Here is a 110,722-nt window from a genome sequence, read left to right as displayed (position 1 = left end):
TGAGTCATATTCCATTGTGTGTATGTATCACATCTTCTTGATCCACTCCTCCGTCAGTGGGCATTTAGGTTGTTTCCATGTCTTGGCTATTGTGTATAGTGATGCAATGAACATTGGGGTGCATGTATCTTTGCGAGTCATGGTTTTCTCTGGGTAGATGCCCAGGAGTGGGATTGTTGGATCAAATGGCAGTTCTATTTTTAGTTTTCTGAGGAATCTCCATACTGTTTTCCACAGTGGTTGCACCAATTTACATTCTCACCAACAGTGTAAGAGGGTTCCTTTTCTCCACACCCTCGCCAGCAATTAGTGTGTGTAGACTTTGATGGTGGCCATTCTGGCCCGAGAAAGGTGCTACCTCATAGTGGTTTTGATTTGCATTTCTCTAATAATTACTGAGGCTGAACATCTTGTCATGTGTTTTTTGGCCGTCTGTATGTCTTGGAGAAAACAGGAGAATTGTCTGTTTAGATCTTCTGCCCATTTTTTGATGGGGTTGTTTGCTTTTTTGGTATTGAGCTGCAGGTGGTGTTTATAAATTTTGGAGATTAATCCCTTGTCAGTCACTTCATTTGCAAATATTTTCTCCCATTCTGTGGTGGGATTTTTTTTTTTTAAAGTTTTTTTTCTTATTTATTTATTTATGTTCTTTTCTTTTTTCATTACTTTTTAATTTTTAAAATTAAAAAAATTTCAGCATCGGGATTCTAAAAGCTTCTACATGTGTATTGTTTTTCTTGTAAGCCATTTTCAGGTGATTACAATTTTTAGGAATGGCTGGTATTCCATAAAATGAGGGGAACCTGTGCCATAGCGTTAAGTTTCCCAGGAAGAAGGCATGATAGAAAAACGGTTATTTTTGGCTTTTCCATCTGCCTATTGCCCACACCTAACACCTGAGTGAATTAAAAAGAATTTATCAAGCACTTAGGTAACTAGATTCTTTCTTTCTTTGACTCATTTACTATTTTAAAAATTATTATTTTTTTTATTTTTTGTGTGCTTTTGTTTTTTATGGCTGCACCCGCGGCATATGGAGGTTCCCAGGCTAGGGGTCCAATTGGAACTATAGCTGCCAGCCTACACTACAGCCAGAGCAACGCCGGATCCGAGCCGCATCTTCGACCTATACCACAGCTCATGGAAACGCTGGATCCTTAACCCACTCAGCGAGGCCAGGGATCGAACCCACAACCTTATGGTTCCTAGGGATTCGTTTCTCCTGCGCCATGAGGGGAACTCCCATTTTAAAATATTAAATTTATTTTTATTTTTTATTATTTTATTTTTTTTCATTTAATCTTTTCAACAGTCCTAGGAGGTGTGCACCACTTATTTATTTTTTGACCACGTCCACAGCAAGCCGAATTTCCCAGGCCAGGAGTCGAACCCATGCCACGGCCTGACAACACAGGATCCTTAACCCACTGAGCTATCAGGGAACTCCAGGTGGGCTATTATTATCTCTGTTTTATGAGTGAGGAAAAGCCATGCTGCCTGGAGTCCCACAGCTAAAGTGCTACCTCGGCTCTGTCTGGGCTCCCAGCCTGTGCCCCAGCGGCCCAGCAGAGGAGTGAAGGGGTTTTCATTGGCCAGCGCCTCTGCTTGGCCGCCGTGCGAACTGTGGGACCTGGGCTCTGTGCATCCCTTTCCTCACCCTGTAAAATGGAGGAGCTGCCAATAACCACTCACTTGGGTTCTTGCAGGAATTCATTGAGATGGAGAGACAAAAGGACAAAATTAATGCTCACCATACAGGAGCTATAATTATTTTGTGGTTGGTGCTGTTTTTCCTTCCTGGACTGTTTTTTTTTTTTTTTCCTTTTCTAGGGCCACTTTCGTGGCATATGGAGGTTCCCAGGCTAGGGATCTAATCGGAGCTGTTGCCGCTAGCCTACACCACAGCCACAGCAACGTGGGATCCGAGCCGCATCTGCGACCTACACAGCAATGCCGGATCCTTAACCCACTGAGCAAGGCCAAGGATCGAACCTGCAACCTCATGGTTCCTAGTTGGATTTGTTAACCACTGCACTACAACAGGAACTCCTCTTTCCTGGACTGTTAAAGATCGGATTGGACTGCCTGGAGGATTCAGTCCAGGAGCCCAGCCAGGCGTAGGGAGACAGGAGACGTGGATGTGGTCCTGGCGACATGTGAGCCTCCACACTGTGAGGATGTGGGATCTGGCCTGACCTAGAAAACTGAGCTGCCATGCCCTCCCCTACTCCAGCTCCTCCTGCCAGCCACATCCTGCATTACACAATGCAAGCCCCTGCGGAACACAACTCCACTTTCCCAAATCCTTGCTGCTATGGCTGGGGCTCTCTCCTCTTAGGCTTAGATAAGAAAGGCCATTTTGACTAGCTTAGGAGGTAGGAGTTCCAAGGTTGGTCTTGGCAGAGCCTGCCAGCTGCCCACCTGGGATCCATCCTTCCTGTCATCCTTGAGAGCAGGACCCTGGTGTTCTTTGGGGCAGCCATAGACCCAGGGAAAAGACTACATGTCCCAGCTTCCCTTGCAGCAAAGGTGGCCACATGACTAAGATCTGGTCAATCAAATGTAAGTGGAAGTTGTAGAATGGCACTTCGAGTAAGATTCCTTAAAAAGAGCACCACCATAATTGGGCATGGGGCTATTCTTACCCTTTGTCCCTTTCTTTCTGCTTCCTGCGTGGAATATGGATGAGGCAGCTGTGGCTCCAGTAGCCATCTTGGACTATGAGAGGATCAAGAGAATGGAAGCCACAAGCTAAGAATGATGGAGCAGAAAGACAGAATGAGCTGTGTCCCTAATGATGCTGAGGAGCCACCATCCCAGCTCTGAACAATCTGCTTATGGTCATCTTTTATGTGAGAGAGAAATAATCTTCTAGTCATGTAAGCTACTTTTAGACGTACCAGTTTCTCTTTTATATATTAGTGTCCTCTTTTTGCTGTTTGTGTTATTTCCAGTCTCTCTTATTAGCCACTGAAGAAAAATTCTGATCTATGTGACTCTTGTGTGAATTTGGAGGGGTGGGGGCAGCATGGATGCTATTTCCCATTTTGGGGCTGGATAGTGTCATTTGGGTTAAGAGTATGGGCTCAAATCCATACTCACTTCCCTAGCAGTGTCATTGCCAGAAGCTTCACATCGGAGAACGCTGATTTAGCTGATAGCTTTCAAACTCCATGGAGCTCTCTTGGTGCCGACTCAGGTGGGGCAGAGTCAGTGGACAGAACTTGTAGCTCTCTCCTTCCTTCATTGGCCAGAATTGATCACATGGCCACCTCTAGCTGCAAAGCAGTCTGGGAAAGTGAGTTCCTGTGGTTTTCAGCTTCTTTTATGGGAGGCAGTGCCCGCCATTGTGAGAGAGGAGAGGGGAGTGGCTGCTGGGGAACTATCCAAATTGTCTTACTCAGTATATATATTTATGGAGCACCTAACCTGGCACAGATCCTCTACTTCAATCAGAACAGTTTCTCTTTTACTTTATTTTTATTTTTTTATTTATTCTTTTGGTCTTTTTAGGGCCACTCTGCAGCATATGGAGGTTCCCAGGCTAGAGGTCCAGTTGGAGCTGGAGCTGCTGGTCTACACCACAGCCAGAGCAATGCGGGATCCTTAACCCACTGAGCGAGGCCAGGGATCGAACCTGAGTCCTCATGGACTGAGCCACAATGGGAACTCCTCATTTACTTTATGTATTAGCTTTGTCTTGTTTGTCTATTTTATTTCATTGGTGTTTTCAAAGAACAACTTTAGGTCTTATTGACTAACTCTATCTTTGATTTTATTATTTCATCCATTTGTTTTTACCTTTCTTAATTTCTTCCCCCCGCTCCCTTTTTTTTGGCTTATTCCATGGACTTCAAGATTCTTGAGTGGCAACCTTATTTTGCTCATTTTCAAGCTTGTTTCTTTTTAGTACTCTCGATGCATTTCAGCATTGAAGACTATCATTCCCCCTCCACGTGTAGCTTTGGTCATATCCCAGTTTCTATATATGATGTTTTCACTATCATTTGATTCTGATGGGTATTTTGCATTTTAATGGTCTTTGTAATCTAAGCATTACGTAGATTTAAGGATTTTTTTCCCCCCAAAATGTGTTGAAATTTGGTATGTGGGGGGAGAGGGCTATAGCTTTTGAATTGATATCTACTTTTATTGCATTGCTCCCTTAAACAATATATTGACCTCCCATGTAAGCTTGTATTTGAAGAAAGGGCTCTGAGGCGAATAAAATGGTGTGGAATATTCTAGTCTACCCTAAGTCCACACTTTTTTACTGATGGACAAATTGAGAGTCTAGCGAATCCACAGTCAATGCAGGATTCAAAACTGGATTTTATAACCCTCATTCTGTGTATCTTTCACCTCTACCAACTCAACACGGCATCCCTAGAAAGGCTCTGTCTTGAAAGTATCTGGGAGATCTCTCTACGGGACCTTTCTGTCCCTGCCCAAATCTCTCTACCCCCAAGCCTAGAACCTGCTATCACCACTTCGGACTATGACCAGGCCTCTCTGAAGTGGGCATCTTGGCTCGGTGGGACCCTACTAATGAGAGGAGTCAGAAGACACATTCCCTTTGGTTCCCACTCCCCTGCTCTCCACCGCTCAGCTGCACCCCCGCCCCATTTGCATTCATTTCTGCGCAGGGGCTTTTTCTGTGTTTAGAGGAGGAGGGAGGTATTTTTAGGACTGTGCAGGTGATGTTTGAGAGTTATCTGGAATGGGAGGGACACTGGAGGACCCGAAAGGGCATCTTGGTTAAGTGGATGAGGACCAGAGGTGTGGAAATTTGGTCCTTCCTTGTCCTGTGCACAAGCAGCTTTGCATCAGGCCCTGGGTTAAGGAGGGAGGCTCAGCACAGGAAAAGCTCACATCTGTGGCTGCTTCGTGCCACGGCAGGGGCAGTCTTTGGCCGATTGGGAAGCAGCGTCCTCAGATATAACCCGGGGAGATGTGGGAAGGACCTGAGGCCCTGATATCAAGCGGTGGGGGCTTGGAGCCTTGTGATCTGTCATCCCTGTGCAGGCATACACCCAGCGTGACAATGATCTTGAGTGGGAAAAGAAGCAAGCGTGGCCACCAGGGCTGGTAGGGTTGGCAGTGGTGGAAGAAGAGGCTGACACATGCGTGTGTTAACCAGGATGTTTATAGCCTCTGTGGCTCTCTGACAGCTTAGTGAAGGAGGGGGGCCCCGGTGGCTCTAACTCTAGGGTGGAAGCAGAAGAGTGGACCATGGCCCGGCATCCTTGCTGGAAGCGAGGGGTCCTCCACTCAGGGGGCGGAGACGAGGAGGGGGGCTCGAAGCGCTCATCTCTCTGGATGTCTCCAGGGTCACGGTGCTACTCCAGGGCTGTGGGGAAGGATGGGGCACAGGGGCAGAGGAGGCTGTCAGGGAAGTAGGAGGCCAGGTCCCCAGCGCCCCCGCGCCTCCTGCTCCCCTGCCCAGCCCTGGCCTCCCGGCGGCCCCTCCCACCCCATGCTCAGCCTGTGCCAGGTTCAGGTTCAGGAAGGTGGCGTTGGTCCTTGTGCGAGGAAGGGAGGTTGGCTGCGAGAAGAGAGACAGGGTGAAAAGGAAATCTGAGGCCTCATCGGGGGTAGCCTACTGTCCTTGACCAGCATTCTCCCTCCAAGAGCGACCTGGAAAACTAGAGTCTGATGAGTGCATAGATGGAGGGTGCTGGGGGGGTGTTGCGGGGACTGGATTTCCTGATTTGGGAAGCTTCAAGTCCGAGTGGGGGGTCACTGTCCTTGATTCAGGGATCTGGCTTCTGAGACTGCCTCGTCTGATGGGGGCGGCAAGTCTCTAGATTGGGGAATGACCCAGTCCACAGTGTCTGACAGCTCCTGGTCCGAAGGATAAAACATGGCCCCGCCTCAGGGACTTGGCTTCTCAGACCTCTGGGGATGTTCAGTCTGATGGAGGAGACAAGGGCCCTGCCTCTGGGGGCTCCCAGTCTGATGGAGGAGACGAGGGCCCTGCCTCTGGGAGCTCCCAGGCTGATGGGGAGACACGGGCCCTGCCTCTGGGGGCTCCCAGTCTGATGGAGGAGACAAGGGCCCTGCCTCTGGGAGCTCCCAGGCTGATGGGGAGACACGGGCCCTGCCTCTGGGGGCTCCCAGTCTGATGGAGGAGACAAGGGCCCTGCCTCTGGGAGCTCCCAGGCTGATGGGGAGACACAGGCCCTGCCTCTAGGAGCTCCCAGTCTGATGGAGGAGACATCATTCCTGACCACTGGGAGTTTCCAGTGTGAAGAGGAAATATAATTCCCGTCACCTAGGAGTCTCCATCCTGAAGGAGGAGACGGTCCCTATTTCAGTTTGAGAGAGACATTTGTGCTCTGAGGGTGGACATTCTGCTCTCACTGTTACTGAACCCAAAGCACGGACCATGATCCCCACTGTCTAGGAGGGAGGCAACCTCAGCCCCAACCCTAGCTCTGTGCCCCCGTCCGATGGGAGAGGCACACGCCCACCGTTAGCCTGCTCCCCTGGTGTGGAGGTAGAGGCAACAGCTCCCGGGCTGTATGATCCACTCGTCTGCAGGAAAGAAGGATGCCTGCCCTTCACACTGCATCCCGTACTTTGAAACCTTTCGTCTGCCGTGCCTCTTGGAGAAGAGAGAAAGCCTGGAAGCCCTGTTTAGCACTTCCAGTCGGATGGAGGAAGCCTCTCTACCCCTGGTCTAGGTCGGCTGTTTGACAGAAGAGGCAAGAGCTCCATGGGGGGAGTCCCACGTCAGACGGAGGAGGCAAAGCCCTTTTGGGGACCCCTCCCCCTCCCGCACACTCACGGGCCACCTGCAGCTCCACTTCCAGCGTCTCAGTCTTGCCCTGCAGCGTGACGGTCTTGAGCGTGTAGCGGCCCGAGTCCGTGAGGTTCAGCTTCTGTACCAGCAGCGAGCAGTTGGGGAAGCCCACCTCCCGGCCTGTGTGCGCAGGGCCTGCGATCCAGTTCCCCGAAGGCAGCTGGCTGAGCAGCCGGTTGGGCTCCGCGGCAGGCCCCCGGTACCAGGCGTAGACCAGCAGGTCCTTGGGGTAGCCCTGTACAGTCAGCGTCACGTCCTGGCCCTCCATCGGCCTGGTTGGCACGGGCACAATTGTTACGGTGACGGCTGCCGCTGGGGAGAGAGTGAGGGGGGCTGGGTCAGCTGGGCCAGCGTGGGGCAGAGCATGCCCTGCCCACCCGCAGCCAGCTCCTCCGCGCCTCCCCAACTGGTTGGCCCTCCTCGTGCGGGATGCCGGAAGGGAGACAGAGGGAGGAGGTGATGTGCGTGGCAGTGGAGCTGGATTTGGAGTCCCGGAAGGGCCTGCCGGCTGCCAGGGAGCCCTGTCTTCCCCCTTCAGGTTGGGAGATGCAGCAGGTGGAGGCCGACTCTTCCCCCGTGAGACTAGGAATTTCCAGCCTCTGGGGGGATCTCTTCCATTAAACTGGAAGACCCTAGGGAATCAAGCCATGTCTCCTCCATCAGATGGCAAATTCTTAAAAGTGTAGGGGCTGTGTTTCCATCAGACTGGAAATTTTCAGAACATGGGGGCCACGTCTCCCCCATCAGATTGTTGGGAGCCGTGTCCTCCAGGTCATGTCTCTTATGTCAGACCGAGAGACCGCAGAATGTAGGGGCTATAATTTCCCATCAGACTGAAAGATTCCAGAGGCGGGGAGGTCATGTCTCCTCCATCAGATTGGAAATTCTGGATTTTTTTTATTGGGCTGAGTCTTTCCGGTCAGGGTGGGGGACCCCAGAAATTGAATGGGGGCATCTACCCGTCAGACTGGAAATTCCTAGAGAGTAGGGGGGGGCCTGTACTCCCCCATCAGATTGGGAGTACTCCAAAGGTGGGAACTGTGTCTCCCCCATCAGACTAGGAATTCTAAAAAAAAAAAAAAAAAAAAAAAGGCCATGTGTCCTCAAGGCCATGTCTCCCCATCAGACCCATCAGAATACAAAATGTGGACTGTGTCTCCTCCATCTGATCGGAAGCTCGCTGAGGGGGGCTGTCATGTCTCCTTCATCCCTGCTCCAATGGAGGGCCTTGCCCCTTCTCTCTGACTGGCAGCTCCTTCAATTGGGAGCCCTGCTTCCCTGTTCTAAGAGCATCTCTCCAAGGGCAGAGGTCGTGTCTCCTCCATCAGATCGAAGTCTCCCCCAGGTGGGGGAAGGGTAGTGTCTCCCTTTCCTCTGTCTCGCCCCTGGCGCCTGCCACAGGGTTGCTGACAGTTCAGGAGGCCCTGGGGGCACTGCACCCACTCCCTGCACATACCTGCACACCTTGGACAACCCCCATCTTGACCTGCACAGACAGGGCTCTGGGCAGCGCCTGAGATCATCTGGTCCACCCACTGTCTCTGGCCCAGGCCAGCTGCCAAGGCCGGGGTGGGGTGGGGCAGGAGATACACTTACCTCTGGGGATGCCATTTCTGCTTGGGGTGAAAGGGTATCCACCCTTTGGATGAGACCCAGCCTGTCAGTAGGAGGGAGGGACTGTTCCCACTGTCCCCGGGGGGATGGTGGTCACTTGGGAAGGAACCAAGGGCAGAATGAATGAGGCTCTAGTGTTCAAAGCCACCATCCCAGGGGATGAGAAAACGTCCCTTGAGGATCCTGATGGCTCTGAGGACACCAGCTGTGTCTGCACTGCCCCTGCCGCCAGGTTGTTTAAGGACAGAGGCAAGCCAGTGCCTCCCTCGCTGTTTTTCCATCAGCCAACAATTGGCAGTGATTTTCCGGGAGGCGCGTGAGCGTGTGCCTGGTGTGCGCATGCGCACGCCCGTATCTGGGCCGGGTCACTGCAGGACTGCGTTGGCTGCGCCGAAGTTCAGCTGTCTGTGGGGGCAGGGAGTGGGTCCCGCGCGGAGCAGCTGTGACAGACTGAGATTAGAAGAGGGGCACCCGCACGAAGGGACATCTGAATGTCTCCCCATGCTGCCGCTGCACAGCGTGGGACACGCCCCGTATCTCACTCTGCCATTCCTCAGGGACGAGAGCCTAGGGCGTCGTTTGCTTTCTGGGTGACAGAGCGTCAACCGCCCCCTTCTGTCCCTTGGATGGGGGGGGCGGTCCACCTGACAGGCCCCTTTGTCCCCCGAATGGGTGGAGAACCTCTCCCTTTGCAATCATCTTTTGGGCACACACACGGCCGCCCTCCTGGATGGGGGAGCGGGCCGACTGGGGCTTCGCGGGGAGGGGGTGGAGGTCGGGCTGGGGGCGACTCACCAGAGAGTTTGACCACCACTGAGGCGGATCCGGAAAGCAGAGTCTTGGGGTTCTTAGCGATACACGTGTACGTGCCCTCCTGGGCCGCTGTCATGCTGCTGATGTTGAGGTGGTCCTGGCCGTTCCTTAAGGCCCGCCCGTTGAAGGCCCACACGTACTCGGGCTCCGGGCAAGACCGGGCCACGCACCACAGCGTGAGCGACGTGTTGAAGTCGACTTTGATGGTGCAGCCCGTGCGGGTGGTGGAATCCTGGAGGATGGCCACGCGCTCTGGGCCAACTGTGAGGGCGGGAGGGAAGGAAAGGCGGCCGTGGAGGGAGAGGGCCGTGGGGGTGGGCGCCCCGCTTACTCCCCACCAAGCTGGGGCCCCTGGCGGGCGCGGGGGTGGGGTGTCTCTGGAGGGAACCAAAGCCCAGGCCTTTCCGAATCCCACATGGATCTCTAGCTTGCTCTAAGATCTGGACACTCACTTCCCCTCTCGGGGGATTTCAGTTTTCTCTTCTGCAAAAAGAGGGTGTTGGGCCAGACAACAGTGCAAGATATTTTTGAAATCTGTGGCTCCATGAAAAAAAAAAAAAAAAAAGAAGTCTAAACGATTGGTTTCTGATAAGCCATTCTAAGAGTCTAGAATTCTAGGGCTCCAAGAGCAGGTATTTCTATATTCTAGGATTCTAAGTTTTCTAGAAATCTATGTTTCTAAGGTTTTAGAATTAGATTCTGAGTCTAAGGATCTCTGCTTCTAGAGGTTCTAGGATTTCCAGAGTCTAGAATTCAGTGCTTCTTAAATCCAGAGGCTCCTGGTTGTAGGATTCTAGGTTCTAAGTTTGTCTACGTCCCCGACCCTAGGGTACCTCAGTGCTTGCTTTTCTCTGGATGCCACACTGCATATCTGCTGCCCCTGGGAATGACTCTGTGCCTTGGTTATGTTTTTGATTTTATTTCCCCTCCCGTTCTACCACTGACATCCCCCCTCCCTCTCAAAACCAACCAGTCCTGGAGGTATCGATTCAAAGGGAAAAATTATTCAATATTAAAGGTGGTCTTTCTGCTTTAGGAGATAGGTCAAGTGCATCTTCATCTTTTTTTGGCCATGCCCATGGCATGTGGAAGTTCCTGGGCTGGAGCTCGAACCCATGCCACAGCAGGGTTCTTAACCCGCTGAGCCTCCAGGGAACTCCTGCGTCAAGTACATTTTAAGGGGGATCCCTGGTTTCTAACCCCAGCTGGCCTACTGACTCACTGTGTACCCTTGGGCGCCCTCTCCTGGCCTCAGTTTCCCCATCTATGAGGTTGGGGCACTGGGTGTCTCTGGCAGGGCCGGGCCAGGGGGACTCACAGTACACGGTCAGGTTGATGGGCTTGCTGCGGCTGACACTGACCGGGTTCCAGACCTCACACTGGTAGGCTCCGGCCTCCTCCCTCCGGACGCCGTGCCGGATCAGGACCCGGCCATCGGGGGACAGGCCAAGGCGGACGGAGATGGGCAGGGCATCACCGTTGAAGAACCAGCGGACCTCAGCAGGGCTGGGGCTGCTGCATGTCAGGTGCAGGGTGTCCCGGTGCTCCACCAGTGCTGTGTTATTGGCCATGACCACAGGCTGGGCCAGGATCTCTGTGGGGCAAAAGACAGAGGGGGAGGGGGCAGGGCACCTCCTGCTCCCAGAGTCTCCCTGTCCCCAGGCAAGGGGCATGGCTGGATCCCGGCAGTGCCTCTGAGCCCCCAGCCAGAGGAGAAAGGATGGCCTGGGAGGCAGGTCTAATCCTGGAGGCCATCTGGGAGGAGGTGAGCATTTTAATGTTATTTTAGGTCTTTTTAAAAATGGTTTTAATATTTTTTAGAGTTTTGTTTGTTTGTTTGTTTGTTTTTTTAAAGAAAGATTGAGAAGGAGATGGGAAGTTCCAGCTGGGGTAGAGGGGGCTCCAGGGGGTGTCTCACCATAGACCTGCAAATGTCCGTAGCCCACCTCCGTCTGAAATTGCCTGTTGAGAGTCTGCAGGATGTAGGTGCCCGAGTGCCGGGGCAGGACGCCCTGGATGTCCAGGCCGCCGTCAGGGCGCACAGCCTCCCGCCCCGTATGGGCCGGGCCGGGGGTCTCGTCGCCCGTGCTTACGATGTAGCTGGCCACCAGGTAAGACAGGCTGAGCGTGGGCCCCGCGTACCAGTTGTAGGCAAGCAGCTCCCCTGAAAGCCCCTGGACGGCCAGGGTGATGTTGTCCCCCTCGGCTGGCCGGGCGGGCTCGGGGGTGATGGTGATCTCGGCCCCCGTGCTCAGGAAGGCAGCTGAAGAAGAGGAGCCAGAGGCCGGGATGAGGCGGGGGCTTGATGGCTCAGGAGGAGACTCGAGCTCCTGGCACCTGTGTTCCTGCTCTGCAGTAAGTGCTCAGTCACGGTTAGTGGGTCTCAGCCCTGGGGCAGGGGGCTGTGTTCTGAGGATTGAATCCGAGGCGTTGCACTAAGGCTCTAGCCCGAGGCCTTGCGCAGAGCCAGCTCGCAGCTCACGCTGAGCCTTTGGGACCTCAGATGTGACCCAAGGGTTTTCCCCTCTGCTGTGAGAGTCACCAGGCCCACGCTTACCAGATCAGGCTGCCTCATCCAGCCCCTGCCTCCCCCCATTCCCTCCGGGTCCAGGGCTCTTCCTCTGCCTCCCCAGGCCCCATCACAGCAGAAAGTCAGGACGTGATTAATCCACCCCACCCCTCTGTTCTTAACCCAACAGATAAGCCCCAAACCCGATGAGCTGGTCGGGGCTGCCTGGGTTTGAATCGTGTGCAGTTGCCTGGACTAGGGCGCCGTGGCAGTTCTCACGTAAGAAGTACTTACATGCCTGGCCTGGTTTCTGGTACTTTCCATGCTGATAGAGCATGGCTGAGAGGGAGGGCCCTGCGTCTAGGGCTCAGCCCTGCCGCGTCCCGGCTGTGTGACCCCAGCCAGTGACTTCACCTCTCTGAGCCTCAGATTTCTGGTCTATGAAGTGGGGGTCATGGGTGGGCCTCCTTAGGGTGCTTGTGAGTACACAGAAAGCATCTAGAACAGCTCCAGGGGCCAAGCAAGTGCTGGTAAATGCTGCTCATAATGACCTTCCAGTGAGCCCCGGCATTAGGCCCATTTCATAGACGAAGAAACTGAGGCTGAGATGAGGAAGGCAACTGCCCAAACCATATCCTGGGGGGGAGGGGGTGGGCAGAACTCAACTCTAGTTAAGGCTTCCATAGCTCGGTGAGGGTCTGCTTCGCGACTGTAGGCATGAGCGCAGCCCCCTCGCCCCAGCTCACCCCCCGGGGTTAAAGTCCTCCAAGCCCACCCCGAAAACCTCTCTGGGTGATGGTCCCCAGCCCACCCCACGCTGGTGACTCTGGAGGGAGCCAACTCCGAGCCGTCCGGCCACGAGCACGCTGGATTTCTGGCTCACACCTTCCCTCCCTTGGCCGGGGCTCCCCTCCCTTGCCCGAGGCCAGGGGGGCTGAGGGTCTGGGGGCGCCGTTCTCGCTCACCACTGAGGAGAAGCCAGCTGTACCCGGTCAGCACCATCTTTCACCCCAAACCCGGCTCTTGGAGACAGCGGCGTTGGCGGCCCGGGGCTCCGGAGCCCTTCCTGGTTGGGGTCTGGCTCCGACTGGCGCCGGACCTGGGAGGGTTTGGTGGTTTGGAGCCGGGGGAGATCACCTGAATTTGGAGGGATCGAGTCACCAAGGATCTGGGGCCCCGTTTGGGTACCAGAACGGGTGTGGCGGGCACGGGCCAGGGGCCACGACCTGGCCAGGCCTCCTGGGGCACTGCCTAACCTTCTTTCTGCCGAGGGCCCGGGTTTGGTACCAGGAGAAGAACCAGGTCACCAGGGAGGGGGGAGGAGGGGCAGGGGAAGATTTTAGGGCAGTTCTTACCCAGGGCCCAGGCCCTGGTGTCCCTGCCGAGCTGGGGGTCACCAAAGGATTAAACCCCCGCAGCAGTGACTACTGTTGTCCCAGCCTCCATGCCAGGGACGACCTTCAGGTGTCATCTCAGTGGATGCCCTGTGCTGTGAGCGCTGTCAGAACCCCCACTGGCAGCTGGGGAAACTGAGGTACCGCATTAGGGCTCTGACTTGCCCAAGTTCCTGCAGGGAGGACCCCTGCCGGTTTCCAAAGCCACACGGGAGGGAGGGAGGCTGGGTGGATGCATACTTTCCCCGGGGCTCTGCTTCTTTCTTCCTTCCTTCCTTCCTTCCTTCCTTCCTTCCTTCCTTCCTTCCTTCCTTCCTTCCTTCCTTCCTTCTTCCTTCTTTCCTTCTTTCTTTTTGTCTTTTTAGGGCCGCACCTGTGGCATATGGAGGTTCCCAGGCTAGGGGTTGAATCGGAGCTACAGCTGCCGCCTATGCCACAGCCACAGCAATGTGGGAGCCAAGTCGCATCTGCAACCTACACCACAGCTCATGGCAATGCCAGATTCTTAACCCACTGAGCGAGGCTAGGGATTGAACCCACGTCCTCATGGATCCTAGTCGGGTTCGTTACTGCTGAGCCACCACAGGAACTCCCCCTGGGTCTCTGCTTCTTGTCAGCCTCCTACGTGGGGCTGAGCAATCCACATTCTCTCCCTTCTCCTCACGAGGTCTTGTCCTTTCTGTCTGTCAAATAGGCGTAGGCACAGACTTTGGGGCCAGGGCGAGTCCAGTTTTGACCTTGGCTCTGGACTTAGCGGAAGTGGGGCCGGGGACAGCCCCACTTCCTGAGCCTCTGCTGACTGCCCTAAAAGACAGGGATGGTGCAGCCCCTACTCAGGATTGTTGAGAGCAGTTAGCACATTAGATACTTAACCAGCATCTGCCAGAGTCGGGTCCCAAACACGAGGTGCAATTGGTGTTACTGGACTCAGTGGACGTAGCTCTGTGTCTCTGTTGCCCTGGGCTAGTTATGGAGTCTGCCAGGCCTTAGTTTCCTTTTTTTTCTTTTTTAAATTTAATTAGCTTATTTTATTTTATTTTATTTTTATTAATGAGGCCGTACCTGTGGCATATGGAGGTTCCCAGGCTAGGGGTCCAATCGGAGCTGCCGGCCTACACCACAGCCACAGCAACACCAGATCTGAGCCGCATCTGCAACCTACACCACAGCTCACGGCAATGCTGGATCCTTAACCACTGAGTGAGGCCAGGGATCGAACCCTCAATCTCATGGTTCCTAGTCAGGTTCATTATCGCTGAGCCATAACAGGAACTGCAATTTATTTATTTATTTTACCTTTTTTTTTTTTAAGTTTTATCGTAGTGTAGTTAATTTACACGGCTGTGATCATTTCTGCTGTATGACAGAGTGACCCAGTCATACATATACTCACATCCATTTTCTCTCAGATTCTTTTCTTTTCTTTTTTTTTGTTTGTCTTTTTGCCTTTTCTAGGGCTGCTCCCGCGGCATATGGAGGTTCCCAGGCTAGGGGTCGAATCGGAGCTGTAGCTGCTCTGGCCTACGTCAGAGCCACAGCAACTCGGGATCCGAGCCGCGTCTGCAGCCTACACCACAGCTCATGGCAATGCCGGATCATTAACCCACTGAGCAAGGGCAGGGACCGAACCCGCAACCTCATGGTTCCTAGTCGGATTCGTTAACCACTGTGCCACGATGGGAACTCCTCTCTCAGATTCTTTTCCCACGTCGATTATCACAGAACACTGGGGAGCGTTCTCTGTGCCGGTCAGCCTGTTGGGCCTCAGTTTCCTGATCTGTAAAATGGGAGTGGTGATGGTATGCACTGCATGGGCCGTTGTAAGGATTAAATGAGTGAACTCGGGCGACGTACTTACACTGCCGCCTGGCATGGAGCAAAGGCTTAAGAAATCACTCATGAATTTACTCTACAAATATTTGATGAGCATCAGTTGTCTGCCAGGCACTGTTCTAGGGGCTGGTAAGTAAAATCCCTGTTCTTGTGGGGCTGACATTTGTGGGATAAACAAATAAAACATAAAGTCTGTTCCGCGTTGGGTGGAGGTTAAGTGCTGGGGGGCAAGATAAAGCCAGGAAGCGGGTGCGCGGTTTGGGAACTGAGGGCAGAGGCCAGGGTCTCTGGGAAGGTGATGCCAGGCAGAGGCCACGCTGCCTCCAAGGGAAGAGCATTCCTGACAAACGTGTTGTTATCCCTCTCTTGATGGCTTCAGCGTCCTGGTGCCTCCGAGGCCCCAGCATCCTGCTTCTGGGCAGGGGCTGTACCTGTGGTTCCTCTGTCCTGGTTTGCCCCTGGGGCACCTCCAGGCACCACGTCCTGAGCTGCCCCAGCGGGGCGGGGCTGTGACGTGGGTGAGAGGGGTGGGTGCGGCCAGGTGAGTTGTGGGTGACCTGGCGCTTTCTGCTTCCCCCACCTCTCCTGTGACCTCACCTCACCCTTCTCTGTCCCGGCCCAGCTCTCTCCCCTGAGCCCCGAGCCCTCGTCCCCGTGGCATCCAGGATGCCTACCCTCAGATGGCCCTGGTACGTCCGTCGCTCACCCTGTCCCAAACTGACCTGGGCATCTTCCCCCAGACCTGCTCCCCCGCCCCTTCCCCGTCATCCTCTTATCAGGGATGGCGCCACCATCCATCTGTCACTGGGACAGAGAGACGGGGCCTTGTTCCTGACGGCCAATCTCCCCTCCCCCTGCATTCCGCACTCCTTCATCCCTGCCTCTTAAATATCTCTTCCGTGTGCACTTTTGTCTCGCTCCCTGTGGCCCCTGCCCTGGTCCAGGCACCCCCCCCACCCCCATCCCTTGTCTGGTTTCCCCTCCCCAATCCCCCCCTGGCCTCTAGCCCTGGTTTGGCCCCATCTTGGTGCTTAGAACCTGCTATGGCTGCCCAGCGCCCTGGGGAGAAAGCCCAGCTCCTCACTGCAGCCCACCAGGCCCTGCATGGCCTGGCTCTGCCCACCTGACCGGTCTCATAGAGCACCCTTTCCTTCTGGAAACTCTTTGCTCCAGTTTTGCTGCCTCATCTTGTTCTCTCCTCCTAGCACATCCATGCTTCCTCTGCTCTGTTTCATTGCTTATCCAATAACTCCTCCTCCAGGAAGCCGTCCTGGACTTTGGTGTGCCCTGAATCCCCAGTCCCAGCCCTGACCACCCTGGGTCCTCACTCTCCGGGGGGGAGGGGACCCTGTTTCTTCAAATGGACCGTGAGTCATGGGAGGGCGGGACCAGGGCTGTCGTGGTCACCACCATGTCCCCAGCACTGCCCAGCACAGGATCGGGTACAGAGCAGAGGCTCAGAGAGTGTTTGTGGAACCGGACACCGGGTGTGGATGACACAGAGACAGGAGTCTCCAGGGAGGCCGGGGTTTCAGGTGACTTGCTGTCTGGCTGAGGAGAAAGAGGAGGCTCCGAGAGTCTTGGAGGCAGGTCTCGGCTTTTGTCCCAGCTCCGCCATGGCTCCCTACCACCCGCAGCATCACACCCACCCTTCTCTGCTGTCTTTGCCCTTCCCTATCTGCTCCCAGCCCCTACCTTCCCAGCCCCTGTGCTGGTGTTTCCCCAGACATGAGCCTGAATTTTTTTTTTTGTCCTTTTGCCTTTGCTGGAGCCACTCCTGTGGCATATGGAGCTTCCCAGGCTAGGGGTCTAATCGGAGCTATAGCTGCTGGCCTACGCCAGAGCCACAGAAACACGGGATCTGAGCCGCATCTGTGACCTACACCACAGCTCACAGCAACACTGGATCCCTAACCCACTGAGCAAGGCCAGGGATCGAACCTGCAACCTCATGGTTCCTAGTCGGATTTGTTAACCACTAAGCCACGATAGGAACTCCATGAGCCTGAATTTTTGATCCAGTTGAGGGCTGCAGTTTCCTTTGCCTCTACTATGTGCTAGACGCAGAGCCAGGCAGAAAGTAAACCTGATGACCCTGGGCAGGGGCCTTTGCCTGTCTAGGAAGTGGGTGGTGGGAGCTCATGACACTAACCTCCCTGGGATTCCTCCAAGGGAGAGGGACAGCAGGTGCATGGAGAGCTCGGTGCTAAGCACAGGGTATGTGGGCGCCATTGTTCATTCACCTTTCGCCAACCTCCTAGTGAGCATCTACCACGTGCCAGGCACTGTTCTAGGTGCTGGGTTACAGGCACACATTGGACGGACTGAAATCCTTGCCTCATAGAGCTGAGCTTTTTTGGGGGGAGATAGTTGACAAACATGAACAGGTATAAGATATCAGGTGGAGATAATGCTAGAGAAAGAGAGGAGGGGAGGGGATGGACGTATGTGGGGCACTGGTTTCTGTAGGGCAGAGAGAAGGTGTTTTAGGAGGTGACAATGAAGTAGAGTCTCAGTGAGGGAGCTGTGCTGAATCTGGGGGAAAAGCATTCCAGGCAGAGGGAACAGCATGTGCAAAGGCCCTGAGGCAGGAGTGTTTTGGGGAGTGTGGGGTGTGGCTGGAGCAGAGCGTGCAAGGGCAGAGAGGGAAGAGGGGTGGATCCTGAAGGCCTGTGGGCCACAGGGGGACTTTGGCTTTTATTCTGAGATGGGAGCCCTGGGAGCATTGTGAACAGAGGAGGGATGGGAGCTGACTTAGGTGGTACTAAGATCTGCTGGCTGTGTGTGGGGAACAGACTTGGGGAGGTGAGGGCAGGTGCTGGGAGGCAGTGAGGTGACTGCAGCAGTCTAATGTGATAGCCGCTACCATTAGCTTGTTGGCCTTCAGATGAGCTGTCAGTGAAAAGTACACACCAAAGTGGTGATCATTTTGTGATGTGCACAAGTGCTGAATCACTGCGCTGTGCACCTGGAACTAACAATGTTGCAGGTCCAGCCCCTCCAACCAAAAGAAAAGAAAGGACATGTCATCCGAGTACCCTAAGCAGTTCTGCAGTGAACACTATTTTACATTGTTGTGTTGATGCAAACATGAATTACTGATTACTTAAATGTATGATAAAATTTGGGGGAGAGGATGAGGAAGGAGAGGTGAAGGTATTAAAACTTCATCTTTTATAACACCTATAAATTTATTTTTATTTATTCATTTATTTAGCTGTGCCTGTGGAATGTGGAAGTTCCTGGGCCAGGGACAGAACTTGTGCCACAGCAGTGACCATGCTGGATCCTAACCCACTGAGCTGCCAGGGAATTCCTATATATATATATATATGTATATATGTATATATATATATATATATATGTATATATGTATATATATATATTTTTTTTTGGTATTTTGCCTTTTCTAGGGCTGCTCCCGTGGCATATGGAGGTTCACAGGCTAGGGGTCTAATCGGACTGTAGCCACTGGCCTACACCACAGCCACGGCAACGCCGGATCCTTAACCCACTGAGCAAGGCCAGGGATCAAACCCGCAACCTCATGGTTCCTTGTCGGATTCGTTAACCACTGCGCCACAACAGAACTCCTCCTATACATTTAAAAATCATTTTTTCCTTGTCTTTCTATTGTATCTATAGGAGATGATAGATTCAACTAACCCGCTGTGATACTCATTTCACAATACATGTATATTAAACCATCATACTGTACACCTTAAACTTACGACAGTGATGTATGTCAATGATTACTTTTCTTTCTTTTTTCTTTTTTTGACAGGCAAGAAATAGATTTCTTTCTTTCTTTCTTTATGTCTTTTTTTTAGAGCTGCACCCAAAGCATATGGAGGTTCCCAAGCTAGGGGTCAAATTGGAGCTGTAGCCTATGCCACAGCCACTGCAACGCCAGATCTGAGCCGCATCTGCGACCTACACCACAGCTCATGGCAACGCTGGATCCTTAACTCACTGAGTAAGGCCAGGGATTGAACCCGTGTCTTCATGGACACTAGTCAGATTCATTTCCACTGAGCCATGATGGGAATACCAAGAAATGGGTTTATTAAGATAGGATGCTTGTGAGAGATGCAGGCAGGCAACAAGGCTCTGCCTGTCAATAATTTCTTAAGAAAACTGAAACAAAAGAATATGAAGGTGAATAGAAAAAACACACACGCCAAATACTGAAGAGTTACTGCAGACACATGCACACACACGGAATGCAAAATAGACCGCTTTTTATATTGAGTCCAGCTTGAAATGATAACATTTTGCCCATGCTAGATAGAATAAATTCAGTTCACCTGTTTCATTTTACTTTTCTCTGTGTGATACTGGAACATTTAAAAATGTATATGTGGGAGTGCCTGCTGTGGCACAACAGGACTGGTGGTGTCTCTGCAGTGCCAGGACATGGGTTTGATCCCCAGCTGGGCACGGTGGGTTAAAGGCTCCAGCATTGCTACAGCTGTGGCTTAGGTAGCAAGTGCGGCTTGGATCTGATCCCTGGCCCAGGAACTCCATATGCTGCTTTGCAGCCAAAAAAGGGAGAAAAAAAAAGAATACTAAAGATTGAAAAAAAAAAAGCATACATGGCTCACATCATATCTATAGGTTGGCCCTGGACCAGGGAGGAGGTGCAGGTGGCTGGACCAGGGAGGGTAGAAGTGCTCAGATCATTGATATATTTTATTAACGATACATTATTCATTTTGACCTTATTGGCTTTACCGGTTGCCTCAGCCAGCATCATCTGCCCTCCCCGCAGACCCATTTTGCCAACAAAGAAACTGAGGCTCAGGGCCACAGCCTCAGGAGATTGGAGTGGGTAGGTCTTTATCTTCTTGGCACCGCCAGCCAGCTGGGGACAAGGTTCTCTTACCTTGTTTTGCCAGCTCTCTTCCCCAACCCCGGCCCTCTTATCTCACCAGTAGCGTCATTAGGTCATTAGATCCCTGGGGAGGCAGAGGCCACCTGCGGCCTCCTCTTTCAGGCTCCCCGCTGAGACCCTGCCCACTACCCTCTTCATATTTGTTGGATGGATCCTGTGACCTGGGTGCTGCTTGCTTAGCTTGGCTGAAACAGGTTTCTGGACCCCCCTCTCCTCCCCGCTTATCACTCCGGGGCAAGGCTGAGGGTGCTATAATATTTGCTCAGGGATCTGACGCCAGGTGTGGCTTCCTGTTCCAGCCAGGCAAGGTCTGGGCTTGGTCCTGGGGAGGCTGGACTCTTGGAGAAAGGGCCCCATGTCCCCTTAGTTTCTCACCCTCAAAAGAAGCCCCAGGCTCCCATGTAGGAGGGGACGGCAGATTGGAGGGGCGAGCCTCAGACTTCGCACAGGCTGTTCCATTTGCCTGGATAGTCCGACCCTTCCCCCACCCCCATCCTCCTCATGCCTCATTCACCTGGGTTTTTCCAAGTCATTCAGTCATTTAACAAATATTTATTGAATGCTGACTATCTGCCAGGCTGTGTTGGGGATACAGGCAACATCCCTTTCCTTGCGGGACTAAATCCTATTGGAGGGAGATGAGCAATAATCAAAAAACTGATAGCATATTGTGTTGGGTGGTGATAAGTGCTATAAAAATATGAAATAGGGCAAGAGGATAGGGAGTGGCAGGGGTTGCTCTTTTGGTAGGGAGGTCAGGGAGGGCCTTTCCTAGGTGACATTTGAGCTGAGATCTGAAGGAGGCAACTGATGGCGACTGTGGCTACGTGGGGAAAGAATGTTTTGGGGTTGAAGTCTCAGCAAGTGCAAAGGCCCTGAGGCAGGATGGTCTCAGATGAGTGTGAGGATGGCGGCAAGGAGGCTGGTGTGGCTAGAGCTGAGGGAGGGGGACAGTGGGACAAGCCGGTTATAGAAGGAGCAGGGGAGGGGTTCCCTGGTGGCTCAGCAGCTTAAGGATCTGGCATTGTCACTGCTGTGGCATGGGTTCGATCCCTGGCCTGGGAACTTCTGAGTGCCTTGGGTATGGCCACAACAAAATTTTTTTTTTTGGTCTTTTTAAGCTGGCGCTGCCGGCCTACACCACAGCCACAGCAATGTCAGATCCAAGCTGAGTCTGGGACCTACACTGCAGCTCATAGCCATGCTGGATCCTTAACCCACTGAGTGAGGCCAGGGATCGAACCTTTGTCCTCATGGATGCTAGTCAGATTCGTTTCCACTGAGCCACGAAGGGAACACCTGTGTGGAAATTTTTAAAAAATGGTTCAATATCTTGAAATGTTTCCTCACACGAATCTTCCATGGAGCCCCAGGCCTCCAGCAGATAAAAATACCTCTGTCTCTACTCAGCCCCCTCCCCCGGGGATGGGAACAAGCCTGCACCCCCATCAAAGGTGTTGGGGGTGGTGAGGGAGCTTTTACAGCTCTCAAGGCCAGGCTACTCGCACCATCGGGACCCCCCCCCCCCCCCCCCCCCCCCCCGCCCGGAGGACTGTTTTAGAGTGCAATGCCCTTTTGCATACAAAGGGGTTGAATTTGGGAGAAAAGGGTTTTCCCCATGAATCATAATCCGTCTTGGTCAAGCCCAGACCGCTTCCTTCCCCGTGCAGCCACTTCCTCATTTGTAGAACGAGGAGCCACAGCCCTGAGAATCTGGAGGTGCCCCAGGGCCTCATGGGAAGGGGGTGTGGGGTGGGCAGCGACCCCTAGTGGGCAGAGCTTGGGTGGCGAGAACCAAGGAGCCCCACGGTCCCCGTCCCTGCCATGGACAATGGTCTCTTCCTAATTGGACCAAACCCTGAACCTAGTGCCTGAAATTCCCCCCTCAGCCACACCTCACACCTCCTTTGGGTTAAGCGCTGCCCTGTCTGTGGTGCCCTCTGCTTAGACACATAGACCCTGAGACGTTAGTGGGTGAGTGAGTTACATCCCAGTCCTTCCTCCTTTTGGACTGAAATATGCAGAGGATAAAGCTTGCATGTTAGAAAGACGTTGGTTCCATTCCCAGTTTGTCCCTTTACAGCCTGTGTGGCCTAAACTTTCTTAGCCTCCATTTCCACATCAGTAAAATAGGGGTTGGATTTCCACTGTGGCTCAGCGGGTTAAGGATCAGACGTTGTCACTGCTGTGGCTCTGGTTCCAGCTGTGGTGTGGGTTCGAGCCCTGGCCTGGTAACTTCCACATGCTGAGGGTGTGGCCAAAAAAAAGGGGGGGGGTAATCATAGAACGTACCTCACAAAAATGTCTTGAGGATAAAATAAGTAAAGCCCCTGAGAGTAGGGGCTGGTCTGGTTTATCTTCATGTCTCTGGTGCCCAGCTGAGTCATTCAGCAGAGCTTGGTGTAAAATAGTTGCTCAATAAACGTTTGCCAAGGAATGAATGGAGATGCTGGGCATAGGAAGGGAAGGATGTAGATAATGAGAATCCGTGCATGTTCACGTATTCCACTCGCATTCCTGGAGCCCCTGCACCAGGCCTGCCCCAGACAGGCAGAGCTATAACCCACTGGGTGACTGAGGCAGCCCTGGCTGTGCCTTACAGGGGCTCATGGTCCAGCAGGGAACTAAACCCACCTCCAGACAGTGATGACCCAGAGTGGGCAGGGTCAGGGTGAATATGGATATGAACTCAGAGAGGGAACCTGACCTAGCTTGGGAGGCAGAGAAGACTTCCTGCAGGATGAGGTGTCTGAGCTGAGACTGGAGAATGAGCAGGGGCAGGGCAGGTAGCGTGGAGGGTTGTGGCTGCAGACATACTTCGGGCAGAGGGAAGAGACTGTGCAAAATTCTGCAAGAAGTTCAGTCTCTGGGATCATAGACCACAGGATAGGAGTGAAGAGAAGGGATCTGAGAGGTAAGGCTGAGAGGCTCATAGGAGCCAGGCCTCACAGGTAGTTAGTTGAAGGCCGTGGTGAGGAGACAGTTTTAGGGACACTGGGGAGCCATGGATGGTTCTGAGCAGGGAAGGGCAGTGTGCTTTGGGCTTTAGAAACACCCCTTAGGTCGTCGTGTGTGGGGAGCATGGGGGAGGACAGGAGACCAGGTAAGAGGCTGGGGAGGCGAGGGGAGAAACAGCAGCCTGGCTCAGGGCTGGGCTGCAGAGAGGAGGGAAGGCCCAGCTCAGGAGACAAGGGGTCAGGATCTGGTGCCTGCCCCGTTAATATCAAGAGAGGGAGGCGCCCATGTTTCAGGACCTGGGCAGCTGGGTGGGCTCTCTGGGCACCCGGAAGGCTAAAAGAAGGGACAGAGGCTGCCGGCTGGTGGATGTGGGGGCACCACGCAGCGGTCGCTTGTCCGTGAGTCTGCGTGGCCCTCTGCTGCCCCCTACTGGCTCCACATTGACTCGCACCCAGTCTGCGAGTCTGACAACCAGGAATCCCAACCCCAATCCCAACCCCAGTCCCAACGAGGGACAAAGGAGGACAGTTCTTGGGCTGGGTGACCATGCTGCATGATGCACTCACCTTCACTGTCCTCAATCCCACACTCCCGACCCAGGTCTCCAGCTGCCTTCTCCTGCTAACACACTGAACTGAACTCAAGCCTGTCCTCCCAGACCTTCCCTTTTCTTTCTGTCTTTCTGTCTCGCTCTCTTTCTTTCAACAGTTGTTGAGATATCATTCACATACCATACAATTCACCCATTTATAATGCACAGCTCAATATTTTATTATGTTCGTAGGATTGTGCAACCATCATGATCACCAATGTTAGAACATTCCCATCACCCCCAAAAGAAAGCCTGTCCCTGTTAGCAGTCATCACTCCCCACACCATCTCCCTCTCAGCCCCTGGCAAACACTGATCTGCTTTCTGTCTTTTTGAATTTGCCTATTCTGGGACATTTCTTATGAGTGGAATCATATAATGTGTAGTCTTTTGTGTCTGGCTTCTTTCACTAAGCCTCATGTTCTCAAGGTTCAACCATGCTGTAGCTAGATCAGATTTCATTCCTTTCTGTGGTCGAATACTATTTCGTGGTGTGGGTAGATCATTCATCTGCTGAAGGACATTTGGGTTGTCTTCACTTTTTGGCTATTATAGATAATGCTTCTATGAACATTTGTGAACTAGTTTTTGGGTGGACTGTGTCTTCATTTCTCGCAAATCTGGCCCTTTGGCAGCTTGAATGGCACCACTGCCCCCACCCTCCATCGGCAAACCAGGCCCCTGGGGGCATCCCTCACTTCATGACTCCAGCTTCCTCAGCACCTGCTTCATTCTCCCCCATAGCATCATTTTCCCTCAGGATCTCACATGTGATGCTGTTCATTGTCAGCTCACTGAGGGCAGGGATCTCTGTGTGCTTTGTTCACAGATGTATTCAGAGCCTGGAACAGTTGCACACTGCAGGTGATCAATAAATGTTTATTGAATCGATGAATGAACAAAGGATTGATAATGCTCTTCTTCCTCATCCCCCACATCCAATCCAGGACAATATTCTATCAATGTTTCATTCTAAATATCTTTGGGCTCTGGGCACTTCTCCCCCAGCCACCTGTACTAACCCAGCATTTGTGAATGAATGAGTGATGGGGGAGGGCAGGCCCACCTGGGAATCTCTCTTGGGCAAGCACAGTGGTTGGGAGTGTGGGCTCTGGAGTGAATCTTGATGGGGTATTGACTGGGCTGTTGACACATATTTTGGTTCTCCCTATTCTGGGTATGTGGTTGGATTGCACCTGCCCAGCCCTCTTGACATGAGCTTGTGCCTTGTGACTTGCTTTGGCCAATGAAATGTGAGTAGGAGGGTCTCTTCCCAGTGGAAACCTTTAATGGGCTATGCATGCTTTGCCTGGTGCCCTCCTTTCCCCTGTGTAGTGACAGGTCCTGTCAGTCTGGTTCCTAAATAATGGCACGTGAAGCAGAGCTCTCCTGACCCTTGTCATGACTGCCTACCTGAGATGAACAGGTAGCATGAGCAAGAATGAACCTTTTGATGCTCTAAGCCATGGAGAGTATGGGGCTGCTTGTTACTACAGCATAACCCAGCTCATCCTGACTGCCACATTGGCCTTTCCTTTTTTTTTTTTTTAATTTTAATTTTTATTTATTTAATTTTTATTTTTCTCAATGAATTTTATTATATTTATAATTGTACAACAATCATCACAACCAAATTTTATAGCATTTCCATCCCAAATGCATCCTCAATGCATCTCCCCACCCCGCAACCTGTCTCCTTTGGTAACAATATGCTTTCCAAAGTCTGTGAGTCAGTATCTGTTCTGCAAAGAAGTTTGTTGTGTCCTTTTTTTAGATTCCACATGTAAGTGATAGCATATGACATTGGTGTCTCACTGTCTGACTGACTTCACTTAGCATGGTAATTTCTAGATCCATCCATGTTGCTGCAAATGCTGTTATTTCTTTCCTTTTAATGGCTGAGTAATATTCCATTGTGTATACCACGTCTTCTTTATCCACTCCTCTGTCGATGGACATTTGAGTTGTTTCCATGTCTTGGCTATTGTATAGAGTGCTGCAATGAACCTTGGAGTACATGTGTCTTTTCGAGTCATGGTTTTCTCTGGGTAGATGCCCAGGAGTGGGATTGCCAGATCAAACGGTAATTCTATTTCTAGTTTTCTGAGAAACACACTGGCCTTTCCTTATCCTTGATGTGTGAGGCAGTCACTTCACCACTCTGAGTTTTGATTTCTCTATCTGCAAAATGGAAATATAATAGTCCCAGCCTCCTGAGGCTACTCTGAGCATTTAAGAAATTCAGACATGCAGAGGCATAAAGTCCAGGCTTCCTTCCCTGCTGCTATTGTTATTATCATTATATTTAAATCTGGTTTTGTGGTGGTGAAGGAAGAAGGAATGGTACCCCATTTCTTAGGGCTGTAGTAGGAGCCTATATGAGTTGTCTAGGGAGGCTATGACAAAATGCCACAGATCTGGTAGCTTAAACAACAGTTATTTTCCTACAGTGCTGGAGACTGAAAGTCCAAGATCAAGGTGTCAGCAGGCTTGGTTTCTCCTGAGGCCTCTCTCCTTGGCTGGCAGGTGGCTGCCTCCTTGTTATGACTTCACATGGTTCTTTTCTTCATGCATTTGCGTCCCTCGTATCTCCTCCTCTTCATGTAAGGACACTGGTCCTATTGGAATAGGGCCCCTTCCTAGGACCTCGTTTAACCCTAATTATCTCTTTAAAGTCTCTCCCTCCAAATAAGTCGCACTGGGGGTTAGAGCTCCAACTTGAATTTTGGGGGACACAATTCATTGCATTACAAAGCTAACACCCAGTGAGCTAGAATGCACGCAGCCAGGCTCAGAGAGCTGACCCTTGGAAATACTGCCATCTTGGATGGGGGGCTGTGTTAATTAGGATTTACAGGGAGATAGGTGTAACAAAATCTCTAAGCAATGGTGGCTTAAAAAAAGAGAGAAGAGCATTCCTCTCTCAGGTAACCTTCTAATCTGGCTGGTAGCTCTGTCCACATCACTGTCCTGGCCTAGGTTCTTTCTAACCTGGCTCTGAGCTGCCCTTGTCTGTGTGATCCCAGATTCCCACCACATCTTTTCTGCAGCCAAAGAGAAGATGAACCAAGAAAAAGGGGGGTGCTTTCTCTTTAAGGGCATGACCTGAGGAGTGTGTATTTCACTTCCATTCACATCCATTGGCCTGAAATTAGTCACACTGCCACACCTAGCTGCAAGGGAAGCTTGGAAATATAGTTTTTATGCTCAGCAGCCCTATGCTTGGTTAAGAATGCTATTCCTGGAGAAGAGAACAGATATTGGAGGTTGTTTTTTTTTTTTTCTTGTAGTGATTTTTATTTTTTCCATTTTAGCTGATAAACAGTGTTCTGTCAATTTTCTGCTGCACAGCAAGGTGACCCAGTCACACATCCATTCTTTTTTCTCACATTATCATGCTCCATCACAAGTGACCAGACACAGTTGCCAGTCTTAGAGTTTAATAAGCTGTTGCTGGTATGAAAGAGAGGAAGGCAAGTGTGTGGGTTCTCCTCATCCAGGGTTGGGATGAAGAGTCTCCCCCTAGCCCACACTCGGAAACTCAGCAGGGCCTTGTGGGGCTCCTGGGCACGAAAGCCTTTCTGTGTCCCCCAGCTCGTGTTTGTAGGAAATAGGCCTCATTTAGCCTCCATGACCTTCCTGAGTTCCAAAGGGCAGGTTCTAACAGTTGCCAATCAGAGAAGAAAGGGGGTGCAGAGACAAGGGAAGAGCAATCAAGAAACAATAGTGCAGGAGTGCCCGTTGTGGCGCAGCAGAAACGAATCTGACTAGGAACCAAGAGGTTGCGGGTTCAATCCCTGGCCTCGCTCAGTGGGTTAAAGGATCCAGCATTGCTGTGAGTTGTGGTGTAGGTCGCAGACTGGCTTGGATCCCATGTGGCTGTGGCTGTGGTGTAGGCCAGCAGCTGTAGCTCTAATTGGACCCCTGGCCTGGGAACCTCCATATGCTGCAGGTGCCGCATATGGGGCAGGGTCCTGGTTCCCCATCATGGGAGACACATCATAACATCTTTGAATTCTTCTGCAGAACCAAAACTCCTAACACATGGAAGCTGTTCAATGACTTGATGAAGCCCCTCTTCGTTCCAGGACCCCCAGAACTCATCCCGGGGCCACTACACACCAGCTTTGAAGAAGAACACAAGCTTGCGTCTCCCCTGATCTGCGTCTGTGACCCTATTTTCCATTCTCAAAACCATAAAACCACCTCCTCTTCTCTCCCAAGGGAGGGCACAGTCTTTAGGGCATTAGCCAACTGTGACCTCCTTTGCCTGGCTCAGCAAAAAAATGGACTCATTTCTCCTTCATCCCAAACTCGGCCTGTGTTTCTATTCAGCACTGGTGGACAGAGGCAAGTTTTGGCAACAGCCTAGCAGCCAGTGCCCGGGTGAGCCCTGCCTGCCTGCTGACCTGCTTGACCTCGTCAGCATGCAGGAGATCAGAGGCCCAGGCACTGGGTGTCCTGAGAGGTCTGGAGCTGGAGAAGTCCCTCAAAGGGAGTATTTGCATACCGAGTCAGCAGCGGAACGGGCAACTTCCCTTCCTGAGAATTCTTCCTCATCCTCTGTATTAATTTCCCGTGGCCGCTATAACAAATTGGCATCAGCGTCGTGCCTTAAAACAGCAAGAATTTATTCTCTTACCATTCTGAATGCCGCAAGTCCAACACGGGCCTAGATCAAGGCATCAGCAGGGCTGTGTTGCCTTCTGGAGCTTCCAGGGGAGGATCTGTTTTTCTTGCCTTTTCCAACTTCTAGAGGCTTCTGCTGGGGGCTCCTTTCCAGCTTCAAAACCAGCAAGGGACCCTGGCGTCTTTCCCATTCTGACGCTGTGCTGCCTTTGGCTTTTGGCCCCTTCTTCCATCTTCAAAACAAGTCACTCCAATCTCTGCTTCCCTCGTCATCGCAGCTTCTCCGATTCTTGCTCCTTCTGTCTCTCTCTCTTTTTAGAGCTGCACCTGCAGCATATGGCAGTTCCCAGGCTAGGGGCCGAATCAGAGCTGCAGCTTCAGGCCTACAGCACAGCCATGGCAATGCTGGGTCCAAGCCACTTCTGTGACCTATGCCACAGCTTGTGGCAATGCCGGATCCTTAACCCACGGAGCGAGGCCGGGGATGGAACCCACATCCTCCTGGATAAGATATCAGGTTCTTAACCCATTGAGCCACCACAGGAACTCCCCTGTGTCTCTCTTATACAGATCTTTCTTATGACATTTAGGTAACCCTTGGGAACCACCAAGGTAACCCAGGGGAATGTCCCCCTCTTGGCATCCTTAACTCAATCACATCTGCAAAGTCCCTTTTGCCACATAAGGTACCGTTCCCAGGGGATTAGGACATAGAGAACTTGGAGGGGCCCTTATTCCGCTTCCTATGCCTTCTATTGTTCAGCTCCCAGAGCAAAAGCCAGTCTTTGCAGGGCCTTCCACGCGGGGCACCGTCTGCCCCACCCATCTCCCAGGCTTCACCTCCACCCTCTGCCCCTTCCTTGCTCTGCTCCCTCCACACCCCGCCGACTGGCTTGCTGCTCCTTGAACACACCAGGCAGACTCTGCTTCAGGACCTTTGCCCTTGCTGTTTCCCCCGCCTGGAATGCTCTCCCTCTGGAAGCCTTGAGCTCCCTCCTTCCCCTCCTTCAGGGCTTTGTTCAATGTTCCCTTCTCAGTGAGGCCTTCCCCGTGCTCTTTATTTAAAACTTCAGTCTCTTAACACTACCACCTCCCTTCTCTTTCTCTTTTGTTTCTCTTTTTAGAGCCGCATCCACGACACATGGAGGTTCCCAGGTGAGGGGTCCACTTGGAGCTGTAGCTGCCAGCCTACACCACAGCCACAGCAATGCCAGATCCGAGCCACGTCTGCAACCTACACCACAGCTCATGGCAACACCGGATTCTGAACCCACTCAGTGAGGCCAGGGTTCGAACCCACGTCCTCACAGATACTAGTCAGATTCTTAACCCGAGGAGCCACAAAGGGAACTCCCCACTCCTCTCTGGATTTCCTCTCAACACACGACACACCACCTATGTTAGTTATTTATTTTGTTTCCTGACTGTTGCCAGAGAGCAGGAAGCTTTGTTTTATTTCGGGCCCTGCCAGAGCTGCAGGATCCAGAACCGCAGGGGGCACACAGCTTGTTTATTGCTGAGCGCGTGAATAAATTATCGCACCCACCACGTTTAGGACAGGGTTGGGTTGGGGGCAGAGAAGGAAGGGGCTGCCCTGAGGGCCTTGGTTTGGGGGCAAATGGGGCAGAAGTTGGCCACAGGCTCTGAGACCGAGTTTTGAGAGGGGCAGGATCTGCCTGAGCAGGGAAGGGGCCCGGTGGCCGTGGTAACAGGCCAGGACTGTCATCTGGGGCCCTGGGCCCGTGAGGCCATGCCTTGCTGTCACGTGCCTTGTCCTCCAGGGCATGCGTGGCAGAGGCTGCCTTGTCCCCAGGGAAGGGGCTTCAAGGGCAATGAGCAGAGCCGGGTGGGGCCTTGTGGGCTGAGAGCAGGGAGCCCAGCCCAGCAGGTGCTTGTGAGGTCTGGCTGGAGGTAGGCCTGCAATCACGCCCCACCCCCACCCCCGCCAAATGTCCGGATGGGGGACTTTGCAGTGGGAAAGAGGCAGGAGTCTGCCATTCCCGGGCATGCGGCCCAGGCCAGGTTGCTGGAGGACGAGACTTAAGGGCGGCTGTACGCTCAGAAGGTGAGCGAGCCCCAAACACAAGCGCAAAGCCCAATGCCCTGTGGAGTCTTTGGTTGAGTCCCCTCATCAGCCCACAGCCCCGACGGCCTGGTCCTGCTGGGTCTCTGGTGTGGCTTCTCTGCAGGTGCACGGTCCCCGGGGAGGGCTGAGGTTTCCCCTTGCCCTGACTGGTCTGGCCTGGGACCCCTTCAGGGGGCTGGCACCAGCTGGCAGTAAGGAGCAGGGTCCGGATTCAGCAGGTCCTGGGGGAGGGGGAGGGAAAAGAGAGTGGTTGTTTTTGAGGGGTGAGAGCCAGGAGGAGACAGGGCAGCCAAGCAGAGTGAGAGGCATGGAGCGAGACACACACACGGGGTGGGGGTGGGAGGGGGGGGTTCAGGACCAAGATGGAAGGAGAGAGACACACAGAGACACAGAGATACCAGGGGAGGACACGGGGAGACAGAGATGAAGAGACAAGAGAGACAGAGACATAGAAAAGGAGGGATAGGGGGTTCCTGTTGTGGCTCAGTGGGTTACAAAACCGACTAATATCCATGAGGACGTGGGTTCAATCCCTGGCCTCGCTGAGGCACAGGTTGGCAGCTGCAGCTCTGATTCGACCCCTGGCCCGGGAACCTCCATATGCTGCAGGTGTGGCCTTAAAAAAAAAAAAAAAAAGACAAAAAACAAAAAAAACACACAAAAGAAAAGGAGGGCCAATGAGAGATACAGAAACGAAGAAGTTATGCGAAGAGCACAGAGAAGGAGATAAAAGACAAAAGCACACACAGAGAGCTCGGGGCAGGGCTGGGGAGACCCTCAGATGGGTAGAGAGGAGCCCAGAGAGTCCAAGCAGGGCGCACGGGGACACGGAGACGGAGGCAGAGACCCAGCGAAAGACAGGAGGGGGATGAAGGGGGGCCGAGATCCAGGCCCGGAATGGCTCCTGCAGGGGGTGGGGGTGGGGGTGGGGTACCACTCGGGCCCTGACCCGCTGTGTGACCTTGGGCAAGGCCCTTTCCCTCTCTGGGCTCCATTTCGTCCGTGCGAATTCACTGCTTTGGAATCCCTTCGACGAGGGAGGGGACTGGAACCCCCAGTGGGGCAAGGACTTGCCCAGGGTCTCTCAGCGAGGCTGCGATGCGCTTCCGGGGGGCCGGCGACCCCGAGAGCTGGGGGCGGGCTCGGAAAGGACAGCCCCGTCCACCGAGCCGGGGCTGACTCCTCCCCCCGTCCCAGCTGCACACCTGGTAGGGCTGGTTCTCCGGCTCCGGCGCAGGGGGCGGGGGCGGGGGCGGGGTCAGGGGCGGTGGCTGCAAGGCAGGAACACAGGTGAGTCTGGCCCCGCCCCCGCCCCAACGCCCACCCCGCCTTGGCTCTTCAGTGTAGGGACCGACCCCCACTCCTCCCCTGAGTGTGGGGCCTCCGGGGGATAGGCTTAGCCTCCCGCGACCATTGTGCTCGGCCGAGAAACTGGCGTCAGGGCGGCGCTGCCAGTGCTTGACGATCACCCGCTAAGGTTCCGCCTCCCCGTCAGCACCTGTGGTTCTAAGCGTGTCGTCTTAGCTTTTAAGCCTCTCTCTCTTTGGGCCACCCCCGTGGCACGCAGACTTTCCGGGACCAGGGATGGAAACCGTGCCACAGCAGTGACAACGTGGAACCCTTAACTGCTAGCCCACCAGGGAACTCTCCCCCTCTTTTTTTAAAAATTGAAGTGTAGTTCGTTTCCTGTGTACAGCAAAGTGATTCAGTTTTCCGTATATAACCGTGTATATATAGCCTTTTTCAGGTTCTTTTCCTTTACAGATTATTTTAAAATATTGTGGATAGTTCCCTGTGCTATGCAGGAGACCCTCGCTGAATATGTTATTTCTAGTCGTGTGTATCTGTTAGTCTCAGATTCCTGATTCATCCCCTCCGCCTCCCTTCTCCCTTTGGTAACCATAGGTCTGTTTTCCATGTGGGTCTATTTCTGTTTTGTAAATAAGTTCATTTGTATCATTTCTCAGAGTGCACATGTAAGTCTCTCTTCTTATTTGATTATTTTTGTCCCCCCTTCCCACCTGATTATAAAGGGAATATTTACTCAGTGTAGAAAATACAGATTCTTACAAGAGGAAAACAAAGCCCGCTCATCAGCCTCCACACCCAGAGACCAATGCTCTTTATGTTGTGCTGTTTCCTTCCAGTCTCTTTTGCTTACGACTTTTCTTTCTATTTTTGTCTTTTTAGGGCCGCAGGTATGACATATGGAGGTTTCCAGGCTAGGGGTTGAATCCGAGCTACAGCTGCCGGCCTACACCACAGCCACAGCAACGCAGGATCCATCTGAGCCGCGTCTGAGGATCTACACCACAGCTCATGGCAACACTGGATCCTTAACCCACTGAGTGAGGCCAGGGATTGAACCCGAATCCTCATGGATCCTAGTTGGGTTTGTTTCTGCTGAGCCACGACGGGAACTCCTTGTTTATGATTTTTAACGTTGGGAGCAGCCTAGAGAGAGAACAGCAGTTCCCAAGCTATGTGACAAGGCACCCTGGGGCACCATAGCCGACTTGGAGGGGAGGCGTGAGGTCAGAAGGGGGATGAGGAGAGAGGGGGCAGGAGCTTACCGCCATGGCGTTCATGGACCCCATGTCACTGAGAGGGGATACCAGGAGGACCGGAGACGGCATCACTTCATAGATGTTGTTGTCACCTGAAGCAGAGCACGAGGGGAGGAATCGGCTGACGGGCCCACAGGCCTGCTTTAGCTGCTGCTGACATTTGTTTGTTCATTCAACTAACATTAGTGTTATGCTCTCTTCTGGCCCAGCCTATGCTGGGGACACAGTGTGACGGAGGCAGCACTGGCCCTGCCCTCGGGCACACAGTCAAGTGGGGCAGACAAACCTGTCCCCAGACAGAGCTAACCCAGAGCAGGCAGGGCTGGAGTAGGGGAGTCAGGGAGGGCTTCCTGGAGGAGGGGCTGTCTGACCCTTGAGAGAGAAGTGAGAGGCTCTGCAAAGGCAGGAGAGCAGTGTGCAGAGGCCTGGTGGTGTGAGAGCTGGGCCTGTTGGAGGAACTGTTTCGTCCGTCTGGATTTTATATAGGTATATACATTTCGTTGTCTCATTTTGTTTGGAGGATGAAGCCAAGGAAGAGAGTGGGGACCCATTGATGAAGGGCCTCCAGAGCCATATCAAGGAGCCTGAACTTTGTCTTAAGGGTACTGGGAAGCCATAGAGGGTTTTTGAGCAGAGGAGCAACAGGGTTAGAGTTTTAGAAGGACCCTGCCCAGGAATGCAGTGGAGGTGAGCCGGGAGGCTGGGAGCTGGGTGTGTGGGGATCTGGGAGGTGGAGCTTGGGTTGGGTGGTGACCGCTGGCGGGTAGGACCACCGGTGTGGCCCAGTGAGTGTGATGGTGCCCAGGGACGGGAGTGCCAGACCCTGAGAAGAAGAGGAGAAGCAGCTTTGGGCGAGTGCTGCTGCACTCAGAATCTGAGGGCTGTGAGTTCTCATTGTGGCTCAGCAGTTGACAAACTGACTTGGAGTTCCCGTCGTGGCTCAGTGGTTAATGAATCCGACTAGGAACCATGAAGTTTCGGGTTCGATCCCTGGCCTTGCTCAGTGGGTTAAGGATCCAGCGTTGCCATGAGCTGTGGGTAGTTGCAGACGCAGCTCGGATCCTGCGTTGCTGTGGCTCTGGAGTAGGCCGGCAGCTACAGCTCCAATTAGACCCCAGCCTGGGAATCTCCATATGCTGCGGGAGCCGCCCAAGAAATGGCAAAAAGACAAAAAAAACAAAAAACAAGTCCCACTAGCATCCATGACAATTTGGGTTCGATCCCTGGCCTCCCTCAGTGGATTAAGCATCCAGTGTTGGCTGTGGCTGTGGTGTAGGCCAGTGGCTACAGCTCCGATTCCACCCCTGGCCTGGGAACCTCCATGTGCCACAGGTGCGGCCCTAAAAGACCAAAGGGGGAAAAAAAAAAAAAGACTCTGAGGGCTGAGTCTGGGGATGCCCAGTGAGGTCTGGCTGGGGCAGGTGCTTGGGGGCCCCCAAGTTGGGGACTGCAGTGGGGTTTTTGGCTTGGAGGGAGAAGAGGAGAGAGCCATGCGGAGGGCTGGGGAGCAAGACCGAGGCCTCTGGCTTACCGGCATGATGATGGGGGCCCAGCTCTGGTTTCTCCGAGGCCATCATCCTGGGGGCATAGGGAGGGAGGGAACATGTGAGGACAGGAAGATGCTCAGGCGGGTGGAGAGAGACTCAGGGAAGCCGGAAAGCCCCTCAGGCGCACAGAGATGGTCCCTGCTTCAGAAAGAGCCAGCACAAGAGCTGCCCTCATCCCAGCCTCTTCTCCCATCATCCCCAGCCACACAGCTCTTCCTCAATTTCCCTGCTGCCGCCTTCCTCCAACGAGCCGTGCTTCCCTAACGCCAGCATTTACACTGACCACTGAGACAATTCTGCTGCTTCATCCTGTTTCAATGATCTCCTTCATATTTGGCTTTAAACTGGCTCATTTGAATACCCCTATTTAAAAAGTACACTGGGGGAGTTCCCTGATGGCTCAGCAGGTTAAGGATCCAACGTTGCCACTGCTGTGGCCCAGGTTCCGTCCCTGGTCAGGGAACTTCCACATGCTGTGGGCATGGCCAAAAAAAAAAAAAAAAAAAGACATCATTACTGTAAATTCGTTAATTTGCTAAACAATCATTGACAAAATATAGACCATGGGCTGGGCACTGCGGATGGCCCTGGAGACACAGGACTGACAAAGACCCCTGGCCTCCTGGAGTGGACACTCTAGTGGGGAGAGAGAGAGAATTCAAATACACAATAGCCAGGGATAGGTCAGGGAGTTAACAGTGTGATGAAAGGAAATGAAAACAGAAAGGGCCAGAGGGTGGGTGTGTGGGTGCAGTTTTAGGTGGGATGGTAGGGGAGCCTCCCTGAGAAGGTAGCATTTGAGCAAAGGCTTGAAGTAGCCAAGGGGATCAGCTATGCAGAAACGGGAAGGGAGTTCTAGGCTGAGGGAGCAGTCTGTGCAAAGGTCCTGAGGCAAGAACAGGAACCAGCAAGGAGAGGGCCGTGGTTGGGGCAGAGCGTGAGGAGGAGAGTGGGAGATGACATCAGGGTAGTGTGGTGGGGAGGCAGCAGATTGGGTTGGGCCATGGTCTGGATTGGCCTTGACCCTATGTCCTGAGCTGACTGATTTTAACATGACTCTCTGGCTGCTAAATGGGAAATAGACTATGGGGGCAGGAATGGAAGCTAAGAGACCACACAGAAATTTTTACATTGTGTGGAGTTCTCATCATGGTTCAGTGGAAACGAATCTGACTAGCATCCATGAGGATGCAGGTTCGATCCCTGGCCTTGCTCAGTGGGTTAAGGATCCAGGGTTGCTCTGAGCTATGGTATAGATCGCAGATGTGGCTCGGATCTGGCACAGCTCCGATTTGACCCCTACCCTGGGATCCAACATATACCTCGGGTGTAGCCCTAAAAAGACCAAAAAAAAAAAAAAAAGCAAAAAGAAGTTTTTACATTGTGAATGAAAAGAACACTTCATATGGCTGAACCTAAGTAGAATGTGGGAAAATTTAGGAAAATCAAGCCATGGTTTAGATGTGTAGCTCACTGGGGTGGCTGGTTTTCTCTTTGTAAAAGCGAGTGAGCATTTGGAAAGATGTTAAAGGCTGACTAGAACCTGATTGAGATGTTCACTGGCCACTAGCAGAATCATGCAAAAAGAGTAGAAGGAGGAATTCTTTTCACCTTTAAAAATAACCATAACTTTAGGGAATTCTTGTCATGGCACAGCGGAAACAAATCCGACTAGGAACCATGAGGTTGTGGGTTCGATCCCTGGCCTTGCTCAGTGGGTTAAGGGTCCGGTGTTGCTATGAGCTGTGGTGTAGGTCACAGACTGGGATCTGGTGTTGCTGTGGCTGTGTTGTAGGCTGGCAGCTGTAGCTGCGATTCGACCCCGAGCCTGGGAACCTCCATATGCTGCGGCTGCGGCCCTAAAAAGACCAAAAAAAAAAAAAGAAAAAAAATCATAACTTTAAAAACACCATAAAAAGGTAAAAAAGTTTTTAAATTAGAAATATTTCAAACTTATCAAGAATCCCTGGCTATTGGAAAGAAAGCTGGTCAGAGGGTCAGGTCTTGTGGGGTCTAGTTTCGGTTTTGGAGCTCACGAGGCATTCAGGTAGGGTTTCTATGCTGGGAACTTCTCGCCCTTGAGAAGCCAGTTCTATGCCATTTGGCAAATGATTTCTAGTTTCTCAGCCTTGGTTTGTTCTAGAGACTGGAAAACTATGGCCAGGGAGCCAAATAAATCTGTCCTATCGCTTCTTTTGTGTGTGTGTGTGGGGGGGGGAGGACACCTGAAGCCTATGAAAGTTCCTGGACCAGGGATGGAATTCAAGCTGCAGCTGTGACCTACGTCACAGCTGGGACAATGCTGGGTGCTTAACTCACTGCGATAGGCCAGGGATCAAACCTGCATTACCAGAGACAATGCTGGATCCTTAACCCCCTGTGCCACAGTAGGAACTCCCCCATCACCTCTTTTTGAATTGCTTTAGAGCCAAGAAGGATATCTAGCAGGAATGGCTTATGTGCCTCCACTACCTTTGTTATGACTGTGGCAGAATTGTTAATCAATCACAGCATCCTTTCTCACTGAACTTAGATACAACCCCTGCTTCCTTCTCCACCAAGCTCTTTAATGCCTAGAACATAGGCAAGCCCTCAACAAATAAGTGTCAATGGATTTACTGATTGGCATTGGGCTGGGGTGTGAAAACTATTTGCTAGCCCTAAACTAGAAGGTATTCAGAGAAAGACAAATAGAATCATGAAGGTCAAGAAACTATAACACATAAGAAAGAGGTGAAGGAAGAGACAGATTGCTGGGGATTATTGAGCAAAATTAGACATCTTCTCTGCCAACCAGCTCAGAACCAAGGTCAGGAGAGGACTTTCTGAAGAGGCTGATCTGATGAGGAGGGAATTTTTTTTTTTTTTAGGGCTGCACCCGTGGCATATGGAGGTTACCAGACTAGGGGTCAAATCAGAGCTACAGCTACCGGCCTACGCCACAGCCAGATCCGAGCCTCGTCTGTGACCTGCACCACAGTTCACAGCGATGCCAGATCCTTAACCCACTGAGGGAGGCCAGCGATTGAACCTGCGTCCTCATGGATGCTAGTCAGATTCGTTAACCACTGAGCCACATCGGGAACTCCTTTTTTTTTTTTTTTTTGTCTTTTTGCTATTTCTTTGGGCCGCTCCCTCGGCATATGGAGGTTCCCAGGCTAGGGGTTGAATCGGAGCTGTAGCCACTGGCCTATGCCAGAGCCACAGCAACACAGGATCCGAGCCGTGTCTGCAACCTACACCACAGCTCACGGCAACGCCGGATCGTTAACCCACTGAGCAGGGGCAGGGACCGAACCTGCAACCTCATGGTTCCTAGTCGGATTCGTTAACCACTGCACCACGACAGGAACTCCTTTTTTTGCCTTAAGGCCACATCCGAGGCATATGGAGATTCCCAGGCTAGGGGTCAAATCAGAGCTGTAGCCTCCGGCCACACTGTAGCCACAGCAACTTGGGATCCAAGCTGCATCTGTGACTTACACCACAGCTCATGGCTATGCCAGATCCTTAACCCACTGAGACCAGGGACCGAAACTGCATCTTCATGGATAATAGTCAGATTCATTTCTACTGAGCCATGACGGGACCCCCCCCCGCCCTGCTTTTTTGGAACTTTTGATGAATAGATTGTCCCCTGGGGAAACAGCACCCCCACCACCACCACCCCACATAGAAGTAAGCACAATTATCCTCTCCAATTTTTCGGCAATCGCGTCTGGTTATCCTTTGGGGAACTTCTCCCCACTCTCAATCCATTTGGTCACTATCTCTGGCTCCAAGGCTACACAGATTGTCCAAGTTTGGCCAATCAGAACATTCTAATACGTGGTCGTGGTGATTGGTTCATGTAAGAACATGTGATTTAAGTTAAGCCAGTTATCGGCAGCCCTGGGGCTTTTGTTGGAACTATCAGGTGCAAAGTACCATTTTTTCCTCTGGGTGGTGAGCTCCTGGGATGTAATCCTGGAGCCATTGGGAGCGATCTTGTCACACCACAGGGGAGAGGCTGCCTGGGAATGAAGCTGCCATAGAGAAATACAGATTTGAGAGATCTTCAGAGGAGTTTCTTGACAAAAATTGGTCCCCTGGATCCAGGCATACCTGAAGCTCATGTTGTATAGGACAAAAACATTTCTTATTTTTTGACAAACCAGTTTCAAGGTAGGGTCCCTTGCAATGCAGAATTCTGTCTAATGCAAGATAGGGGATCCTTTCCACATTGGGAGTTCCAAGGTTTGATGAGATTGTGTATAAGTTGGATGACGTGACATGTGGAAGAAGAATCCCTGGGACTCAAGGAGGGTGTGTGGAGACGGAAGGGAAGGAGAGAAAGGCCTGGGGCTCCTGTACCTGCGGCTCTGGGCCCTCCAGCCTCTTGTCACCAGGAGGTAGGCAATGCTGCCGACGAAGACAGAGCCAGTGGCAAGGGACCCAATGATGATGGCAGCCACGATCCCAGCACTCATGGGCAGGTTTGTAATGGACAGCTCCTTCAGCTTTTCTGAGTGTGTGAGAGAGAGAGGATTGTGTTGTGATGCCCCCCCACCCCCGCCCCGCCATGCATTCGTGACTATCCACGGAGCACTAATGTGCGATTTCATCTTCCCAGCCCCAAGCTCTCTCCTGCCTTTCTTTTTTCCTTTTTTTATTTTTTTGTCTTTTTGCCATTTCTTGGGCCGCTGCCACAGCATATGGAGGTTCCCAGGCTAGGAGTCGAATTGGAGCTGTAGCCACTGGCCTACACCACAGCCACAGCAACGTGGGATCCGAGCTGCATCTGCAACCTACACCACAGCTCACGGCAACGCCAGATCCTGAGCCATGACGGGAACTCCTCTCCTGCCTTTCTGATCTGAGCAACCATCTGTCTGGTGGACTCAGCTGCACATAAAACTCATCATGTCCAGATGGAACACCCTGGCTCTCCCCACCTCAAAAATCTCTGCTTCCCGGAGTTCCTGTCATGGCACAATGGAAACGAATCTGGCTAGGAACCATGAGGTTGCGGGTTTGATCCCTGGCCTCGCTCAGTGGGTTGAGGATCCAGCGTTGCCATGAGCTGTGGTGTAGGTCACAGCCGTAGCTCTGAATGGACCCCTAGCCTGGGAACCTCTATGTGCCGCAGGTGTGGCCCTAAAAAGACCACCACAACAACAAAAAAAAACTCTGCTCCCCTAGGATTTCCTATCATCCTCAGCACCTCCAAACCCAACCTCCTGACATGCTCCCCACCCTTGCCCCCTCTACCTACTTTTTCTTGCCTTGGTTGATGATACCTCCATCCTTCCAGGAAAAGGATGAGATTCTAGGCTGTGTTCTGGGAGGGCCATAGGAAACCTGTCTCATGGGATTCTCAAACTCGACATACCAGATTTGGGACCAGGCCCACCTGACTTCTGGCTCCCACCATGAGGACCTCCAGCCTTTACTCTCATGCTGGACCCCTGGTATAACCCAGTTCTTCTTGGCAGCTAAACTGGTAGACCCTGAGGTCCGAATGCTGGGGTTTAAGTCCCTACTGCCTGCTGGCTGTGTGATCTTGGGCAAATTACTCAACCTCTCTGTGCCTCTTTTCATCTGTGAAATGGGAATAAGAACACCTAGGAGTTCCTGTCACGGAGCAGTGGAAACAATCTGACTAGGAACTATGAGGTTGGGGCTTTGATCCCTGGCCTCCCTTGGTGGGTTAAGGATCCAGCGTTGCTGTGAGCTGTGGTGTAGGTCCCAGATGCGGCTCGGATCCTGTGTTGCTGTGGCTGTGGTGTAGGCCGACAGCTGTAGCTCTGATTTGACCTCTAGCCTGGGAACCTCCATATGCCGTAGGTGCGGCCTAAAAAGCCAAAAAAAAAAAAAAAAAGAACACCTACCTCCTCGGGGGGTTGTTGTAATGACTGAATGAGTTTACAAATAAATACACACACACACACACACACACACACACACGCTCTCTCAATTACCCAACCAAGTAGATTCTATGCTATTTTACAGATGAGGAAATTGAGGCACAGAGAGGTAAACTGACTTTCCTGAGGGCTCACGGTAAGGGTTGGGCTCACACCTGGGCCTCTTGCACTCCTTGCGCTGTGTGTGGTTCCTGAAACAGATGCCTAGGTCCTGAGCACCCTTGATGAGTGGAAGTGAGCTAGTTCAGGCTGTGTGAGTATAGTAAAGACTATTACTTCCAAGTGGGCTGGAGCCTCATATATGTATAAATATAAAATATAAAATACATATATATTTGTGTAATCCAATTAGGAAATATTTTAAATTGACCTTTGCCTATTTCTTCCATCTCCCTAAAAGTTTCTATTCAGGAGTTCTGCCGTGGCACAGTGGGTTAAGGATCCAGCATTGCCACTGTTGTGGCACAGGTCGCAACTGTGGCACGGGTTCAGTCCCTGGCTTGGGAACTTCCATATACCTCGAGCGTGGCCAAAAAAAGAAAAGAAAAGAAAAGAAAAAGTCTAAAAGCCATTTGGAAATTTAATCTTGTCACTAGGAGAAGAGATATATTGTATCTGGTATTTGGGCGGAGGAGGCTAAATAAGGCCCTTTTCGTGGGTGTGCAAACCAAGGCTGAGAGGGGCTGCCTTTGGGCTGAGGACGAAGGCTCCCCCTCTTACAGACCCTGGGCCAGCAACCTCTGCGCCTTCTGCCTCATTGAATCCCCACAACAGCGAGTGCAAATTCAGGCTTCAGTGAGTGACTCAGGAGGAGGAGCAAGGCCAAGGCTGTGACTCAGGGAGCTTCCATGTCCCTGTCCACCCCCCTCCCCCCATTGCCCACTTTTGTAACATTCAGAGCCCCTTCTCCAATCTGCTTGCTCTGGCCCTGCTGCCCCATATGCCCACCCAGCGTCATCACGCCCCACTCTCTTTCCACTCCGGGTTGCCCACCCTGGCCTTTGCGCTTGCGGCTCCTTCTGCCTGGCACACTCCTCCCCACGCTGTATTTCCGGCTCATTTTTCTATTCCCAGCTCCTTCAGGAAGACTTTTCTGACAATCCCAGGGCAAGGGGACTCCTCATACACTTTTCCTTCATACATTACTAACTTAATTAGGCAATTAGTTGATTAAAGCTGGTACAGACGGACATGTGCGCTCACCTCCCACTGGGAGGCCTCTGGGGGTTCAGGCCCAACTGAACCCACCCATCCCAGCTCTGGGTGGGGCTCTCATGCGTATATTCCCACCCCCTTGTCACAGTGATTGGATCAGGGATAGGCAGTCTCCCAGACCTAAACCAATCAGGGTACAGTATTCCTTTTGCCTTGGTGATTGGTTCAGACTGGTCCAATCAGAATAAACTGAAGGACTGTGGTTCCGAATTATGGAAAGAGAGATTCCTAGTTCTGGAAGCAGCCCAGGAAGCTCCCTGAATCACCTACCCTGCCTGGCCTTGCCCTTTCCTGCTGAGGAGTGGTGGCGTCATTTTGCTTCCTTCTAGGGCCTATCCACATCTACTTCTTTGCAAAGAGAACCCCAAGCTTTATCCAGGCAGAAGCCTGCTCCAAATGCATTTTGCAGCCACCTCTCTGAACAGCTCGTTCAAACATACCTTAAAACTCTGTGTTGACCAAATTGTATTCGAGCCTATCCTAGTGACCTCATTTTAACTTGATTACCTCTACAAAGACCCTATTTCCAAATAAGGTCCCATTCTGAAGTACTAGGGGTTAGGATTCAACATGTCTTTTTGAGGAGACATAATTCAACATACAATACCTCTCAAACCTGGTTTCCTGCCATCCCGGAAACTCTTTGAGCTGCTCAGGATCTTTTAGTTTGTTCCGTTGCTTAAATCAACCAGAGGCAGTTTTTGTTGCTTCAGCAGAAACCTTGCGTCATTCACATGATTTTCACAATTTGTTATATTTCCTGCCATTTCTTATAGACGATGACTTTGTAAAGAGGAATCCTGTGAATCATTATATTTTTTCAAAGTTGATTGCAATCGTATGCTCTTCTGGATGGGACTTGCCATTCTCCTATCCAGCAGAAGGTCTAATCCCCTTTCCATAAACCTGGACCAACCTTAGTGACTCACTTGTAATCAAAGGATTGCAGTGTAGGGAGTTCCCATCGTGGCTCAATGGGAACGAATCCAACTAAAATCCATGAGGATGCGGGCTTGATACCTGGCCCCGCTCAGTAGGTTAAGGATCTGGCGTGGCTGTGGCTGTGGCTGTGGTGTAGGCTGGCAGCTGCAGCTCCGATTTGACCCCTTGCCTGGGAACTTCCATATGCCGTGGGTGTGGCCCTAAAAAGCAAAAAAATAATTAATTAAAAAAAAAGGAATGCAGTGTAGGTGACAGTGTGTGATTTTCAAGGCTAGGTCAGAAGACGCCGTAGAGTTTCTGCCTCAGTCTTTGGGAACACTGGCACTCCACATGTTCTCCCTCCATGGACCCCGAACCCAGACGCCATGTTGTCAGGAAGCCCAAGCAGCCACAGTGGGGAGATCACGTGATAATGATCTAGTTGATTACCCCCCCTGACAGCCAGCTAGCATGAGCTGCCAGACAGGTGAGTGAAGCCACCTGAAAGTGATTCAAGCCTCCAGCATTTGAGCCAAGCTTAGCTTCTTGAATCTACATTGTTTCTTCTTCTGAGACTGAAAATTTTGTCTTTTTTTTTTTTTTTGCCATTTCTGGGGCCGCTCCTGCGGCATATGGAGGTTCCCAAGCTAGGGGTTTAATTGGAGCTGTAGCCGCTGGCCTATGCCAGAGCCACAGCAATGCAGGATCCGAGCTGCGTCTGCAACCTACACCACAGCTCACGGCAATGCCAGATCCTTAACCCACTGAGCAAGGCCAGGGATCAAACCTGCAACCTCATGGTTCCTAGTCAGATTCTTTAACCACTGTGCCACGATGGGAACTCCTCTTTTGGCTTTTCACTAGTCTCTGGGACCATCTGTACCCAGTTCTATAAACGAAGAATCCTCTGGATATTCTTCTGTGGAGCAGATGTATCCATGTTGCTCTTTGATTAGATACAATCACATCTAAAAAGTGCTTTGAGGTACATGCTCTCCTGTGTTCATAGCAGCACTCTTCATCAACAAGGATTTACCATATAGCACAAGAAACCATATTTGAGGAGTTCCTGTCGTGGCTCAGTGGTTAACGAATCTGACTAGGAACCATGAGGTTTCGGGTTTGATCCCTGGCCTCACTCAGTGGGTTAAGGATCTGGCGTTGCCATGAGCTGTGGTGTAGGTCGCAGATGCCGTTCAGATCTGGCGATGCTGTGGCTCTGGTGTAGGCCAGTGGCTACAGCTCTGATTGGACCCCTAGCCTGGGAAACTCCATGTGCAGTGGGTGCAACCCTAGAAAAGACAAAAAAAAAAAAAGAAAAAGAAACGATATTCAATATCTTGTAATAACTTATACTGGAAAAGAATAAAAAATACATATATCTATCATGTCTACATATATGTGTGTGTATATATTTCAGTCACTTTGCTGTACACCTGAAATTAAGACACTATTTAAATCATCTACACTTCCACAAAAATCAATGAATAAAAAGTGCTTTGAGAGACCAGTATACAAGTGGACAATGGCCAGACCATGTATAAGAACAGGACTCTAACTCACAAGGTGCAGCAAGCTGCCCAGGAAACCAACCCTCCCGTAAACAGCTCAGGAAGCCAGCCTGCCTTTGGTCCTCAAACACAGGAAGCCAGATTGCTGTCTCTAGGTACAATGCTGGGACCAAAACAATAACTCCTGCAACAGTCAGCGCCAAATGGCCAGGACTTAACAGCTAACAGCCCCCTCGTTTTTGTCCCTGCTTCTAACTTAGGACCAACCAGAGAAAGCCACGTATGTACCCAGATCAATCACCTAAGATGCTCTGCTTCTAATTAGCCCGCCTAACAGCTTTTCTATGCCATCAGCCTCCAAGTGGGGCACACCTGAAGCCTTCCTTGTTTTCCACGATAAAGCTTGCCCACCCCTGTGCCTGCCTTTGCGTCTCTGCCGAAAATCCAAGTGGTAGTGGTTGACTCCCTTGCTACAGCAAGCTCTGAGTTAACAGATTTTGTTTTTACTCCTTTGCTTGTTCCTTATTTCCACAGCTTCAAGAGCAGAAGCTTCACATGGATTTGCCATGCCAGTCCTCTAAAGGCTCCTGTGCTGGGCGGTGTTGTTGCTGCTATAATTTTACAGACATTAAAAATAGAGGCTCTGTGGAGTTCCCGGCGTGGCTCAGTGGTTAAGGAACCTAACTGGTATTCATGAGGATTTCGGTTCCATCCCTGGCCTTGCTCAGTGGGTTAAGGATCCAGTGTGGCTGTGAGCTGTGGTGTAGGTCGATGACATGGCTCGGATCCCCAGTTGCTGTGACTGTGGCGTAGGCTGGTGGCTGCAGCTCCGAATGGATCCTTAGCCCAGGAACCTCCATGTGCAGTGGGTTCGGCCCTGAAAAAAAAAGTCTCTGAGAGGTTTGGCCATTTGGCTAAATTTGTGTTGTCAGCCATGCTATGCAGTCCTGGTTCTAGGCACAGAAACTTTTTTGTTTTGACATACATTTCATTAGTTTCAGGTATAAAACATAGCGATTCAATATTTACATATGTTGCAAAATAATGAGTTTTTTTTTTTTTAACCACACAAGCTAATTTTGTTTTTATCAGCAGAATGCCACAAAGGCTCACGATGAAACCAGCCTGAACCGGCTAGATCCAAGGTGGTGGGCTTTCCTTCTTGGTTGATCCCTGTGTTTCCATACCAACCCCCGAAAGCTGAAGGACATTTGCCTTGATTTATCTCTGCGTTTATTTCAAAAGCCCTTGGTGTCTGACCAGAGAGGTTTTGCAGCTGTGCTTTAGGAGACACACTGGGTTGACTGCCCCAAACTGGATCAGAGCAACGTGCCAGCCCAGATGGGACCTCAAGATGTCCGAGAGTTACCTCTGCTTTACGACCACGCTCAGATCTTCCCCTGAAGGGGGAATTAATACGGTGCCAGGCACGGCTGGCGCTGCGTGCAAAGGACCGCGGACGACTGCGCATGCCCGGGCTGCCCCTGAAACTCTCCGCCCCTTTCCTGCAGCCCTGAGGACCTGTGGGCCACCTAACCCCAAAAGTCCCCTTGTTCCTCCTACCCCTTGGGGGAGAAGATGCTTTTAGAACAGGAACCCCCCTTCTCCATTTTCTGGCCATTGTCAAGCTTGTCTTATGCGGACCAAAGCCTGTCAGTTCCAGGGGGACTTCGGTTCAGCCAGAGCCCCAACGGCGAGCGGGCGTCTCGTTTGGTAAAGGCATCGCTGGTAAGTACTAAACCCTTGGGGCCACATCGTTAGTCTTCAGTGATTGGCTGTTAAGGCTAAAGCAGAATCGAGTCCTGGTTAAGAGCGGGCGCTCTGGAGCTAGCTAGCCTGGGTTCTGGTCCTGCATCTGCTTGCTCCCTAGACATGGGGACATGTTACTTACACTGTGTCTCAGTTTTCCCATCTGTATAGTGGGGATCATCACGCCCTGCCTGGGAGCCCGCAGAGGGTAAATGTGTGAGAAGCACTCTGCACCTTGGCAGTCATGGGGAGCTGGGCTCCATAAGTAACCGCCATGGGTGTCAGAGGGCCCAAAGGCTTTGAGGAGCCCATGCAGGTTGCTCGAAAGTCCCAAATCCCCTTGACTAGATTTATGAGACAAGAGACGCCAGCTGTAGATGACTGTCTGTGTCTGTGTAAACGACCGCATCTGTGCTTTGGAGCCCAGTTTCTGCTGCTTACAGGCTGTGTGACCTTGGGCCACTGCACTCTCCTCTCTGAGCCTTGGTGTCTTCACCTGTAAACTGGGGACAGCTGTGGTACCTACATGTCTTGGGCCTTTTCTTGAGTTCCTGTGAATTGTCCACCTCTGGAGTCCTGCCAGAGATTCCCTTTCTTAGGCTCCTTTTCCGCTGGGCCCGTGACCCAGGTTCCCTGATCAAATGCATCTACATGAACCTTGGGTCCAGAGGCCAGAGATGCCGGTACCGCATGGGGCCTTTGTGAAGACAGAGCTGGCAGGCTCACCATCATGCAAACTCCACAAGGGCACCGATCTTTGTACTTTCCCTCTGTAAACTCAGTGCCTGGCACACAGCAGGTGCTCAGTAGATGTTTGTTGAATGAATGCATGAGTGAATGCCGCCTTCCAGGGCCCCTTAGGCAGGGGTTCTGAGGCTTATGCTGTTGGCAGTGGTCACTCTGGCAGGAGCAGTTCCACCGAGTCATTTATTCTTTGTTCCTGGTCCCCCAGCTTTGTGGTGGTCCTGTGAGCACATACTACCTTTTTTTCAAAAATTAATTTTTTACTTTTTTATAGGTTTTTTTAAAAAAATTTATGGTTGATTTGTAATATTGTGTTAGTTTCAGGTGTACGGCTTCAGAGTCTTTTCCATCATAGGTTATCATGAGATATTGAATATAGTTCCCTGTGCTATACAGTAGGTCCTTGTTGTTTCTTTTATATTAGAAGTGTGGGAGTTCCCGTCGTGGCGCAGTGGTTAACGAATCCGACTGGGAACCATGAGGTTGCGGGTTCGATCCCTGCCCTTGCTCAGTGGGTTAACGATCTGGCATTGCCGTTAGCTGTGGTGTAGGTTGCAGACACGGCTCGGATCCTGTGTTGCTGTGGCTCTGGCATAGGCCGGTGGCTACAGCTCCGATTGGACCCCTAGCCTGGGAATCTCCATATGCCGCAGGAGCGGCCCAAGAAATAGCAAAAAAGACAAAAAAAAAAAGAAGTGTGTATCTGTTAATCCCAAATTCCTAATTTATCCCTCCCCCGCCCTTTGGTAACCACAAGTTTCTTTTCTGAGAGCCTGTTTTTGTTTTGTAAATAACTTGCACCAAGAGGAAGTTCCTGGGCCGGGGGGTGGAACCCGCACCACAGCAGTGACAACACCGGATCCTTAACCACTAGGCCACCAGCTAACTCCTAGACATACTATCCTTTATTAACCCCCTTTCTGCACATGCCAGCTGGGATTGGGTTCTGTTATAGCCAAACTGCTTCATAATTAAGAGAGATCAAGTGTATGTGTTTCCTGGGACGCCCGAAGTGCTGTCAGCCACTTTCTTCTCCCACCTAGGTGGGGGGCTGAATCCAGGGCCCCAGCTGTCCCTAAATATAAGTGCCCTGGTGGCCAAGAAGTCCCATCCTGACATGAGGACGCCCCCAACCAACCCCAACCCCAATTCCCTCTGCGTTTTCCTTTGTTCTTTTTCTATTGAACTCAGTGGGTTGCCTGGCTTCTCTGCTCCCTGTGCTCAGCCCCATGGAAGCCAAGGCGGTTCCCTGCTCCCTTAACTTGCTGTCTCCTTGGAGACCCTTCAGGTCTTCTCTGGGAGACCCCGTGGAAGAGCCAGGTGGCAGAGGGGTCAGGGCCATGAACTTGGACCCAGCTGGAGCCTGGGCTCCTCCCCTTCCCAGAGGTGTGCCGTGGGGTCCTCTCTGGGCCTCCATTTACCCGTCTGTGAAATGGGGATCATCCCAGGGCTACCTGCAAGGTTGTTAATGGGGATGGAATGAGATGAGGTTGGCAAAGTGCTTGGTTGGAGGTGCCTGGCATGTAATGAGTGTTCTGTAGCTGGGAGATGGCTTTGCAATTATTTATTGAGTGGCTAATGTGTGCTAAGCATGGCTCTAGGTGCTAAAGGATTGATGATGAATAAAATGATAATAAGTTGGAGTTCCCCTTGTGGCTCAGTGGTGACAAACCCGACTAGTATCCATGAGGATGCAGGTTCGATCCCTGGCCTCGCTCAGTGGGATAAGGATCTGGCATTGCTGTGAGCTGTGGTGTAGGTTGCAGACATGGCTTGGATCCTGTGCTGCTATAGCTGTGGCACAGGCCAGTGGCTGTAGCTCCGAGTCAACCCCTAGCCTGGGAACGTTCTTGTGCTGCACATGTGCCCCCCCCAAAGGCAAAAACTAAAGAAAATAATAAGTTTATATTGTGACTGTTACAAAGCATGGCAGCTCTTGAGTCCTTGCTCATCTTCCCAACCCTGCTCCCCAGCTCCCCATCTTATTTGCTGTCAAGGGATGGACCCTTGACTCAAGGGGAAGCAGACCACAGACCAGACAGGGCCAACCAGATTCTCTCTCCGTCCCTCTGCCTGTATGTCTCTCCAGCTCTCTCATTCTGTCTCTGGATTTTGGAAGAGGAGATTCAGAATATGCAGAGCAGCCTTAGCTGACACCCTGTTTACTCTCCTGGTGGGCATCCCTGGCCAAGAGAGAATAGAGCCCCGGAGCAGAGATGAGATTAGAGATGGCGCCCCCTGGAGGAGGACAGAGCACTTGCTTTCCACCAGCTGGAATCCTGGGCGGCCTGTTGCGCTGGCCTCCTGGGAGGCCCTTGGTTACTGTCTTGCCTCAGTCATGCTGGCCTCCTGCCAGCTCAGTTCATGAGCCCTCCAGCTTCCTGCCACAGGCCCTTTGCACAGGCTTTGCCCCCAACCTCCCAAAGCGCTTTCTTCTCTACTTAGAATGGCCATCGCCATTCAAGCTTTGTTGAAGGATCGCCTTTCCAGGCAACCTCCCTGACACTCCTATTTGTAGCCTCATAATTCCTGTACTTTCCTTCCCTTCATAGTACCTGCAAGCTTCATGATGCTCTATTGTGTATGCGTGTGCGATTATGACTATGTGATTGATATCTGTCCCCCCCCTTCCACCAGGCCGTGAGCCCTGGGAGGGCAAGGCCAGAGCCGCTTTGGTCACCACTGTGTCCCCAGCACTGTCTGGACACCGTGGAGGCCTTGAGGAGGTGGTGCTTGGGGTCTGTTTGCTGAAGAGTGGATGAGCAGTTTAGCGACTGCAGAGGCAGCCGTGTGTCTGATTCAGGAGGCCCTGCACTCGAGTCCCAACTCTGCTGCCGACTTGCTGATGAGCTGCCTGGTATTCGAGAGGTGCCTTAAACCTTCTGGATAAAACAGAGAGTCACCTTGCCCAGTGTCCCATGGATGGGTTAAGCTGTGAAACAGATCACTCCCCAGATAAAGCCTCTAGTGGCTTCCTGCCTCTCTCTCCATGGCCTCCGAGCCTGGCCCCTGTCTACCTTGTAGATCTCCGCTCCCGATACCCAGCTTGCTCGCTGTCTTTTAGCCCTGTGTCCTTCTGTCAGTACTTTGAACACATCAAGCTAGCCTAGCCGCAAGGCCTTTGCACTTGCTGTTCCCTCTACCAGAAACTCTGCTTTTTTTTTTCTTTTTTTAAGGCCACACCTGCAGCATATGGAAGTTCCCAGCCTAGGGGTCAAATTGGAGCTGCAGCTGCCGGCCTACACCACAGCCACAGCAACGCCAGGTCCAAGCCACATCTGTAACCTACACCACAGCTCATGGCAGCGCTGGATTACCTGACCCACTGAGTGAGGCCAGGGATCGAAACTGCATCCTCATGGAGATAGTAGTTGGATTCATTTCTGCTGCGCCACGACGGGAACTCCTGCTACCAGGAGCTCTTGCCCCAGAAATCTTCAGAGCTTTCTTCCCTCCTTTTGCTCAGTTCTTCAGTGAGGCCCATCCCAGATCACATCATCCTGTTTAATTTTTTAATTTTTATTTTTTTGTTTTTTTTAGGGCCATACCCACAGCATTTGGAGGTTCCCAAGCCAGGGGTCCAATCGGAACTGTAGCCGCTGGTCTATGCCACAGCCACAGCAATGCCAGATCGGAGCCACATCTGTGACCTACACCACATCTCACGGCAACACCAGACCCTTAACCCACTGAGCGAGGCCAGGGATCGAACCTGCGCCCTCATGGATGCTAGTCAGATTCGTTTCCACTGAGCCATGACAGGAGCTCTGTGAGGTAAGTCCTTAAGGTGATAAATTAGAACACATAATGACAGGCACAAAGGTAAAGGGGTGAGCGGAGTCCTCTGGGGACGGAGAGGATAAGTGACTAGGTCTGCTCGGGAAGGTGGAGAAATTATTTTCCCTTCTGGTTTTACGGAGATATAATTGGCGTGTTACATTTCATGGAGTTTCAAGAAAAGGTAGAAGTGAGTTCATACAGGGCAGTGGTTCTCAAACAGGGGTGACATTTGGCAATGTCTGGGGACATTTTTGGTCGTCACGGTGGAGAGGGTGCCTGCGGAATCCAGTGACTAGAGGCCAGAGAGGGCTCTGAACACACAGAACAGGCCCCTGCACCCAAGAACCCGGTTGTAGCACCCCAGTTGAGAAGCCCTGCTCTGGGGCAAGTGTTTAGAACAGTATTTGGTCCATAACAAGCACCCGTGAACTCTTCGCTGTTGGCTGTTGTCTAGTACCCTATCTCTGGGGCTTTGCCCAGAGTGGATTCATTCATAAATACCTAAACTTATGAACACGTATCCCCCAGGACCAGGCACACAGTAGGTGCTCAAGAAATATTTCCTGAATTCATGCTCATGAGGAGTAAATGAGCTGGTGCCTTCTCCAGGGGCTGGCTCAGTGTCTGGCCCAAAGTAGGCATTCAGTGGATCACGTTATTTGTTAATACATAAGAAGACTAAATGCTGCCTTTGGGGACTGGTATACAGTAAGTGCTCAATCAGTGTATAGCGCGTGGATAAAGGAGGGCGCCAAATGTTTGCACAGAGCTTGGCACCTGGTGGCCGCGGAGGGTGCATTCGCCTCCCCACTTCCTCCCCCAGTGCCCAGCAACTCACCAGCCACCTGGACTTGAGTCTTGGCCCGCATGGTCCAGGCAGGGTTGATGGTGACAGCCACCTGGTAGGTGCCGCTGTCGGCAGGCTGGGCATGACGCAGCAGCATGGAGCCGTTGGGGAAGCCGACGATGTCGCGCTGCTTCATGGCGCTGCCGTCCCTCTGGGGCCGCAGTAGCTCCGGGATGTAGGTGAAGAGCATCGTCCCGCCATCGGCCTCCTCCCCCAGGTACCAGGTGAGGTCCTGGAAGGAGCCTGGGATGCCCTGGACAGACAGGAGAAGGTCCTGGTTCGTTTGAGGCTGTTCTGGAATCTTCTGGATGCGGAGGGCTGCCCAGGAGCCTTGGGGGACCCAGAGGGCCAGGATTGAGGCTGTGGGGTTATAGGGGAGGCCTGAGATCAGAAGCATTGGGCAGGGACCATGGCGTTCTCCTCCCTATAGGTCCTCAACGGGGAGCTCTGGGTACCACTCATGGGCAGCCGTGCTGGGATTGATTCGCGCTGTCTGTCCTGGGTGCAGGAGTGAGATCCAAGCAGAGATGCCACAGATTTGCCATCTCACTGGTCCTGAGATGCTATGTGGCCTGCCTCTAAACACATGGACTCTCTGAATTAATTTATTCATGCATGTAACCAATACTTTTTTTTTTTTTTTTGGTCTTTTTGCCTTTTCTAGGGCTGCTCCTGTGGCATATGGAGGTTCCCAGGCTAGGGGTCTAATTGGAGCTGTAGCCACCTGTCTGTGCCACAGCCACAGCAATGCCAGATCCGAGCCGTGTCTGTGACCTACACCACAGCTCACGGCAATGCCGGATCCTTAACCCACTGAGAAAGGCCAGGGATCAAACCCACAACCTCGTGGTTCCTAGTCGGATTTGTTAACCACTGAGCCATGACGGGAACTCCAATGTAACCAATACTTTTTAAACCAATATATTATTTATGCTACAATACCAATTATATATGATAGGTCTAAAATCCTTTAGACTTCTAGGCCCTGGGAATTCAGCAGGGAGTCAGATACCAGTAAATTCCACCCCGCATGGTCCTGATGTTCTAGAAAATTCCAAAGGTAAAGTGGGGATGAGGTTGTGATTCTGCTGCCTCTCCTTCCCATCATGCTCTTAATAATTTCATCTTCCCTGACATTCTTTCCCTTCTAAAGAGGAAACCTCAACCCCTGGGCTAAGTACCCCTTCTCCCCCCAGACCTGGGGGTACAGTTCCTCCTTACCTGAGAGCAGGAGGCCCCTTGGGAAGGGCTGCTGGGCCCCAGCAGGAATCTCCATTTTGGCGTCCTGTGGAGATGTCAAGGGGCCACTTACTGGACGCCGAGGGGGTCAGAGGGCTGGGTCCTGCCCATCCGAAGTGGCCCAGCTCAGTGGGGGTCCCGGAGGTAGCTCTGAGGCATAGCTGAGGCCAGCCTAGCCCAGCACCCCTTTCCCACAGGCTCTGGAGGCTTCACCTGTGCTCCCTGGGATGGACGCGCAGACACCGGTTGAACCAGTTTTCCAGGGTGACTGGGGAACTTCCTGGGGCTTCCCAGGGCTCCTCCCTGACCCCTTTCAATCCCTTCTTCCCAGTGTGACTGTCAGTAGCAACAGCAGCAATTATAGCAACAATAGTCACAGTGGCCTCTGGTTGAGCAATCCCTTTGGACCAGGCAGCTAGGTACACCTCATCCCACATCCACCATGCATAACTCTTCCCATTTCAGAGATGAGGAAACTGAGGCTCAAGGAGAGAGGCAGATCTGCCAGCAGGCACAGATGGATTTGACCCATGGCTGGCTCACTCGGAAGCTTTTCGCACAGTTGTGCAAAAAAATCCCTCTATTCATTCACTCCAACATGCACTTGGTATGCCCAGCCCTGTGCTGGGTGTTGGTGATGGTAGAAACAGCTCCCATTCTGCCTTCAGCCCACAAGGGGGCTCATGGTTCTGTGTGTGGCTCATGGGTGTGTGTGTGTGTGTGTGTGTGTGTGTGTGTAGGGGAGGGGATGGACCTATCCCCAGACAGTGATGCTCCAGAGTGATCAGCACTGGGATGAGGGAGCCCAGGGGCCTGAGAGATCCCGAGGGGATGCCTCACTCAGCCTGAGAGGCAGGGAGGCCTTCCTGGAGGAGAGGATGTCTGAGCTGAGGCCTGGAGTGGGAGCAAGAAGGAGGTGGGGTGAGGTGTACTGGGGAATGTAAACAGCACGGGCGAGGGCATGGAGACTGAGTTAGCCATCAAGTTGAACTGAAGAGACTGCAGCATCCTGGATGAGTGTGTGTGTGTTGTGTGTGTGTGGGGGGGTAAAGCTGGAGAAGTGGGAGGGACCAAATGTAACTTCGAGCTCTGTTGGGACAGGGCCTGGGTGATAGAGGGCCCAGGACTGTGCTAATACCATAGCCACTCATCACATATAACTATAAATAAGCTTAAATGAATGAAAATTCAATGCCTTAGAAAATTTATGTCTTAGAGTTCCTGCTGCGGCACCGTGGGTTAAGAATCTGACTGCAGCGGCTCATGTCACTGCAAAAGTGCGGATTTGATCCCCAGCCTGGAGCAGTGGGTTGAAAGGATCTGGCATTGCCGTAGCTACGATATAGGTTGCAGCCGTGGCTTGGATTCAAGGACCTTGTAGTTCTGGCCTAGGAACTTCCATAGGCTGTGGGTGCGGCCCTAAAAAAACAACCAACCAACCAAAACAAAACATTTAAAAAAAACCTCGTTCCTCAAACTAGCTCCTTTCAAAGCGCTTGACAGCCCTCTGTGACTAGCAGCTAACCCATTTGACAGCGCGGATATAGAATATTTCCAACACTGTCCCAGAAAGTTCTGCTGGACAGCGCACATCTAGGGATCCGAGGGTGGTGGTGCCAGGTGAGATATCTGGGCCTGCAGGAGGAGAGGACCCCAAGTTAGGGCACCGTACATCAGCAGCAGTGTGTGTGTGTGTGTGCGCGCACATGTGCGCGCACTGGACACACATCATCAGATTGTTGGGGGTGACGGCATCTTTTCCAGAGTTCCCAGATTGGGATGAGAAAGAAATCTTGACCGTGAACCATCTCCAGGTAGTCGTGGCCCAGGCTTCTGAACCAACGCAGACTCCAGCCCTGCTGCAGGTGGGTGGGCCGGGCTCTCAGCTCAGTTCTACCACCACTTTGTATCAGGGGCCTGGGCGAATAAGTTTACCTCTTGCAGCTTCTGCTTCCTTCTCTGAAGGATGGGACAAGCATCCCCACCTCAGGGCCGTTAAGGAGAAAGGAGATACTGCCCATCGCTATAATTACAGTGAACCTCGGCTTTGGTCTTGCCCTGCCTCCCAGATCTGTGACCTGCTCAAGGGAAGTGTGTTTTCCTGGAGGCATTTCCAATCTCCCACTTTCCAAACCTCTCTAAGGCCTGGAAAGTTTCCAGGTGGTGAGTCCAGTTGGCGTTCATGGGGTCAGAGTCCTTCTGCAGTCTATCCTCAGTCCTTCTTGCTGCAGTTTCGAGATTTGCTCTGTCAGTCTGCCTCAGAGTTTGTTGCAAACCTGGCCATTATTTCCAAGTGCAGCCGCCTAAGGGAGACCACCCCAATCTTGGGCTATAACCACATGGCCCAAACTGGCCTCATTCCAGTAGGAATTCCAGTTCGGCACAAGTGGAGTTTAGGGGCCAAAGGGATTCGAATGAATTTTCACTGCTAAACCCCAGGAGCAAAAATTGTATCTAAAGCAAAGCCAATTATTCCGGCTTTTCCAGTTCCTGAAGCATCTCTCTCTCTCCCTCTCCCTCCCTCTCTCCCCCTCTCTCCCCCACCCTCACAATGACTTTGACTCCTTTTACAATTATTAAAAGAAAAGCCAAGGTTTATTATAGAAAATTTATAGAATGGACCCAAAAGGAAGAGAGTAAAATTCAGCCATCTTCCAACTGCTCAGAAACCCTGTTAATACCAGAGGTGCAGGCTTCCATTCTCGCACCTGCAGCCCCCATCCCGGTTCCGTCCCAGCCCCAGAGAGCAGGTCCTGATTGGTTCAAGCCTCCCGGTGGCCCCATTCTTCTGGTCAGGGATTGGTTGAGCGGTGGGTAGTGCTGGCCAGTGAGATCTGCGGGGAGGCTGCTCCAGACGCTCAGCCGGGATGAGGTGGGCTGCTTTACCAAGAAGGAATGGCCGGAATGCAGCAGCCCCCTTGGCATCTGCCTGAGGATGATGCCAGTATGTGAGGGAAAGCGGAGTAAACAGCAGAACCCCCATACGAGGTGCCTGGAGTTGAGCTAGAGGCTCCAGTTCTTGGCTTCTAATCCCACCGTGCGGAGCGGGGAGTTGGCAGTGGAGGGAGGGGAGCTTTCTGCTCTTGGCACCTGAAGCATCCACACCGTTACGTTTTTGTATACTGACAAAGAGCCTCTCACTGACAACTCTACTCCCGCTCTCCTGCGCCTTTTCCCAACTAGGTGTTGTTCCCGCGGAAAGGTTCTTTGTCTTGTTGTAGAAGGAATTCAGAAACACGACAGAAAATGAGAAAATAAAGTGAGAACTTATTTGAGAAATAAGCCCCCGGAAGGAAGGCGGGCAGACAGGTGAGCAGCTGCCCTGCGTTTCTTTGGCAAACCGGTTATGAGGACACACAAATGAATGGGCAGAATATTTACTGGGAAGGAGGGGCCTGGGGGGTCGTATTCCTTGATTTTCACTCCAGCTCCACCTCCTCAAAGGGCGGCGGCATTTTCGTCCTTGTTTAGCTCTGGAAGTGTCGGTGCCGTGGGTTCATGATGGGGACTTCTTTTCTGCAAGGCTAATTGGATTGTAATGAGGGCATAACGAGCAATTCGGATGCGGAAGATTTGTGCCTTTTCCCACTTTTCTCTGCCTCCAAGACACTTAGGACCCCCAAAATATTTGGTTTCCTGTCAATCTGGAGGTTCTTGATTTCGTCTGCCCACTGACACCCCCCCCATGCTTTACAAGATGGGTGTTTTCCCGACACCTGGCCTGTGGTCCCCGTTTTCCTGCTCAGGCCTAGCCGTCTGTCTGCTCTAACAGCCTGACTTTTGACTTCTGTGTTCGTCTGCGCCTTGTCCGATTTTAGCAGGAATCTTTCTACATCGCTTTCACCAGGACCTCCCCCCGCCCTGTTGCTATCTCATCACCCTTGACATTTGATTGGGGTCCCCTCCCGCCCCCAGGTGATGTCTGATGGCCCTGGCCTGCCTTCGGCAAGAATCCTGGTATCCTGGAAGGTGAGTGCAGACAGAGCCCTTTCCCCTTAAGGTTACCTCCAGTTTCCCATCCCCTGACCCCCACCCTGCTCCTTGCCTATGAACCCGCACTTGCTCAGGCTGTATTTGGAGTTGGGCCTGATCTCTCGCTTGGGGGCAGGGTCCTGTAACCCCGCCCCCTACATCTATGGCGATGGCCCCTCCCTTTGAATAAAGTCCGCCTTATCGTGCTTTCAAGAGTGTCAATGAATAACTTCTTTCGTTAACAGTTAGGACATTGTTTTTTTCTTTAATAAGTCACCCATCTTTTGCTCCATGAATTTGATTGGTTCTAAAGACGTTTGCCAGTAAGAGTTGGGAAATGAAAAAAATTTTTTTCTATAAAATTTTAAAATTATTTTTTTACATGATAAAACACATAAAATCAACCTTTTTTTCCCCCTTAATTTTTGGAGATCCTGGGCCTGAGATCAGATCTGAGCCACAGCATGGACCTAAGCCACAGCTGCGGCAATGCCAGATCCTTAACCCACTGTGTCAGGCCAGGGATCGAACCTGTGCTACAGCACTCCCAAGATGTCGCTGATCCCATTGCGCTACAGTAGGAGCTCCTCGACAGTTTTAAAGCTACAGTTCAGTGGCATTTGGTACATTCACAATGTCATGCAACCATTGCCTCTATTTATTTCCAGATTTTTTTTTTTTGTCTTTTTAGGGCCACACCTGAGGCATTTGGAGATTCCTAGGCTAGGGATCGAATTGTAGCTGTAGCCACTGGTCTACGCCACAGCCACAGCAACCAGATCCGAGCCACGTCTTTGACCTATACCACAGCTCACGGCAATGCCGGCTCCTAAACCCACTGAGCGAGGCCAGGGATCGAACCTGTGTCCTCATGGATGCTAGTCAGATTCATTTCCACTGAGCCACGATGGGAACTCCTACTTCCAGGGTGTTTTTGTCATGCCAAAAGGAATTGTGACCTGGAGACTGGTACTTGCCATCTGTGGCCCAGCACCCCCTGAAGGGAGCTCAGAGTGGAGCTCAGGAGTGAGGCCCTCTGTGCCCTGGGAAAACTGGCAGAATAGGGCTTCATACAGTTAGATATTTTCAGGAGAAGATTTTATGAGCCCAATTCTTGCATCTCCTCTTATCTAGAAAAGCACTAAAATCTTTCATGGTGATGTCTGCTCCTCATGACTAGTAGTGATCTGAGCTGCATCTGTGACCCATAACACAGTTCATGGCAACGCCAGATCCTTAACCCACTGACCAAGGCCAGGGATTGAACCCGCAGCCTCATGGTTCCTAGTCAGATTTGTTAACCACTGTTCCATGACGGGAACTCCACAGAGACCATTTTAAAGTAAATATGTCAGTCATATCTGAGTGGCTCTGCCTCCTGGGTCTTGGGCTGCATCCATCCTGATCAGAGGGAAGTGTGTCCTGCACAGCTGGATTTTCTGCATCCTCAGCACCTCTTGTTTTGGGAACAAATTCTTACATTCCTTGGTGGGTAACCAGGGTCTCGTCAACCCCAGGACTCTGGCTACAGATGCTTTCCTGGGACCGAGTTTTGGCAGAAGGTGCTCGGAACTGACAGCCTCCAAGTTCATGGCCACGAGTAGCTCCTTCTCCTTGAACAGCCCCAGGCGGCTGAGTTCTACTCTCTGGCTCTCTTCTGGTGACAGGGGCCAGTGGCTATTTCTTATAGCCACAGAGATTCAACGTGATTCAAGGCCAGAGGTCAAAAATTCTTTCAAAAAGTCCCTGGTAGTTGCAACATTCTGTGCAGCTCTACTATTCAGGAAAGGATTAACCTTGCTCAAAAAGAGACCTGGCCCTTTGCCCCAGGCTCCTGGGAAGTAATATCTAAGTCCTTCCTTGGACTGTCCTGGCTGGTAGAGTCTCTGTTTACCTAGTGCTGTGGACCATACTGGATAATCAATACAGATGAAGTGATTATGGTGGGGGCCTTGGGCTGCACAATGATGGCTTGACCTCTGTTGGTGCTAGAGACTAAGGTCAGCTACATGGGTGGTCACCCGTGTCAACATGATGGAACCCCAATAAAAGTTCTGGAACCCAAGGCTCAGGTGAGCTTTCCTGCTTGGCAACACTCTGTGTGTGCTGTCGCATGTCAGTGCTTGGAGAAGGAAGTGCTGTCCATATGACTCCCTGGAGTGGACGACTAGAGCTTGGGCAGGTCTCTCTGGGGACCCTTGCCCCAAGGCACCTTTCCGCATTAATCTCATGCTTTCAGTGTAGTAGACCATAACCGTGAGTGTAACAGCTTCCCTGAGTTTTGTGAGTCCTTGTAGTGAATAATTCAACCTGAGGGTGGTCTTGGGGACCCCTGGACTTGTACCCGACTGACCATGGTGTTATGAGGCAGAGGGGACATTCTTGAGAGTGGCCAGTCTCTTTGGAGGGAGACTTCATCCATCAAGGTGGAGTCCAGCTGCAAGATCCCCGTCCTTGCCAGCTTCAGGGTCTCTCTCCATTCAGTCTATATGCTGTCACCTTGTGCTTTCTGTCAGTGTATTCTAGGGAGAGCTGTCCCTCTGATTCGCAGGTAAATAGTGGACTTCCTAGAAGGGGGAATATGCAAACTTTAGTCTCAGGCCCTCTCAAAAAATTTCTTCCTGCCAAAGCCCAGCACACAAAGAGCTGCAGGTCTTTGCCTCCCCTGCCTCTGGAAGCCAGGGAAGCACTTCTCCAGGTGTGGGTGTGAGTGGGGAGATAAGGCAGGGGGCACTGTGAAAATGCAGGTCCCCAGGCCCCAGCACAGACCCATTAGACCAGACTCTCAGGAGGCAGGGCCCAGGGGCCTGCATTTTAGCAAAACTTATAGGGAATTCTGCCCAGCAGGAGGGGTTGGCAACTGCTGCTCAAGGCATCTGAAGAAAAGGGCCAGGACGTGACCACTCAGGCCATGCTGGCTTTTGATTAAGTGCTGTGACTGTCCAGATGCACTGGGTCCCTCCTTGGGAGAGCCCACAGTGATTAATCTGTGTTTCACCTCCCCCCACACCCTCCTCAGCTCTACCACCACACTTACGCCATTAGCAGGGGATCTTTGTGGGTTCCGACCTGAGGAAACAGGAGGGGAAGTGATCAGGAACAAAGGACAATGCTGGAGAGCAGGGAGGAAGACATGCATGGGAAGTGAGGCCCCTAGAATTCTGAGTCCCAGCTCTGCTATGGATACAGGGGAGTCACTTCCCCAAAGGGTTTCTACATTTATAAAATACAACTGGGGTAGGTGCCTCATCTAGTTATTCTCAGTTATTAAGTATAAGGAAATATTTACTGAGCATGGGCTCTAGGACCAGATGGAAGGGTTCAAACCTCTTCAGGAGCTGTGTGACCACGGGCAATTGCCTTAACCTCTCTGTGCCTCAGTTTCCTCAGCCATCAAACAGGGATTTATTCAGCAAATAGTAAATGTTGGCTTTGACAGGTGCATTCTAGGTGCTGCTGATACGACTATGAACAAAAGTTCCTGCTCTCCTGGAACTTATATGAATAATAACAGGAATCATCATAATAGTGAGGATAGTCATAGTTTGCATATACCCAGTGTGTGGCTTATGCTGTGCTGAATGCTGCTGTATTGTCGGGTACAGTAACTCCCATTTCACAGATGAGGAAACTGAGTTATAGAAAGTCACCTGCCCACAGTGATGCAATAAAGCAGTAGAATGTGGGGGAGTTCCTTTCGTGGCTCAGTGGAAAGGGATCCCACTAGTATCCATGATGATGTGGGTTTGATCCCTGGCCTTGCTTGGTGGGTTAAGGATCCCACGTTGACATGAACTGTGGTGTAGGTCACAGATGTGGCTTGGATCTGCTTTGCTGTGGCTGTGGTGTAGGCTGGCGGCTGAGGTTCGGATTCGACCCCTAGCCTGGGAACGTCCATATGCCTCTGGTGTGGCCCTTAAAAAAAAAAAAAAAGCAGTAGAATGTGGGCTGAGACACAGGCAGTCTGACTCTGGACATGACCCATTTCAGCAAACACTTCGGATGCCTCTTTTATGCCTGGCCTGGTGGTAGGTGGTGCTGGGGACACAGCTGGGACCACAAAAACTCTGGCTCTGCCTTCCTGGGGCTTCCAGGCCACTGGAGAGACAGACAAGTCCCCATTAAGGCAAGGCTGGGTGTGGGAGCCCAGAGCAGGTGCTTGGCTCCTTTTAAGGAAGATCAGGGAGGGCCTCCTGGAGGAGAGGGCCTCCTGCCGGGAGTGAGGAGGCAGTTTTGTTCGGTAGTTGAAGGAACAAAGCTTTGTAGCGAACAGAACTGCCTTTTCTTCCTAATTTCTACTCCTGTGTACCAGTTAGAAGGTAACTTCACTGAGCAAATATTTCCTCATCTGTAAAATGGGCTCACAGCAGGGACCCTCTTTGCAGGGTGGTTGTGAGCATTCAAGGAGACTGGGCACAGAAAAAGTGCTCAGTAAAATGGAGGTCTTTTGGTGACAGAATTTGCCAGAGGGAGTGGTGAGGCTGTTCCAGGCAGAGGAACAGCCTTGCAAAACCTTCGAGATGAGAGAGCATCAGGTCCTTTTAGAGCTGGGGATGGGAGTTCCTGCCACCCCTTCTTTTCCATGAGAGCAGCTAGGGAGTCACTCCTGAGCAAGGCAGATGGAGGAAGGCGGGGGGTGGGGTTAAGTGTTATTCTGCCCTCCATCCATCTGGCAGGGGCTCCTGTGTCACCTGGATTAAAAGCCCAAGTCCTCATTGTGGCCTTTGAGGCCCTGCAGGATCTGTCCCCACTCCCTGAAGAACTGTAAAATGAATCAATGATCCACTGACTAAAACTCTGTCATGTCAGTGCCCTTGCCTGTCAAATGGGGGAACCTCATGGGATGGAGGTCGGAATTCAGTGAGAGGCTGCCTCGCGGAGGGCTTAGTGCAGAGCCGGGCACATAGTAGGTGCTCTATTATGGTGGCGGTGGTGATGTTCATTTACGCAAACAGGCGGGAGATGTGCCAAAAAAGAGGGGACTCACGGGACCTTCTGGAGCGCCAGATACACGCCAGGATCCCCAGCAGTAGCAGACAAACCAAGATTACCCCAATTGAGATGATAATGACTTTTGAGGATGAGCTAGGATATGACTTCTCCCTGGGAAGTCCTGCAGGAAGAGAAGGAAGCAGAGATTGAAGTTCAGAGACTTTTGGGGTTTTCACCTGCCCTGGAAATATTACCCCTCATTTTTAAAGGAACCTACCATTTTGCTTCCCTCTGTCTATGTTGTTCAGGTAGACTTGACCCTACCCTCTGGTTCTTAGGATGGGACTTTGACCTGGGACTGCCCAATCAGAGCATTCCATTCTCTCTCCCTGACTGCTGTGATTGGTTCATAGGGGGTCTGTGACCTGCCTTGAACCGATGAAAGCCAGCCCTGGGACTTTGGCTAAAGCTATTGAAAGTGGTATATTCTTTCCCTTGGAATAGTAAACTGGAGGGCTCTGAGCCTATATCTGCTGAGGAGTATCTTACCTTCCTTAGGGAAGAAGCTGCCAGAGGATAAAGCCAACATAGAGAAAAGCAGAGACAAGAGAGGTAAAGAAAAGTTCCTGGGTTACACAGTTGGAGCACCTGGATCTAACCATACCTGAAGGTGCTTTTCCAAAAAAGTCTTATTTTTGCTTGGACTATTTTGAGTTGTATTTCTATTCATTGCAAATGATAGCATTCTGTCTAATACACTTGGAGAGGCCTTCCTGAGTCCCTGGGGAGGAGGTAGCACCCAACTACTTCCCCGCCATCCCCCCCACCCACAGGGGTTTGCCCAGGGCCTGTGTCCAGGCAGCTGTATAGTGGATCCAATGGTACAGATGTTGAGTTAACAGAGTAAAGCCAATCCCACTCAACCTTCCTGAAAGGGTTTAGGGGAAGGATGGGAGTTAGCATTCTTGGGGCTGAGGGGCTTCCTTAACCAGGGACCACATCTAAACTCCTCCTTCAGAGGGACTCCTACTTTGATATCTTCCTTAGGAACCTCTGTTCTCCCCACCCAGGGCGGCTCCTCACCTCTGACCAGGACGGTCAGTTCTGCCTGGCCAGTCCCTAGCGCGTTAGTGACAGAGCAGACAAAAGTCGTGTTGACAGACTCGTCCACAGTGTGGATCAGAAGCCGGGTGTCCTGAGCCACAGCGGAGGGTGGCAAGGGTCCCATGGTCCTGGGAGAGACAGATGGGTGAGGAAGTGATAGGTGGGGGAGGCTCACTGCATGCTGGGAATACACAAATGCTCATGCCGTCTGGGGTCCCATTTGAGAGCAAGCCTGGAGTTCCCCTGACTTCCCCTCCCACTCCCAGCAGATCCGGTCTGCCTCACCTTCAAAATCTACCCCAAATCCGATAACTCCTTGGGCCGGAGCAGAGGACTTAAGGAGGTGAGGGTGAGCTGTATGGCTCCTGGTGGGAAGAGCATTCCAGACATAGGGCCTATGCAAAGACCCTGAGGTGGGCGCATAACTAGAGTGTTGGAGGGTCGACGAGGAGGCCACTGTGGATGCAGAGGTGAGAGCAAAGGACCACGGCCACCACGCAGGTCTGTTCTCCCTCCTGGGCTGTGGTGGTTATCTTCTCACTAGGTTCCCTGCATCCGCCCCCACTCCCACCTGCCTCTGTCGCCATCTGTCGCCATCTCAGCGCCTGAGAGATGCTGTTAGGACAGAGTCATGCCACTGACCACATTATCTGTTGCTCACCCCTTACTCTTGCTCTTTTTTTTTTTTTTTCCTGGCCACCCCCACAGCATATGAAAGTTCCCTGGCCAGGGATCGAATCTGAGCCAGAGCTACGACCCTACGCCACAGCCGCAGCAATGCTGGATCCTTAACCCACCACACCGGGCTGGGCTGGGGATCAAACCAGTGTCTCCACAGAAACAAGCTGGGCTCACGAACCCCCTTCACCACAGTGGGAACTCCACTCACCCCTTGTTCTTCACTCTGAGACGGTGGCTGATTTGTTGATCCTCAAACACTCTAGTTATGCTCCCACCTCAGGGCCTTGGCATAGGCTGTTCCCCATGCCTAGAATGCTCTTCCCACCGGTACCCACATGGCTCACCCTCAGCTCCTTCAGGTCTCCGTCCAGGCGTCACCTTCATGACACCTGCCTTGGCCCCTGCACTCTTTCAACAGCAATGATTTCCTCCTCATCCCCTCCTCTGCTTTATCTTTTCCACGACATCTGACACCTCTGTCCTTGATGATGCTATCTTGTATAATTGCTTCTCTCCCACCAGAACAGGAGCTCCGAGAGGGGTGGGGATTCGGTCTGTTTTATCTACCAAGGAATGCGGGTCAGCAGCCTCTGCACGCCGCACACCGCAAGCAAGAAACACTGGTTTAATGGACAGAGGAGACGGGGGTGAGAGTGGGGGCATGGGCTCTCTGCGGCGCTGGCACAGAAACTGGCTGCGTGGCTTGTGAGCCCAAATTGTGGCACTGTGGGACGGGAAGGTAAAGGCTGGCTGTCAACGCCAGTCAAAAACCTTTGACGGGCAGGTCCTTTGACAACTGAGAGGGGACTGTGGCTGTCCACAGGGGGGGATGACACGCAGATGGTCGCCACCATGGCATCAGCATAACTGACAATCAAAGAGCGCCTCTGTGTCCCCATGTGGGGCTGGTTAAGTCATCGAGGGCATCACGTGTGATGGAATCCCAGCAGCATGAAGAAGGGGGCTGAGGGTATTTTGAAAGGCGTAAAAGATAAGGACTGTTTGATGGATGGAGAGAGGGCTGGACCCATGGGTGGGAATGTGATAAAGCCAATACATGAAGATATTTGGGAGGGAATCCACGAGGTGGGTTTTTGAGCGCTCATTGGAAAATGCTCACAACTTTTCTGTGTGTTTGAAAGATTTCCCAATAAAATGTTGGGGAAAATGAACCCAGGTGCTTGGACGTGGAAAGGGCTTCATGAGATAGAGGAAAAGTTTCAAAGATAGTATGCACAGCAATCTTGTGTACGTTTTTGTGTAGAAACACCAGGAAAAAAATACAGGAAGGGGATCCAGCAAACGGTAAAAGTGGGTGTTTCTGGGGGCATGCTGGGTACACTTGACAGTGGGGCTCATTCCTTTTGCTCTTGACCATATTGTCTGAAGTCACGACAATGCTTGTAAGTTTCTTTGTAGTAAGAGAAAGGCGCCCCCAAATTATATAAGCCAATTTACCCCACTCTTAACCCTGGCCTCGGTATGAATTTGAGGAAATCTGATCATTCTGCCTCCCAGCTTTCTCCTCGAGAGACTGGGGACCGTCCTTGCTCTGTCAGAGGCCACTGAGCAGGTTAGGCAAGGTGGCTGCGGAGGGAGTACAACCCAGAAGCTAAGAGGTGATGGGAAAGTCACCTGTGTGCCCCAGTGGCCATATGCCTGGGCAGATGATGGCAGCCCCTAGGGCCCAGCTGCTCTGTCCCTGGGCGTGGTGATAGTGCGACTGTCACGTGGCATGAGAGGAAGGACCGGCCCACAGCAGACATGCCATAAAAGCAGGTGTGTCAGCAAAGCTGGACTCACCACCTCATGGACTCTGTGCATGGAAGACATTTTCTTGGGAGCCTAAACTTGACTTCTTGCTCTCTTTTCACTTTTCTGCCTACACCCCTCCTCCCTCAGATCCAGGACTCCGGGCCCCCAGCCCCTCCTCCCTCAGACCCAGGATCCAGCCCCCCGGCCCCTCCTCCCTCAGACCCAGGAACTCACGTGCTCCAGTTATACCCCGTGGGCTCTGGTTTGCTGCGAATGTCACAGTTCAGTGTGGCCTCACTGCGGCCGAGGTACCAGTTGTCATCGTAGCCAGAGATGGAGACCTCTGGGGGGTCTGGGGGAAACAGACGCACAGGCTTAAGATGGGGAGCCTTCAGAAGGGCCTAAAGATATTTGGGATTCCTGTGACAACAGGAGAAGGGCTCAGGCTTTTGGAAACAAATCAAGATGGAGAGATTGGTTCCCTTGGAGAATACAAGTCTGGGAGTCCTTAGCAGGATGCAGGGTGGCGGGGCACAGAGATGGCTTCTCAGGACCTGCTTCTCTCTATTTGTTTTCCTGGGTAGCCAGGTCCTGGAGTGCCTGAGATATCCATGAGAAAAGGCCTCCTGGGTGCTCGTAACACACAGGAGCACATTCAAGGCTCTGACAAGTCCTGCAGGAAAGAATCCTGGATGACCCCGTTTCAGCCTGCTGCTTATCCAACTCACGTGTGATGGACAGGGAAGACTTTTCAAAGTCCCCAAGGGAAAGGCCAATGAGACAGAGGGTTTTGTGTTGGGGGAGGGTCAGTATAGATTCCCCCCGCCCCCAGAGGGCTGGTGTAGACAGTGCCTAAGGAAATCAGGGCAGCAGCTGCTGGGGAGGGAGTATGCAGTATAGACAGTGAAGGGAGGACATAGCCCCTAGAGGAGCCAGTGTAGACAACACTGGGGGGACGACGTTGACAGTTCTCCAGGGGAGCCAGTGTAGACAGCGGTGTGAATCAGTGTGAGAGTGCCTAGGAGAACCTGGGTAGAAAATGTAGGTGTCAGTGCAGCAGTGGTCATGGCACCACTCTAGACAACTCAGGGAACAGTGCCAACTCCCCGCAGCTGGTGGCCTAAACGACTGGTGTAGACAGCGAGGGCAGCACTGCCTGGAGCCCAGAGGAGCTAGTGTAGATGGTGGCAAGGCAGGGTAGAAAATGGACAAGGAAGTTGGTGTAGACAGTGGGGAAGCAGTGGAGCACTGGGGACAAGGCCAGTGTGGGCAGCTGCCCAGGGAAGCAGGTGTAGGCAATGTGTGTAGACTGGGTTCAAGGGAGCCAGTGTGGAGGGCCAGTGTAGACAGGGGCCAGGGGAGAGAAGCCAGGGAGCAGTGTGGACTGTGGTTGCCTACACCTAAGAAGCTGGTCTAGGCAATGAAGGACAGTGTTGTTTGTGGCCCAGGGGCGTCAGTGTAGACGATCTGGGGTGGGTGCAGGCAACAGTCAGGGGAGCTAGCGCCAATGACGGGGGTAATGTTGAGAGTGGCCTGGGGAGTCAGTGTAGACCATGGCGGGGGGGGCGTGTGGAGACAGTCTGGCAGCCCTGCCCACCCTCGGGTACACTCGGGCACACTCACAGGGCACGGTCAGGGTCACAGGGAGCACCATGGGCTCCTCAAAGCTCTCGTGCTCCACTCTGCAGGTGACGTTCTGGCCGTCCACCTGGCTCGAAGGCGTCAAGGTTAAAAAGCTGCTGACGGTGAAGGTCCCGGGCCGGGGCCCCGGCACCTGGCTCTTATAGGCCTTTGAGTCCAGGTGTGAGGACCAGGAGATGCGGGCCGGGGGGCGGCCCCCCGTGGAGACGCAGCGGGCCACCGGCACAGGCTCCAAGCTGAGTGGGCTGAGCGGGACCTCCTGGGTCTCAACCTTGTTCTGGGGCTGGGCTGGGGAGAGGAGAAAAAGGGACAGGTCACTCCTCGCCTACAGTCATGCAACAAACATCTCAGCAGCCGTGGAGGGTTCAAATGCTACCTCGCCTGCAGTCATGCAACAAACATCTCAGCAGCCGTGGAGGGTTCAAATGCTACCTCGGTCCCTGAGCAGTTGGGTGGCCTTGGGCAAGTCTGTGCCTCAGTTTCCTTGTCTGTCAATGATAGGGTCACTGTCGGAATTTGCAGGTCAGGCTCTTACAATGGTACTTGGCATATAATAAGTGCTCAATAAATATTCTTATTATCGTTGGCAATTGAATATATTGCTCAGTTCTGTAACGGGCAGTGGGGAGGACCCAGCAATGACTAAGGTGGCCCCACCTCTGCCTTCCTGGGCTGGACTGTCCGAGGGCATCACAGACTTCCTGAGACAGTGATGACTCAGAGTGGGCAAGGCTGGGATGGGGGTGCCCGGAGGGAGGGCCTGAATCTGGGGGCTGGGGAGTGGTTATGGAGGGCGTCAAGGAGGAGAGGAGGGCTGAGCCCATCTGTGCCCTGGAGGTTCAGAGGGCAAGTGATTGGCTCAAGGTCCCAGGCTTGTAAGCGATGGAGCTGGGCCTTCGCACGTCTGACTCCAGAACCACCCTGATCCTTTCTTAATCATCATGCTGGTGATTTCTGGACTTGGGGCTTCACGTGGTTCCCTTCCCAGCAGTACTTGTGTTCTTGTTACTGAAGACTTTAATTTGACTCACTGGTTCTGTGTTACCCTCATCCTAAATCAAAAGACTTGAAGTCCCAAGTTTTCTGAAATGATGAGAGTTACCTTTGGTTGGGTGCTGTGTGCCAGGCATGTTGCAAGCACTTAACCTTCCTTTCTCTGTTTCTCTCTCCCTTCCTTCCTTTCTCTTTTAGGGCCACACCCGCTGCATATGGAGGTTCCCAGGCTAGGGGCTGAATTAGAGCTGCAGCTGCCGGCCTACATCACAGCCTCAGTAACGCAGGATCCAAGCCATATCTGCGACCTACGTTGCAGCTTGCAGCAACGCTGCATGCTTAACCCGCTGAGCGAGGCCAGGGATTGAACCTGCATCCTCATGGATACTAGTCCAGTTCTTAACTGCTGAGCCACAGCGGGAACTCTGAAGCACTTACGCTTTCAAGAGTCATTCATGCAAAGCCCATAATCAGAAAAGAAATGTCAGCTCTGATGTTGAGATTTCACAGGTGAGAAAACGGAGGCACGGAGACATTTCAGCTGCCAAGAGGAGGGCCTGTCATATTCTCTCTGGTGCTCACGAAAATGCAGACATGATTCTACGACAATGCCAAGGGTGCTGCACCCCCCCCCGCCCCGCCCCCCAGCACCCCGCGAGAAAGCCCTCCACTACTGGGTGTCAGTCTCCTCCTCGCAGTCTATCTCAACCCTCCCTTCCCCACCAAAGGGAGCAGCAGTAATAACCTGCTGTTACACCAGCTCCCGTGGCCTCTGCTCAAAGCGGTTCACCTGGATAAACTCCAGGGACCCTCAGGATGGCTTTCGGAAGGCACTGTTCTTACTAATCCCATTTTATAGAAGAGAAGAGGAGGTTCCCAGATGGAACTGCTTGCCCAAGCTGGTGTGGCTTCCTGGCTTCCCAGGCCCCTCCTTGTCCCTCCACCCCAATACTTGCACCAGCCACCCTCCAGCACCCCCAGTCTCTCCATCCCCGCGGCCCTCAGTCTCCAAGATCTTGCTTCCCAGGATTTCTCCTCTCCTCTGGTCCTCCAGCCCCTCCCCACTCTAAGCTCTCCCTTCCCCTCCCCCCACTCCATCATTGTCCCACCTCCTCCTTTAGTCCCTTGGAATCTCTGCTCTGAAGGGAACCCCCCTCTCTCCGCCCCACCCCAAGCCCCTTCCTTTCGTCTCCCATGGTCCTCACTCACCCAGCACCCGGAGCCTGGTTCGGGCGCTCCGATCGCCGTCGGGGAACGTGGCGAACTGGCAGGTGTAGTTGGCCTCATCCTCCGCACGCAGCTCCCAAATGATCAGCGATGCGTCCCGCACCTCCTCGCCGGCTCTTGCGGCCTCGAACTCCCACCTCCCAGGCTCGGGGAAGCTCGGGCCCCGGGTGGGGTGGAAGACTGCCACGCTGCGGGAGGCCTCCGACAGCTTTTGCTGGGTCCAGGTCACCTGCGTCACCGTCACTTCGTGCTGTAGTGGCTGCAGTTTGCAAGAGAGCTTCGTGATGTTGCCTAGGAAGCCAAGCACCTGGGCGGGGGCCAGCACGGAGGTCTGGGTCTCTGCGAGAAAAAGCGGGGCAGGTCACACACGGGTGTCCCTGGTCTGGATGGGGAGGGGTGTCCAGGAGGCCGCTCACCTGGGGCCTGGAGCCCCTTGGTTGAGACTGTCAGTAAGTATTTCTTCTATCTCAGCATCATCAGTTTTGCAATTTGTCATAAGTATTATGGTTTAAAAAATTAAATTTGCCACTTAAACCATTCAAAAAAGTACAATTCAGTGGCAGTAAATACAACCAATCACCATTCTCTCTGGTTCCAAAACTTTTTCATCACCCCAGAGCCATCAGTTTTAAGATGCACTGGGACTCTTTTTTACTTACCACCACTGAATTGTTCATTTTTTAGTGATTTAAGTGGCACATTAATCTTTTAAACCACAATATTTACCACAAATTGCAAAGCTGATGATGCTGAGATAGAGGAAATACGGCAATAACAGTCCAAGCAAGGGGCGCAGACGCAGTTGCAGACTCAGTCCAGCCCCCCTCACCCTTGCCCTTGTTTGCAGGGATCTGGACTGGTCGCACACCCCTCCCTCCCCTTCCTTGGATGGTCATTACCGTATTTCCTCTATCTCACAATCCTAGCATCATCAATTTTGCAATTTGTGGTAAATATTGTGATTTAAAATTTTTAAATTTGCCACTTAAACCATTTAAAAATGTACAATTCTGTGGCAATATATACATTCACAATGTTGTCCAACTAATCACCATTCTCTGGTTCCAAAGATTTTTCATCACCCCACAGTCATCAATTTTAAGATGCACTGGGACTCTCTCTCTTTTTTTTTTTTTTCCCTTTTTTGGCTGCCCCTTGGCATATGGAGTTCCTGGGCCAGGGGTCAGTTCCAGGGCCAGGAGCACAGTTTCGACCTAAGCTAAGCCCGCAGCTGCAGTGTGCCAGAGCTGGGGCTCGAACCTGCGTCCCAGAGCTCCCAAGAGGCCGCTGATCCTGTTGCGCCACAGCAGGAACTCTTGGGACTCTGTCATTTACAACAACACTCGCCATCAGCAGTTAAAGCATCTCCCATATGGAAGAGTGAAACCGGGAAGAAGCTCTAGGTCTTTGAATCCATGAAAGTCAGGATTATTATTATTCCTTTGTGTGGACTCAGGGAAATATTTTCAGGGGATCCTAGCACAAGGCAGGAGGTGATTATGGCCCCAAGGGGTTTGGATCCCCTCAGATCTCTGCTGTGAGGCTTCAGGCAGGTTACTTAACCTTTCTGATCTTTTTCCTAGTTTGTAAAATGGGACCAGTAACATTAACATTCACAGGTCACTGGCTTACACAGATCGGGGGCTGTTCTGAGTGCGCCACCCATCTCCCAGCGTGTAGTCCTTAAACAGCTTGGCACTATGGTCAGCCCAACTTTAGGGGTGGGGGTGAACCAAGGCCGAGTCTTTTGCTCCAGTCACACGGTGGGCGAGGTGGGATGTGAACCCTGGCCGTCTGCAGCCAAGACTCCTGATCTCCAATGCGCCAGACTCCCTATGAAAATCTCTCTGCCTGGGGCCCCAGCACATAGTAGGTCCTCAGTATATGTTGGCTTTTATTGATATGAATAAATATAATCCTGTGCATCTTTCTGATGATAATAAGGGAGAAAGGGAGAAGGAATAAGTTTTTGAATTTTAGTCCTGCCACTCCCTAGCTGTGTCTCTGGTTCCTCCCCTCTGAGCCTCAGTCTCCTCATCTGTAAGATGAGGGTGGTTGTCACTTAATTGGGTGTCGGAAAGACTGGATGATGAAGTTCATATAAAGGGATCAGCATTCACCAAGCATTCCATCAAGGTGGATATGATAATTATTGTTAGTAGGAAGGGGAGGCCAGGAGGGAGTGGATGGGGTGCTTGGAGCATGCCGTGTGGAGGGAGGGTACCGTCTGGACCCCAGGAGATTGTGGAGTGGGGAGCATGCTCGTCTGCGTTGGAATGCCAGCTCTACCGTGGGCGTGCTGTGCTGCTCTGGGCAAGGGAGTCTCCCTCTCTGATGGCAAGAGCGCTATGAGGATGAAATTGGTGAAGCGGCCTTTCTCTGGGGTTGTACCCTGCATACCAGCCAAGTCCAAGCTCCTACTGTGTGCCGGGCCCTGGGCTGCTCCCCAGAGGAGGCCTCCTCCAACCCTCTTTTCAGCCCATGAGACAGGCTTTGGACAGAGGCTGAAGGAGATGGGAGCCTCGCAGGGTCAAGCTTCTTGCCTGGCCTAATCAGCAAGTGACCGCAGAGCCTGGGCTGAGACCTTCTTGGAAATGATGCGATGAGGGACCCGCACATTCAGTATTGTTATTGTTCACATGAATTATTCACCATCATTGTTGCTGTTCTTCTCAAGTGCAGCTGACCTAGCGCCGCCTGTTCCCAAGACACCGTCTTACCGGGTAGCGGGGGTTCCACTCAGCCCCCAACCCCTGCCCTCCTCTCCCGGACTTTATGGAAACACAGAGCTTAGGTCACTTTCCTGAGCTCACACAGGTATTAAATGCCAAAAGCTCTTTGGAACCCAGGGCCGTCAGACGTCAGGGCCGTATCCCCAGTATTGGAAAGCTGCCCAGGTAGGTACTCAAGAAGCAGAGAGTGGCAGGCAAGGTACACGTGAATGAATGGCCATGTCCTTAGAGCCAGACATTGGGGATAGAAGGGGGATGGGGTTGTGTGCCCCATCCTTCCCGCCACCCCGTCATCCTCTGTCGCGGTCACCGGGCTGTTGGGGGCAAGAGAGAACCGCTTGTATTCAGCAGGGTTGCGCAGAGTGGTGCCCGGGCGTGAGTCACCCTCCACTTCATTTTTCCCGGAGGTCGATCCCTCCCTGCCCTTCAGAAATCACCGTACGGTACCCGGCGGCTTTCTGGGAAGCTGAGCGCAGTTTCCCCAGCCCTGCCCAGCCTTCCTGGCGCGGAGGGGAGCCGGTGACAAAGGGCGGCGCGCTCAGGCTTGGGGAACCCAGGGAGCCGGGTGCGCGGGTCGAAGGGGAAGGAGAGGGGGATCCGGGGCCGCCCGACCGCGCGGGGTCACTCACCGGCTCCGGTGGGTGCCCAGGACAGCGACAACAGGAACAGCAGCAGTGGCCAAGCAGAAGGAGTGGCTCCGGCCATGCTGTGCTCCTCCGCGGGCAGCTCCACCCTCCGCTCCCGGAGGCGTCTGCTCGCTCTGCCCGTGGCGCCGCTGGTCCTGACTCAGCAGCTGCTGCGAAGGAATCCCGGCGGCACCCGGCCGGCGCTGCCCGGGGATCGGGAAGGGCAAGTTCCGCTTCCTCTTCTTCTCGGCCGACCGGCCACGGGGTAGCAGAAGACCTGGGCCGGAGTCCCCGCCGGGCTCCCGGTGCGTCTGCGGAGGCTCGGATTCTGCGCGCTCCCTTTGCGCCTCCTCTGACGTTTGTCCTGATTTCGGCGACAGCGCTACTGATAGGGGGAAGCGTCCTATATACGGGTCCCCACGTGACAGGCGAGGAAACGGGGGCAGAGAGGGTCGGCGACTTTTTAAAGCTCGCGGTTGGTGAGGGACGGAGCAGAGATGGAAACCTGTAGCGGAGATAGATCCCGGGTTCCTACCCAACACGCTTAACACCCCCAAACCGCCCCCCCCCCGCCCCCGCCCCGGCTCATATCGGGCGACTTGCTTCTCTTCTTGGCACCATTTTCTCATCTGAAAAGTGGATCAGATAATAGTACTCGCCTCCCAGGAGGGTTTGTAAAGACTTAAGCAACTGCTTAGCCCCATTCCTGCTGTACAGCTTGTACGCAATAAACAGCACTGACCACACCATCAACTACGGTTGCTTTACGGTTATCAAATAATGATGTTGGTGGGAATGAGGGCTCGTTCATTTTTCATTCAACAGATATTTATTGAACCAGGCAGTATTCCAGGCACAGGGCAAAAGTCAGGCAGGCAGTAGAAAATCAGACAAGCATCCCTGCCTTCATGACGCCCACCCTCTGCTGGAGGGAAGCGGACTGTTACAGACCAATACACAGAACCGCATCAGGTCTGGAAGCGATCACCATAATGGAGCAACATAGAGAAGGGAGAGAGATGCAAGAGAGAGACAAAGATAGGGATAGAGGGATGGAGATAGACGCACACTCAGAGAGAGAGAGAAAAGACACAGAGACACAGGACAGACCGACGGGAGGGAACTGAGAGGTGCCAGAGACCCGGGGAGCCGTATACTCAGATATAGAACTGGGGAGACTTCCTGGTCCCCAGTGGGTCCATCCTGGCCATCACCCCCACCCGGCCCAGGAGCAGTTCTGACTCTTGTTCTGTGACCATTCTCATACCTTTCTAGAAAATTCCTCCTTTGGAATGTGGCCGGGTTGGAGGGCTCTGTCCTCTGCTGCCTTCTCTGACTTGGCCCTGGAACACAGCAGTGGGCAGGTGGCTCTGAGGTTCGCTGTGGCTCACTCTGCATGTATGTAGGCGAGTCTCTGAATGGGATGGTCTCTGGGAAATCTCTGAATTTTCTGGCTGCTGAGTTATTTCCAAATTGGGAACCTGTGGCAGCCGCCAAGTTCCTCCCCTGGAACATGATGTCACCTCTGGGGTTCCCCCTCCTCCCAGGGCTCCCAGTACAGGCTACTGTGGTTTCAGCAGCCTCCACCTGGACCCTGGACTGTTTGGGCTTCAGAATTGGGGGTCCACCTCATCCCACCTTCTGCCCCTTCCCCTCTGGGCAACAGACCTGGACTTCTTGGCGACAGGAGGGGGGCCTTTCTCTGAAATCAGACCGTTATCAGAGCCTTGGTTCTGAACAATTTTGCGAATGGGGATGATATAGGCTCTGTTATTGAGGCTCAAAAGTGGGCTCAGGGCAGGGCTGAGGGTCAGGGAGGGGAAGATTAGGGATGAAGTTAAAGTTGGGGTCCAGAAAAGGGAGGGTGTCAGGCATAGGGCTAGGTGAGGGTCAGTAGGGGGGGAAGGTTTGGTGGCTGGTATTCCCAGGGGGGAAAAAACCTTTGAGTCAGTAAATACTTGGGAAGGCCAAGCTGTCAAAATTGCTGAATGAAATAAAATGACGTCAGCTGGGCCATTGCCTGGGGAAAAGTGTTTCAGGTAGGCAAAAAAGCAAGAGCAAAGGCCCTGAGGCACAGACCTGCTTGATAGAGGGGCCTGTGTGATTGGAGTGGGAGGAGTGGTACGCAGTGTAAGGAGTAGTGGGAAGGGGCTGGGTATTCTTGGACCCGGAGGCCATGGTAAGATGTTTTCATTTTACGGAGATGGGAAAACTCTGGAGGGTTTTGAGCTGATGTGGTTGGACCAGAGGTTTTTTGTCTTTTTAGGGCCGAACCCATGGCAATGGAAGGAAGTTCCCAGGCTAGGGGTCCAACTGGAGCTGTAGCTTCAGTAGTCCATGTGGGAGGTGATGGAGGCAGTAGGGGAGGTGAGAAGAGGTCGTTGGATTTGAATGTATGTGGTAATTTTTTTTTTTTTTTTTGCTGTGCCTGTGGCATATAGAAGCTCCTGAGCCAGGGATCCAGATCCTTAACTCACTGAGCTGCCAGGGAACTCCTAGACATTTTTCTTTACTCAAGTGCCAAAATATCTGTTGAAAGTATAAATAAGTGAATGGATAGCTTCACTGGGTCTGTTATAATTCCTTGGAGTTTATCGCATGGATGCCATGGTTTTCCAGCTTCCACATCCAGGGAATCACCTGGAAGCTTGTATAATTGAGCAAATGTGAATCTATTTCCTTATTATTCCCTCTCACATTGAAAAAAAAATAGTAGCTTTGTTCTTTCTCTTCTTACTTTTTTTTTTTTTTTTGTCTTTATAGGGCTGCACCTGCTGCATATGGACATTCCCAGGCTAGGGGTTGAATCGGAGCTGCTGCTGCTGCCGGCCGCCACAGCCACAACAACACCAGATCTGAGCCGTGTCTGTGACCTACACCATAGCCCACAGCAACGCCAGATCCTTAACCCACTGAGCGGGGCCAGGGATCGAACCTGCCACTTCATGCTTCCTAGCCGGATTTGTTTCTGCCGCACCATGACGGGAATGCCTCTCTTCTTAGTTTTTACTTAGCAGTGTATCTTGGTGATCTTTCTACACAAGGACATAGCAAGCTCCCTCATTCATTTATTCATTCATTGCTTTGTCTGTTCATTTATTCACAGCCGTGTAGCATTCCATTGTATAAACACATCATAAATTTTGAACCAGTCCTTAGTGAATGGGCCTTTCAGGTGTTTCCAGCTCTTTGCATTTGCAAACTATCCTGCCCTGAGGAACCACATCCATGCCATTTTCCATGCACGTGAAAGTGTCAGTGCCATAGGTTCCTAGAAGCTCATTTTCTGGGTCAAAAGGCAGGCGCATTTGTGGCTTTGGAAGATACTGCCAAATTGTCCACCAGTACTCTTTGCCAGCAAAGTAGGAGCAGGGCAGTGTTTCCTACTCAGGGATGGTCCTGGTGCTGAACGGAAACTTTAAAAATTTCAGAAGGGAAGCTTTGTCCCAAAGGGTTTGATGTAGGAACCTGGAGGCTGGGTGGGAGGGTGGGGAGAGGAAGAGAGGGAGGCAAAGAGAGGAGGAGAGAGAGGAAAGAAGGGGGGAGACAGAGGCGGGAGAAAGGGAGGAGGGGAGAGAGAAGGGGGAGGGGAGAGAGGGTGGGGAGGGGGGAGGGGAAAGAGAGGGAGGTGGGCATGTGGGGTGGGGGCTTCTGAGTGTGCTCCCTCTGTTGAATTCTTTCACCCACCCACTGCCAATAGTTGGCATCCTAAATATTGATTCTCTTGCCTCCTTTTTCTCACTTGGACCATAAGGGATCCTCCAAACGTGTAGTGATGGTTAAATAGGTCATTTAGAGATAAGTTGTATAGCTAAAAAGTTACTTGTTTTGCTGCTCAACACACGGCATCATTGCTGGCTTCCTGGGGTTTGTGAGACGCCCCGGGTTACCTTCGCGGTAATACCTGCTTAGGAACCACTGCCGCAGGCAGGCAGCAGACACCTGTAGGGTTTTCTGCAGGGCGAGGAACTTGTGACAACGAAATTCTCCTGTTCCTTCAAAGGAAAACAGCAGTAACAACACCCGCTCTGCCCCCTCTGTGATGCTGCCGTCGTCCTGGGGTCGGACAGACAATGGGGCGGTGGGGTTGGTGGGGTTGGTGAGGGCAGAGCGTTCATCTTCTGTACGCTGAGGTCAGGCAGGAAAAAAGCCAGCAAAGAAACTGCCTTCCTGTTCCCCAAAAAGTCCCCCCCCCCCAGGTTGTTCCCCCCCTTCTCCCCTTCCAAATCCCGAGGTCCTCTCGCTGCCCAAGGCGGGAAATGAAACCTGCCCGACCCCTCCCAGCGGATGACTCATCGGAGCCACACCCTTTGGGCATCTCTGGCCCCTGCTGGAAAGGAGAGCCTGACTAGCTCTTGTCTGACTTTGGCTCCTGACCAAAGTCTGACATCTCTCCTTTTCCTGCTTTATGCGTCAGCCAGAGGGAAACTCTTGCGGCCCTAAATCCATCATGTTGGCTCACCTTCAGGCCAGAACACTTCCCCTCTGTTCTTGACTAGCTAATGGCTACTCCCACTTTAGGTCGTGGCTGAGTCATCCCCTCCTGCTGGAAGCCTTCCTAGGAACCTCCCCCTCACCCCCACCTGCAGTCCTTCCTCTGGTTTCCCCCAAGTCCCTGAGCTCTGCTGTCCCAGCCCTGCCCACTGAGTTATCACTCTCTAGGGATGGATCTGTGTCACCCACTGGGCTGGAAGTCACAGAGGCAGAACCCAGGGCTGCACAGCCCACAGCTAGACAGTGACGATTCAACTTCCTCATCTGTACAGTGGAGCTAAGAATAGCATCCACTTTCCAGGGTTTGGGGAAATAAATGGAAAGGATGCGTTAAAGCCCTTTAGCCCAAAGTCTCTCATAAATATCACGGTGGGGGAGGGGTTGTGGCTGCTCTTGTCAAGCATCTCAGTGTGATCTCCAGTAGAGCTGACCCCTCCCCCACGATGCTCGCTTGGACCCTCAGGCTGTTCAGAGGTCCCCTCTGGGCTCCCATGTCTGAGCCCTGACTACTCTGGGTTGTCACTGCCTGGGATAATTCTGTCTCCCCCACTGGACTGTGAATCCTGGGGGGAGGTATGGGGATATGGCTGTCATGGTCAGTCACCTCTGGGTCCCCAGTACTGCCCAGCACAGGACCCCACACAGACCAATTGCTGGAAGAAGTCATGTTGAATGAATGAATGAATGGCTTTAGTGGTTACTTGATCTGTTATATGTCCTTTATTTCTTTCCCACTCTAGTATATACAATTAGGTTTTCTGTAAATATTAGAATTTAGAGAAAACTTACTCCTTATAAGTTGTATGTGTGTGTTTGTATGTGAAAGAGAGAGTGAACTTGAGAGAGCTTGAGGAAGAGCCTTTGGGTGTGTTTGAAAGAGGGAAGGGGTTGAAGGTGGGTGGGAAGGTGGGAAGCGGAGAGGGCTGAGGACTTGGGCAAAGGATGGGCTGAATTTGGGGGCTCTAATGTATAAACTGTGAAGGCAGAAACCAAGTCTGTCTTGTTCACAGCAGTGTTGCTGGCATCTAGCATGAGCCTGCCACGTAGAAGATGCTCAATAAATACTTCTTCTTTTTTTTTTTTGTCTTTTTGCCTTTTCTAGGGCCACACCCGCGGCATATGGAGGTTCCCAGGCTAGTGGGCAAATCGGACCTGTAGCTGCTGTCCTACACCACAGCCAGAGCAACTCGGGATCCGAGCCGTCTGCAACCTACACCACAGCTCACGGCAACGCCGGATCCTTAACCCACTGAGCAAGGCCAGGGATCGAACCCGCAACCTCATGGTTCCTAGTCGGATTCATTAACTGCTGAGCCATGATGGGAACTCCAATAAATACTTCTTGAGAGAATGAATGAACCAGACTTTGTTAAAGTAGCCTAGGAACCTTGCTGTGCCTCTGTAACTGTGGATCGCCGTATATTCTGAGTAGGTCTCAACAGGGAGTAAAATTCTTTAGGTCCCTCTCAGGGAGTAGTGAGAACACAGCACCTGGCTTATCAGCAGCGGAAGCAAACATATGGCTGCTGACCTCACCCTCTTGTCCAAGCTCTCAGCAGACATTAGCAATCGATGCAGGCCCTCCTTCCTGGCAAGCATGCCAGCAGACAACAATAATTGATACAAGTGCTCCTTCCAGGGGAGCCTGCGTGGATTCCCAGAATTCTTAGTACAAATCTTTGAGGACCCACTGCCAAGTCTATCAAGAGAAGAAATATATTTGTCAACCCTGGCAAAATGGATGTGAAAAATAAGAGGTGGGGACAGACATTATGGTCACAGTTTAGAGCTGGAAATCCCTTGTGCATTTGGCTTTGTTTATTCTCAATCCTGCAGGCCTTTGCTCACCCTATGAGGACAGAAAAGAGCTAGGTTAGTGTTTTACTCCATGCTGCAGAACTTTTTGGGCTCAAAAGCATTTCTCTTTTTTTTTCTTAATTTTCTTTTATAGTTTACTTTTTTTAAAATTTAAGTATAGTTGATTTACAACGTTGTGTCATTTTTTTGCCGTATAGCAAAGTAACCCAGTCATACATACATATATATACATTCCTTTTATTATTATTATTATTGCTTTTTAGGGCCGCATCCGCAGCCTATGGAGGTTCCCAGGCTAGGGGCTGGATCAGAGCTACACTGCCAGCCTACACCACGGCCACAGCAACGTGGGATCCTTAACCCACTGAGTGAGGCCAGGGATCGAAACCCGCAACTTCATGGTTCCTGGTCGGATTCATTTCCGCTGAGCCACGATGGGAACTCCTGGGGGTTTTTTTTGTTTGTTTTTGGTTTTTTTTAATACTATCTTCCACCATGTTCTAACCTAAGAAATTAGACAGAGTTCCCTGAGCTATACCCTAGGACCCCATTACTTATCCATTCTTTTTTTTTTTTTTTGTCTTTTTGCCATTTCTGGGGCCGCTCCAGCGGCATATGGAGGTTCCCAGGCTAGGGGCCGAATCGGAGCTGTAGCCACCAGCAACGCAGGATCCGAGCCGCGTCTGCAACCTACACCACAGCTCACGGCAACGCTGGATCGTTAACCCACTGAGCAAGGGCAGGGATCGAACCCGCAATCTCATGGTTCCTGGTCGGATTCGTTAACCACTGCGCCACTACGGGAACTCCTACTTATCCATTCTAAATGTAATAGCTTGCATCTACCAACCCCAAACTCCCCATCTCTCTCCCTCCCCCTTGGCAAACACAAGTCTGATTTCCATGTCCGTGATCTGTGTCTGTTTTGTAGACAGGATCATTTGTGCCATGTTTTGGGTCCACATATAAATGATATCACACAATATTTGTTTTTCCCTTTCTGACTTCACTTAGTATGAGAATATCTAGTTGCATCCATGCTGTTGCAAATGGCATTATTTTGTCATTTTTTTCTGGCTGAGTACTATTCCATGGTGTGTAGGTACCACATCTTCTTAATCCATTCATCTGTCAGTGGACATTCAGGTTGTTACCATGTCTTGGCTATTGCGAATAGTGCTGCAATGAATACAGAGGTGCATGTGCCCAGGAGTGGGATTGCTGGATCCTATGGGAATTCTATATTTAGTTTTCCGAGGAGCCTCTATGCTGTTTTCCATAGTGGTTGTACCAATTTACAGTCCCACCAGCCTTTCCTCCCTCCCTCCTCCCTTCCTTCCCTTTCCTTCCCTTTCCCTTCTCCCTCCCTCCCTCCCTCCCCTCAGCCAGTGTTTATGAGTGTCCATCATGAACTGGCAATATTGTAGCTTCCAAGGATAAAGTGTTGAGCAAAGGAACACGCAGTTCCTGCCCTTTGTGACTCAGACTCGACTGGGGAGACAGATTCGTCAAAATATCACCCGCACTTATAAAAGTGGCAAAGTTTGATGACTATGGAGGAGAGGTTTGCTGAATGTGTGCAGCTGAGAGGGGATGTGAAATCCAGACAGGTGCTGAGGTGGGATTTTTAAATGAGTAGGAATCAACTGGGCGAAGAGAGGAGAGCAAGGCACTCAGGCAGGGGAAACAGCATGTGCAAACGACCCGAGGTAGGACAGATGTGTTAAGTGCAAAAGAGTGAGGGAGACTGGCTAGCTGTTCACATTTCCTCTTATTTCCAGGAACTCAGCTAAATTACATTTCTCAGCAGCTCTTATTTTACTTGTGGTCATGTGACCTAGACAGGGCAGAGACATAGGTTAGAAGAAGTAGAAGTTCTTGAATGACATGTGAAGCTGCCTCCATAGTAACCTGCACTGGAGCATGACCTCAGAGAGTAAGTCACTTATACTGGGTCAAACCATCAACATTTTGGGGATGTTGGTTACAGCAGTTAGCTGACGCTGACTAAAGTCAGTGCAGCTGGCGAGAAGGAGCATGAAGCAAGAGGAGACTAGAGATGCGAGCAGGTAATAAACCACGCAGGGCCTTGTGGGGGCACGTGACTAAGTTCTGAGCACAGGAATGTGAGTGGAAGTGATGTGAGCAGCTTCTGGGTTGTGCCTTCAAAGGAAGGCCATGAGTCTGTCTCCAGTATTGCCACCTCCTTCTGGCTAGAGTGGGGACCTGGTGGTGGTGCACCATTTTTGTTTTGTTTTGTTTTTTGCGAACAAACCCGCGGCATATGCAAGTTCCCCGGCTAGGGGTTGAATCAGAGCTGTAGCCGTTGGCCTACACCATAGCCACAGCAACACTGGATCTGAGCCACATCTGCTACCTACACCACAGCTCATGGCAATGCCGGATCCTTAACCCACTGAGCGAGGCCAGGGATCGAACCCGCATCTCCATGGATACTAGTCGGGTTCGTTTACAGCTGAGCCACGACAGGAACTCCTGGTGCACCACCTTGACCTTGTAACACCCTAAGGATGGAAGGGCCACAGGATAAAGAAGCCTGGGTGCCTGGATGACCTCAGCAGGTATAGCCCCTGCACCTTTCCAGGGTGGCTTCCATAAGGACTGTTACATGAGAGAGAAACCAACTTCATCTTAGGTTTAAGCCTGTATGATTTGGGGTCTCTGCCAAACTTACATCCCATCAAGATGGGGGGATCCCTGGGAGAAGCTCGGGTTGAGAGGATGAGGTTGCATCTGAATTCTCCCCTCTTTGAGTTTCCCCTCGTTTGAAGACAGTTCCGTTTTCTCTGCCCTCTCCCGCCCCATGTCCGGGCAGTTTTCGCCACAGGCAGGAGCCAAGAAGGAAGGGTGGCCCCGACCCAACGGCTCAGGAGGGAGAGGATGCTGGGATGGAGGAGGAAAGTGCCAGTTCTTCTTTGTTTTTATCTTTTATCTGGATACAAAATGTGTGACGTCTTCATAGTCACAAATGAACAAGCACAGGGGTGGGATTCTCAGTTCTTTCATGATTCTGATAGTTGTGTCCGCTCTCCCTCCCGTCGTGGGATATTAACATACTATTTTCCTTGTTATGGGCCCATACTTTCGCTGTGGTCCAATTCATTCAAGCCGATATGTGGTCACAGGCTCCCTCCTAGCCACTCAAACTTTTGTTTTGTCAAGTGGCATTTATTTTTATTTATTATTATTATTATTATTATTATTAATATTATTATTTATTTTATGGCCGCACTTGAGGCAAATGGAAGTTCCCAGGCCAGGGACTGAATCCGAGCTGCAGCAGTGACCCAAGCCGCTGCAGTCAGGTTCTTAACCCATGGTGCCACGATGGGAACTCCTATTTTAATTTTTGTTTGTTTGGTTTTGTTTTCTTTTCAGCGCTGCACCTGCGGCATATGGATGTTCTCAGGCTAGGGGTCACATTGGAGCTACAGCTGCTGGCCTACACCACAGCCACAGCAATGTGGGATCTGAGCAGCATTTGTGACCACAGATGGCCTACACCACAGCTCACGGCAATGCCAGATCCTTAACCCACTGAGTGAGCCCAGGGATCAAAACTGCATACTTATGGATACTAGTCAGGTTCTTAACCTGCAGAGCCACAATGGGAACTCTCCCTATTTTAATTTTTTTGACTGCTCCCACAGCATGCAGAAGTTACTGGGCCAGGGACTGAATCTGCGCTACAGTAGGAACCCGAGCCACGGCAGTGACAATTCCAGATCCTTAACCACTAGGCCACCAGGGAACTCCCAAAGTACCATTTAAATCTTTGACTTTATGGTTTAAATGTCATGGTTCGATATATCCATTGGGAGTAATGGGCTGCAAGGAAAAATAGAACTAAAACAACAGTGGCTTCAGTAAGTAGAACTCTATGCTAAATAAATAGCTATTGTGGTCAAGCCATTAGGGGATAGTTGGTTACACAGCCAATGCTAAGTGATACACCCTTGAATTCTTGGAACTTTTCCTGGATCCTTATACTACATTCTTCCTTGTTTTTGTTTGTTTGTTTCCCTTGAGCTACTTCAGTGAGTTTCTTTTCCTTGCAACCCAAGAGTTTTAAGAAATATAGATTGCTTACTTACATGGCTCCTAGGACTTGGTGAGATGGGCAGATGGGGTGTTGACAGCTTGCAAGTGGAGACAAGAGCAGTCCCTGGGCCTCTCAATAAGATGGAAACATCTCACAAATGGTCAGGAAGCCAGGAGGGAGGAGGTCTCAAGTGGAGTTCCCAGGAACTTCATCCCGTCCCCAGCGCCAGGATTCTCCCCTCCCCGCACTCTTTCCTGGTATCACCACTTGGTTGATAGACAGATGTCCACACTTCATATGTACATTGCATTCTCTCTCTCTCTTTTTCCCTTTTTTGGCCACCCTACAGCATATGGAGTTTCCATGCCAGGGATCCGATCTGCAGTTTCAACCTATGCTGCAGCTGTGGCAAGGCCAGATCCTTCAACCCAGCTGTGCTGGGCTGGGGATTGAACTTGCTTCCTGGTGCTGCAGAGATGCCCTGATCCCATTGCACCACAGTGGCAACTCCTGTGTTCCCTTTTTGTGCCACCCACATATCCTGTCTTCTAATAGCAAAGGGTAGTTTTGGTAATGCCTACATTATTAAAAATGGTAGAGGGATAAGCTCTACCCACTCTCTCTTGTAGCTGTGCCTATGAGATTTCATGGTTTTGGGGTTTTTTTGGGGGGTGATTTATCTGAATTTGTTCCATTACTGTGTAGTATTTCCCCATGGAACCCACTGTATAAAAATACCATGAATTTGATTGGGAAACAGTTTGGAAGCATCCTAAACACTGAAGATATACATAGTCTATAATTCCACTAGTGGGAAATTCCACTGCTAATCGTACCCTGAACAGAAATGTACACATGTGAGCCACAAAATGTATATTCTGAAACTGGACATTGTAAACTAGCTGTGTTTTGAGTACTACATAAAAACACATGATTAAAATCTGCTTGTGGAATTCCTGTCGTGGTGCAGTGGAAACGAATCCAACTAGGAACTGTAAGGTTGGAAGTTTGATCCTTGGCCTTGCTCAGTGTGTTAAGGATCTGGCGTTGCTGTGGCTGTGGAGTAGGCCGGCAGCTGTAGCTCCCATTAGACCCCTAGCCTGGGAACCTCCATATGCCGCAGGTGCAGCCCTAAAAAGTCAAAAAGACAAAAAACAAAACCAAAAACAAAAACCCCCAAAACCAAAACTGCTTGTAATATTGTAAGCGACCGTTAGCAATCCTGCTCTGCCATTGGCCAGCATTGCACAGGCCCCTCCCCTTCCTCTGCAGAAAAGGAGCCTGAATTCGGACTGAGGGAAGATGGTTTTTTGAGAACTAGTCTGCCATCTTCTCAGGCCACTAGCTTTCCAGTTAGAGTCGTTTTTCCTTGCCCCAACAGCTATGGTCTAGATCTATTGGCCTATTGTGGTGAGTAGTGATCTTGAACTCACAGCATCAATTTCTCCCTTTTTTTTTTTTTTTTTTTTTTGTCTTTTAGGGCCACACAGGTGGCATATGGAGGTTCCCAGGCTAGACGTCGAATCGGAGCTGTAGCCGCTGGCCTACACCACAGCCACAGCAACGTGGGATCTGAGCTGCATTTGCGACCTGCACCACAGCTCATGGCCACACCAGATCCTTAACCCACTGAGCGAGGCCAGGGATCCAACCCGAGGCCTCCTGGATGCTAGTCAGGTTCTTTAGCCACTGAGCCACGACAGGAATTCCAATTTCTCTTTTTGTCTAGATTTATTTATTTAAAAATTTTTTCAATTTATTTAAACTGAAAAAAAAAAATCCCCAAACGGTTCACCAATTTCTTTGTCAGTCAGACCTACGACGAAGAGAGAGAGAAATAATAAAACAACAACAGTAACGGCAATAATAATAACACATGTGGCCAAAATTCACTGAAGGCTCACTATGTGCCAAGCACTATTTACAGCACGTTACTCCCACCATCTATGTCATCCAGGCCCCTACTCTTTGAGGTGGGTGTTAGATTACTATTATCCCTGTTTTACAGATGGGACCCAGAGCTCTCAAAGGAGTCACCCAAAGTCCCACAAGCTGGCAGGTGGCAGAGCTGGGATGAGCCTAAGGAACCTGGCTTCAGGGTCCTTGGCCTTAGCTGCAAACCCTGGGGCTCTCTCCGGGCCCTTGGTGGGTTTGGTAGAGGTGTGTGGGACGTCCTCCAGCTCCTAGCCCTCTTTTCTGAAGATTGACCCTCCCCACCAGGAGAGTCAGGATGGCCATGCTTGTCTTCATGACCTCATCTCCAAAGCCACAGCTGATTGGACAAGGCTGGTTCCTTCTGATGACGTCAGCATCGGCCAAGATGGCGGGGAGGACAGGAAGTGACCCCTCCTGCCTCTCATAGAGGCGGGGACGCCGGGGGCTCGGGTGGAAGATTTTCGCACCAGCATGATTACTCAGCTTTTCCCTCTAAGAATATGACTTTGGAGTTAGATCTGAGTTTGATTCAGGGCATGTCAGCTGCATGTCCTTGGGCAAGTTGATGGATATCTTTGAGATTTAGTTCTAATCATTCAGAAAGTGAGGACAAGAACCGTACCAGGTTGAGAATTGTTGGGACTTGACTGACATCCCAGGAAATTGGAACCACAGTGAAGAAGATGCTGTGGGGGGTTCAGGGGCCACGGTATCCCGAGTGCCTGGCACACAGTGGGCACTCGACAGTGCTGTGTGGAAGGGATGATTGCAGTGCTGACCACACCCCAGGCTGGGCTTTAAAGGCCTTAGAGATACTAGCTTGCTGAATCCAAACAACAGCCCTGGGAGGCAGGGACTATTATTATGACCCCCATTTTGCAGATGTGCAGACTGAGGCACAGAGAGGGGAGAAGTGACTTGGCCATGGCCTCACTGCCAGTAAGTGACAGAGCTGGAAGGAAAAAAAAACCCCAAACCCTCTCATGTTCCCCTGAGCCGCTTTGGGAACTGACCAGTCCAATGGGCCCATCGGGAGTCAGTGTCATCCTCTCTGAATGAGCTTAAAGCTCCTTGGGACAGGCTGTTGGCTTGGCTTCCGTCTTGCCGCAGAGCGAGTTCTGGGCCTTGGGGCTGCTGAGTGGATGGGAGTGAGGGAAGGCAGGTACCTTTTGTCGTGGATTAAGGTGTAGACCGAGAGTACGACCAGTGACACGATCACCACCAATGTGACCACGATGAGGGCAATGGCAGATCCTCCTGACAGGGAGAGAGTGGGGTTCGGCTTGATGGGCACAGGGTCTGTGGGCTCCACGTTGGCTTCTGGGGACCGAGAAGGGGGGAGTTTGGAGAAGACACCCTCCCTCCATGCCCCCCACTCCTGCCACTCCCCCTGCCCCTTTGCCTCCTCTGGGTCTCTACCCCAGCCTCCTCTCTGGTCTCTGGTCCCAGTCTCTCCCCTCCCATCTCCCCACCACGCAGAAGCTGGAGGGGTCTTTGAAAAGTTCACACTTCTCCCTGTTCCTCCCCTGCTCAGAACCTTGCCATGGTCCCCCCAGGACCTCACCTTGGCCTTTGAGGTCCTGCCACCTGGCCAGCCCCATTTCTTTCCACCCGCCACCTTTATAGCCAAGCCTCATTGGATTCTACTCCATTTTCTAAGCTCACCCCCCTCCCACTTCCAGGCCTTTATCTGTGCCCCTGGAATGCCATTTATGCCATTTTCTCCCCCTTGGCCTGGACAGTTCTTATGTATCCCAGTACCAGCTCAGATGTCCCCTCTTCCAGGAAGCCCTCCCCGATCCCCTTGCTGGGTCAGGCATGCCCTTAGTACCCACCACCCTCTGAGCTCTCCCACCCTCGCCGTGCCCACTCTGGTCATTACTGTTTGTGGACTGTCCCCTACTGGACTGGGAGTCCCATGAAGGCAGGCCAGGGCTGTCTCTATCCCCGGATGTCCTCAGCACTGCCCAGCACGAGCCAGTCACATAGCAGGTGCTCAGTAACTGTGGGTGGATGATTCCTAAACAGTGGAGGAATGAGGAAGGGGGGTCTCAGAAGTACTGTCATTCTCAATGACCATATCAAGGTCACCAGATGTTCCACGATTTCAATTTTTTTTTCTCCCAGTCAGTCCCTTTAAAAACAAATCCTGAAGCTCCCACTGAACCCTGGCCAGGAAGAGGAGGTGGCCCTTGGCAGTGTAGCCAAGCCAGTGTTCTATCATGCTCGCCCTTTTCATGCACTGGACCTTTGCTCGTGTGTCCCTGCTGCCTAGATACCTACCCCCCGGGCAGCCAGCCCTCTGCGCCCTTCCAGCTCATTCCACTCCACTCATCCTCCATGAACCAAAACACAAAACAATAGGCTGCTATTTAAAGCACTTGACAGGCATTCTGCCCATCTATATGTACTATTTCAGTTCCAAACTTGCAGGGGTCTACAAATCAGACCTTTATACACAGGAGGAAACTGAGACTCAGGGAAGGGACATCATTTGTACCAGGTCACCCAGCCAAGAAGCCACAGGGGTAGAAATGCAATCCCACTTTGGCTCCCAAATGACTTTTCTCATCCCAATGACTGGCTATTCTTGTTATTGCTGCCTGATCCTTCAGACACGCTTCTGTGTACAGTAACAGGCACAAGATTAAGAACAATATGGAAAATGCTGATCATAGCAACAATACTGGTTCATGTTCTTTGAGCCCTCACTAGTGTTTAGGAGTGCTGGGTGCTCTCCTTTTAAACTGTTCACCTCCTTATTGCACTGACTGCACACAACTACACTTTGGGTTGGGTGCTCATGTTCTCCCAGTTTTACAGATGAGGAGATGGAGGCACAGAGAAGTCAAGACAGTGGTCCAAAGTCACACAGCCAGGAAGTAGTGGTGCCAGAATTCAAATTCCAATTCCCGGTTGGAATTTGTGCTTATATTATCACTTTCATTTTTTTCTCTGGCATGTCCTGAGCACTCAGAGAGGTGAAGGGGCTTCCCAGGTTCACACAGCCGGCAAATGATTGGAGGCAAGACCCAGGCAGCAGGCTCCAGATCCTCCCCTGAGCTTTCATTGGAGTTCGTGTCTTTGGGCTCCAGCCTCTCATCTGTAAAATGGGTTAATAATCCCCACTCTACCAGGAGGATGAAAGAATGGGATGCCTGGAGTTCCTTCATGGAATCTGACCAGTATCCATGAGGGTGCAGGTTAGATCCCTGGCCTCGCTCTGTGGGTTAAGGATCCCATGTTACTGTGAGCTGTGGTGTAGGTCGCAGACACGGATCTGGCCTTGCTGTGGCTATGGTGTAGGCAGGTGGCTACAGCTCCACTTTGACCCCTAGCCTGGGAACCTCCATATGCTGTGGGTGCAGCCCTAGAAAAAAAAAAAAAAGACTGGGATGCTGTCTTGGCTCTAAAGGGTCTCAGAGGGAACTGCTCACAACAGATGGCTCAATGGAATCAGAAAGCTGTCCACTGAGGAGCAAGGGTGCAGGGGTCGGGGGTGAGGATGGGGAAACTCACGTGGCAGCATGACCGTCACAGGCTGGGAGAAATACACCTCCTCACTATTCTCTGCCAAGCATACATAGGTGCCCAGATCCTTCAAGGACAACCTTTGGATAATCATTTTCTTCCCGGTCCCACAAAGCGAGCCGTTGAGGGTCCATCGTAGCACAGGTTCAGGGTCGATGGAAGCCACCCACTGCAGGATCACCGAGTAGTTGAGTTCGCTCTGGATGATACCCTGACTGTTCCCCGGGAATGTCATCAGCGGCACCCCACTGGAGCTGGCTGTGCAAACAGGGAGCAAGGTCACATGGGTGGAGACGGCTCAGGGAGACTGAGCCCTTCTTCTGTTCATCCCGGAGGCATCCACTCATTCGTTCGATCATTCATTCACAAACAAGTGTGTTTGCAGTGCCTGGTCTGTGCCCGGTGTGGCTCCAGACACAGGATGTAGGAGAGCTCTTGATGTCCCCACCCTCAGCTCCTCCAATGGCCAGCGCTGCAGCTGTTGCTCAGGGTGTCTGCTGGCTGCCAGAACCCGCTCTGCCAGAGCTCTAGGGAGTGGGCAACTTCCACATTGGATGACGTTGGCTGGTTTATAAATACCCCAGCTCCCCGCCTGCAGCTGGACCAGGGTGAAGGTCAAGGAGCTGGGAGGAAGAGTTGGGTTCTGGATTTTTTTTTTTTTTGTAGGGCCACACCCGCTTTTTTTTGGGGGGGGGGTTGAATTGGAGCTGCAGCTGCCAGCCTATGTCACAGCCATAGCATCGCCAGATCTGAGCCACATCCATGACCTACACCACAGCTCACAGCAACGCTGGATCCTTAACCCCCTAAGCAAGGCCAGGGATCGAATCTGAGTCCTCATGGATCCTCGTGGGGTTTGCTACTGCTGAGCCACGATGGGAACTTCCAGATTCTGGATTATTTTGAAGGCAGAGCCCTTGAGATTTGCTGACGGATTGGATGTGGGTGGGAGAGAGGGGTCGAGGAGGCCTCCAAGGCTTAGTGCCTGAGCCACTGGCTGCTGGGAAGGCTCTTTGCAGACCGCATACACGAGCCTCACCACAGCTCTCTTTTCATGTGTGTTCTTGTTTTGTTTTGTTTTGTTTTCAGGTGAAAGACTCAGGTCTGAGGCTTCTTAGGGCCAGGCCTCATGGTCAGAGAGAGACACAGCTGGGATTTGAATTTGACATTGCGGTGAGTGCTGGAGACTTCTGTGTGGAATCGATTTCCAATTTCAGTGCAATATGATAAGTGAAAAAAATGTAAGTCCAATCAGAGCACTCATGGAAGGCTTCCTGGAGGAGGTGGTGCCTGAGCTGAACCTTGCAGGAGGAGAAAAAGCCCACCAGGTGTGAAAACAAGAATCAATGTAACAGCCACCTAGACTGGACTCTTACTATGAGCCAAGCACCGTTCTAAACAGAGGTTATCTCATGGTTTGTTATGTGGCCAATGAGACCCATGCTTGGGTGAAATCATTTAGGCGGTTGTAATTAGCATTTAAAACATGAAATGATGGAGTTCCCTGGTGGCTCAGCAGGTTAAGGATCCAGCATTGTCACTGTAGAGGCTTTGGTTACTGTTTGATCCCTGGCCTGGGAACTTCCACAAGCCTCAGGCGCTGCCCCCCCCCCCCCCAAAAAAAAACCCACATGAAATGAAATATAATAGAAAATATCATTACTCATAGCAATAATCGTTAATGTGTGACACTTGTCTTTCAGTGACATGTGGTGTGTGGATATCTGGGATACTGGGTCATGATATGAAATGTATTTCTCAGTGTGAGTCATGATTAAAAACGCTCAAGGGGGAGTTCCCATCATGGTGCAGTGGAAACAAATCCGACTAGGAACCATGAAGTTGTGGGTTCGATCCCTGGCCTTGCTCAGGGGGTTAAGGATCCAGCGTTGCCATGAGCTGTGGGATAGGTCGCAAACACAGCTTGGATCTGGCGTTGCTGTAGCTGTGGCATAGGCTGGCAGCTGTTGCTCCAATTCAGCCCCTAGCTTGGGAACCTCCATAGGCCGAGGATGCGACCCTAAAAAGCAAACAAATAAATAAGTAAAAAAGCTCAAAGAGTTCCTGTTGTGGCTCAGGGGGTTAAGAACCCAACTAGTATCCATGAGGATTATGTGGGTTCTATCTCTAGCCTCCTTCAGTGGGTTAGTGATCCCGTGTTGTCATGAGCTGTGATGTAGGTCGCAGATGTGGCTTGGATCCTGTGTTGCTGTGGCTGTGGTGTAGGCTGGTACCTGCAGCTCTGACTCAACCCTAGCCTGGGAACGTCCATATGCCACAGGTGCAGCCCTAAAAAAGAAAAAAAAAAAGCTTGAAAGCCATTGGATTTACTCATTTGATCCTCACAACAACCCTATGAGGTAGTTTTTTTTTTTTTTTTTTATTGCTACTCTCCTTTTAATGAGAAAAAGATTCAAAGACGTCAAGTCCTTTGAAACCCTCATGGCTACAGTGGCTTACTGTGTGCCAGGTACTGTTCCGGCCGTTTGACGTGGAGGAACTCACTTGTTTCTCACAACACTCCTATGATGGAGGAGGGTCGGCTGTGACTCCACTGCACAGACGAGGATGCTGAGGCCACTTGGCAAATTAAGTAGAGGAGCAGGGATTTGAATGCAGGTGGTTTTGGTTTCAGAGTCTGCAGAAGCGCTAAGCCAAGCATGGCACAGGCAAAGGTCGAGGTAGGATTTTAGAAGAAAAATTGGCCTTCAGATCACAGACGCACAGACTAACGGACCTTAGCAACCCTTTCATCTTCTGGTGGAGGTAAAAAAATCCTCTGTGTGGAAGGAAGCTGGGCTCGGAGCCTCCTCGCTCAGTCTTTGCTTGTACCATAGAGATGGTGCCGGGCTAGAGAGGCACCGTGAGCTCCAGGATCATAGAGAGTGGTGTGGAATCCTAGCTTGGCCTTTGCTTCTACCAGACAACAGGTTGTTGATGTCACCTCTCCAAGCCTCAGTTTTCCCACTCGTGCAAGGGAGTGGGTGCTTAGAGCATCTTCTTTCTCTGGTTGTTGTGAAATCCCCCAGTGTTTGGTCCATAGCGAGGGGTCAGTCAATTGGAACCACTTGCTCATGCTTACCGGGGTTTACTCTGGCTGGGCTCTCTCCCCAACGCTTCACCTGCAAAATCCTGGTCAGTCTTCAGGTCCCCGCTCAGCTATCCCTGCCTCTGGGATCTCCCTCCATCTTTTCTCCACTTCTTCCTTTAGTCACAGAATCCCACATTTTAGCTAGGTGTGTGGTTGCCCAGGATAATGACTACATTTTCAGCATCTCTTAGAGATAAGTGACTAGTTGTGACTAGTTCCCAGCCAATAGGATGTGAGCCCCCTCTGTGTTGGACCTTAAAAAGAAGGCATCTTCACTCCTCTTCCCTCTCTTGTTATGTTGGTTGGAATGCAGATATGATGGGAACTGCCTTGGGTCTCACAGGTGGGACAGAACCTAGTGATGGCAGAAGAATTAGAAGGAGCCTAGGTCTGGCCACCATGAAGCCACTGTATCATCCCTAAACTGTTTATGCCAGACTACTCTGTGTGTGTGTGTGTGTGTGTGTGTGTGTGTGTGAGAGAGAGAGAGAGAGAGAGAGAGGCAGACAGACAGACAGACAGACAGGCGTAGAGAGAGAAAGACAGATCTTGTTTAAGACTGTTATTTTGGGTCTTTATTAGAGCAGCTGACTGTGAGTCCTAACTGATGATATGGTCTCTGCTATGGACTGAATATATCTCTCCCTCATCTTCCCCCAAATTCATATGTTGAAGCGCTAACCCCCAGTCTCTCAGAAACTGCCTATAGTTGGTGAATGGGCTTTGAAAGAGGTGATTAAGCTAACAGGGGGCCATGAGGTTGGGTTCTCATGCCTTCTGACCAGTGTCTTCTTCTTTCGAAGAGATTCGGACACACAGGGAGACACGGGGGGGGGGGGCACACACAGCAGGAAGGCCATTCGAGGGCACAGTGAGAAGGCAGCCATCTGCAAGTCAAGGAGAGAGGCCTCGGAGGAAACCACACCTGCTGACACCTTGATCTGGGACTTCCAGCCTCCAGAACTGTGAGAAAGAAATTTCTATTCTTTAAGCCGCCCAGTCTATGGTATTTTGTTCTGGAAGCCCTAGAAGACAAATATCTCTCAAAACTACCTTCTAGGGAGGATGGGTCTGGTTAACCTCAGGGCTTTGTTTTTCTGGCTCAGATGTGCAAGTTCAAGTCCAGAGCTGCACAGCTCATAAGGACAGAGGTGAGTTTGAAGGCCGCCACCAGAGCCCCCTGCCCTTCCTCACATGATAATGAACACATATTTAATGCATCTCTCTTGGCAAGTGTGAGAGATGACAAAAACATCCATGACACTTTGCAACTCCTCTCATCAAGAGCCAGAGACTGGGAGTTCCTGTCATGGCTCAGTGGGTTAAGAACCTGATATAGTGTCTGTGAGAATGTGGGTTTGATCCCTGGCCTCCCTCAGTAGGTTAAGGATCCAGCCCTGCCACCAGCTGCAGTGTTGGTCACAGATGTGGCTGTGGTGCAGGCCGACCCCTAGCTGGGGAACTTCCATATGCCTCAGGTGTGGCCTTAAAAGACAGAGGGGGAGGGGCAGAGCCTTTATCTCTCCCCTCAGAGCGAGGCTGGTCATGTGATTCACTTTGGCCAAGAAAATATGGCAGAAGGGCTGGCACGCCAGCTCTGAGCCTGGGCCTCAAGGGGCCTTGCAGCTTCTGCTTTTGTTTCTCTTCCATTGCTGAGTAAACGAGCTCAGACTAGCCTGCTAGAGGGTGAGAGGGTTTATGGCCCAATGACCCTCATTGCCCCAGCTGCCAGCCCGGCCACTGCCACATATGGGAAGGAGGCCATCCTGGACCTGGGCACTCATTCCCCAGCTGACCATAGACGTATGAGTGAGCCTGGCTAAAATTAGCTAACTGTGAAGCAGAATTCCAAGTAAAAGAAACAATGGCTATTTTAAGATCTGGGGTGGTTTGCCAGGGAGTGATGGGTGATGAGCATAGAATGAGTCCTGTGGGTCCTGTTGACTGGGAACTCGGCCCCTCCCGCCGTGGGGCCCCACTCACCCTTGACATGTATCTGCTCCGTCGCACTCCTGCGTCCCCTGCTGGTCTCCAGCACCACAGTGTAGCTGCCTGCGTCTTGAGTTGTCACGTTTCTGATGATCAGGCTGCCTTGGGGGTCCAGCGTCTCCCGGCCAGTGTGGCCAGGCCCTGGGAAGCCCTTAGGGGAGAAGATCATGGCTTCTGGCCTGGCCTTGTGCCCTCTGAACCAAGAGGTGGAAAGAACACCCCCGAGGCTTCTGGGGACAGGCAGGTGGGCATCGGCTCCTTCAGTCAAGGGGTCCAGAGACGCAGAGGAGGGCAGCTCCGAGGAGGCAGGGCCGGTACAGAATGCCAGCAGGCTGCCTTGGGAGGGGTGAGAGGGAGAGGGGAGAGCAGGGGAGCAATGAGACCGAAGGCTGCCCAGCAAGTAACTCTTCCTGAACTGGTGAGAATGAGTCATCCAGAGCTGATGATGACAACAGTAATGATAATAATAATAACGTAATAACAATAATAGTAGAAATTCAAAGGAACTTTCCTTGAGCACCTCCTAAACCCGGACACTGCCTAAGTGTTGAACACGTATTATCTTTTTTTTCTTTTTTTTTTTTCTTTTTTGCTCTTTAGGGCCCGCCTGTGGCATATGGAAGTTTCCAGGCTAGGGGTCAAATTGGAGCTACCACTGCTGGCCTATGTCACAGCCGCAGCAATGCCGGATCTGCGACCTCCACCACAGCTCATAGCAACATTGGATCCGCAACCCACTGAGCAGGGCCAGGGATTGAACCCGCATCCTCATGGATGCTTGTCAGATTTGTTTCTGCTGCACCACATCGGGAACGCCCTGAACACATGTTATCTTACTCCTACATCAGTCCCCCAGAGCACTTATGATCCTGGATGTCGTGTAGGTTCGCCCTCTACCTTTCTCTGCTCTGCTCTGCTTCCCGAAAGGCTGACTTCTCTGAGCTTCAAGGCGGGGGAGCCCTGGCCTTTTGTTTCTGGTTGGCTTCTGTCAGCGGGAGCTGTGGTGCAAGATCAGAGGTAGGACAGAGGGACCTTGAGGTCCCTGGTCCCACGGCTCCCTCCCTGCTCCATCCGCCCTGGTCCCTCTATTAAAGGTCCTATTGGGTGACCCTCTCCACACACCAGGCTTTTGGGGTCTTGGAGTCTGCTCTTCTTTTTACAGCTTCTAGTTCAGTGGGGGTAATAGCTTCCTGCTGTTGCTAACTCCTGGGTGCTGCTTAATCCCATGTCAGTGTTCTCATTTCTCTGCCTCCACCTCTCTCAATAGTCTCTCTGTGAAACCCTTCTCCTCACTCCCTTTGAATAGACCATCTGCTTCTTGCCTCCACCCTGACCGATGCAGCTATTTTACTGCATCCTACTAGAGATGAGGGAAGGGAGGCTCAGACACTTTAAGACATTGGTCCAGGATGTCATAGATGATACCCAGCGGAGCTGTGATCCTTGCCCAGACCATCAAAATTCTCAGCCACGAAACTGTACTGTCCAGAGTAATCCCTACCCCTGTGTCTCGCGCTTCCTCGAATTAATTTTCCATGTTGCTTAGGGCACGGAGGCAAACCCTTGGAGTCTGGCTGCAGGCCCTACACGCATGCCCACCTCACTGTCATGCGTCTCACTGGACTGATCACTATGGCAGTAAGAACATCAGCTCCAGTCCTAAAACACTGAAAATTTTGACTTATTAATAAAAAGAAACTTTTGCAAAGTTAAAAAGTAACCAAACACCCACACAATCAAAAGGATAATAACATACCAGGAAAGATTATTTGCAACTGCTATCACAGATGAAGAGGCCATTTCACTAATATATAAAGAGCTCCTAGGGAGTTCCCGTCGTGGCACAGTGGTTAACGAATCCGACTAGGAATCATGAGGTTGCGGGTTCAGTCCCAGGCCTTGCTCAGTGGGTTAACGATCCGGCGTTGCCGTGAGCTGTGGTGTAGGTCACAGATGCAGCTCGGATCCCGCATTGCTGTGGCTCTGGTGTAGGCCGGCAGCTGTAGCTCCTATTCGACCTCTAGCATGGGAACCTCCATTTGCCGCAGGAGCAGCCCTAGAAATGGCAAAAAGACCAAAAAAAAAAAAAAAAAAGAAAGAGCTCCTAGATATCAATAAGAAAAATATCAGGAGTTATATTACTGCTGTGGGACAGCAGGTTAAAGATTGGGGACTGCAGTGGTTCTGGTTGCTGGGGAGGCGTGGTTTCAGTCCTTGGCCCAATGCAGTGGGTTAAAGGACCCAGTGTTGCTGTGGCTGCAGTATAGGTTGCAGCTGTATCTTGGATTCAGTCCCTGACCTGGGACCTTCCATAGGCCCAGGTGCAGCCAAAAAAAAAAAAGAAAAAAAATCAGCAACCTAAGAGGAAAATGTTCAAAAGATATGGGTAGGAGGCTCTTAGAAAAGAACATTCAGGAGTTCCCACTGTGACTCAGTGGTAATAAATCTGACTAATATCCATGAGGATGTGTGTTTGATCCGTGAGGATATGTGTTCGATCCATGGCCCTGCTCAGTGGGTTAAGAATCCCACGTTGCTGTGGCTGTGGTGTAGGCCAGCAGGTGCAGCTCCTATTCGACCCCTTCCCTGAGAATTTCCATATGCCGAGGGTGGAGCCCTAAAAAGCAAAAAAAAAAAAAAAAAAAAAAGAACAAAAAAGATTGAGAAAAGAAAATTCAAATGTCTCTTGACATAGGGAAGATATTCAATTGTACTCATAGTAAGAGAAATGCAAATTAAGACAAACCAAGATTATACTTTTCACCTGTCAGGTTGGCAAAGACCCAAACGTTTGATGACATGTGTCGGTGAGGCTGAGCATAAAGGGAAGCTCTCACACAGCAGCTGGCAGGACCCCATGTAGAGGGCAGCATGGCAAAGTCTTTTTTTTTTTTTTTAATGATTTTTATTTTTTCAGTCATAGCTGGTCTGGCAAAGTCTTTCACACTGAAAAATCCCCACATCCTTTGACCCTATGAGTCATCATCAGGGAATGTGTTCTACAGATTCACCTTCCAATATGAAATGATGACTCAGGCACAGGGTTATCTGCCACATATTGTTTGTGATGGAAAAGCCTAGAAATACCCAACTGCTTATCTACAAGGGACTGATTAAACTATGGTCTATTCACACAATGGGACAATACAGCCATACCAAAGGAGACGGAAGAACTTGGGGTGAATAGTTAAGACACAAATGCAAGCTGGGAACCCCTTATATGGTGTGCTAGCTTTGGGGTGAAAATGGGAGAAAGTAAATATGTATTTTCATTTCCTTGAAATAAAGACTGTCTGGAAGGATATATAAAATAGTGGTCATTGGGGAGTTCCCGTCGTGGCCCGGTGGTTAACGAATCCGACTAGGAACCATGAGGTTGTGGGTTCGATCCCTGGCCTTGCTCAGGGGGTTAAGGATCCGGCGTTGCCGTGAGCTGTGGTGTAGGTTGCAGACGTGGCTTGGATCCCGTGTTGCTGTGGCTCTGGCGTAGGCCAGCGGCTGCAGCTCCGATTAGACCCCTAGCCTGGGAACCTCCATATGCCACGGGAAGCGGCCCTAGAAAAGGCAAAAAGACAAAAAAAAAAATAGGTGGTCATCGGGGCACGTAGGGCGGGGAGGGAAGGGAAATTAGGAAGTGAGGGAAGGGAGGACAGAGGCTTTTATGTTGTTGAGACTGGAGCATTGGAATTAATTATTCAAAAATTCAAAAATCAAGTAAAGTTTAAATAAATGAAATAAATATAAACTAGGTTCTTTCTTTCTTCTTCTTTTTTTTTAATGTCCACACCTGTGGCATATGGAATTTCCCAGGCCAGGGAATGAATTCAAGCCACAGCTACAGCAATGCCAGATCCTTTAACCCACAGCATGGGGCCAGGGATCGAACCCATGCCTCTGCACTGACCCGAGCTGCTGCAGTCGGATTCCTAACCCACGGCGCCACAGCAAGCACTCCCTAAAGAGGTTCTTAATTATCTTGCATACAGTTCAGAATGCAGGCTACAGAACTGGACTGCCAGCATGCACGGCCCAAAACATTAGCTCTGGCGACGTTTGGAAAGTGACTTAACCTTTCTGAGACTCGGTTTCCTCATCTATAAAATGAGAATAATCACGTCTATAATAACAATAATAATAATAATGTCTAGGGATGATTTTGCCCCTGCCCCAGGGGACATTGGAAATGTCTGGGAATCTTATTGATTGTCACGACTTAGGGGTGCTACTGACCTCTGGTGGGTAGAGAAGCCATGGATGCTGTTAAACATCCTGCTGTGCACGGGACAGCCCCGCAACAGCAAGGAGTCATCGAGTCCAAAATGTCAGCAGGGCTGATGTTCAGAAGCCCTGATCTAATGCTTATAAGGGGCTTAGACCAGTGATCGCCAGATAAATGCTGGACATTGTAATTATCATCATTATTGTCATTCTTGCCCTCACACTTGCAAGGCCTGGCTGTACTGTAAATACGCCTTTAGGATTAAAAAAAAAAAAAAAAAAAGGCAGTATCATAAATGAATGAGAAGGAGTGGTCAGAACAACGCCCAGAGCAGGTGGTGGCACCATCTGTGACAAATGTGCTATGGGAGGGTGTGTGTGTGTGTGTGTGTGTGTGTGTGTGTGTGTGTGTGTGTGGTCTCAGAAGGCAGCTTCTCGTGATCCGCTGACACCTACATGCTGGCTTAATGATGAAGACTGCCAAACTCTCCCACCCATCACCCCAGTGACCCCCTCAACAACACTGAGGTTGGTGCTCGTCTATTTTGCAGGCAGGGAAACTGCGACACGGCAAGTGCGAGTCTCAGAGCCAAGGGCATAAGTGGAGAGTTGGGAGTTATCCCACCATAGGGGTTCCTTGGGGGCGCTCATGGTCCACCTCCCACCTCCACTGATTTTCCTCTTTGAGTTGGCAGCTGGTGTGACTTTTCTACTTTCCTGCTCATAAACCTTCCATGGCTCCCCCGTGCCCTCAGGACAGGGTGCAGACTCTTCCACCTGCCACTCCTGCTATGTCTTCATGCTTCTCTCACCACTCTTCCTTCAATCAGATTGAACTCTGTGCCATTGCTCTGGCCTCCAGGCCCCTGTGCATGCCGTTCCCCTAACCTAGAATGCTGTTCCCTCCCCCCCAGCTCTTTATATAGTTGTGATGCAAGTTTTGGCCTAGGCATCCCACCCGTGTGAAATCTTCCCTGACCCTCAGGTATGCTTGGGAATAGATACTGCCATGTTTGGGCAGGGGCTTTAATTGACTAGATGGGGTGATGGGAGCTTTTGCAAAAGTGACAGGAATAAAGCGTTATCCAAGTATCTGCCCAGGGTTTTGTGTTTCCATCTTGATGGAAAAGTTTCACCATCTTCTGCTTTTATGAAACAAAAAGCACAGGGATGCAGTTTGCATAGCTGATGTCCTATCTCTCTGAGGTCCTATTTGGATTTTGACAGCTTTGAAAGGTCCTCCCCCAGTCACCACCTCCCTAGCTTCAGACTGAACCCTCTCCTCTGGGTCTCCCTCCCCGCACCCCTTCCTGCGCCACCCACTCTGGGTCATCCCTGTCCGGAGATGAGTCTGTCTTTCCTCTGGACTGTGAGCTCCAGAAAGGCAGGGCTGGGGCTGTCTTGGTCACTGCTGTGTCCCCAGCACCACCCAGCACAGGCTGGGCACAGAGCGGGCACCAGACGTGTTTGCTGAATAAGTGATCGAAGGGGAAGATTCCAGCTCACGGGGTGGGCATTTGGAGATCAGGTTCTGACTCTGACTCAGCCGCAGGTGCCTGGTTATTCGGGGACTGTCCCTAAGGCATCTTAAGAGGAAAGCCTCACATCTTAGTCATCCTTACTCCAGCTGGCGTGAGATTGTAGTCTCATTTGTAGACTGTGAGGCCGCTGGACCTGGGTTCATAGCACTGACTCTGCCACTTATTATTTCTGGGCTCTGAGCTTCAGTTTACCCACTCATCAAGGAGGGTGGTTGATAGTGACCGTTTCACAGGAGCGCTTGAGGTTCAATGAGATTGGGAATTTTCAGGGCTGAGGACAGTGCAACTTAGGATATATATATATTAGAATACATACATATAGGCGTTCCCATTATGGCTCAGTGGTAATAAACCCAACTACTATCCATGAGGATGTGGGTTGGATCCTTGGCATTGCTCAGTGGGTTAAGGATCTGCGTTGCTGTGAGCTGTGGCATGGGTTGTGGACCCGGCTTGGATCCCATGTTACTGTGGCTGTGGTGTAGGCTGGCAGCCGTAGCTCTGACTTGACCCCTAACCTGGGCGCTTCCACATGCCCAGGGTGCGGTCCTAAAAAGACAAAAAAAAAATACATGTATACATAGAATACCTAAATATCTTATATGTAACATATGTAAGGTCTGTGTAACTTATATATAAGATCTACGTAATATAATAATACCCTCTATATGGAATACCCATAAAACATATGAAATATATAAAGCATATGTATGGAATTTCAGATCTGGAAACTTAGAGACGATTCCAGGACTTGTACTCAACAGGAGCATGGCCATTTCATTTCATCTCCAACCTTTCATCAGATTAGAAAAACGATTCAGTTTTTCCCCATTTGAGTCCAGGACACTCCCTGAATCACAGTGTGTGTACATATATGTGTGTGTGTACACATATGTGTGTGTGTATATATATATTTATAAATGGTAAGCCTGACTCTCCCATTGTCTTGAAATCTGCCCAGAGATTCCAGAGGCTGAGAACAAAATCACAGATGCCAAGACCCCCCATTCACAGCAGAGGTCTAGCCGACAGGTTACCCATCACTGGTTCTGCCAGCACCAGCCGCTCCCCACCCCGCCCCCCTCCAGCCTTGGGAAGGGAGACCACGTGTTCCTGGAGGGGAGGAGGTGGTGCGGGGTGACGCTTCCTGGGGGAGAGGTGAGAAAGAATCGGGGGTCCTCCCCGGGGTGGGGGTGGGGCTGGCCTCCACCCCTGCCAAGTGACGGTGGCTCTAAGGGAATCAGTTGGAGAGCTGGAGATGTGAGCTGGACCTATGGGACGTAGACCTATAAGACTCCAGGCGAGGGATGGAGAAGAGGCTGGTGTGGGCGGAGGAAGGGGGGGTGCTGGGTGGAAATGGCCCATCCCCCCAGCATTTGGTGGGACAACAAAGGCATCCAGGAATTTCCACTGAGCCAGTGCAGATGCCTCTGAAGAGAGTCCACTGGAGGCTGTCCCAGCAAAGACCCTCATGGGAGATGACTTGCTGGGTCGGTCCCCACGCAGAGAGCTAACATCATTCCTTAGTCACACAGAAGGTCACGTCCCCACCTTACAATGACAGCAGCCAAGTGGAAACTTTCCTGCCCCCTCCTGGCCTTCCCCCCTCTGCCCACAGCCTTGGGGCGCCACGGACCTCAGCTCTGGGTGGGAGCTAGAGCACAAAGAGAAGAATGGGAACGGGGCCTACCACGTCCCACCAGGGTCTCACTGCGCTCTGACCCAGGCCAGAGCTGGAGTGGGGGGAGGCGAGGCCTTAAACTGGGTGGAGATTGGGGTTTTGAAATGACACAGAACCAGACTTTTAAGATCCGGAAAAAGACATAATTTACTATCTGAGAGGTGGATGCATGTGGTCTCTGGAAAGTGTGGTGGTTTTGGTGGCTAGACCATCTGGGTTTAAAACCTCTTCCTGGTACTTCCAAGCTGTGTGGCCTGGGGAAGACCCATAACCTCTCTGTGCCATGGTTTTTCCCTCTGTGGAACGGGAATCATATAGTCCTTGCCTCATGGGGTTAAGAATTAAATGTTACTGCAATGAAGCCCTTAGAACAGGCTGGCACATGCAAGGATTCAGTCACAATGATCTCTTTACAGTATGACCGTTATTACTATTGTTGTTGTTGTTATTTAAAATTATTATTAGATGTGGCCACCTGGGGCGAGACAGGATGCTCTAGTAGAAAGGGGCTGGGAAGGGGTCCTGAATTCTGATTTTTGCCTTTGCCAGCCGCAGGCTTTTGAGTGAGCGATCCCACTTCTCTCGGAGCCTCATTTTCCTCCTTTGTAAAAGGGGTTAACTGGACGGCCTTTTGGGGATTTCAAGAGCTCTCGTGCACACCGGGTGCCCGCGCTGCATGGGCTCTAAACCGACCCAAGTCAGAGCTCAGAGTTGGGATGTCCCGGGATGTCCCCTCCTAGTCCCCAACCCGTTGGGTGCAGCCCGTGTCTCTGACGTACCTGTGAGAAGCAGCGTCTTCCAGGCAGGGCTGTGGCCGTAGCCGGCGCCCAGAGGACACCGCATGCCGCGTTCTGTCCACCCTGTGCCGCGCAGGTGAGGTGGTGCTGTCAGAAGTGAGGTCTCGAAGACCATACAGTGAAGTAAGAGGCCTTGGCCCCGCCCCCGCCCTGGCCACGCCTCTCGTTCCCTGGCCACACCTCCACCACCCCCAGGCTTCTGGGTCCAACTGTGGGCTGGAAGGTCACCGCCCGATGTGTGATCTTTAGCGCTGAGTTGGTGGCCGTGGTGGGTGGGGAGCGGGCTGGGCAGGGTCCTTGGAGAAGGGGCTCTGGGGTTTCGCTCTCCTCTCACTGCCTCCCCCCCCCGCCCCCTCCAGGCCTGGAGAATGATGACGATGGAGGGTGGGGCGGGATTGTCCTGCCCCTGCAACCCCACTGCAGAGGCGAGGACCGGCCAAAGGTCATCAGGTAGTGGGTGGCTGGGCTTCTGCTGGCCTCCTGGCTGTCTTTGCTCCAGACTCTGTGATCCTTGGCTCTGAGCTTCTGTAAAATCTAAGTGTTAGGAATACTGCCTGCCCCAGGGCCGGAGGGGCCCATGGACAGCAGGTGCCTGGCATATTTTAGGTGCTCCATAAATGGCCGAAGCTAATAACGCTAATTAGTATTGGTATCCAGGATATTCTGGAGTCGTGTTCAGAAGCCCTTTCTCAGGGCTTTGCTCATACTGTATCCTGAGCTTTGGATTCTGGAAGGATAAGCCACCCACGCCCCTTTCTCTCATCCTTTTAACCTTTCAGGCCCTTTCTGTCCTTCTCAAGTTAATAATTGTATTGCCCAAATAATAGCTGGTGTTCACGGTTGCCTTTTTATAATTGTTGGTTTGATTGAATCCTCATAGCAACCGTGAGGGGTTAGTGTGATCAGCCTCATTTTCCAGCGGTGCACAGAGGCTAAGGAATTCACCTAACGTCACAGCGATCCGTAATGGCTTTTGTCAGGTCTTCGGGTGAGACACTTCAGGGCCTTAGCACGTGTTACTCCTTTTCAGAGGTTTTACACGGATTATCTCATGGCTGCCTGCATCTCATTATCCCAGGCTCCGATCAAATATCAACCCTCCCCAAAAGCATTTCCTAACACCCACTGCAAATTCGGTCCCCACTGTCTCGCTAGCAGGACACACTGCTTTATTTTCTTTACCGTGTTTGCTGGATCTGAGATGATTTATTTCTCTGTCCACTTGTTTATCATCTGTCTCTTCTCTTCCGCATCCACCTCCCTAAGGAGAATGTCGGATCCAGGAGGATGGCGATTTTTTCTGGCTCACAACAGTGTTCCCGGCGTCTCGCATAGTACCTGACAGGTCATGGGCGCCCAAGAAGTTTCCTTCGGTGAATGCATGAAAGAATAAGTGAGTGAGGTTGGAATTTGAACTCCTATCTGACTCAGAAGTTCGTGCTGCTCTCTCCCAGAGACATCTAGGTTCTCCCCCACCCTGGAGCAAAGTTTCCCCTGTGAGACTCTAAAAGTAGTCATTATCAAGTGAATTGGTTATGTCTTTTTTTTTATTCTGTCTGTCTTTTTAGGGTCACACCCGTGACATATGGAGGCTCCCAGGCTAGGGGTCAAATCAGAGCTACAATCCTGGCCTACACCACGGCCACAGCAATGTGGGATCTGAGCCATGTCTGTGCCCTACACCACAGCTCACGGCAACGCCAGATCCTTAACCCACTGAGCGAGGCCAGGGACTGAACCCTCATCTTCATGGATACAAGTCGGGTTCGTTAACCACTGAGTCACGTCAGGAACTCTGACTTGGTTATGTCTTAATTAGTATTAGCCATACTGTTTCTTCATGATTTTTCTGAAAGCATCAGCTAGGGTGACTAGCCAGGCCAGGGGGGAACTGGTGGGTAGTAAGCAAATATTTGCAACACGATTAATAACCATCTGTGGATGAAGACTCTGTGGTTTCTGCTTTATTCTTTTTCCAGGTAACAGCACCTGGAGCTTCTTTTGGGAAACCAACCTTCTTTTGGTTCCAGGGAACTGAGGGGCCCAGTCCCGACCTATCTGAGCCCTTCACTCTCCAACCACAGTGACTGGGGGAAAGCTGGACATGTGACCCAAGCCTGGCCAATCAGACTCTTTCAACCCCATGCCTCAGTGATTTTTTTTTTTTTTTTGGTCTTTTTAAGATCGCACCCAGGGGCATGTGGAGGTTCCCAGGCTAGGGGTCCAATCGGAGCTGCACCTGCCAGTCTACACTCATGGCAATGCCAGATCTGTAACCCACTGAGCAAGGCCAGGGATCATACCTGTGTCCTTATGGGTGCTGGTCAGATTTGTTTTTGCTGAGCCAGGACAGGGACTCCCTCAGTGATTTTTTGAGTCTTAGGCATATGACCCAGAGCAGGCCAAGGAGGACCAGGATGAAGACTTTTATTGGAACTCTGGGGAAGACAGCACTTCTTTCTGCTGGGCTTGCTAAGCTGAAGGGATCTGAGTGTGGAGCTGCAGGGGGTCCTCTTTTTACCCTGAGTAGAGAGGCTGTGTAAGAATGAGGCCAACACATAGGAAAGCATAGCCAGTAGATGGACAGAAATTTTTAGTGACATCATTAAAAAACATCTAGATCCAGGAGTTCCTGTCGTGGCTCAGTGGTCAACGATTCCACCTAGGAACCATGAGGTTGTGGGTTCGATCCCTGGCCTTGCTCAGTGGGTTAAGGATCCAGCGTTGCCATGAGCTGTGGTGTAGTCTGTGGATGTGGCTTGGATCTGATGTTGCTGTGGCGGTGGTGTAGGCTGGTGGCAACAGCTCCTGTTCAACCCCTAGACTGGGAACCTCCATATGCTGCAGGTGTGGCCCTAAAAAAAAAAAGGCAAAAAAAAAGTAGAGGTAAGAGGGCCAGGAGCAATTACATACATAGCTAGCTTTTACAGTCCAACCAAGGTAGGATGGAGTTTAAATAGACTCTTGCTTACATTCCAAGAAATGGCTAAATTACGCACATAGAAATCATAGCAAACCATCATCAAGTCCAATTCTACTTGGCAAAGAAATGACTGCTTAAGTAGGAAGAAAGAATGCAAATGGCAGATGTAATAGCTTATAAGTCACTTCTCTCTCATGAGGGTCAGATAGCTTAGTCTACCATCGCTACTGCCGTCATGTAGGTATTATGTAGCTCCTAATATGATGTACTAAGAAGGGTGCTTCACTTCTCTGGGCTTTCTTCCCACATAACCATAACCCGAGTCTGAGAAAGGCTCAGACAAATCCAAATCAAGGGACTTCTCCATAATATCTGACCACTCATCCTCAAAATGATCACGGTTATGAAAGACAAAGTAAGACTGAGAAAAGGAGACTCTGGAGTTAAAGAAAACGAAATGTGATACATTATCCTGGATTATATCCTGAAGGAGAAGAGAAGACATTAATGGAAAAATTGGTGAAATTAGAATAAAATCTAGAGTTTCATTTAAAAAAAACCAAAACCATGATTCCCACTTGGAGGAAATAATCTTGCCATGATTGCTAGCATTTACAGAGAATGCAACTCTGAGTGGGCCATTGCTCTAAACACTTTACATCTTTTAGCTCATTTATCCCCTCAACAGCTGTCTGAGGCAAGTGCCACCATTCTCCCATTACAGAGGAGGAAACCGAGGCAGTGAGAGGGTCAGTGATGTGTCCAAGGCCACACAGCTGGGGAGGACTGAGCATCAGATTACGGAGTCCGTGATCTTAAACATTCTATCCCACACTCTTTTAAGGTCATTTGGGGCTCCTAACATCCCTAAGGTGGCAGATACTATTGTTTATTTATTTATTTTTTTTATAGGAGAAACTAGAGAAACATGCATGAGGTTAAATAAATTGTTCAATGTCACACTCATCTAAGTCACATTCTCCCCAAACCAGCCTCACTTCCTTCCTCCTATCCCATCCTTGTGCTTTTCCTGAGGCGCAAGGAAATGCGCCTGTTTCCTGTTTCCTTGGCTCCTTGAGTGCCTGTAGCATCATTTATTTCTCCTGGTGAGTGTGTGAGTGAGACAGGGAGAGAGAAAGAGAGAGTCCGAGAGGGAGAAAAAGAGGGAGATGGTGTGTTGAAAGAGAGCGGGGATGGAGTTCCTGTCGTGGCTCAGTGGTTAACGAATCCGACTAGGAACCATGAGGTTTCGGGTTTGATCCCTAGCATCGCTCAGTGGGTTAAGGATCTGGCGTTGCCGTGAGCTGTGGTGTAGGTTGCAGATGTGGCTCGGATCCCACGTTGCTGTGGCTCTGGTGTAGGCCGGCGGCTACAGCTCCGATTCGACCCCTAGCCTGGGAACCTCCATATGCTGCTGGAGTGTCCCTAGAAAAGGCAAAAAGACAAAAAAAAAAGAGAGAGAGAGAGAGCGGGAGAGCATCATTTTAGTCAGTGCTGGGCAGTTTGGGACAAAACTGAATTGAAGGCCAAAAGAATCTCCTGTCCTGCCAGGGGCTAAGTTTGGATGGGGAAAACCTTTTTTTCTTCGATCCTGCTGTGTAGCATTGAGAACTATGTCTAGATACTTACATCGCAACACAACAATGGGAGGAAAAAGTATGTATACGTGTATGTGTAACTTGGTCCTCATGCTGTACATCGGAAAAAAAAAAAGTTGCAAAGCTCAAAAAACAAAACAAAACTTTTTTTTTTTTCCTTTCTTGGCCATACCCACGGCACGTGGAAATTCCTGGGCCAGCTATTGCACCCATGCCACAGCAGTGACCAAGCCGAAGCAGTGACAATGACAGATCCTTAACCCACTGAGCCACAGAGGAACTTCTGGGTGGGAAAAGTCTTATCCTACATGTTTCACTTTTTTTCATCTTCTTCTACTTTTTTTTTTCTTTTTCGGGCCACACCTGTGGCATGTGGAAGTTCCCAGGCCTGGGGTCCAACTGAAGCTGCCGAAGCCGACCTCCATCACAGCCACAGCAACGCCAGAGCTGAGTCACATCTGTGACCTGCAAGGCAACGCCAGATCCTTAACCCACCGAGCCAGGCTAGGGATCAAACTCACGTCCTCACGGAACTGTGACGGGTTCTTAACCCACTGAGCCCCAAGAAATCCAAGCTGTTGTTATTTTGAATCTGTGCAGCCAAAGTGGAAGCTGTTTCCGTTGGAAGCAGTAGAAAGGAGGCAGAGGCCATGGCACATCCATAGGGCCGGGCTTTCTTGTTATTCGGTAATCAAGCCATCATGTCACTTTCTCCTGTATCTCTTTCTCACTCTCAATTATTTCTGCCTACAGGCCAGGATGAGGGGGGATATTCCTTGAGATCTTAAATCTCCACCTAGGTGCTGGTAGAAAAGTAGGTATGAAGAAATCAGAGGTTATCCGGACCTTCTTCTGCAAAGTGGGACTACCTACACCGGGGAAAGACCGGCTGTGGGTTTCCCCCTGGATGTAGGAAGCCGAAGAGAAAATGCCCCAGGGGTTTTAGATGGTGGATGCCTTTGCTCGCCATCTGATACTTCCTCCTTCTGGTACCTGTATGAACAGAGGCTGGGAAGCTAAACCTCTATTTCCTCTCTTCCCTTGAAACCCGGGTTCTGCCAGTCTGACATATGTGCATGAGATTTGGAAAGCGAAATTGAAATGGAGACTCTGCCGCTGATGCTTCTGTCATATTTTGGAAAGCACAGGCACGGACAGGCTGGTGTTTTTTTGCTGAGGCACCACCGGTGACTGGCAAGGTGTGTTTCCCAGAGGCTCTTATCTTTGTGAATCCAGGAAGTGTGATGCGGTTCTGGAGCCACCATGTCCCGTACAGGCCTCCTAGCTTTAGAGCATTTCACAGATGTTATATTTTTCATAAGCTGAAGGTCTCTGGCCACTCCGGGTGAAGCAAACCTGTTGGTGCCACTTTCCAATAACATCTGCTCACTTCACGTCTCTGTGTCGCAAATTCTTGCAAATTTCAAACTTTTTCACTAATATATACATTATATATAATCAATATATAATATATAACATGTATTAAATAAATATATATATATATATATATATTTTTTTTTTTAGGACCGCACCTGTGGCACATGGAGGTTCCCAGGCTAGGGGTCGAATCAGAGCTGTAGCCACTGGCCTACACTACAGCCACAGCAATGGAGGATCTGAGCCACGTCTGTGACCTACATCACAGCTCATGGAAATGCCAGATCCTTAACCCACTGAGCGAGGCTAGGGATCGAACCTGCATCCTCATGGATGCTAGTCAGGTTCGTTAATCACTGAGCCACAACGGGAACTCCTCATTATTATATCTGTTATGTGATCTGTGATCAGGGATCTTTCATATTGCTACTACAACTTGCAAAAGTTAAAATTTTTTAGCAATAAAGTTGTTTGTTTTGGTGGAGTCTGTGGCATGCAGAAGTTCCTGGGCCAGTGATTGAACCCACATCACAGCCGTGACCAAGGCACAACAGTGACAACAATAGATCCTTAGCTGCTAAGCCAGCGAGGAACTCCAATAATAGAGGAGTTTTTTTGTTGTTGTTGTTTGCTTTTTCTAGGGCTGCTCCTGCGGCATGTGGAGGTTCCCAGGCTAGGGGTCCAATCGGAGCTGTAGCCACCAGCCTACGCCACAGCCACAGCAACGTGGGATCCGAGCCGAGTCTGCAACCTACACCACAGCTCACGGCAACACTGGATCCTTAACCCACTGAGCGAGGCCAGGGATCGAACCCTCAACCTTCTGGCTCCCAGTCAGATTCGTTAACCAGTGAGCCATGACAGGAACTCCAGTAATAGAGTATTTTTAAATTAAGGTGTGGGAGTTCCCATCATGGCACAGCAGAAATGAATCCGACTAGTAACCATGAGGTTTCGGGTTCAACCCCTGGCCTCACTCAGTGGGTTATGGACCCGGCATTACCGTGAGCTGTGGTGTAGGTTGAAGATGTGGCCCAGATCCCAAGTTGCTGTGGCTGTGGCGTAGGCCAGCAGCTGTAGCTCTGATTAGACCCCTAGCCTGAGAACCTCCATATGCTGCGAGTGTGGCCCTAAAAAGACAAAAGGCAAAATTAATTAATTAACTAATTAATTAAGGTATGTGCAAGTTTTAAACATAATGCTATTGTACACTTAATAGACTCCAGTGCAGAATAAACATTACTTTTATATGCACAGGGAAACTAAGAAATTCCTATTTCTTTTTAGGGCCACACCTGTGGCATATGGAAGTTCCCAGGCTAGGAGTCAAATCGGAGCTACAGCTGCTGGCCTACACCACAGCCACAGCAATGCAGGACCCGAGCCGCAGTGATCTGATAAGAGGAAAAGACGCCAGCGTTGCACGTGCACAAAGAGAGAAGCTCATCTGAGGACCCGGCAAGGGGCCATCATCCGCTGGCCAAAAAGAGAGGCCTCACAAGAAACCACCTTCTGCCAGCCATTGACTGTGGACTTCCAGCTCCCAGAATATGAGATAAAAAGTTGTCTGTTGTTTAAGTCACCTTGTCTGTAGTATTTTATTATGGCAGCCCACGCAAACTAATACGGCAGATTAATGGGGGCTCTCAAAGGCTGGAACAACATCAATTTTTGAAGTCTAAGCGTCTTAATAGACTACTTTATTAGAAATACAGTTACAAAGAGATTTTCATGAGGCAAAGAGTCTGATTTTCACAAGCTGCAGAAGAGGGAACATTTGCTTTCTTGTTGCTGAGATTTTTGTTACCAGCCTAAAACAGCCCAGAGTTTCAAGGCAAAGTCTTGCAATCGCATTTTTATTTTTATTTATTTATTTTTAGCACTAAGAGGAGGGGAAAGAAGCAGCTTCAACATGGTCAAAACTTTTGGGAATAGGAAATGGGAATAATAGGATTATTAGCAAATAGAACACGAGTTTTGCATCCATCAAGATGAAGAAACAAAATAGGAGAGAAAAGTAACAATTTTAATTGAGCTATTCCAGGATGGCTGTGAACCCAGGCCAGACTTTTGGACTCAATAACCTGTCACTTTAAGCTGAATCCCACTTGGAGGCTGACGGCGATCTGCCTCAGTACAATTGCCTCACCTCTCAGAGAGTTGCATTGGAAAAACTTTTCTTGCAAAATTGAGGAGTCCACAGTGGTGACGACTCCAGTCTTTAAGTCTTACTTGGGGCGGGTGTCTTCCCCTTAAATATGTTCATCTCTTATTTTAAAACCTTTATATCGGAGTTCCCATCGTGCCGCAGTGGTTAACGAATCCGACTAGGAACCATGAGGTTGCGGGTTCGGTATCTGGCCTTGCTCGGTGAGTTAAGGATCCGGCGTTGCCGTGAGCTGTGGCTTAGGCTGCAGACGCGGCTCGGATCTTGCGTTGCTGTGGCTCTGCCATAGGCCGGCAGCTACGCCGGCAGCTACAGCTCCGATTGGACCCCTAGCCTGGGAATCTCCATATGCCGCGGAAAAGGCAAAAAGACCAAAAAAAACAAAACAAAAAACCCCTTATATGGACCTTCCTCTTTGCCACCTCTGTCTCTGTCCCTTACCCCATCCCATGCCTAATTGAGTCTGGATTATGATCAGGTGAGAAAACGGGCCTCCCAAATATCAGTTTAGATGTGTTTTTGGCTGCCACAAATGGATAACTCAATTCAAAATGGTTTAAAACTCTGACATGTATTATCCTATGCAGCAAGGATTCCAATAGTGGTGCGGTTCCGGGTTGGTTAATATAGGGGCTTGGCGATTACACCAAAGACCCAGGTTCTACATCTCCCTTCCCTGCCCTGGGTAGGTTGAACTTGGAGGCTGATTCCCTTCACGGTCCAAGATGGTCACCACCCGGGCCAACTGCAGCTTCGAAGGCGGAAAAGAGGACCAACTGTTCCTAATTTTCTTCAAGAGACAATAAAATCTTTTCCATCGGCCCCCCAGCAGACTTCCTTGCACTTGGCATTGGCCAGAACGTGGTCACATGCCCCTTGCTGGGAAAAGGAGCATCATGATTGGCTCAGCCTTTGACCAATCAGGACTTGTCTTTCCTGGAGGGCTCGGATCCTTAATTCACTGCTGCGGGCGGAGACGGAGGTGGCTCTTCAGCAGCTCTAGGACTCTTGTAACAAGGAAGGTAGGGAGAAATGGGTGCTACGGCGAGGCTTCCCACCAGCCTCCACCAGACTCCCATACCTGCTACATTTGAGAAGGGCATCTTGTTCTCCAAGCCCAGTTTAGAGCCCTCCCTTCCCTTAGTTGCAGCCTAGGTGTCGTCTCTCTGCATTCCTTCACGGTTAAGAGCAGCCCTTTGGAGAGGTCCCCCTGGGCGGCATCTGGGGCCTCCAGCCAAAAGCCACAGGAATGCACCATCTTGAAAGCAGATGTTCTGGCCTTTAGTCAACCGCAGCTTCGGCCCTTACCTCGACGGAAACCTCACGAGAGACTCTGAGCCAGAACTACCCAGGTAAGCTGTTTCCGGATTGCAGAAACTGTGCTTAATTACTGTTTTCTTTAAAGCCATGAATTCTTGGAGTAATTTGTTATACAGCAGTAGAGACACTTGTTCACGGGGAAACTGGGTGGATTCATTAAGGGGATATGTAAACGCTTGTGCTTGGCACAGGGGATAGTGTCAGTTTACATGCTACCTGGAAGTCCCATCGTGGCTCAGCAGAATCTGACTAGTATCCATGGGGACGCACGTTCAATCCCTGGCCTCACCTGGTGGGTTAAGGATCCGATGTTGCCCTGAGCGGTGGTGTAGGTTGCAGACTCGGCTGGGATCTGATGGTTTTG

At 51.2% G+C, this 110,722-nt stretch overlaps 4 protein-coding genes and 1 long non-coding RNA gene across 7 annotated transcripts; 1 reads left to right on the top strand and 4 right to left on the bottom strand.

Moving 5' to 3' along the window:
• Positions 1–5,128: 5,128 nt before the first annotated feature.
• On the bottom strand, positions 5,129–12,078 carry CEACAM16 (CEA cell adhesion molecule 16, tectorial membrane component). Its single transcript, XM_047791348.1, has 6 exons — positions 12,036–12,078; positions 11,151–11,495; positions 10,551–10,826; positions 9,215–9,493; positions 6,791–7,117; positions 5,129–5,350 (listed from the first exon to the last, which is right to left on the bottom strand). Exons 1-6 carry the CDS (start codon positions 12,076–12,078, stop codon positions 5,340–5,342), a joined length of 1,281 nt encoding a protein of 426 aa, XP_047647304.1. The 3' UTR covers positions 5,129–5,339.
• Positions 12,079–29,435: 17,357 nt separating this feature from the next.
• Positions 29,436–52,499, bottom strand: CEACAM19 (CEA cell adhesion molecule 19). Of its 2 annotated transcripts, XM_047790062.1 has the most exons (7): positions 52,135–52,499; positions 50,905–51,273; positions 38,594–38,744; positions 34,225–34,271; positions 32,700–32,785; positions 31,332–31,397; positions 29,436–30,347 (listed from the first exon to the last, which is right to left on the bottom strand). In XM_047790062.1, the coding sequence occupies exons 1-7, from the start codon at positions 52,187–52,189 to the stop codon at positions 30,294–30,296; spliced, it is 828 nt and encodes a 275-aa protein (XP_047646018.1). In that variant the 5' UTR covers positions 52,190–52,499; the 3' UTR covers positions 29,436–30,293. The 2 variants fall into 2 exon arrangements, with proteins under 2 accessions (XP_047646018.1, XP_047646019.1); XM_047790063.1 differs by lacking the exon at positions 31,332–31,397.
• LOC125132594 (uncharacterized) lies at positions 43,991–110,385 on the top strand. Its single transcript, XR_007136280.1, has 4 exons — positions 43,991–44,073; positions 44,889–45,521; positions 88,746–88,829; positions 109,728–110,385. It is a non-coding gene; the product is annotated as an uncharacterized LOC125132594 (long non-coding RNA).
• PVR (PVR cell adhesion molecule) lies at positions 57,401–73,248 on the bottom strand. Of its 2 annotated transcripts, none has more exons than XM_047790059.1 (9): positions 73,083–73,248; positions 71,819–72,320; positions 68,440–68,796; positions 66,220–66,525; positions 64,831–64,948; positions 62,140–62,288; positions 61,112–61,237; positions 59,162–59,193; positions 57,401–58,691 (listed from the first exon to the last, which is right to left on the bottom strand). In XM_047790059.1, exons 2-9 carry the CDS (start codon positions 71,892–71,894, stop codon positions 58,647–58,649), a joined length of 1,209 nt encoding a protein of 402 aa, XP_047646015.1. In that variant the 5' UTR covers positions 71,895–72,320; positions 73,083–73,248; the 3' UTR covers positions 57,401–58,646. The 2 variants fall into 2 exon arrangements, with proteins under 2 accessions (XP_047646015.1, XP_047646016.1); XM_047790060.1 differs by having other exon boundaries at positions 61,117–61,237.
• On the bottom strand, positions 83,915–93,135 carry IGSF23 (immunoglobulin superfamily member 23). Its single transcript, XM_047790064.1, has 5 exons — positions 92,731–93,135; positions 87,645–87,914; positions 86,008–86,145; positions 85,292–85,445; positions 83,915–84,006 (listed from the first exon to the last, which is right to left on the bottom strand). Exons 1-5 carry the CDS (start codon positions 92,903–92,905, stop codon positions 83,997–83,999), a joined length of 747 nt encoding a protein of 248 aa, XP_047646020.1. The 5' UTR covers positions 92,906–93,135; the 3' UTR covers positions 83,915–83,996.
• Positions 110,386–110,722: the final 337 nt, after the last annotated feature.

The sequence above is a fragment of the Phacochoerus africanus genome, chromosome 8, assembly GCF_016906955.1.
Source record: "Phacochoerus africanus isolate WHEZ1 chromosome 8, ROS_Pafr_v1, whole genome shotgun sequence".
In the NCBI taxonomy this organism is placed as follows: domain Eukaryota; kingdom Metazoa; phylum Chordata; class Mammalia; order Artiodactyla; family Suidae; genus Phacochoerus; species Phacochoerus africanus.
Note: the sequence above shows the minus strand (reverse complement) of the source record. Positions and strands in the feature narration are given on the sequence as shown.

Excerpts from the sequence above, each read along its gene's own strand:
- CEACAM16 (XM_047791348.1), bottom strand. The coding sequence starts at position 12,078 with ATGCTCTATCAGCATGGAAAGTACCAGAAACCAGGCCAGGCAT. Across the intron at positions 10,827-11,150 it reads CGGACATTTGCAGGTCTATG|AGATCCTGGCCCAGCCTGTG; the intron begins GTGAGACACCCC and ends TTTGCCCCACAG. Across the intron at positions 9,494-10,550 it reads CATCAACCTGACCGTGTACT|TTGGCCCAGAGCGCGTGGCC; the intron begins GTGAGTCCCCCT and ends CCGCCCTCACAG.
- CEACAM19 (XM_047790062.1), bottom strand. The coding sequence starts at position 52,189 with ATGGAGATTCCTGCTGGGGCCCAGCAGCCCTTCCCAAGGGGCCTCCTG. Across the intron at positions 38,745-50,904 it reads GACTCAAGTCCAGGTGGCTG|AAAAGCTGAAGGAGCTGTCC; the intron begins GTGAGTTGCTGG and ends TCACACACTCAG. Across the intron at positions 34,272-38,593 it reads TGGAGGGCCCAGAGCCGCAG|GATGATGGCCTCGGAGAAAC; the intron begins GTACAGGAGCCC and ends CTATGCCCCCAG.
- PVR (XM_047790059.1), bottom strand. The coding sequence starts at position 71,894 with ATGGCCGGAGCCACTCCTTCTGCTTGGCCACTGCTGCTGTTCCTGTTG. Across the intron at positions 66,526-68,439 it reads AACCAGGCTCCGGGTGCTGG|CCCAGCCCCAGAACAAGGTT; the intron begins GTGAGTGAGGAC and ends TCCTCTCCCCAG. Across the intron at positions 62,289-64,830 it reads ACGGGGTATAACTGGAGCAC|GACCATGGGACCCTTGCCAC; the intron begins GTGAGTTCCTGG and ends TGTCTCTCCCAG.
- IGSF23 (XM_047790064.1), bottom strand. The coding sequence starts at position 92,905 with ATGATCTTCTCCCCTAAGGGCTTCCCAGGGCCTGGCCACACTGGCCGG. Across the intron at positions 87,915-92,730 it reads GGAGCAGATACATGTCAAGG|CCAGCTCCAGTGGGGTGCCG; the intron begins GTGAGTGGGGCC and ends CTGTTTGCACAG. Across the intron at positions 85,446-86,007 it reads TAGGGGACAGTCCACAAACA|AAGCCAACGTGGAGCCCACA; the intron begins GTAATGACCAGA and ends CTCGGTCCCCAG.